Source organism: Cervus elaphus, chromosome 23 (assembly GCF_910594005.1).
Source record: "Cervus elaphus chromosome 23, mCerEla1.1, whole genome shotgun sequence".
Lineage (NCBI taxonomy): Eukaryota > Metazoa > Chordata > Mammalia > Artiodactyla > Cervidae > Cervus > Cervus elaphus.
In genome coordinates, this window is record NC_057837.1 from 47,295,647 (window position 1) to 47,439,825 (window position 144,179).

The 144,179-nt window shown below is 42.4% G+C and overlaps 3 protein-coding genes and 2 non-coding genes across 8 annotated transcripts; 3 read left to right on the plus strand and 2 right to left on the minus strand.

Annotated features, from left to right (window-relative positions):
* The first annotated feature begins 20,752 nt into the window (after positions 1 to 20,752).
* LOC122682382 lies at positions 20,753 to 20,859 on the plus strand. The gene has a single exon (XR_006337384.1). It is a non-coding gene; the product is annotated as a U6 spliceosomal RNA (small nuclear RNA).
* Positions 20,860 to 39,916: 19,057 nt separating this feature from the next.
* Positions 39,917 to 47,694, minus strand: TMEM230 (transmembrane protein 230). Of its 3 annotated transcripts, XM_043884904.1 has the most exons (5): positions 47,274 to 47,694; positions 45,558 to 45,671; positions 45,126 to 45,204; positions 44,130 to 44,252; positions 39,917 to 40,987 (listed from the first exon to the last, which is right to left on the minus strand). In XM_043884904.1, the coding sequence occupies exons 2-5, from the start codon at positions 45,578 to 45,580 to the stop codon at positions 40,847 to 40,849; spliced, it is 366 nt and encodes a 121-aa protein (XP_043740839.1). In that variant the 5' UTR covers positions 45,581 to 45,671; positions 47,274 to 47,694; the 3' UTR covers positions 39,917 to 40,846. The 3 variants fall into 3 exon arrangements, with proteins under 3 accessions (XP_043740839.1, XP_043740841.1, XP_043740840.1); XM_043884906.1 differs by lacking the exon at positions 45,126 to 45,204 and having other exon boundaries at positions 47,452 to 47,689; XM_043884905.1 differs by lacking the exon at positions 45,126 to 45,204 and having other exon boundaries at positions 47,274 to 47,684.
* Positions 47,695 to 49,015: 1,321 nt separating this feature from the next.
* PCNA (proliferating cell nuclear antigen) lies at positions 49,016 to 54,017 on the minus strand. The gene is made up of 6 exons (XM_043884903.1): positions 53,600 to 54,017; positions 52,364 to 52,461; positions 52,158 to 52,225; positions 51,268 to 51,462; positions 49,507 to 49,630; positions 49,016 to 49,416 (listed from the first exon to the last, which is right to left on the minus strand). The coding sequence occupies exons 1-6, from the start codon at positions 53,818 to 53,820 to the stop codon at positions 49,337 to 49,339; spliced, it is 786 nt and encodes a 261-aa protein (XP_043740838.1). The 5' UTR covers positions 53,821 to 54,017; the 3' UTR covers positions 49,016 to 49,336.
* A 5,832-nt stretch (positions 54,018 to 59,849) lies between these two features.
* Positions 59,850 to 119,676, plus strand: CDS2 (CDP-diacylglycerol synthase 2). Of its 2 annotated transcripts, XM_043884901.1 has the most exons (13): positions 59,850 to 60,152; positions 102,005 to 102,141; positions 103,460 to 103,556; positions 104,313 to 104,410; positions 106,426 to 106,565; positions 108,362 to 108,420; positions 109,055 to 109,137; positions 113,041 to 113,128; positions 113,625 to 113,693; positions 114,583 to 114,735; positions 116,239 to 116,358; positions 116,792 to 116,895; positions 117,137 to 119,676. In XM_043884901.1, exons 1-13 carry the CDS (start codon positions 60,096 to 60,098, stop codon positions 117,267 to 117,269), a joined length of 1,338 nt encoding a protein of 445 aa, XP_043740836.1. In that variant the 5' UTR covers positions 59,850 to 60,095; the 3' UTR covers positions 117,270 to 119,676. The 2 variants fall into 2 exon arrangements, with proteins under 2 accessions (XP_043740836.1, XP_043740837.1); XM_043884902.1 differs by lacking the exon at positions 102,005 to 102,141.
* Positions 107,941 to 108,046, plus strand: LOC122682316. Its single transcript, XR_006337332.1, has one exon. It is a non-coding gene; the product is annotated as a small nucleolar RNA U6-53/MBII-28 (small nucleolar RNA).
* Positions 119,677 to 144,179: the final 24,503 nt, after the last annotated feature.

A 144,179-nucleotide genomic window follows, 5' to 3' on the forward strand; every position in this document is an offset into this window, starting at 1 on the left:
TTCCATGGACTCTATAGTCCATGAGCAAAGAGTTGGACATGACTGAGCAACTTTCACTCACTCATTTATCCATATTCAGCTCTTTCTTAAGTTCTTTTTTTAAAAAAGAAATTTATCTGCTAAACTAACAGCAAGCAAATGCATTACTTAAAATTATTTTTATTATTTAGAACTTTAATATTACTTAACACTATTTTAATAATTTCTGTATGTGCTGAAAATAGCACTTTGAGTTATTTTTTCAAGTAGGGCATTTGGTTCATCTCAAGGTGAATATTTCATGCCTGGCAGAATTCTAAAGATGGATTCCCTCCACCCCAGATTCTCATCCCTTGGATAGCCAACAAACACTAACCTAGGTACTGCTGGAAGTTGATGTTGCAATTATTAATTAAAGTTCCCAATCCAGAGGAGCTTTAAAATACAGAGGTTATCTGGGTAGTCCTGATCAACTTATGCGAGCCTTTTAAAAAGCAGCAGAAGGCAGAAGTAAAAAATGATTCACAGAATAAGAATGACTTGACATGTCATTCCTGGTTTGAAGACTGCCGGGATCACATGAAAAGGAATGTGATTGGCATTAAGGAGCTGAGAGAGAAGTCTGAAGTCATCAGCCAGTGAAGAAAGAGCCCTCAGTTCTCTAAACTGCAAGGAACTGAATTCTGCCCACATCAGAAGGAGTTTGGAAGAAAAACAGTAGAAACTCCAGAGAAGAATGTAGCCCTACTCCCACCTCGATTTCAACCTTGTGAGACCCTGAGCAGAAAAACAAGCCAAACCTGCCCAGATACCTGAACTATAGAGAAGTATAAGCTAATAAAGAGGTGTATTTCAAACTGATAAGTTTATTGTAATTTTTACACAGAAACAGGCAACTAATACAATGCTTCACTGTCTTAGTTCTCCCATATGGTTAGTAATAACTTTTTCTTTTAGATTTATTTTTTACTTTATTTGGTTGTTTTGGCTGTGGTGGGTCTTCGTTGCCTAATGTGGGCTTTTCTCTAGTTGCCACGAGTAGAGCTACTCTCCGTTGTGGCGCCCCGGCTTCCCTTGTTGCGGAGCACAGGCTCTAGAGCATTAGCTTAGTAGTTGTGGTGCACAGGCTTAGTTGTTCCATGGCATGTGGGCTCTTTCCAGACCAGGGATCAAACCAGTGTCCCTGTCATTGTCAGGCAGATTCTTAACCACTGGACCACCAGGAAAAGCTGGTTAATAATAACTTCTGATGCTTCATATAACAAATCCTTCCTCAGAGGATAAGAATCATTTACAATAAGATGAATCCATTTTATTATGGACCTATTTGTGTATTATCATTAATAAAAGAATGTGCTGCAGGTTCTGAAAGTAATGTGTCTCCAGGTGTCTCCCAATAGTTCTTCTCCCCTTTTTCCAGAACAACAAATTTTAGTTCGGCACATGGCTGCCAAGAATAAAGTCAGCTCTTCCTGGCTTCTCTTGAAGCTAGATGTGGCCATAGGTCTCAGTGCTGGATTGCACTCATAAAAAAAAGGAGCATGCTCTCCCCTTGTTTTTCCCCCTTTCTCTACTACAGTGATGGAATGCAGAGGGCTGGGGAGCTATATTGAATCATGTGGTCAAAAGCAACACAGAGCAGGAAAGGTAGAACAAGAAGAAAGAAGATGCAAGAGCTTCTGGCAACATGATAGAGCTGAGATGCTATACCACCTTGGACCTTTTTGTGAGAGAAAAAAACTATTTCTATCTGTTTGTGCTCAGTTGCTCAGTCGTGTCCAACTTTTTGCAGCCCCATGAAATGTAGCCTGCCAGGCTTCTTTGTCCATGGAATTTTCCAGTCAAGAATAGTGGCGTGGAATGCCATTTCATACTCCAGGAGATCTTCGCGACCCAGGGATCGAAACTGCGTCTCTTGCATCTTCTGCATTGACAGGCGGATTCCTTAACACTAGTGCACTTGAAAAGCCCACTTCTATCTTCTTCAGGTGGTATTATTTTTTTATCTCTGTCACTTGCAGCCAAGCCTATATTCTCACAAGTGCAGTTACCATTTATTCCTCTGTCTAACCAGAACAGTGTCCCTATCACTTAGGAAATGCTTTCCTACTTTCTAACACTGTAGTTCTTGGGGAGTCTGCAGAGTCCCATTTTCCTATCCATCATAATGGTTGCAGGAATAGACACAGGATCCACTCTGGCCAAACAGAATGCTTTCTGGGATTTTTCTACCTGAAACTGGCAGGGAAGAGGCTTTTCCTTACCAGTTATGAGGCTATCAGAGCATGAACTGAAGTTTCCTAAGGATTTAGTTCTGAAACAGGAGGAAAGGGAACAGGGCACAAACTTGAAAAGAATGCCATAGCCATAGGTCATGACATAAATGGTTAGAAACAACTAGGTCGGAGATGGAAGACAAGACTTCCACTAGACTTTGAGCCTCAGCATACACTAATTGTAACACATCGGTATGCTAAATGACACACCCATAGGCACCATGACAGTTCCAAGGCCAGCCATAAAAGGTCAACAAGTGGGTCATAACCCAGTTCTTGGAACTCCCCACCCCTTCCCCTAAATAGCTGAAATACTCCTCCCACTTATTAGCCTATGAAATTACCCACCCCTATAAAAACTGACAACCCTGTACTCTAGTGCCACTCTCACCTTCTGAGGTGGCCCACACTCTGTTTGTGGACTGTGTTCCTCTCTAAATAAATCCACTTCTTACCCAACACTTTGTCTCTCACTGAATTCTTTCTGCAATGAGACATCAAGAACCTGAGTTTCATGGAGTTCTGAGACCAGGTGTGTGATCTAAATTAAAAGACCATGGGCTCAAGTCCCAATCCAAGTTGCACAGTTTCAGTTCCAGCCTTCTTATGGAGACTGATGGCCCAAGTAACTGGAGCCAACCAGCATAGTAACTTAGGTCTTATTCCCTGGAAACAGACTTTGAAAAGAGTTATGTGCAACAGATTACTGAGGAAGGGCTTCTTAGGGGAAATGAGATGGAAGAAGACAGGGTAGCGAACCTGATTTAGGGCAGCATTTCAGGTGCAGTCCAGCCTCACCTGAGTTCTTGGGTTATCTTGCCCTCAGACAAGAGAACTGGACTTTTCCTTCTCCTATACTATCACTCATTGATTAAGGGCTGTCCCAGGAAATGTAGGTGACAATATTGATAAAGAACCTGCCTGCCAATGCAAGAGACGTAAGAGACATGGGTTTGATCCCTAAGTCAGGAAGATCCCCTGGAGGAGGGCATGGCCACCCCCTCCAGTATTCTTGTCTGGAGAATCTCATAGACAGAGGAGCCTGGTTGGCTATAGTCCATGGGGTCACGAAGAGACACACATGACTGAGCGACTTCACTTCCACTTTTCACTTTCATGCATTGGAGAAGGAAATGGCAGCCCACTCCAGTGTTCTTGCCTGGAGAATCCCAGGGATAGCCGAGCCTGATGGGCTGCCATCTATGGGGTCACACAGAGTCGGACACGACTGAAGTGACTTAGCAGCAGCAGTAGCAGCAGCATTTGGCTTAGCTGGGTCTTTGTTGCTGAATGTGGGCTTTCTCTAGCTGCACAGAGTGGAGGCTACTCTTCATTGTGGTGTATGGGCTTCTCATTGTGGGGGTTTCTCTTCTTGCTTTGAAAATCCCATGGACAGAGGAGCCTGGCAGGCTACAGTCCACAGGGTCGCAAAGAGTCGGACACAACTGAGTGACTAATACTTTCACTTTTCACTTTTTTCTTCTCTTACTGTGGATCCCAGGCTCTAGAGCACAGGCTCAGAAGTTGTGGCACACAGGCTTAGTTGCTTCAAGGTATGTGGAATCCTGTGCAAGCTTCCTGATGGGAGGGACTGGCCTGAGGAAAACTGGGTCTTGTTCTGGTGGGCAAGGCCATGCTCAGTAAGTCTTTAATCCAATTTTCTGCTGATGGGTGGGGCTGTGTTCCCTCCTTGTAGTTTGACTTGAGGCAATGGTAGGGGCAATGGTGACCTCCTTCAAAGGGACTTACGCCAGTATGCTGGGCCTCCCAGGATTGTTGTAGTCAGTGCCCCGACCCTGTGGTAGGCCAAGTTGACCCACACCTCCAGACTCCCAAGCACACACAGCCAAGTCTGGCTCAGTCTTTTGTGGGGTTACTGCTACTTTCTTCTGGGTCCTGGTGTGCACAAGGTTTTGCTTGTACCCTCCAAGAGTCTCTGTTTCCCCAGTCTTGCAGAAGTTCTATAACTAAATCCTGCTGACCTTCAAAGTTGGACTTTCAGATGTAAGAGCTGGAAAATAAAAAATGGCTGAGCATTGAAGAACTGATGTTTTTGAACTCTGGTGCTGGAAAAGACACTTCAGAGTCCCTTGGACAGCAAGGAGGTCAAACCAGTCAATCCGAAAGGAAATCAACCCTGAATATTCATTGGAAGGGCTGATGCTGAAAACAAAGCTCCAATACTTTGGCCATCTGATGCAAAGAGGTGACTCACTGGAAAAGACCCTGATGCTGGGAAAGATTGAAGGCGGGAGAAGGGGATGACAGAGGATGAGATGGTTGGATGATATTACTGACTCAATGTACATGAATTTGAGCAAACTCTGGGAGATGGTAAAGGACAGGGAAGCCTGGCATGCTGCAGTCCATGGGGCTGCAAAGAATCACATACAACTGAGTGACTGAACAACAATGAATGTGGAATCTTCGCAGACCTGGGATCAAAACCATGTCCCTTGCATTGGCATTAACAAATAGACCACTAGGGAAGCCCCCCACCCACTCTTGACTGTCCCTCTTGACACCTGCATTTCACTCTTCTCTGTTCCACAACTACATTCTTCTAGGCCCATGGTGGCTGTTCCCAGTGCCATCCTTGCAGCTTACTCCTTTGTGTGGCACTTTTGGTAACAACTCCTCTCAAGGTAGAATGCTTGACCTCTGCCCTGATGTTGGGCCCCTGCACCTGCTCATCTGGCACCAGCTTTCACAGCAGAAAGTGAAAATGGTCACATCTGTTCTGCAGTGGTTTCTGTTGAAAGCCCACCTTTGACCAGCTCTGTGCACCTATCTCCAGTCAGTTTCATTGTGAATGGCTACCACTAGCAACCTTCAGAAGAGTGCCCTTGGGTATAGGTGCCTCCGTGATTACTTGGAGGGCTGGAAGTACCTGGGAATTTCCCCCCCTTCTCCATGGCCAGTAGCCAAACATTGGTGTGGGAGTACAATAGCCCAGTTCCTTTGCCTGGGTGAGTAATTTACTCTCAGCTCTGGAATGATCAGGCCAGGGCTGGCATTCTTGCTGGGCTTCCTCTCTTTCCCTGTCCTGCTTCCCCCACCTCACCACCTTACAGGTTTCTCCTAGGAACACTTCCTTCATAAACTCTAAATGAAAATTCAGGTACAACCTGATCCACAACCCCAAAGTTCATCAAGGTGCTCATTTTGTAACTGGAACTCACTGAATCCTAAGTAATTGACTGATATAATTGTATAAAGTACATAGCAATGATGACATTCTGATGTTGCTCCAGCAGCCATTCCCCCTTATCACCTGCACTCAATTTTCTTAATTAAAATCATCACTCTCACATTCTCAACCAGTCAATGCATGGAAGGTAGACTCCTACCCAAGCTCCCACATGGATCCTAATTGGTTTAAGACTATCAATAGACTCCATTCCTCTGCCCACAGAGATTAGTTCCATCTTGGGCAGGAAACCAGACTGATCTAATAGGAAGTCATCTTACCATTAGACTGAGGAATCGTCTGTTTGGATTGCCAGGAAGGAAGAGCCTCCTCACAAGGCCCAGGAAGAAAGGGTTGGCTGGTGCTGCTCCCACCACCCTGGGAAGGGAAATAACACCCAGAGACAGAAATGAAATGCAAAGAGAAGCTAGTCCTGGTCCCATCATTTGAGCCCCAGATAGAAGACTATTATTTACAGGAGCCTCTAAATTCTTTTTTACTAGTTTATTAGTTGATTTGAATTGGATAGTTTTTCTTTTATTTGCACACTTAAGAGTACTAAATGATTCCTTGACTCTTTCTGGAAGTAGTCCGATTTTGAGATTACTTTAAGGAGTTCTTTATACATTCTGAATGCTTCATTATAAGGGTGAATTAAAAGGAAACTTTTCCCCTGAGGAGGAGGAATTCATGTTCAGTGGGTATACAGTTTCAATTTTTCAAGATAAAAAGATTCTAGAGAATCTTTGTTGTATAACAATGCGAATATACTTAACATTACTGAACTGTACACTGAAATAGTTATTATGGTAAACTTAATTTTGTGTGTTTTTACCAAATAAAACAACATGGAATGTAAGTATATACATATATCTAAGTGCATCAAGCCATACCATAGCCACTCAAATGAGTGCATCTTATGGTAAATTACAACCTAGTAAAATTATTTTTTAAAAAAAGACTCTTTTTCCCTGTAGCAGCAGTCCCTAACCTTTTTGGCACCAGGAGCCAATTTCATGGAAGATGATTTTTTTCCATGGACTGGGGATAAGGGCAGGGGTGGGGGTTGGTTTCAGGATGATTCTTATAAGGAGCACACAATCTGTATCTCTGGAATGTGCAGTTCACAGTAGGGTGTGTGCTTTTAAGAGAATCTAATGCTGCTGCGGATCTGACAGGAGGCAGAGCTCAGGCGGTGATAGGAAGCAGCTGTAAATACAAATGAAGCTTTGCTGGCTTGCCCCTGCTCACCTCCTTCTATGCAGGCCTGGCGGGTGGGGACCCTCTGCTCTACATTGTCCCAACCTCATGACATCCTGTGTCATGAGCAATTTCACAATTACTGTCAGGATTTCCAGCAATGGCCCGAGGACCCAATTCTGTTATTGGACAGAGAATGCTGTGGTGCAATTGTTACCCTATTCAGAGGGGATAACAGGATACTGTGACTTGAAGCAAAATCATTAACTATTCTTGAGCAGGTGGACCAATAATGTGTGGATGCCTGTTACATATTCTTATTTATATTCTTTAAATTCATTTATTCACTCTTTCAGTAAATATTTACTGAGTAATCACTGTATGATAGGCACTGTCCTAGGTGTTAAGGATACAAAAATGACCAAAACAGACAAAAATATGTGCCCTCATGGATTACATTCTAGTAGGGGAGATACACATAAATAAGATAAATGTGTAAGTGTATTCCATGATGGATAGTGCAAAGTATTACAGGAGAAAAATAAATAAGGAGTATGGAGGACAGAGGTTAGCCTAAATGAGAAGGCAACACTGGAGTAGAGACTTCATGAATGAAACATAAACATCAACCTCACTGCCCTGTGGAAGTATAATCTGAGGCAGCACAGTGAGGAAATTGTGCCAGGAGAAAAGGGAAGATGCAGCCACATCAGTTGTACACAGCCAGGGCCAGCTTCACAGGTGTGTAGTCTATGAAATCTTATAGGGACCCACTCTTAGAAGCACCCAATGCATAGTTTATGCTCTGTGGTCACCATCTTGAAATTATATAAATTTTAAAACAAGGGACCCTGCATTTTCATTTTGTACTTTATTATGTAGCTGGCCCTGCATATAGCACTTTATTTTGGGGGTTCAGCAATGCCTTTGAAGCTGAAACTCCAATAATTTGGCCACCTGATGCAAAGAACTGACTCATTAGAAAAGACCCTGATGCTGGAAAGATGGAAGGCAAGAGGAGAAGGGGACGACAGAGGATGAGATGGCTGGATGGCATCACCAGCTCAATGCGCATGAGTTTGAGTAAACTCTGGGAGTTGGTGGTGGACAGGAAGGCCTGGTGTGCTGCAGTCCATGGGGTCGCAAAGAGTCAGACACGACTGAGTGACTGAACTGAACTGAATGCCTTCTCCCTAACGCTGCCCTCAAAACCACAAGTACTCCAAAACATTAATACTCTGAATATTAATGATTTGCACTCTCTAAAATATCGGTGTGAATTGTTTTTCTTCTAACTGATCTTGGGTGGCCTGCAATGGCTTGGAGCAGGGCTTGGATTTCCAACCAGTGATTAAGGCTTGGTTGCAGTGGTAAAATCACCAGATCGGAGCCACTAGACCAGTAGTCAGTGACAAGGGCCCTTGCTCTTTGGCTTTGTAGAAAAGAATTGCCACAAAGTCGGAAAGTAGTGAAGCAAGTAAAGTACCTACTAGGAGGGAAAAGAGTACAGTACATGTGGATAGACACACAGGCAGAGGGAGTGTGCTTGAGTTGCACCCACATGGCATTTAAAATCACTTATACGAGGCATTTCTTCTGGGTTTCCTTTGGCAAATCATTAAGAATTACCTGGTTCACTTTCCATATTTGGTATATCTCAGGATCCTTCCTTTTGTGTGCACACATCTCTTAACCAAGATGGATCCTACCGAAAAGTCAGGTGGGTAGAATATCCCTTGACATGACTCCCCTTTGAACTCCTAGGAGCCTTTTCTGTGTATGTGTGGTCAGGGAGATCTCCTGACTTTGGGAATGAGAAATGTGTGGTCTGTGCAGGATCTAGCCTCCTCCCTTAATTGTCCTGCTAATCTTGTCTTGGAATTTCTGTCAATAGACAATGAATCTCCAATTGCTTTACCCTGGAGGGGGGGCTCACTTGCCTCCTGCCTCATGACAAGTTTGAAGTGTGAGACAGAAATTATATCAGTCAAGGTAGGCTGGGTTATGATGCATAGTAGAAACTCTATAAATTCCAGTGGCTTTAAACAAAGATTTATTTCTCTCTCACACTACACATTTATTATGAGTCACTTACTTAGGGGCTCTTCTGTGCATCATCCTTACTCAGGACTCACTAGAGGAAGTGGAAACAAGCGAAACTGTGCAGGCTCTTATAGCTTATCAGAAGTGACACAAATCACACAAACTCACATTGGCCAATACAAGTCACATGAGGACACCCAGCCCGAAGGAACAAGGAAGTACAAAGAGGAGTCCAGGAATGGGCACATTTGTTCTAATACCATTTTTTAAACAACTCATCCTTCCTCTCATGATTTTAATTGTGCATTTTTTTTGGATATTTAGGCCTCTTTTTGAATAATCTTTCTGTTCCACTTACTTCTCTCTTCATGTGTGTGCAGAATTATTCTGTTTTAATTTCTATAGCTTTACAATATCATACAATATCAAAAAGGATAATAAGTACTCCAAGTTTCTCTTTTGAAATCTTTTTCTGGTTAGTATCATCCCTTTAATTTTTAGACAGATCTGAGAATCACTTTGTCAAGTCCTCCTTACCCCTTCTACATGATTTTGATTAGAATGGAATTATATTTGTAGACAAATTTATAACTCTTTACAATATAAACTTACTAATTTGGACATGAGCTTGGGCAAACTCTGAGAGATGGTAAAGGACAGGGAGGCCTGGTGTGCTGCAGTCCATGGGGTTACAAAGAGTTGGACACAACTTGGTGACTAAACTAATCTCTCAAGTATCTCAGTAAGCTTTTATTATTTTCTTCAAATATATTTAGTAATTTCCTATTAATTTGATTTCTAGTTATTTTGTTTCATAGTTGGTGTGAGTGGAACCCTTATTATGGTTTCTAATCATTAATCTAGTATAGTAGAAGGGTTCTTGATTTTGCTACTGTTTGTAATAATCCATCCTACTGACCTATTTTAAAAAATCATTTTTTTTCTGTAGGTTGCAATTTATTTACAAATTATGATTAGTCTCTTGTTCTCTTCCTTTTTTAAAAGCCATATTATACTTCTCATTTCTGCATCAAGAGTGAAACTTGGAGCGTTAACCAATGCAGTTTTATTTCCACTGTTTTCTGTGACCTAATCGCTACTTCCACCATTTCTCTCCAGCAGTTAATGTGTTCTGCACTTATGGGCCTAGGGAATGGATGACACAGCAGAATATGTAGGAAAAGGAAGTCAAATTCTTGGAGTTTTCAATTTGAAATGTCTACCAGATTTAGAAGAGCAGACGTGAAAGTGATGAAGCCTTTGTACTGAGCTAATTAAGATGGCCTCTGGACCACAGCTGGTCCATGAGTTGTCACTGGTCCATGGTGGGTTAAGTACAGATATTGTGAGCAAGCATTTATAACACTTTATGGCAATTTGTTGTTGCCACAACATCACAAATGCATGATTGACAAACTCATCTCATTGAACAGTGTTATAAACCAGAATTATGATTCATGACATTGAAAGTAAAACTAAAGGTTCTTCACTACAGATTATTTGATGTTAGATTAATGAGCTTTAGTGTTTCTTTAGATTAAATAAAAGGCTCTGGATTCAGAGAAAGGAGGAGAGTTAGAGGGAAGCAAGTGGGCTCAAAACTTCAATGTGTCCCTGCATCCATCCTGTTCCCTCCCCCAGAAGCCCAAGCATAAATGGAGGGTGGGGGATGGAAGGGGAGAACTGCCAGCAGAACAAGAGATATCCTTGATAGACTGGGAAGTTGGAATCAGAAGAGACGCATGCCCTTTCTCTGAGTAGAGTCAGGGAAGCAGCACAACCATATCATTTCTTTGAGAAATGAAAAGACTAGGGGCAGAGCTGGAGAGCTGGACCAGAGATAGCCGACATAATTCCCACACACCCCTGCATGGGGATGGGAGAAGCAGAATAATTTGATATGTGTCCGGAAGTAGCCCAAAGGCAGTGAAGAACCTTGGACGCTCCCACTGTGTAGGCACAAGGACCACCTCATATTCTCTGGTGCCCAAATTGGGTGCAAAGGGAGCTAAGAGACAGAGAACTTAAGAAAATGTGCAACTGAGACAAGTGACAATGCCACAGCTACATGTGTGAATCAACATCTTGAGGTTTAGACAAGACAAAGTACATCATGGCAAATGCTACTGTGGACACACAAGAGCCAGATGCTTCCCCTTTCTGGGACTGGATACTTCCCCCTCCAACTGAGACGACAAATCTGGCAGGAAGGGGAACTCTCATAATGACCAAAAGTAAATTTCATTCACTTGGTACAACAGTAACTCATGATTGAAACTCAATGGAATTATTAAAAAAGCAAGAAAAAAAATTGCTTGTAAACTTGAGTCTATGAGCTGAGATTCATGCCTGCTTTTGCTTTAACCAGAATAATAGGTGTTAGTAAGCAACTTTACCTTGTTTCTGATTTTAGTCAGAATGCATCCAGTATTTTACTCTGTTACATTTGCTGTTGATTTTTCATGTTCTATGTGATGTTAAAGTCTGTCTACTTGAAGTTGGTTAGAGAGTTTTAATTTCTTTTGTTAATAAATCAGGAATAGATGTTGAATTTTTACATTTTTATTTATTTTTTAATTGGCTGCACGGAGTCTTTGTTGCCACACTGGCTTTCTCTTGTTGCAGCAAGCAGGGGCTACTCTCTAGTTGCAGGCTTCTTATTGTGGTGGCTTCCCTTGTTGCAGAGCAGGGGCTCTAGGGTGCGTGGACTAAGTGTTTGTGGGGCATGGGTTTAGTTGCCTTGCGGCATGTGGAATCTTCCTGGATCAGGGATTGAACCCATGTCCCCTGCACTGGCAGGTGGATTCTTAACCATTGGACCACCAGGGAAATCCTAGATGCTGAATTTTATCTAATGCCTTTTATTTTTCTGGTGCTTTTTTGGCATTTATCTAGAGGGTCATACCATTTTTCTCCTTTAACCTATTAAGATAATGAAGTACACCATAGATTTTTCTTAATATACCTTTGACTTTGCTGATTTGCTTTAATCCAGAGCTGGATTTGATCTTATAATTTATTTATAATTTTAAAATCAATATTCATAAATGAGATTGATGTATACTTTTTAAAAACATTCCTTTGGACAAGCTTTGATATTGGAGTTATACTAGGCTTATAAAATGATTACACTAGGTTTAGAAGTGACGCTTCTAAATTTTTCTCATGCTGTTGAGTTTAGAACGTGAATATTGTGTTTCTTGAATGGATAAAGATGTGGTGTATATATATACAATGGAATACTACTCAGGCAACAGGGATGGACCTAGAGATTATCACACTAAGAAGTAAATCAGACATACAAATACCATATGATATCATTTATATGTGAAGTGTAAAATATGGCACAGATGAACTTATCTATGAAACAGAAACAGAGCTCCCAGGTGGCGCCAATGCAGAAGATGTAAGAGATGAGGATTCGATACTCAGTTGGGAAGATCCCTGGAGAACAAAATAGTACTCTACTCCAGGATTCTTGCCTGGAAAATTCCATGGTGGGCTACAGTCAATGGGGCCACAAAGAGTAGGACACAACTGAGCAGCTGAACAAGGAAACAGAAAGAGATTCAGACATAGAGAACAGACTTGTGGTTGCCACGTGTTGGGAGGTGGAGGAGGGATGAAGTGGGAGTTTGGGGTTAGGGGTTTCCCTGGTGGCTCAGTGGTAAAAAAATCTACCTACCAATGTAAGAGATATGGGTGTGGTCCCTGGTCCTGGAAGATCCCATGTGCTGTAGAGCAACTAAGCCCCTGCACCACTAAGGAGCTGTGATCTAAAGCCCGGGAACTACCCACAAACTGCAGCTACTGAAGCCCACTCACCCTGGAGCCCATGCTCCGCAACAAGAGAAGCCATGGTAATGAGAAGCCTGCACACCACGATTGGAGAGTAGCCCCCACTTGCCACAACGAGAGAAAGCCTGCATGCTACGACTACTGAGCACATATGCAGCAACTACTAAAGCCTGTGCACCTAGAGCCCAAGCTCTGAAGCAAGAGAAGTCACCAAAATAAGAAGCCCTAGCATTGCAACAAAGAGTAGCCCCCACTCACTGAAACTAGAGAAAGCCCATGTGCAGCAAAGAAGACCCACTGCAACCAAAAATAAATAAATAATTTTATAAAAGAATATGAAAAAGAATGTATATACTTGTATAGATGAATCACTTCGCTGTACAGCAGAAATTAACACATTGTAAATCAACTATATTTCAATAAAATAACTTTAAAAAAAAGAATGAAGAGGAATTCCCTTTAAAAGATTTAAAGTCCAATGGTTAGGACTCTCTGAATCCACTACAGGGGGCACAGTTTCAACCCTTGGTCAGGGAACTAAGATACTGCATGCTTCATGGCTCAGTCAAATAAAAGAGAATGAATGAGAGACCACTTTCATGACAAAAATTATAACTAAAAGAGAAAAAAGGTAATATGCTTGGGGAAATTTTTTTTAATTACCTTTCTTGAAGATTTTGTCAAATTTTTCCACAGTATTGTCCACCTGGGTCTGAAAATTTGGATGACTAAGACCTTTGAGGGCCATTTTCCAATCCTCTAGAGTTAGTAGAGCGATTAAGGTTTTCTATTTCTTCCTGAATCAATTTTAATAATTTATATTTTAAATAATATTAATACAATTCATTTACCTTTATAAATTCTCACATAAAGTTGCACCTAATATTCACTTCTCTCAGTTTCTACCTCTGAATCTTGAGTTTCACCTGAAAGTAGTATTCTGTAACTCCAGAACATCTTCTCTAATCTCACCACAATTATGAATCTTCCTCTTATACAAGTTTTCCCTGTTATTGGAAACATCTCTCCTCCACCTCTCATGATCCATTTTCTTTTGTGTCCCTGAATCTTTTCATGAGCCAAGCGCCTCTTCTCATCTTTCATCCAAAGGAGTCTGTTTTTGTCCAGTATAAGAAGGGTTTGATGATCTTGATCAAAATTGAGGTTTCCAGTTTTAATGTGGCTGAGATGGTAAAGAATCTGCCTGCAGTGCTGGAGACCTGAGTTTAATCCCGGGTTCAGGAAGATCCCCCGGAGAAGGGAGTTGCTACACTCTCCAGTATTCTTGCTTGGAGAATTTCATGGACAGAGGAGCCTGGCAGGCTACAGTCCATGGGATTGCAAAGAGCTGGACATGATTGAGTGACTAACACTTTCACTTTTTCTTTAGGTTTGTTTATCAGATTTAGAGGATTTAGATTTAGTGAAGAGAAGGTCTGGACCCCCAGCTGGGATAGAGAACAATAAGCTAGACGCTTTCCCATCACAGAGCGCTCTCCAAGATCTCACCTGCCTGCATCCTCTCCCAAGGCCTTTCGTATTACAACCTATCAGCCATAAAGAAGTCAGGAAGTTTTCAGACCATGTCTGCTTTGTTGCCTCTTACCGCATTGCCCCCTTCATGGGCCACAGCCTTGTCATGGTAAAGTGGTTTGTGTAACTCAATGAAACTCTGAGTCATGATGTGCTGGGCCACCCAAGACAGATGGGTCTTATTGGAGAGTTCTGATAAAATGTCGTCCACAGGAGGAGGGAATGGTAAACCACTCAGCATCTTCATCAAAGAATATCAATCTGATTTCGGTATTGACCATCTGGTGGTGTCCACGTGTAGAGTCATCTCTTGTGTTGTTGGTAAAGGGTATTTGCTGTGACCAGTGTGTTCTGTTGACAAAACTCTGTTGGCCTTTGCCCTGCTTCATTTTGTACTACCAAACTTGCCTGTTACTCCGGGTATCTCTTGACTTCCTACTTTTGCATTCCAATCCCCTATGATGAAAAGGACATCTTTTTCCATGCTAGTTCTAAAAGGTCTTTTAGCTTTTCATAGACCTGTTCAACTTCAGCCTCTTCGGCATCAGTGGTTGGGGCATAGACTTGGATTACTTTGATGTTGAATGGCTTGCCTTGGAAACGAACCGAGATCTTCCTGTCATTTTTAAGATTGCACCAAGTACTGCATTTCAGAATCTTTTGTTGACTATGAAGGCTACTCCATTTCTTCTAAGGGATTCTTGCCCAGTAGTAGATATAGTGGTCATCTGAGTTAAATTCGCCCATTTCTGTCCATTTCAGTTCACTCTTTCCTATGCCGATGTTCACTCTTGCCTTCTCCTGCCTGACCACATCAAATTAATTTTGATTCATAGACCTAATATTTCAGGTTCCTATGAAATATTGTTCCTTATAGCATCAGACTTCACTTTTACCACCAGACACACCCACAGCTGAGCATCATTTCTGCTTTGGCACAGCTGTTTCATTCTTTCTGGAGCTCTTAGTAATTGCCCTCCATTCTTTCCCAGTAGCATATTAGACACCTACTGACCTGGGGGCTCATCTTCTCCTGTCATATCTTTTTGCCTTTTCATACTGTTCATGGAGTTCTCACGGCAAGAATACTTGAGTGGTTTACCATTCCCTCCTCCTGTGGACCACATTTTATCAGAACTCTCCAATAAGACCCATCTGTCTTGGGTGGCCCAGCACATCATGACTCAGAGTTTCATTGAGTTACACAAACCACTTTACCATGACAAGGCTGTGGCCCATGAAGGGGGCAATGCGGTAAGAGGCAACAAAGCAGACATGGTCTGAAAACTTCCTGACTTCTTTATGGCTGATAGGTTGTAATACGAAAGGCCTTGGGAGAGGATGCAGGCAGGTGAGATCTTGGAGAGCGCTCTGTGATGGGAAAGCGTCTAGCTTATTGTTCTCAATCCCAGCTGGGGGTCCAGACCTTCTCTTCACTAAATCTAAATCCTCTAAATCTGATAAACAAACCTAAAGAAAAAGTGAAAGTGTTAGTCACTCAATCATGTCCAGCTCTTTGCAATCCCATGGACTGTAGCCTGCCAGGCTCCTCTGTCCATGAAATTCTCCAAGCAAGAATATTGGAGAGTGTAGCTAGAGATGGAGAAGCTCTATAGAATCAGAAAAGAAAAAAAAAAAAAAAAAAAAGACCTGGAGTTGACTGCCCCTAAAATCATCAGCTCCTTATTGCAAAATTCAAGCTTAAATGGAAGAAAATAGGGAAAACCACTAGGCCATTCAGGTATGATCTAAATCAAATCCCTTATGATTATACAGTGAAGGTGATGAATAGATTCAAGGAATTGGATCTGGTACAGTGCCTGCAGAACCATGGACAGAAGTTCATAACATTGCACAAGAGTCAGTGATGAAAACCATCCAAAGAAAGTGAAATTCACGAAGGTAAAGTGGTTATCTGAGGTGGCTTTACAAATAGCTGAGGAAAGAAGAGAAACAAAAAGCAAGGGAGAAAGGGAAAGATACACCCAACTGAATGCAGAGTTCCAGAGAATAACAAGGAGCGATAAGAAGGCCTTCTTAAATGAACAATGCAAAGAAGTAGAGGATAACAATAGAATGAGAAAGACTAGAGATCTCTTCAAGAAAACTGGAGATATCAAGAGAACATTTCATGCAAGATGGGCATGATAAAGGACAGAAACAGTAAGGACCTAACAGAAGCAGAAGAGATTAAAAAGAGGTGGCAAGAATACAAAGAACTATACAAAAAAGTCTTAATGTCACAGATCACCACGATGGTGCAGTTACTCACCTAGAACCTGACATTCTGGAGTCTGAAATCAAGTGGGCTTAGAAAGAATTACTACAAACAAGGCTAGTGGTGGTGATGAAATTCTATCAGAGCTATTTAAAACCCTAAAAGATGGTGCTATTAAAGTGTTGCACTCAATATGGCAGCATTTTTTGGAAAACTCAGCAGTGGCCACAGGACTGGAAAAGGTCAGTGTTCATTCCAGTCCAAAGAAGGGCCGTGCCAAAGAACGTGCAAACTACCACACAGTTGCACTTATTTCACATACTAGTAAGGTTATGCTCAACATTGTTCAAGCTAGGCTTCTGTAGTATGTGAACCGAGAGCTTCTAGGAGTACAAACTGAGATTAGAAAAGGCAGAGGAGCCAGAGATCAAATTGCCAACATCCACTAGATCATAGAAAAAGCAAGAGAATTCCATAAAAATATCGACTACTGCTTCATTGACTATGCTAAAGGCTTTGACTGTGTGGCTCACAACAAACTGTGGAAAATTCTTAAAGAGATGGAAATACCAGAGCATCTTACCTGCCTCTTGAGAAACCTGTATGCAGGTCAAGAAGAAACCATTAGAACCTTACATGGAACAATAGACTGGTTCAAAATTGGGAAAGGAGTATGACAAGGCTGTATATTGTCTCCCAGTTTATTTAAATTATATGCCGAGTACATCATGAGAAATGTTGGGCTGGATGAATCACAAGCTGGAATCAAAATTGCCAGGAGAAATATCAGCAATCTTAGATATGCAGATGATACCACTCTAATGGCAGAATATAAAGAGGAACTAAAGTGCCTCTTGATGAAGGTGAAAGAGGAGAGTGAAAAAGCTGGCTTAAAACTCAACATTCAAAAAAAAAAAAAAAAAAAAAACAAAAACAAAAAAAACTCAACATTCAAAAAACTAAGATCATGGCCTTCAATCCCATCACTTCATGGCAAATAGACTGCGAAAAAGTGGTCAGTGAAAGATTTTATTTTCTTGGGCTCCAAAATCACTGTAGACAGTGACTGCAGCCATTAAATTAAAAGATGCTTGCTCTGCAGAAGGAAAGCTATGACAAACCTAGACAGCATATTAAAAAAGCAGAGACATCACTTTGCCAACAAAGGTTCATATAGTCAAAGCTATGATTTTTCCAGTAGTCCTGTATGGTTGTGACAGTTGGACCATAAAGAAGACTGAGTGCTGAAGAATTGATGCCATCAAATTGTGGTGCTGGAAAAGACTCGATAATCTCTTGGATTGCAGGATCAAGCCAGTCAATCCTAAAGGAAATAAATCCTGAATATACACTGCAAGGACTAATGCTGAAGCTGAAGCAGCAATATTTTGGCCTCTCATTGGAAAAGATTCTGATGCTGGGAAAGATTGAAGGCAAAAGGAGAACAGAGCAGCATAGGATGAGATGGTTAGATAGCATCACTGATTCAGTGGACATGAATCAGAGCATACTCTGGGAGATAGTGAAGGACAAGGAAGCCTGGTGTGCTGCAATCCGTGGGATCGCAAAGAGTTGGACACAACTTAGGAAGTGAACAACAACCACATTGTCTGTGCTGCTCCGTCTCTCTGGAATGCCCTTGTTGTACTTCTTGGCCTGGGAGGTACTTCCTCGAGTTTTCACTTTTATGATAACAATTTAAGCCATCCATTTATATTTTGTGCACTCTTCTGTATATGTATTATATTTCATAATGAAAGGAGTTTTAAAAGTATCTGTAAATATTCTTATATTTGCATTTTTTCTGGAAGAATACAAGGGCATACTGCTTATAACGTCTTTAATCTTTTAATACTATTCTATATTTAAATATATTAAATTATTATTTTTCAAAGCCTGAAAATTGGCCAGGCGGTAGAAAAACCCTGGGCTAAACCCAGATGACCAGACACTACTAGGGTCTTGACTGTGTCCAGAGAGATTTTAACATGAGGCAGCTTCCTTCAACATTTTGCTCAAATTGCATATTCTCAGTAAGATCTTCCCTGGCCTTTCTGTTTAATAATGCAGCCTACACACAATTCCATTGCATTCATCCCTAGCATCAGCATTCCTGGTCTTGTTTCTGCTCAATTCTTTTTCTATAGAAATTGTCACTTTCCAACTCACTGTTTACTTTTTTCTGCATTCTAGGCAGAAGGAACAGCTAAAATCAAGGCTCTTATGTGGGAGCAGACCCAGTGAAGTCAAGGAGCACTGAGGAGGCTGGTGTGCCCGAAGCAGAGTGAACAAGAGGTAGAGTAGCTGATGACAGGGAGGTCAGGAAGGGACCGTGCCAGGCCCACTCCTATTGTAGGGATTCAGGCTTTTCCTGTGTGTCAGATGCAGAGCTGACTTTATTCAGATGCAGATTTTAAGAGAAATGACATGATGTGACATATTTTATAAGGATCACTCTGACTACTGTGCTGATGAGTGAGGATTTTATGTTGATAGGAGCTCACACTGAGATAAGAAAAGATGTTAAAGCCACAAAACAAAAGCTGCTTGCTATAAAAAAAAGAACACCCAGGAACTTTCCTGGTGCTCCAGTGGTATGACTCTGTGCTTCCAATGCAGGGGGCACATGTTTGAGCTCTGGTGGGGGAACTAAGAGCCCATATCTTAGTTGTGTCTTTTCTTTTTTTGACTGGGTGGCCAAAAAATAAATAAATAAATAAAACCCACAAAAAGTAGAAGAACTGGAAGATGAAGCTGAGGAAATCTTCCATAATGGAGATCAAAAAGATAAAATATGGAAAAAAGGCAAAAGTATGGAAAATTGGAGAGAAAAAATAAAGACCAATATTTAAGGAAACAATTCCAGAAACAGGAAACATCTGAGTGAATGAAATTATAGGATGAATTGATTTCAGAAAATCCCTTTACACTGAAAAACAGGGGTTTCCCAACAAAAGGACCCAGAACACCCGGTATCATGCATAATGAGTGCTGGATAAAAATGCACTAACAAGACACATCATAGTAAGACTTCAGAATGCTGAACACAATCCTACAAGTATCTAGAAAGAAAAATAATAGCAAAATAAAAAACCTAGAATCATAATGGCACCAGACATCTCCACACACATCACATGGGATGTCTGAAGGCACTGCAGTGTTCCTCACCTCTGAGGTAACATGACCAGGAGGAGAACAGGGCAGCAGACTCTGGACAGAAGTCCTCAAGATGAAATGGACAAAATACTAGGAGATAAATACAAATGGCAGCAATTTGAATTAGTGATAGATACACGGAAAACTCTACAAATTATACAGAATTCCACAAGATGGTGGAGTAGAAGGATATGCACTCATCTTCTCCTGTGAGAACTCCAAAATTACAACTTGCTGCTGAACAACTGTCGCCAGGAGAATGTTGGATCCCACCAAAAAAAGATACCCCATGTCCAAGGGCAAAGGAGAAGCCCCAGCAAGATGGTAGGAAGGGCAAAAATACATTTAGAATCAAACCCCATACCCACCAGAGATGCTCAGAGGGCTCAAACAAAACCTTGTGTGCACCAGGAGACCCCACAGAGACTGAACCAGACATGACTTTGAGTGTTTGAGTGTCTCCTGCAGAGGTACAGGCCAGCAGTGGCCTGCCAGGGGCAGGGACTCGGTGCAGCAGACCTGGGTATGGCATAAGCACTCTTGGAGGAGGTCGCCATTAACCCCAACAGAGAGCCTCCAGAACTTACACAGGACTAGGGAAACAGACACTTGGAGGGCATAAACAAAACTTTGTGCACACCAGGTACCAGGAGATGGGAGCAGTGATGCCACAAGAGACTGATCCAGACTTACCCGTTGAGTGTCCAGGAGTCTCCAACAGAGGCGTGGGTCAGTGGTGACCTGCGGCAGGGTCAGGGCCACTGAGTGCAGTGGAGCATGCACAGGACCTTTTGAAGGAGGTCACCATAATCTTTATCACCTCCACCTTAGTTTGGCCTCAGGCCAAAGAACAGGGAGGGAACACAGCCCCACCTGTCAATAGAAAATTGGATTATAGATTTACTGGGCAAACATGCTCCACTGGAGAAGGGAATGGCAAACCACTTCAGTATTCTTGCATTGAGAACCCCATGAACAGTATGAAAAGGCAAAAAGATAGGACACTGAAAGATGAGCCCCCCCCCCACTCCCCAGGTCAGTAGGTGCCCAATATGCTACTGGAGAACAGTGGAAAAACAAATCCAGAAAGGATGAAGAGACAGAGCTAAAGCAAAAACAACACCCAGTTGTGGATGTGACTGGTGATGGAAGCAAAGTCTGATGCTGTAAAGAACACTATTGCATAGGAACCTGGAATGTTAGGTCCATGAATCAAGGCAAATTGGAAGTGGTCAAACAGGAGATGGCAAGAGTGAACATTGACATTTTGGGAATTGTGAACTAAAATGAATTGGAATGGGTGAATTTAACCCAGATGACCATTATATCTACTACTGTGGGCAAGAATCCCTTAGAAGAGTGCTCGCTTTGGCAGCACATATACTAAAATTGGAACGATACAGAGAAGATTAGCATGGTCCCTGCGCAAGGATGACACGCAAATTCGTGAAGCATTCCATAGTTTTTTTTTTTTCATTCCATAGTTTTGAATGGAAAAAAAAAAAAAAAAGAATCCCTTAGAAGAAATGGAGTAGCCCTCATAGTCAACAAAAGAGTCTGAAATGCAGTACTTGGTTGCAATCTCAAAAACAGAATGATCTCTGTACGTTTCCAAGGCAAATCATTCAAAATGACAGTAATCCAAGTCAATGCTCCAACCAGTAATGCTGAAGAAGCTGAAGTTGAATGGTTCTATGAAGACCTACAAGACCTTCTAGAAGTAATACCCAAGAAAGATGCCCTTTTATTTATAGGGGACTGGAATGCAAAAGTAGGAAGTCAAGAGATACTTGGAGTAACAGGCAAATTTGGCCTTGGAGTACAAAATGAAGCAGGGCAACGGCTAACAGTTTTGCCAAGAGAAAGCACTGGTCATAGAAAACACCCTTTTCCAACAACACAAGAGAAGACTCTACACATGGACATCACCAGATGGTCAATACCAATATCAGATTGATTATATACTTTGCAGCCAAAGATGGAGAAGCTCTATACAGTCAGAAAAAAAAAAAAAAAGACTTGGAGCTGACTGTGGCTCAGATCATGAATTCCCCACTGCAAAATTCAAACTTAAATTGAAGAAAGTAGGGAAAAACCCCTAGACCATTCAGGTATGACCTAAATCAAATCCCTTATGATTACACAGTGGAAGTGACAGATTCAAGGGATTAGATCTGATAGACTGCCTGATGAACTATGGATGGAGGTTTGTGACACTGCACAGCAGGCAGTGATCAAGACCATCCCCAAGAGAAGAAATGCAAAAAGGCAAAATAGTTATCTGAGGAGGCTTTACAAATAGCTGAGAAAAGAAGAGAAGCAAAAAACAGAGGAGAAAAGGAAAGATATACCCATTTGAATGTAGAGTTCCAAAGAATAGCAAGGAAAGATAAAAAAGCCTTCCTCAGTGATCAGTGCAAGGAAATAGAGGAAAACAACGGAATGGGAAAGACTAGAGATCTCTTCAAGAAAATTAGAGACACCAAGGGAATATTTCATGCAAAGATGGGCTCAATAAAGGACAGAAATGGTATGGACCTAACAGAAGCAGAAGATACTCAGAAGAGGTGGCAAGAATACACAGAAGAACTATACAAAAAAGATCTTCATTACCCAGATAACCATGATGGTGTGATCACCCACCTAGAGCGAGACATCCTGGAATGCGAAGTCAAGTGGGTCTTGGGAAGCATCACTTTGAACAAAGCTAATGAAGGTGATGGAATTCCAGTTGAGCTATTTCAAATCCTAAAAGATGACGTTCTGAAGGTGTGGCACTCAATATGCTAGCAAATTTGGAAAACTCAGCAATGGCCACAGGACTGGAAAAGGTTAGATTTCATTTCAATCCCAAAGAAAGGCAGTGCCTAAGAATGTTCAAGCTACTGCGCAATTACACTCATCTCACATGCTAGAAAAGTAATGCTCAAAATTCTCCAAGCCAGGCTTCAACAGTACATGAATGGTGAACTTCCAGATGTTCAAGCTGGATTTAGAAAAGGCAGAGGAGCCAGAGATCAAATTGCCAACACCCACTGGATCATTGAAAAAGCAAGAGTTCCAGAAAAACATCTACTTCTATTTTACTGACTATGCCAAAACATTTGACTGTGTGGATCACCACAAACTGTGGAAAATTCTTAAAGAGATGGGACTACCAGACCACCTTAACCTGCCTCCTGAGAAATCTGAATGTAGGTCAAGAAGCAACAGTTAGATTGGGAACAAAATGGCAGAGGAGTAGGTGGAATGGATCACATCTCTCTCCACGGATACACCAAGAATACACCTTCAGACACAGAAGTGCACACAGAACACCAGCTGAGAGCAGACAGGAGGACCTGAGCAGCGGAAAAGAATATATAGAACCACGTGCAACCAGGTAGGATGAAGGAACTAGGGGGAAAAACAGCAGTGTTAGTAGGACTGGACCTGCCCTTGGCAGGTGGGGGAACTGAAGCAGGGGTCCAACCCCCACAGTGGGGAAACTGTCTGACTTAGAGGAGAAACATCTAAGGCTGAGAGTGAAACAGTTGATCTGTGTCAGCCTAAATGGAATGAGAATCAGACAGTCCTTGCCACAGCCATACATATGCTGGGCAGGAACGTGGATCTCCTGGAAGGGGCAGCAGCCGGGGGCTGGAGTTTAGGGATTGTGGAGCAATCCCAGTGTGAGGGCTGCTGTTGACTGTGGAGAGATGGATGGAGAGGATATGAGGGAGGAGATCGTGGTGGGAAATGCCTGTGGAGGAAAGCCAGGCAGCCATGGAAGTAAGGCAGTACTGCTGAGTCATGCGTAGGGGGTGGAGCCATCACCATAGCCTTTCTCTCTCCACATGCCAGCATCAGCAGCTGAACAATAGAGAGGTTGGCCCATCAAACGCATGATGCACTGAACTACAGAGTAGGACCCCACCCAGAGTGTCCCTTTAAGTGCCTGAACAGGCAGAGCTACCGAGAAAGACTGGCCAAAGAGGCTTTCTGATCCCCAGCTACAACAGGCTCAAAAAAAGACTCTGATAAGGCCATAACTCCTGCCGCGGAGGCAGTCTGTGTCCCTGAACACTTGGCGCCGCCAGGGTCCCCACAAGCAGTTGCACCACCTTCACGCTCAACTCTCACTGCGGCAGAGCTGCCACAGGCAAAAAAATAAAAAAAAAAATAAAAAATTCTTGTGTTTATGCTCACAAGGTCACTTCGCTTCAGTTCAGTCTGACTCTTTTGCGGCCATGGAGACTGTGGCCTGCCAGGCTTCTCTGTCAGAGAAGGGGTTCTCCAGGCAAGAATACTGGAGCATATTGGCCAATACTGGTTGTCCTTCTAGAGCACTATATTTCCTTCTACCCTCGCCACCAACCCCACTGAGTACCTGGTGCTTCCAGAACCCCTGAGACCCAAGCAGCTGCACCACCTCCACACCTGGCCCTCACAGGGGCAAACCCAAGCCCTCCAGGGCAGCTTCAGGAGCTAAACCCCAGGAGAGTCCACATATAGAGGTGGAAATAAAACAGTTGAAACCCAGGGCAGTGTGACTAAGGAAGAAGACTCAAAACCTTCCCACCAGCTGTACAAGCTGCAGATTAAATCCACACAATCAACTAAGTGGACCCTGTGTCTATGAAATATATAAAAGTCCATCGAGAGCTCCCACAAAAGAAAACGCACTAGCTCTGATAGCTGTGGACATTGGAGGCAAGAACACACAGGAGTAGGACCAGATTAGAATCTGAGCAGCCTTCACAGCAGGTCCAGAGATCACTACAGTGTTGGAGGGCATCCTAGGGAGGTGAGGTGGACGGTGATTCCCAGCGCAGGAAAGGACTCTGACAGCAGTGACTCAAGAAAAGCATTTATTCTTATTTTTTGACTTGTTCTGCAAATTCTTTTTTTTTTTCCTTTTTCTTTCTTCCTTCATTTCCCCCTCTGTTTTAGCTGTTGATTTTATTGGCACTAAGATATCCAATTAAGCTTTTGAATTTTTTTTTCTTTTTCCTCAGTCACTTTTTTTTAATTGTTGTCATAAACCTCTGCCTCTACATTGGGCTTTTGCAGTTCTTGGAGTTTTCCTCTTTTTTCTCTTTTCTCTTTTTTTAATTTTAATGTTTTAAACCTATTATTATTTTTTCTACATTTTTTCCTTTGTTTGCTTTTCCTACTCTTCCTACCCTGCAGTTAATCTTTAACATATATAAATCTTTATCTACCTCTATTTAACTTCGCATATCTATTCCTTCTTTCTTTTCTTTCTCTACTTTCCTTTCAACATATTTGTCAGTTTTATTTTCATTGCTTTATTAGCACCTTGCTTTAATTTTGTTTTCCACTTTGTGCTTTAATTCGTTTTGTTCCAGTAGATATAATTTTTGGTTTCCTTTGTTTGCCGGGTGAATCTATTGTGCTTAATTTTTGTTGAACTGTTTTGATTTTGCTTGTGGGTATATATGTATATGTATATAGCCAGTCACGCTTTCTATTGTTGTTATAGACCTCTGCCTCTACATTGGACTTTCGCAGTTCTGTGGACTTTCCCTTTTATCCCCCCTTCTTTCTTTCTTCTCTATTTTTTTCTTTCTGTTTTTATAATTTTAATTTTTTAAAACCTATTATATTTTTTCTACAATTGTTCCTTTGTTTGCCTCTCCCACTGTTCTTTTCCCCTTGCAGTTAATCTTTAATGTATATAAATCTTCTTCATTTACCTCTACTTAACTTTGCATGTCTATTCTTTCTTGTCTTTCTTTCCTTTCCTCTCAACATATTTGTTACTTTTGTTTTCATTGCTTTATTCCCCATTTGGCACCTTGCTTTAGTTTTGTTTATCAGTTTGTACTTAAGTAAGTTTTGTTCTTAACTGGTAAATATAATTTTTTATTTCCTTTGTTCACCAGATCAGTCAACTGTACTTTATTTTTGTTGGACTGTTTTCACTTTGCTCAAGGGTGTATATGCATATGTGTATATCCCATTATTTTAATTATTATTTGCCTGATTTTGTAACTGCCATTTGTCTGGGATTCATCTTTGGTTTCTCGTTTTTGGATATTTGTTTTACTCTCCCTTAATGCCATAACAAACCACTTGTGGAATCTTCGCTCCTGACCAGAGATCAAACCCTGAGCCTTTGGAGTGGGAGCACTGACTCCAAGACCCTAGACTACCAGAGAATTAACCCTAGGGAGTATCAAATAGTGAGAACTCACACAAAGGAAACCACTTGAATACAAGATCCGGCATTACCCAACCACCACTAGCACCCTGTGAGGGTGCCTCATCTAAACAACAAACAAAGCAAAAATACAAACCCAGTCATCAGCAGACAGGATTACCACCTCACTCAGCCTTGCCAATCAGAGGAAAAACAAATAAACAAACAAAAACTCAGCACAAGTCTCACCCTATATGAAGCTCACACAGACCACTGGACCAACCTCAGGAGGGCTGATACAAGGAGGAAGAAAGAATTCAACCTTCTTCAAGGAAAGAATTCAACTTTCTTTGAAGCCTGGGAAAAGGAGACCTCAAACACAATAACTTTACAAAAAAAAAAAAAAAAAAAATGAAAAGGCAGAGAAATACTGCACAAATGAAGGAACAAACTAGAAACACAGAAGTCCAAATAAATGAAGAGGAAATAGGAAAATTACCTGAGAAAGAATTCATAATAATGATAGTAAAGATGATCAAAACCCTGAAAACAAAATGGAGAAAATGCCAGAATCAATTAACTAAGACTTAGAGGAATTAAAGAATAAACATACAGAGACAAACAACACGATTACTGAAATTAAAAATACCCTAGAAGGAATTAGTAGCAGAATATCTGAAACAGAAGAACGAATCAGTGAGCTGGAAGGTAAAATGGTGGAAATAAGTTGTGAAGAGCAGAATAAAGTAAGAAAAATGAAAAGAGCTGAGGACGGTCTCAGAGACCTCTGGGACCATATCAAATGTACCAACATTTGAATTATAGGGGTCCCAGAAGAAGAAGAGAAAAAGAAAGGGTATGAGAAAATTTTTGAAGAGATTATAGTTGAAAATTACCCCAACATGGAAAAGGAAATAGCCAATCAAGTCCAAGAGGCACAGAGTCCCATACAGAGTAAACCCAAGGAGAAACACACCAAGACACAAACTAATTAAACTAACAAAGACTAGACACTAGGAAAGAATATTAAAATCAGCAAGGGAGAAGCAACAAGTAACATACAAGGGAAATGCCATGCTCTTAACAGCTGACCCTTCAGCAGAAAGTCTGCAGGCTAGAAGGGAATGGCAGGATATATTTAAAGTACTGAACGCAGCGACTTAGACCGCTCGGCCATCCTGACGGCGATATTTAAAGTACTGAAAGGGGAAAATCTACAGCTAAGATTACTGTATGCAGCAAGGATCTCATTCAAAATTGATGGAGAAATAAAAAGCGTTTCAGACAAGCAAAAGTTAAGAGAATGCAGTACCACCAAACCACCTTTACAACAAATGTTAAATGGACTTCTATAGTCAAGAAATACAACAGAAGAAAAAAGATCTAAAAAATCAACCCCAAACAATTAGAAAGGGCAATAGGAACATATAGATCAATAATTACTTTAAATGTAAATAGATTAAATGCTCGAGCCAAAAGACACAGATTGGCTCAGTTCAGTTCAGTCGCTCAGTCGTGTCCGACTCTTTGCGACCCCATGAATCGCAGCACACCAGGCCTCCCTGTCCATCACAAACTCCCGGAGTTTACTCAAACACATGTCCATCGAGTCAGTGATGCCATCCAACCACCTCATCCTCTGTCGACCCCTTCTCCTCCTGCCCCCAATTCCTCCCAGCATCAGGGTCTTTTCCAATGAGTCAATACTTCCCATGGCCAAGGTATTAGAGTTTCAGCTTCAGCATCAGTCCTTCCAGTGAACACCCAGGACTGATCTCCTTTAGGATGGACTGGTTGGATCTCCTTGCAGTCCAAGGGACTCTCAAGAGTCTTCTCCAACACCACAGTTCAAAAGCATCAATTTTTTGGCACTCAGCTTTCTTCACAGTCCAACTCTCACCTCCATACATGACCACTGGAAAAACCATAGCCTTGACTAGACGGACCTTTGTTGGCAAAGTAATGTCTCTGCTATTTAATGTGCTATCTAGGTTGGTCATCACTTTCCTTCCAAGGAGTAAGAGTCTTTTAATTTCATGGCTGCAATCACCATCTGCAGTGATTTTGGAGCCCCCCAAAATAAAGTCTGACACTGTTTCCACTGTTTCCCCATCTATTTGCCATGAAGTGATGGGCCCAGACGCCATGATCTTAGTTTTCTGAATGTTGAGCTTTAAGCCAACTTTTTCACTCTCCTCTTTCACTTTCATCAAGAGGCCTTTTAGTTCTTCTTTGCTTTCTGCCATAAGTGTCATCTGCATATCTGAGGTTATTGATATTTCTCCCAGCAATCTTGATTCCAGCTTGTGCTTCTTCCAGCCCAGAGTTTCTCATGATATACTCTGCATATAAATTAAATAAACAGGGTGACAATATACAGCCTTAACGTATTCCTTTTCCTATTTGGAACCAGTCTGTTGTTCCATGTCCAGTTCTAACTGTTGCTTCCTGACCTGCAGACAGATTTCTCAAGAAGCAGGTCAGGTGGTCTGGTATTCCCATCTCTTTCAGAATTTTCCACAGTTTATTGTGATCCACACAAAGGCTTTCGCATAGTCACAGATTGGCTGAATGGATACAAAAACAAGACCCATATATATGCTGTCTACAAGAAACCCACTTCAGACCTCAAGATATAGACTGAAAGTGAGAGGATGCAAAAATATATTCCATGCAAATGGGAAGCAAAAAAAAAAGCTGGAGTAGCAATCCTCGTATCAGACAAAATAGACCTTAAAATAAAGAAGATTACAAGAGACAAGGAAGACACTACATAATGATCAAAGGATCAATCCAAGAGGAAGACATAACAATTATAAATATCTATGCACCCAACAAAGGAGCACCTCAATACATAAGACAAACACTAACAGACATAAAAGGAGAAACTCACAGTAACTCAATAATAGTAGGATACTCTAACACTCCACTCACACCGATGGACAGATCAAAACAGAAAATAAGGAAACACAAGTCTTAAATGATACATTGGATGAGATGGATCTCATTGAAATCTTCAGGACATTCCATCCAAATGCAGAAGAATATACCTTCTTCTCAGGTGCACAGGGAATATTCTCCAGGACAGACCAAATCTTGGGTCACAAATCAAACCTCAGTAAATTTAAGAAAATTGAAATCATATCAAGCATCTTCTCCAGCCACAATGCTATGAGACTTGATATCAATTACAAGAAAAAAAAAAAACTGTAAGAAACACAAACACATGGAGATTAAACAACACATTTCTAAATAACCAACAGGTTACTGAAGAAACCAAAAGGGAAATCAAACAATTTCTAAAAACAAATGACAATGAAAACATGACAACTCAAAACCTATGGGATACAGCAAAAGCAGTTCTAAGAGGGAAGTTTATAGCAATACAATCCTACCTCAAGAAACAAGAAAAACATCAAATAGACAACCTAACTTTACACCTAAAGCAACTGGAAGAAGAAGAAAAAAACCCCAAAATTAGTAGAAGGAAAGAAATCATAAAGATCTGAGCAGAAATAAATGAAAAAGAAATGAAAGAAACAATAGTAAAGATTAATAAAACTAAAAGCTGGTTCTTTGAGAAGATAAACAAAATTGACAAACCCTTAGCCAGACTCATCAAGAAAAAAAGAGAGAAGAATCAAATCAACAAAAGTAGAAATGTAAATGGAGAGGTTACAACAGACAATGCAGAAATACAAAGGGTTATAAAAGGTTATTATGAACACTATATGGCAATAAAATAGATAACCTGGAATAAATGGACAGATTCTTAGAAAAGTTCAATCTTCCAAGTCTGACCAGGAAGAAATAGAAATTATGAACAACCCAATTACAAGCACTGAAATTGAAGCTATGATCAAAATCTCCCAAAAAACAAAAGCCCAGGGCCAGATGGCTTCACAGGAGAATTCTATCAAACATTTAGAGAAGAGCTAATGCCTATCCTTCTAAAACTCTTTCAAACAATTGCAGAAGAAGGAACACTTACAAACTCATTCTATGAGGCCATCATCACCCTGATACAAAAACCAGACAAAGAAAACACAAAAGAAGAAAACTACAGGTCAATATCACTGATGAACATAGATGCAAAAATCCTCAACAAAATTTTAGCAAACAGAATTTAGCAACATATCAAAAAGTTTATACACCATGATCAAGTTGGGTTTATTCGAGGGATGGAAGGATTCTTCAATACGCAGAAATCAGTCAATGTGATACACTATATTAACAAATTGAAAGATTAAAACCATATGATCATCTCAATAGATGCAAAAAAGCCTTTGACAAAATTCAGCACCTATTTATGATTAAAACTTTTCAAAAAATGGGCATAGAAAGTACCTACCTCAACATAGTAAAGGCCATATATGATAAGCCTACAGCAAATATTATTCTCAATGGTGAAAAACTGAAAGCATTCTCCCTAAGATCAGGAACAAGACAAGGGTGTTCACTTTCACCACTATTATTCAACATAGTTCTGGAAGTCCTAGAGACAGCAATCAGAGAAGAAAAAGAAATAAAAGGAAAGGAAGAAGTAAAGCTCTCACTGTTTGCAGATGACATGATACTGTACATAGAAAACCCTAAAGATAGTTATCAGAAAATTACTAGAGCTAATCAGTGAATTTAGCAAAGCTGCAGGATACAACATCAGTACACAGAAATCACTTGCATTTCTATATACTAACAAAAAATCAGAAAGAGCAATTAAGGAATCAATCCTATTCACCACTGCAACAAAAAGAATTAAATATCTAGGAAAAAACTTACCTAAGGAGACAAAAGAACTGTATACAGAAAATTATAAGACACTAATGAAAGAAATCAAGGATGATATAAACAGACCAAATGATATTCCATGTTCCTGGGTAGGAAGAATCAATATTGTGAAAATGACTATACTACCAAAAGCAATCTACAGATTTAATGCAATCTCTATCAAATTACCAATGGCATTTTTCACAGAACTAGAACAAAAAATTTCACAATTCATATGGAAACAAAAAAGACCCTGAATAGCCAAAGCAGTTTTGAGAAAGAAGAATGGAACTGGAGGAATCAAGCTTCCTGACTTCAGATTATACTACAAACCTACAGTCATCAAGACAGCATGGTACTGGCACAAAAACAGAAATACAGACAGATGAAACAAGATAGAAAGCCCAGAAATAAACCCATGTACCTATGGGTACATTATTTTTGACAAAGGAGGCAAGAATATACAACAGGGCAAAGACAGCCTCTTCAATAAATGGTGCTGGGAAACTGGACATCTACATGTAAAAGAATGAAATTAGAGCACTTCCTAACACCATACACAAAGATGGATTGTGTAAGGATTAATCCACAAAATGGATTAAAGATCTAAATGTAAGACCAGAAACTATAAAACTCTTAGAGGAAAACATAGGCAGAACACTCGATGATATAAATCAAAGCAAGATCCTCTATGACCCACCTCCTAGAGCAGTGGAAATAAAAACAAAAATAAACAAGTGGGACCTGATTAAACTTAAAACCTTTTGCACACCAAAGGACAGTATAAGCAAGGTGAAAAGACAACCCTCAGAATGAGAGAAAATAATAGCAAATGAAACAACTGACAAAGGATTAATTTCCAAAATATAAAGGCAGCTCATACAACTCAATACCAGAAAAACAAACAACCCAATCAAAAAGTGGGGAAAAGACCTAAACAGACATTTCTCCAAAGAAGACATACAGAAGGCTAACAAACACATGAAAAGATGCTCAACATCGCTCATTAATAGAGCAATGCAAATCAAAACTACAATGAGATATCACCTCATACCAGTCAGAATGGCCCTAATCAAAAAGTCTACAGAAAAAAAAAAAAAAAAAAGTCTACAGACAATAAATGCTGGAAAGGGTATGGAGAAAAAGGAACACTCTTGCACCTTTGGTGGGAATGTAAATTGATACAGCCACTATGGAAGACGGTATGGAGATTCCTTAATAAACTAGGAATAAAACCACCAGATGACCCAGCAATCCCACTCCTAGACATATATCCTGAGGAAACCAAAATTGAAAGAGACACATGTATCCCATTGTCATTGCAGCACTATTTACAATATCTAGGACATGGAAGCAACCTAGATGTCCATCGACGGATGAATGGATAAAGAAGTGTGGTATATATACACAGTGGAATATTACTCAGCCATTAAAAGGAACGCATTTGAGTCAGTTTTGATGAGGTGGATGAACTTAGAACCTATTATACAGAGTGAAGTGAGTCAGAAAGAGAAAGATAAATACCATATTCTAACACATATATATGGACTCTAGAAAAATGGTACTGAAGAATTTATTTAGAGGGCAGCATGGAGAAACAGACATAGAGAACAGACTTATGGACATGGGGAGGGGGAGGAGAGGGTGAAATATATGAAAGAGTAACATGGAAATTTATATTACCATATGTAAAATAGATAGCCAATGGGAATTTGCTATATGGCTCAAGAAACTCAAACAGGGGCTCTGTATCAACCTAGAGGGATGGGATGGGGAGGGAGATGGGAGGGACTTTCAAAAGGGAGGGGATATATGTATACCAGTGGCTGATTCATGCTGAGGTTAAAATAAATTAATTTTAAAAAGAGAAGCAACAGTTAGAACTGGACATGGAACAGACTGGTTCTAAATCGGGAGAGGAGTATGTCAAAGCTGTATATTGTCACCCTGCTTAGTTAACATCTATGCAGAGTAAATCATGAGAAAAGCTGGGCTGGATGAAGCAGAAGCTGGAATCAAGATTGCTGGGACAAATATCAATAACCTCAGATATGCAGATGACACCACTGTTATGGCAGAAAGCGAAGAAGAACTAAAGCGCCTCTTGATGAAAGTGAAAGAGGAGAGTGAAAAAGTTGGCTTAAAGCTCAACTTCAGAAGACTAAGATTATGGCATCTGGTCCCATCACTTCACGGCAAATAGATGGGGAAACAGTGGAAACAGTGTCAGACTTTATTTTTTTGGGCTCCAAAATCACTACAGATGGTGACTGCAGCCATGAAATTAAAAGATGCTTGCTCCTTGGAAGAAAAGTTATGACTAACCTAGAGTACATATTAAAAAGCAGAGACATTACTCTGTCAACAAAGGTCCATCTAGTCAGAGATATGGTTTTTCCAGTAGTCATATATATATGTGAGAATTGGACTATAAAGAAAGCTGAGCACCAAAGAATTGTTGTTTTTGAGCTGTGGTGTTGGAGAAGACAACTCCAATCAGTCAATCCTAAAGGAAATCAGTCCTGAATATTCATTGGAAGAATTTATTCTCAAGCTGAAACTCTGATACTTTGGCCACCTGATACAAAGAGCTGACTCACTGGAAAAGACCCTGATGCTGGGCAAGATTGAAGGCAGGAGGAGAAGGGGACGACACAGGATGAGATGGTTGGATGACATCACCATGGATATCATGATGGACATGAGTTTGAGTAAGCTCCGGGAGTTGGTGATGGACAGGGAGGCCTGGAGTACTGCAGTCCATGGGTTTGCAAAGAGTTGGATTTGCAAAGAGTTTGCAATCATGACTGAGTGACTGAACTGAACCTAACTGATATGGAAAATTATGCAAACAAACAAAACAAGATGGTTAATTCCATGAAAAGCTCAAAATTGTTTCCTTTTAAAGCCGAAGTCATAAATATCTGTCCTGGCTTATCTGTAAAATAGGGCGTATATATTCTTGGTAATGTCAACATTTAATATTGATCTGATCACAGTGACACAATTTTATGGAGAAAATGGAGGGCCTGGAAGTATGTATCCACTGGAGAAAAGCAATTGACTCGGCCTAATACTGAAACACTGTTAAATGGTAATATAAATATTTCATGTGGTGATATTGAAGTCAATATAAAAAGTTAAAGCTAGAAGAACTGAAGGTGAGTGTTTCGGGGGGAGCAAGGGAAAAGGGCTCCTCTTCCCTTGCAGAAGACTACTGATTTTCATGACCAGCCTGACGGGACCACACGACTTTGTCAGATATATACACTGATAATTTTGAGAAAAAGAAAACAAAATTTAAAAAGAAAATTGTCATAGCTCCTCATTCCTTAGCTGGTCACAACCTAGTTCTGTGTCACTCTGGCAACCTTAATCCCCAGCTTTCCCAATGCTCAGCCTGGGTACCCAGACCACAGTACCCATCATCAGTTTGGGACCAGCCCAAATTTCCCTCCCACCCGCCCTTGAGCCTTGTCTCAGCCAGACGTTCTTCAGAGACTGTTGAGCCTCCTTTCTTCTCCGATCTACTTAGAAGAGCAAACATTTTCTAAATTACTCATTAGTAGTACTTATTGCATTTAGCTAGTTCAGGTATGGATCTCTTTCTCCCTCAGTAAGCTGAAAACTTCTGGAGGAAGTGGACATTCTTAGTTTGTCTAGGCAAATGTTAATAGTTCAATTCAGTTCAGTTCAGTCACTCAGTTGTGTCCGACTCTTTGCGACCCCACAAATCACAGCACGCCAGGCCTCCCTGTGTATCACCAACTCTCAGAGTTTACTCAAACCCATGTCCATCGAGTCGGTGATGCCATCCAACCATCTCATCCTTTGTCGTCCCCTTCTCCTCCTGCCCCCAATCCATCCCAGCATCAGTGTCTTTTCCAATGAGTCAGCTCTTTGCATCAGGTGGCCAAAGTACTGGAGTTTCAGCTTCAGCATCAGTCCTTCCAATGAACACCCAGGACTAATCTCCTTTAGGATGGACTAGTTGGATCTCCTTGCAGTCCAAGGGACTCTCAAGAGTCTTCTCCAACACCATAGTTCAAAAGCATCGATTTTTCGGTGCTCAGCTTTCTTCACAGTCCAACTCTCACATCCATACATGACTACTGGAAAAACCATAACCTTGACCAGACGGCCCTTTGTTGGCAAAGTAATGTCTCTGCTTTTTAATATGCTATCTAGGTTGTTAATAGTAGATGTCCCCAAATATTTCATGGATAAACTTAAAATTAGAATTCATGGTGAATTAATAGGCAAATTTAAATCAAAGTCTGGAGATAAAATGAAGGTTAACCCTAACCAATAAGACTCATGGAAGACCTAATTGTATCAAGGTGGACTTGGGAGTTCCCTGGAGGTCCAGTGGTTAAGACTCAGTGCTTTCACTTCCGTGGCCCAGGTTCAATCTCTGGTTGGGGAACTAAGATCCTGTAAGTCACATGGTGCAGCCAAGAAAAAAAAAAAAATGACAGATTTGTTTTCAAAGCTTGTGGTCTAGTTTTCTGGCTAACGTTAGAGTTGTTTTAGTAATGACATATTTTGCCTCCAAAGTACTCTTAAGTTTCAAGTTTTGGTGACCTGAGACTTACTTAGTAAATGTGGTTTCACTCTGCCAACACTGTATGTGACTTTCACAGACATTGTGCCTGCCTTGTTTTTCTAGATTGCAAAATCTGTATCTCTGTATTTTGAGGAGTTAACTTCCTTTATTACCAATTAATGAGATGAAACGAGGAGAAGACTCCCTGGCTCCTTTTTGGAGGCAGGATGCAAACACCCAGGAGAGCAACACAATGGAATACCACCTTGAGTCAGTATTCAGAATGAGCTTGACTTAGTGCCAGCATCATTCCATGGCTCTTTTGGTCTCACTGTGGTTTCACTCTCCATTAGATAGGGAAAATACTTGTCGTTTTCTGACATCCCCAACAAGCAAAAACTTAGAGTTCTCAGCTAAAATGTTCAGATCATGGTCCAGGGGCAGGAGCAGGGAACTATGTCCAGAGAGATCTAACTAACCACCAGCTCCACAAGGTCATCCCTTCCACCCATGATGAGTTATTGTCTCAGCTTAGCCAGGCCATAAACCCTCCTAGGCTGTGATGGTGAGTTTGCTGCTGCCATCTTTTCAGTTGTTTGGGGATGGTGGTCCTGTGGGTGGTGATCTCAGAGCAAACTCAGTGGACATCAATCTAAGAGAAAACCCTCTTGAAGGATTAGCATCTTGGCCAAGAACTTTCATCTCCCAGACTGGAGCATTTTCTAGTTGGCTCTTTCCAAGTTAGTGACAGCAATGAAAAGACTGGAGGCATCAGAGACCCAGGGAGACAGGGAGGAAAGCCAGCAACTCAGTGTTCAGGGTAAATTTCTTATTTTGTTTATTTATTCTTTTTTTCCCCCAGGGTAAATTTCTTAACCACCAGGTCAGCCTCCCCCAGACATCAAGACAAAACATCCTGTCTCTAATTAGGTCATAAAGTATATGTTGTCCCGTCTCCTGGCCTTCAGAGCACCAAAGTGTGCTTCCACTCCTGCCATGGACCTTCCCCATCTGTGGGAATTTTTCTGTTTCGATTTCTCACTGCTCACAAAAATGAATCTTCACAAAGCTGTCCTGCATTTTTTCTGTACCACTTCTGTGAAGCTTTCCCAAGACCCTGGGGGTTACTGTTTGGCTAGAGAATAATGGTGGATGGAGGAGGGGCTACCCTCCTGGGTACCCTCTATCCCTAACTATTGGCACTACCAGAGGAGGTCCAGTCCTAAAGGGAGGGAATGGACTGGGGCACGGGACACCCCAGATCAGTTGTCCTCAGGCACTGACAAGGCAATGACTCCCCGGAGGTCTTGTTGGAATGCAGGTTCTGATTTAGAAGTCTGGGGCAGGCCCAAGATTCTTCATACTCAACAAGCTCTAGGACACTGCTGATGCTGCTGGTCCACAGAGCCCACTTGGAATAAATAACAAGGGGGCAAGACTGAGAAGTGAAAGTGCAGGAAGAAACGAGGTCCAACAGGGACCATGGGAGGAAGAGGCCACAGGCTCTAGGGAGAGGTGGTTCGATGGTGCTCTCCAGCCGCATCACCTCAGCTGCACAGCCTTCCTTGCGGGGCCTCTGGCGGTCCGTGTGTTGGTTACAGTGGGATGCCATGGTCCTTCCCTTCCCCTTGTGTTCAACGAGAGCAGGACCAGAGCAGCTATATGTTGGAGAAGGGTGGGGGCAGGAGACCTCCTCACCCCCTCCCACAGGCAGCTGTCAGGGAAGGAGGCAGGACTGCCATGCTGGCTTTGCCCCCTGGCTCTGGGTTCACTCCACCACGGAACGGCAGTTTTCCCAGGCTGGCCTCAGGGATAACAGATAGGCTCTCTCCTCTCTGCTTCATTCCCAGCACTACTCCCTGAAGCCAAAGGAGTGAACGTCTTCACTCTCAAACAGCAGCTTCCACTTAGTGGGTGCCAGGCTGTGTGAAACACCCTTCTACATTGTTTTATTTAACCCTCACAATTACCCTGGGCTTCCCTGGTGGTTTGGCGACAAAGAACCCACCTGTCAATGCAGGAGACACGGGTTTGATCCCTGGGTTGGGAAGATCCCATGGAGTAGGAAATGGCAACCCACTCCAGTATTGTCTGGGAAATCCCATGGACAGAAGAGCCTGGCAGGCTACAGTACACGGGGTCGCAAAAGAGGTGGACAGGACTTAGCAACTAAACGGCAACACAATTACCCTATGGGGTAGGAACTGGTTTATCCCTACATTATAAGGAAACCCAGGGTCCAGAAGAAACTTGTGCAATACCTTGCGGCAAATAAGACACAGTCTATACCCATCCCACGCTGGCATTCAACCATAATTGAACTACACACCATGAGGCTAGGAGCCTGTGGGACTGAATCCAGGAAAGAAGCCTTAGGATAGGAATTTAGATGACAGAGAAACCAAATAAGCTGAACTGACTCGGTTCATGACCCTCTGAAGGTCAGCAGTCAAAGCCGCTCTTGTCCCTTACCTGCCTCCCTCACTGGACCAGTAATGGAGGCTCCTCTGTGCACAACCTGGAGGCGGCGACTTGGAGGTGGTTGTGAACTGGGCTCACTGGCCTGAGCAGAGGGTGTCAGGCAGACTTGACTCACCAGGTGGTATCAAATCTTGTCTACAGAGCAGCCGGCTTCCCCGGCAGCTGAAGAGGGTCATTTAGGAAATTGAATGAAACAATACCAGCCCATCTGTTTGTACCTCAAAACACTGCACCCTGGTGCAGAAATGCACTGGTTCTTCATTCAATAAACCTAAATGCCCACAAGCACTGTATTAGACTTTGTGAAACTGTAAGATACACTTTTTGCCCTTAATGAAGAAAACTAACAGGTCTGATACAAAAGGAACCAAGCAATGGTGGGGACTGCAGTGAATTGGACAATTCTGCTCAAAGCTGCTTCACTTACTATTTTGCTCCAATTGGTTGTCTCTGAGCAATAAAAATCTATTGTTTTTTTTTTTTTTTTCAAGAAAAGCCCCAAATTAGGTTCAGCTGAACTTTTCCATTTTTAAAACAATTCTGGCCAACCTCTGCTTCTCACTGACTAAGCCTTATCTTTTCCTATAATACTCAGCACCTAAAAATTCTTGGCAGAAAGGAAGCAACCAACATGCTTCTGGCACACAGACCAGGTAAAGCTTATCCAGAGAGAATGGGCCTGAAACTGCCATCATATATATTAACAGAACAGCTGACACAACTGGGGAAGATTTTTAGCCTTGGAAATGACTAATGAGAGGCATAATTGCTGTTGCAAATAAGAAAATCCTTATAAATCTAGGGCACACTTTGCTTAAACATGAGTCCCAAATATTAACTTTTTATCTAAGAACCTTTCTCAATTCAGGGTTTTCCTAAATATTAAAATATAGTAGAAACATGTAATGAAATTGCCTGGCACAACATTTGGCAAAGCGTTCAAGAAACACTGACCATTATTATGGAGGTTTATACGTTTTCTAGAAAGCACAATATACCACTACTGTCATTGCATAGTTACATAAAGTCTGATTTTGGCTTAATGAAAAATACTTCTGTTAACAATTTCAACTACATTATGAGATTATGAACCTGACTGTTCAAATACAATAGCAAAGGCCACTCCTCAGGGGATTGAAGATATGACTACCATTCCAGGAATCTGATTTTTGTGGTCTCTGTTCTTAGGACCCTATGACTACATGCACAACTTGGGAAACTATACATATGATGGGCATTAAAAAGAAATGTGGCTAATCTCTGGGATATAGAAAGATACACAAAACTGAGTATGCAGGGAAAAAAGTTATAGAACTATAGAATGTGAGTCAGTTTTTTTTTTGAAAAACAGATACAGATAGTGCTTAGAACATTTCTAGAAAGGGATACAAGAAACTTACCTAGACAACCTTGGGAACTGGCTGTTTACTCCCCCCACCATTCCATTTTAATTTTTTCCCCCTTATTAGTAGTTATCATTACCCTTAAAAAATGGCCAAATAATTTAGTCTGGCCAAAGCCTTCTGGTTCTTAGCTTTGCAAACACTGCCAAGGATACTAAGCTTTATATATTTCCTCACCTTTTCACTGTCACAGCCCAGGAACTTTAGACTACTATACTTCCCAACCTATTCTCCCATTACCAAATGCACCTAACCTTGGTGGCTGCCTCAGGTCACCCTCTCCCTGTCCCTCATTTCCTGAGTCTTAGACTATTTTTCCCCATTTGTGCCCACTGTGAGGGTGTAACAGCTTTTAGATACCACCCCAATACTGACTCCCAAATTTGTAACTATAGTTTTGACTTCCTTCCCAAACTCCAAACTACATATTGCAATTGCCTACTCAGTATTTCCACTTGGATGTCAAGTAGACATCTAAATTTAATACATCCGAAGCTGAACTCATCCTCCCCAATACCACTACTCTACCTATAGCCCTTCAAATCTCAGCCAATGGCACTTCCAGCCTTATAATCATCCAAATCCATTCATTCAGTTCAGTCGCTCAGTCGTGTCCCACTCTTTGCGACTCCATGGACTGCAGCATGCCAGGCTTCCCTGTCCATCACCAACTCCTGGAGCCTACTCAAACTCATGTCTATCACATTAGTGATGCCATCCAACCAACTCATCCTCTGTCAACCCCTTCTCCTCCCACCTTCAATCTTTCCCAGCATCAGGGTCTTTTCCAATGAGTTGGTTCTTCGCATCAGGTGGCCAAAATACTGGAGTTTCAGCTTCAGCATCAGTCCTTCCAATGAACATTCAGGCTGATTTCCTGTAAGATTGACTGGTTGGATCTCCTTGCAGTCCAAGGGATTCTCAAGAGTCTTCTCCAACACCACAGTTCAAAAACATCAATTCTTCAGTGCTCAGCTTTCTTTACAGTTCAACTCTCACATCCATACATGACTACTGGAAAAACCATAGCTCTGACTTCAGAATAAAACAATGACTAGAAAGCAAAGTAACCACAATGCTAGTTAACCGAAACTGAAGGTTGCCCTGGGGATTGGGATCAAAGACATATAATCATTAAACTGTTTTCTAAAATAGGTTAAAATTAATTTTTAAGTCTAGGATTTAGATTTTGACATTTTAATTTCTTTTGAATACAAGTCATTTTTTGCAAGCTAGGAGGCAGATCAAGCTAAGGCAGTTCAGTCCTCTGAGATCCAGGCCAATTCTTAATATCTTCAGCAGAATGACATTAATACAAAGTGCTAACAGGGTTATAAACTCTAAATAATAACCATTCGTCTACATTTTTTCCTTAGGAAACAACCAAAAGGTATGATATAAGAACATCTTGATCTACACAGGACAGAATGATCCAAATCATATGCTGGCCAACCTATCAGTGAGCCAGATCAGAGCTGGCCAAGGATTGGTGTACAGAGAAAAGTGTTTACATTTTGAAGATTTGCTTTGAGGTTTAAAAAATTTCTGGTTGTTGTTAATAAGAAACCAAGTGAAAAATATAGATGCACCACAATGATATTTGATTGTACCAAGGTCTTCCACTAGAACACAAAGTTAAACAGTATGGGGAGAAGACACTTAAGATATTTTCAAAATAAATTTCTTAGTAATAAGAAATCTGACATATCACATTTTTCCATTTGCTATAAGAACATTCTGACCATGAGGACTATTTAAAAGAATCCTCAACTCTAAAAAGGGTGGTGGCAGAACACTTTCCACTACAGAACAACCTCCCACTTTCCCATACAATTAATACTGCTCTTCTCCCATGATGCATATTCATACAGAAAAACTTTTGTCAGGAGCTTTTTGCCAGGGCCAGAAAATGAAAAATAAGAGAATGCCCGAATGACAGTTACTTGTGAGCTTAGTTAACATCTTTCAGGATGGACCCATAAAATTTGGCCAGTTTTGTTAACATCTGCAAACTGCAGAACTCCTTAGCCCGTAGTCATAGTTTCTGCTCAATGTCTTAAAGCTGGGCTCAGTTCCATCTGTGACTCTTTTCTTCAGGACTGGGGTGGGTGCTAGTCATCAAAGTCTGGAATGTCATCGTAGGAGTATCCCCGGTAGCCTTTGGATGCATAGTAGGCGATGCGCAGGTGGTAAAATCCTGGCAGGAACACCAGGATGCCAATGATCAGGACAGGAACAGCCCGGTCTGCCCCCTGGTGGCAGAAGGAAGCAAACATTACTACATGCAAATTATTAAAATTTAAAATAAAGTCATGGGTCCAATTCATAAATCAGTTATCATATACTTTTCAGAGCTTTGGGAAGTACACTACCAAGAGAAAAGGTTTACATCTCTTTGTCTCTTTAACAATTGCAGAAAAATTGCAAAGTACTAAAATTATAAAGAAATTATTCATGTTCATTCACAGATATTTTGGCTAACTTTTACTCCTTTAAAGTTTTTAGTTGTGAATATACCAAACTCTGTGCCTTGTTTTTTGTCCCTTATTATGACACAATCTGGGTTTCCCTCATAGCTCAGTTGGTAAAGAATCTGCCTGCAATGCAGGAGACCCAGGTTTGATTCCTGGGTTGGGAAGATCCCCTGGAGAAGAAAATGGCAACCCACTCCAGTATTCTTGCCTGGAGAATCCCATGGATTCTGGCAGGCTACTGTCCATTGGGTCACAATAGTCGGACACAACTGAACGACTAAACCACCACAACACAATCTATGAAGATCTGCTTTTAACAGAGCTATACATGCAATGTATTGATATACTGACAGGCTGCTTCATTCAAAACTGAAATAGGATTATTTACCTCACATGGTTATAGTGGAAATTAAATGAGGTGATTGATACATGTAAAGCAAGTAGCCTCAGCTGGCACACAATGACAATAAAAGCAAGCTTAAAACCAAAGGAAGAGAACTTGAAGGGGATTATTTGAACATTAAAAATGATGGTCTACAACTTTCACAACTGACATACTTGGTGCTATTTCTATTATCTTATTTTACATTTTCTACTTTTCTGTTTATTTTTTTCTGGATTTCGACTGTACATCCCTAAGGAGATATATCCTAAGGATTAAAAGAGTTGCTAAGAAAACTTACAGTGCATTCAGCCTTCTTTTACTTAGCATTAAACTGCTATTACTTTTAAACTGCTGCTGCTGCTGCTAAGTTGCATCCAACTCTGTGCGACCCCACAGATGGCAGCCCACCAGGCTCCTCTGTCCCTGGGATTCTCCAGGCAAGAATACTGGAGTGGGTTGCCATTTCCTTCTCCAATTACTTTTAAACTATTTAATGTCAAATAAGGCATGAAGAAATTATTTCAATATCATTGGGATACACATACATACCTACAAGCAAAGAAATTAAGTTCAAACTGTAATCTTACACTTGCATGGGAAATATCTAATACTACAGCTATTATGACATATTGGATTGGCCAAAAAGTTCATTTAGGTTTTTTGTAAGATGTTTTGGAAAAACCCAAAAGAACTTTTTGGTCAGGTCAATGTCTATACAATATGTTCTTGTTTTCTAAAGGGTACTTATTTCCTAATTCTGTCTCTGAAAAAGCCTGGAAAAAAGGAAAACCAATAGTAACGGCATCATTAATGCCCAGTTTGTGAGCTCTAAATCTACTTCCCATAAAGAAACCAGAGCTCCTTAGTGAAATGGCTGTTTAAAAGTTGTGGGACAGGGAATATACAGATGGGCCTGGGATAATGTACTGAGCCAGAAGGCAAGAAAACTATTAAAGGCTTTGAGAACCCATGTGTAATAGCAAACACACAGCATCCCTATGAAATATTCTTTCTAAAACAAAACTAAAGTAGATCTAAATCTAAGCAAGTTCCTAAATTTATCAGTGCGCAAGAAAAAGGGGACTAGAAAAACAAGGTAAATTGTATTAAGACAATACCCCTAGATTTAGGTAAAAACTGTTAGAGATGCATACTGACGATGCACACTTAAAATAATTTACCAGCAAATGTAAATCTGGTATTTGCTTTAGTATACATAGGAAAAAAAGTTGGGGGTATAGATGAAACAAAAGGTCACTAACTGTTGATGTTCAGCTGTGGATATGTACTGTGGGTTCATTATGTTATTTCATCTGCTTCTGTTTTATTTGAAATGTCTGCAATAAGAAGTGAAAAAACCCCAAACCAAACCAATCTAATAACTGATTTTCTTAGTTAATACCTTTATCTTTACTTATAAAGTAGTCTTTTATAAATCACACAAGGTGTGATCTCACCTCCATTCTCAACTTTTACATCATTAATAAAGTTAACTGAAGGCAGTCCTGAAGTTCAATGTTCAAATTTAGACAGCACTAAGTAAGCCTCTGGTAGCCACATAATACTTTTAAAATAGCTAAAGACAAATTGCTACACAGCTAAAGCAAATTTATATACATCTCAAAAGCCATATGCAGCCATTTTATTGTGACAGTCTACTATTCCTAATTCCAAGATGCCCAGAGTTTTAGCTCTTTGCTGTGTTCCCTATACAAAGCAATATGACCATCATCCCCTGGTCTGGTGTGTGTTGAAGATCAGATGTGAACTATGGTCAATATTAGTTTACATGCTGTGTATAAGCATCTGTCTTGGGCTTCCCTGGTGGTTCAGATGGTAGAGAATCTGCCTACAATGAAGGAAACCCCGGTTCAATCTCTGGGTTGGGAAAATCCCCTGGAGAAATCCCCAGACAGAACAGCCTGGAGGGCTACAGTCCATGAGGTCACAAAGAGTTGGACACGACTGAGCGACTAACACTACCACTACTATACAATCCAAGAGAGAGAATCACCAAAATCTACTTTAGGTTTCTAAGGTATCATACTGAAGCTCAATAGGAACTTCAAATCCAATTTAAGAAAGATCTGGTCCATGAGCCAAAAGTCTTGGCTTGGTCAGTGGCCCCAGACCTATACAAGCCTCACTGCTTTTGCCCAAACACTAACTACAGTTGTATGTCTGTGGCATTGCAAAGTTACAATAATAGCATCCCACTCCAGTTATAAACTTTACCACTCAGGAATCCTCAGTACTAGACTCAGCTGTACCGTTCCAAACTATGATGGTAGGAAAACTGCCCACATCTCAAAGGGAAAATTTGCCCACCTGCCATACCCACCTCATAGGAACTGTGGGAGAAGTTTGTTGAGGCTCAAAGGAAGAAACATCTTGTTATCTGAGAACAAAATCTTAAAAACAAAACAAAAACAACCTTTTCTTCTTTCTGGTGAAATATGCTGTACTACATACAAGACAACAGAGTGGCTCACATTTTAAACATCTTATGGAAATCCCACAAGCCCCTCAGCTTACCCCTTTGCTGATATAGCCTGCCAGCAGGAGGGAGCCTATGATAATGAGAAAGGCGCCAATCAAAAACAGCACTGTAGCAAGCGCAATGGCCTTATATGGGATCTTAGGAGGGCTTTTCTTAAACTGGAAGAGAAACAAACAAAAAAAGACAAGGAAGAGCGTTATGAATATACCAGGACTGATACTTTAAGGCAGGGAGGATATGAAGAATCAATCTAAGTGTGTCTTGAATAAGCCCTACCACCCAGTGCAGCTCTGGGAAAGAAAGGAAAAGGACTGCAGGAGATGAAGTTCCAGTTACTGCTCTAACAATAACTTGAGTAAGGAAATCCCAGCAGAATGTTATTTTTTCTAGTTCTAGTCTCATTCCACAGACCACTCATTGTACTGCTAAAAAAATCATTTTCTTACAAAAACAGGACACTTCATGTTACACATGTTTTTAATAAACATGCCTTTGCACATGGAAGGCTGTACTAATCTACAGGGATTAAGAGTGAACATTAAGCTCTGGAAAAGTAAGAAAGAAAAAAATGATTTCTGGCATTCAAAGTTAAGTTGGCATCTGGTCAAAGGTTTTAAAAACAATTTTTTCTGAAGCATTAGTTGCTGCCCCACAGAGCAAGTAACCTGCCTTATTAACAAGTTCAACTCAAGGTTAACATTCAAAGACAAATTTCTAAGGTTTGGCTCCTGTTTGTGTATGACCAAACTGACTGGAAGCTTTTCCAACCTGTTTTATAAAAAAAAATCTCTCTCCTTCAAGTGTGGGTCCCAAAAGTACAAAGAATAATTGACTTCTTTATACTGTTACTTATTTAAAAGGATGGGTTCCTGCTACTTCTTTGATCCTAGTTCCACCTAAAATAGTCTAGTCTAAAGGGAAGTGGGCAAAAGGAGATGCTACACCCTTAAGTACTTTATAAACAATGATCAGGAAGGACACACATTTAAAAAATATTCTCTGTTTTACTTACTGTTTGCCACAAAGAATACCTTTAATAAATTGGATCTCATGACATCAGGAAAGAAGGAAGATTCCCACAATCTGCTGGCTTTAGCAGTGAGTTTCTCCCTTAAAAGATGAACTGGTTTTGACTGAAGTGTAAACAAACTGGTAACATAGTCTTTAAAAAATTCTACTTAACAAAAAATAATCTGATTATTTCCAGATAAACTAAATAAAATTTGCAACTATTGGACTCTGGCATCACAACTAAAATTTCTCAGAAATGGACAATATTTATATTGGTTTGAAACTAATCTGCCAAGGTCCCTTTTTCTGCAGGCTATGGCTGAAAGAGTCAGCAGTTTCTTTCCTGCCTCTCCCTCTAATCCCTAGGAACAATCAGCAAAACCTGGAAGGTCTCCCTGCTAACTCAGCATCAACAGAGCCAGCTAACGTCATTAGGTTCTTTCTGCATTTACCTGAAGGTCAATATAGCCATCATCTGTACTAGAGAGTCTTGAGTATTTCACTTTGCTACTGGGAATTCCAGTAGCCAGGTTGGTACGAGACGGCATCATAACACGCTGACACAGCTACAGTATGAAAACAAAGAAAAGTATTATTGTTTGCAGGCTACAACAATGTGTTTGTTATATACACTGGAGTTCCGGGCTGCCATGTTATACTAGCAATTGGCGACTGAAGCTCCATTGCTCTTAGAGCCTGATATTCCTTTGACATGAAAACATTCTCATTATGCCTCTCCTCTAGTTTCTCCTGGTAGAATAAGAATCAAGACATTTGCCAAGAACCAGACTTCATATTTATTTTTCCATTAATGTTTCTCTGTTTCCTAGTTTTTTCAAAGTCATAAGAGAGTAGGTGAAACAGTGGTCACTTAGATCCATCTGACTTTTCAACCATTCTGCTACAGTACTGCCTGTCCCCCTGTCCCGACTTCCAGAAAAAGCAAGAGAAGCATATACTCAAGTGATTCTCTTATTTCACTAGGGCAGAGGAGGGTGGGAAATGAAATACATTCACATCAGCATTTTGCCTATTTCCCTCTGATGGATATCATCCGTTTAACACTAAAGTTCTGTAAAAGTTCTTGTACATTTGGATAAGCTACTGGCTACCAGTATTATACCAGTGTCCTCTGATTTGCCTGTCTCTCTGCTCCACCCCAGAGGGCTTCCCAGTTGGCTCAGTGGTAGAGTCCAATGGAGGAGACCCAGGTTCAGTCCCTGGGTTGGTAAGATTCCCTTGGAAGAGGGCACGCAACCCACTCCAGTATTCTTGCCTGGAGACTCTCATGAACAGAGGAGCCTGGCAGGCTACAGTTCATGGGTTCGCAAAGAGTCCAACAGGACTGAAATGACTGAGCATGAATGCACTGCTTCACCCCAAGCACTGCAAGTAGCAATTTCACTTTCCAGGTTACTTCTTCAGCTACATCAAAAACAAAACAAAAAAACTCTGGTTTTTGTTCAAACTAGTCAAAGTTGACTCCCATAATGAAATCGTGGCTATTACCTCACCAGCTTAAAAGACAGTAGGTAAGATTAAATTGAAAAACATTTGTAATTCGTGTACTTTTCCTCCATAAAATCACAAAGTTATGCGAATGAAACAAGTAAACAAGTAAACCTATTTTGATCATGAAGTTACTTGATTTCTAGAAGTGAAACATATCTAAGCGCTTTATATATACTTAATTCTGAATATTAATAAGCTGTTTTAAGTGGCCTGCAGTCAACCTAATTAGCATTATAAAGGAACTGGTGCTAAACGCTCCTGTTCCGTTTTAGTAATTTTGTAATGATGCAGAAATCAAGTACTGAAAAAATAATGAGTGTGCTTTCTTATAAGCTTTTCAAGAATGGTTAGATCAAATTATGTCAAAAATTATGTTTTTAAGTGTTGTGATCCTGATTACACGATAATCTAAATTTAATTCTATAAAACTTTAAGTCCAAACTACCAATAAGTGGGGAGTTTTGAGAGCATTTAATCACCTGTGATTTGTATCAGTCTTTAAAAAAGTTTACATACTGTCATTAACTATTCATACACTGCATCAAAATATAAAAATGGGCATGGCGTGAGGAACACCAGACGACTGCTTATTGGTAGCTGAGTAAGAATTCTAAAACAGGGAAAAGGAAAAACGTAAAGCAATGTTTTCTGAGTACCTGCCCAACAGGCTTTTTTACCAGCCTCACCGGAATCCCAAAATTTCTTCAGCACTTGAATGTTGCAAGAATTTTTAAAGCATCAGAAAAGCACTTAGCACACAGCTTCGCACTACGGGCCTCTCCACACTACCTCCCCGTCCGCTTACAGACCCAGCCAGGAGAAATAAGAACCGACGTGAATTTAGATGGAAAAAATCTGGTTTCAGGAAAGCGGCCAGCCGTGCCCCGGGAGGGTGAATGCTCCACACCGAGGACTCCAGCCTTGACCGGCGGAGAACGCAGTCTGGGCCGCGCCGCAAGCCTGAGGCGAGCGCTTCCGCTTCCGCTCCCGCCCAGCGAGCACACACGCCTAATCCGAGGCCCGAGCGCCGACAGCTCGCTCACGGTTGGCAGCTGGAGGCCTCCCCCAACTGCCACCGCTCCTCGACCGGCTGGACGCCGGAAATGGCGTGTGTTTAGGAGGCTACGGGCCGGATGTGGCGTCAATGGGGCGACGCCTTCTCATTCTACTTGCTCCGGTTTCAAGCCCGCCTTCTTTCCAGCGGCCCGCAGAAGGCGTCGGGTCTTAGGGCTCCGCAAGCGGAGCGCGCCCCGTGCGGTTTTCTAAGGCTCTGCGGTCCGGGCTGGCTGTCCGCCACTTCCGCCGGGGCCGGTGGGTTCCTAGGCAGCGGCGCCGCCTGGGTCACAGTCAGGCCCAGGGCTGCCCGGCCACGTGTTTCTTTCCGGCCGCCCGGGCAGTGTAGAGAGCTCAGTGGCGCTGCGAAACGCGGAAGCCGAGCTGATGAAGCTCCAGAAAGCTGGAGCTGTCAGGTCTCCGTATGCCCAGGGAAGGCCGCCTTACCCGGGCTCTGCGCAGCAGTCTCTGCCGCCGTCTACCTCACCCACTGCTCTCCAGTAGCACCCTGCATTCTCGTGCTTGTTTCCTGCACATCTTCAGGCCATGCTCCATTAAGAGGCCTGCCCACAAGGGACATTTTGCAATACATAAAGCTTAAAATGTCAAGCTTTATTAAAGTATAATTTACATATAATAAAGTACAATTGGGTTAGTTTTTTTGACAAATGCAGTGGAGACATCACCACAGTGTAGATAAAATATTTTTTTCACTCCAAAAACTTCCACCAGGCCCTCTGCTGTCAGTCTCCTTCCCCAACACGCCCGGAAGATAATTTATCTACTGGATACAGTGAGTTCTACCACCGGATAACTAGAATGTAATATGTGACTTTGTAGCACAATTACTGCTGGGCCTTTTTCCCTTTCTTGGTTGACTCCCGACACCCATGGAAACTATTTTCATCCTTCAGGGGAATAAGTCCCCCTTGCCCCTCCCAAAAGTCTACTTACACTAGAAAAACTATTTTTGCACAAACATACTTCTTGGGACCTATCACAGATCTGCTAACACTTCCAAGACTCCCTAGGCTAAAAAAACACTTCCCTACCACAATGCTATAAGTGGCCTTATAAAGGCCACTGAACTTTACAAACATTAAGCTTCTGTAAAGTGTTAGTTTCTGCTAATACTAAGTATTATATGTGTTCTACTCTCTTTTCATTTCTTGAGCTCAAGTCAGAATACCAAAGTTAGTTTGGCAAATTAATCACCCCAAAATACTCGCTGTATTCGGAATACTTTAGACTGAAAAAATAGAGCTGTTACATGAAAGAGTTGCTTGAACTGTAACTTGTTTAGGATACCTGCAATCATTGTAGTCCAAATGAAGGCAATGTCCTGTGATGCTTAAATTCAAATGACTTTTATTTAAATTGAAAATGATACTTAAAACACATTTAGGATCAAAACTCTTGTTTATAAAAACTATAAGGATTATTCCTAGGTAACGCAGAAGTATTACTCGGTTAACAAGACCAGATTTGACTTTGGACTTTTCTTTAAACAAGTTGTAGATGATGGAGAAAAAAAAATTATTTACAGAAAACAGTATCTACAATATGTATTCAGAGGTACAAAGACAAAAAAGACTTAAGTGTGTGCTGGCATCTTAGAAGCAGTTCTCAAAGAGCTTAGTTTTATTTCTTTGAATTTTAAGAATGTCTAAGATCCTTCTTCATCCTCGATCTTGGGAGCCAAATAGTACTTTAAATGTCCCATATCAGCAATTTTATACTCTACAACTGAAAGAAAACAGGAGAACATAGTTAATTATTGAGAAGTACCACATACACCACCTACAAAACCAAGATTCAACAAGTTTATTATCTTACCAAGGGGTACATCTGCAGACATACTGAGTGTTACTGTAGGAGAGAGTGGAGTGGCTTTTGTAAAGAAGTTCAGGTACCTCAGTGCAAAAGTTAGCTGAACTGGTTCATTCATCTCTATGGTAACCTTAGGGAGAAAACACAAGATTCATTATACTGAACGACATTAAGAAAACTGCAATCCATTCATTTATAGTATACATTAACAAATAATCAGCTAATAAATAAAGGAACAAAATATATTAATATATTACAATTCTGCAAACCCTAATGACTTAATGATTATAGACAAAATTTACTATGGCTGATAAATCACAAAGATATCCAAATATCTCATGTCTCCTATAGAGGGACACACCACTATCTATAAAATATTCTCCTTCTCCCACCTCCAAACACAACACCTTGAAAATCATCAAGCCCCTAGAGCTGTATCTATCAGAAAAAGGATCTGAAAAACATATTAACTGACATAAGGAACTCAGTGAGCAAAATCCAGACTTTGGGAAATTTGACAACAAATGACTTAGTTTCTTCAACAAATGAAATTATAATGGAGAAAGGGAAACAAACTGGATTAACAATGGATTAAAAGAAACCTGAAGAGCACATCCCAGTGAACTGTAATGTATGGACCGTATTAAAAATCTTGATTCAAATAAACTGAAATAACAAGGGAAGCAGGAACACTGAAAAATTCCTTAACATTAATTTTCTTAGATGTCATAAAATGTTTATACTATAGTAACAGTAAGATATTCATGTGTGAACTTTTAAAATTTCTGGCTGTGCCTCACAGCTTGCAAGATCTTAGTTCCCAGACCAGGGATTGAACACATACCCTCATCAGTGAAAACATGGAGTCCTAACTACTGAACTATTGAGAGAAAAAGAAAAATCAAGATTGGCAAGGAAATGAGATGTAATTTAGAATAAAAGAATTAGCTCCTGGAATTTTGTTACTAATACATATTTATTACATATATATATTTAAACTCTTTATTTAAAAGTTAATATATAAGGATTACTTAAGAGCTAGATTTTCCTTTTATTGAGTTGCTCAATTATTTGGTAAAAACATAGTAAATACCCGCAGAAAGTCAAAGGTAGCCTTCCAATCATATTAAGAGTATGTGTGGGACTGATACACAAACACATTGTTCTGTAGTTTATAAAGGCTGCACTGAATTTGCATTCCCTTCTCACAAATTTAAGTAAGATGGCATTTATAGATCAGTTGCAGATTTCAAAAGTGTCTTTTAATTCTCACAAATCAGTTACTTGAAAATGCAAATTGTAAAAAAAAAAAAAGAAAATGAAAATTGTTTTTCTTTAGAGCTTTCTTTAATCTTAGCAATTACCTTGCTATGGACTGAATGTTTGTGTCCACCCCACATCAAATTCACATTAAAACCAAATTTCCAGTACGATGGTATTGGAGGGGACTTTGGGAGATGCTTAGGTTAGGAAGGTAGAGCCCTCATGAATGGGATTAGTGCCATTTAGAGACCCCAGAGAACTTCCCTACCCCTTTCACCAGGTAAGGAGGCTGCTGATTTCTTAAACCAAGAAGCAGGCCCTAGTCAGACACCAAATCTGCCAGCTTCAGAACTGTGAATAATAAACTTTTGTTGTTTATAAGCCACTCAGTCTATGGTATTTTGTTATAGTAGCCTTAGCAGACCAGGACATAATCTAGTTTAATTCTTCAAAGTATTTTATTTACTTAAAAACTACTTACAAAAAAAAAAAAAAACTACTTACAGCTTCCTCCTCTTTATCAACATTACTTGTCTGTGACAACTTAATATTTCCATTTCCAAGTTCTCCACTTGCAGAAAATTTCACTCCATCTTTTGCACAGGAAATTACAACAGCATCTCCAATATGACTGAGATCTCGGCATATACGTGCAAATTCACCAGAAGGCATCTTTACTACACAGCTATACTCCTGTTCCTATAAAACAAAGAAATGTAAAGGTCATGGAAATGAAAGATTTGGCACCCTCACTTCCTGAAGATTCAACATCTAACCAAGAACTCAGAATTCAAGATTTTCTGATTACTCTGAAATATCACTCATTGTGCAATTTCTTAACATTCTACTAAAAAAAATGCAGATATAAAAAAGTATAAGAATAATCACACTAAGAAACCAATTAGAACTTAAAACTTTTAAAAGTAAATGCACTATCCAGGGAACAAGAGCCTCCACCTATCACTCTATAGGAGGTCTAAATCAAGAAGACATTAGGATATGGCATACAAATGCTAACAGCGCAAATAGGTTTGCTTTCCAAAACAAGAGCATGTTAGGCATTGTAAACATCTGAACACATCTTTTGATGTTGATAAATCTCCTCTCAATAAAAATCAAGCACTCTAGGAATAATAATTTTTTTTAAAAGATGCAGGGGTTAATGCAAATATGTCCTTGGCAGCAATGAATTCAAAGCAATGAGCCACTGTACAATACCATAATTTAATAAAATGACAAATATGTCAGTCTAAATACCCTATTCTGGAATATTCATGAGCAGATATATAGAAAAGTTCTGTTAGAAAGTAGGCTTTAAGTTATTATATAGATATATGTTATATAACTATCATGACTGTGTACAGCATGCTCAATCAGAAACTTCTGATACTCACTGGAATTCCAAGTTGTTCAACATCTAAATCCATTAACTTCATTTCATAGTCTGAAACCTTTTCCTGATCTACCAAAAGAAAGCAAATTTGAAGAAAAACATGTAAGTTTAAAACTAAGAGGTATATTTTACAATCATCAGACTTGGGAAATACTGACACTGCATTTTAGTTTCCTCTACCGTAACTCAGTAGAAGGGTAAACTTACTTGGAGCTTCAAATACTAGTGCCAAGGTGTCTGCATTATCTTCAGCCCGTAAGGTAATGATGTCTTCATTGCCAGCACATTTTAGTATTTTGGACATGCTAGAACAGAGAAGACAAAGGGTTTTAAATCAACACCAGCTTCTCAAGATCGTTAGTTTTCTAATGGAATTAAAATCAGGAGTTACCATTTTTAACCATTTAGCTGCTGTAGTTTAGACCTCAAGTGGTGTTCGACCCTTTTGCAACCTCCTGGATTGTAGCCTATCAAGGTCCTCTGTCCATGAGATTTCCCAGGCAAGAATACTGGAGTGGGTTGCCATTTCTTTCTCCAGGGGATCTTCTCTACCCAGGGAACGAACCCTCATCTCCTGCATTGGCAAAGGGATGCTTTACCAGTAAGCCACCAGGGAAACCCTTAACCAGTACGCCATCTGTCAGACTGGGGAGTTAGGAAAACGTACTGCACGGGGGATATGCAAGCCGGTCCAGGCATTTTGGAATGCAATCTGGCAGTATTTATATCCCAAAGGCCCACAACATACCAAGAGCAATTTCACTTCTGGATATAAATAAAAGAACAATATTTTATGAATTTCAAATCCCTTATGGTGGGTGAAGTAAATTATCGGGCCAACTATCTTTAAAAATGACCTAATACACCTATTAAAGTACACTGCATGTACTATGGCTATTTATCATATGCTTTAAGCTGTCAACATGGTATTTATCATAAGCTTTAAGATTTAAATATGTGTATTTCAAAAGTTGAACGCCACTGCCCTGGAGAAAGTTATCAAGTCCAGGATCTTACGGTGCTCACCGCAACTTTGCAGTAAAAAAAGAAATACTCTGGTCCCTAGATAGGGTGACAGAACTAGGATACACTATAAAGTCAACCAGGACCAAGGTTTCTCGTCCAAGCCGCCTGCACTTAATGACCAAAGCGTTCTGCAACAGTCTTTTCCTGGCACCGCAAAGTCCATCATTTTCCCGCCACCACCCGCTTTGTGACTTTGGCGCGGAAAACAGCCGGTTCGCTGTTCGCGCTGCAGCCAGCGCGGGCTTTGCAAACCGCGCGCTCTGCTGGGTCCCGCCACCACCCTCACTCCGCAGCAGGCCAATGAGAAGACGCAGATGGCCCACGCCAGCCAATGAGGGCCCGGCTCGTAGGAGCTCCCGCCAAGAGCCAGACGTAGGAGTGGACCAAGGCCCGGATGCCCGAGGCTTTGGAGCTCACCTGGTGAGGTTCACGCCCATGGCCAAGTTGCGGTCGCAGCGGTAAGTGTCGAAGCCCTCGGAGCGAAGGGTTAGCTGCACCAAGGAGACATGAGACGAGTCCATGCTCTGCAGGTTCACGCCACTTGAGCTGATGTCCCAGCAGGCCTCGTTGATGAGATCCTTAAGCGCTTCCAGCACCTTCTTCAAGATGGAGCCCTGGACCAGGCGCGCCTCGAACATGATGGCGGAGTCGCAATGACACGGCTACAGGTAGAAGGAGTGAGGAAGGTGTAGCCGGCTTAGGCTTCACAGGATGAGAGCGAGAGGCGGAACACGACTACGAGCGCCTAAGACGAAGGAAGCCACTAACAACTCGCCGCGCCTGCAGCCGTTTAATACTGCCGCGTCTGCTAGCGCGCGCTACGCCCCCGCGCCCCTTGTTGATACGTCATCACGCTGCCCTCCCGCTGCCTGGGCGGAGAGACTGTAGAGCCAGTCCTGTCCCTGCACTGCACGAAACCCGCCCCACCCCGAACATCCATTGGAGGATGCGGGTATGGGGGCGGGGCAGGGGCGGAGCGTTTCGGAGGCCCCGCAGATAGGCGTGCGCTGGAGTCCTGGCCTTTTTGTCTTGTTACGGCACCCGTTAGAGGAGTCCCTGTGAGTGTGAAAATCAGTCCTAGACTTGGCGGGAATGGTCGATGAGCGGCGACTCTGGTGCCTCCTCAGCCTCCCGCTTGAGGGGTAGAAAATTTACAGCCCTGAGTGAAACGTAAATCCAGCCTGTGTGCTCAGTCTTATCAGTTTGTCCGACTCTTTAGGAAGAAAAGCCACCTTGTAGCCTGAAGAGTGTAGGTGCTTTAAGGGAGGTACAGTTAATGATTAAAAAAACCGACAGTTAGCTCCTCACCACCAGCTCTTAAACCTCTTCCGCCACCTACAAACAAATTGATATCATTTATTGTATGTAACTTTCTAAGTTTTTTTTCCTCTACAAGTTTATATATTTAAAAAAACAAAAATGAGTTCATGCCATAAAGAATAGAGCAAAGTGCTTACTAAAGTATGTTTAATTTTATGCTAGGTTCATGTTTTGTTTATCAGCACCTCTTAAAAAGATGGCATCATATCCTACAAATGTAACCTAACCTAACTGCCAATCTCTTGTAATTCGGGCAACTCCTTGAAGTAGTATTGCTGGATAGAGGAGCATACGCATTAAATTTTTGATAAATGTTCACTAAGTTGACTTCTAAAAGATTGTAAATTACATTCCAGCCAAGACTATGAGCATGCTCCTTGCCCCTAATTTTTCTGACTTTAGTTATTAGCAATCTAATTTTTAAATCTGGGCTCATTTGTGTGGAAATTTCAATTTGCATATTAAAAGACTGGCGCAAATTGGATATCTTTCATACAATTCTTGACCATTACATGTTTATATTTTTTCTATTAAACTTTTTTTATTGATTAAAAGCATTTCATATATTAATCATCTCCCTATTATAAATATTCCCTTTGTTTTTTCCTTTGTTTACAGCATTTCTTTTTAGTTGCTTCTTATGTTTTACCTTGGTCTGTAGAATTCTTTACTCTTTCTACCATGTATGGTGTGGATTTGGTTTTATTTATCCTGTTCATGGAATTTTTGTATTCCTCAGCCAAAAGATTCACGCATTTCATCAAGTCTAGAATATTGTCAACCATTATGGTTTCAAAAATTGCCTTTCCCTACTCAATGCTCTCCCTCTAGTATTTCTATTAGATGTGTCTTTAATTGAATTTAAGATACCTTCAATTGTAAGCTGTAGCACAAGAAAATAAAATATGAGACTATCCTGATTTATCATTTAGATTTTCTGTTTTGTTATTATCATAGAACTTTGACTTTTCCAAACATTTGTATCATATATCACTCTTGTGCATGTGATGCACACATATATAAAAGCTCTCATAATATATCTTAACATTCAGTTTCTCAGTCAGTTGCTGATAACTGCTGTTTTTCCATATATCACTGTTGTCAAGGCTGTGAATGATGCAGCATTCTTAAGAGTGATACTGGGCTTCGCTGGTGGCTCAGTGATGCAGTCACCTACTGGTGTAGGACCTCTGGGTTCGAGCCTAATCCTGGAAGATCCCACATGCCTTGGAACAATGATCTATGCACTACAACTATTGAGCCTGTGCTCTAGAGCCAGGGAGCCGCAACTACTGAAGCCTGACTGCCCTATATCCCATGCTCCAAAACAAGAGAAGCTATCACAGTGAGAAGCCAGCTGCACTGAGACTGAAGCCAAGAGTAGCCCCTACTAGCCGCACTGAGAGAAAGTAACAAAGTGCACAAAGTAACAAAGATCCAGCATGGCCACAAATAAATAAATAAAATGATGTTAAAAAGAGTGCTACTTGGTTGTTTCTGGAATTTATTCCAAGACTCAGTCATGCATTTGTACATTTTGATGCTAGCACTAACTTCCTTTATGTATGATCAACTATCCTTTTGCATATATCTTTATATCAAAACACAACAGTTTCATCTTTTGTGGGTATTTTTCTTTCTAGGTCATTTTGGTGTCTGAGTTCCTTTGCAAAGTGTGGAATGCATTTATTCTTCCAGGGAGAAATATTTGCTTCACTAATAACATGTATACTCTGTTACTGTTCCTGTGCTTTCTGCTTACATAATCGCATTTTGGTTTAATGCCAAATCAAAGTGTTATTAATTTGAAGGTATTTTAAATGGCAATTAAACTCCACTCATGATTTAAGAATGGCTATGAACTGTGGTCAGAGAAGGCAATGGCAACCCACTCCAGTACTCTTGCCGGGAAAATCCCATGGATGGAGGAGCCTGGTAGGCTGCAGTCCATGGGGTCGTGAAGAGTCGGACACGACTGAGCAACTTCACTTTCACTTTTCACTTTCATGCATTGGAGAGGGAAATGGCAACCCACTCCAGTGTTCTTGCCTGGAGAATCCCAGGGATGGCGGAGCCTGGTGGGCTGCCGTCTATGCGGTCACACAGAGTCAGACACGACTGAAGTGACTTAGCAGCAGCAGCAGCAGCATGAACTGTGGTCGGATATGGCCTTTCTGAGTAGTTAGCATTTTACCAGAGAAACTAGCTGTTTGGAGAGTGGGAGAAAGAGTATTGTTGGCTAAAAAAATAACATGTTTAAAAGGTCAGCATGCTTAGAAGGTGTTCAGATAGTAGTTTGTTTTAAAATTCAAAGCTTTTTGGACTTCCCTAGTGGCACAGTGGATAAGAATTCACTGCCAATGCAGGGGATTCGGGTTTGATCTGTGGTTCAGGAAGGAAGATTCCACATGCCATGAGCAACTACGCCCATGTGCCACAACTACTGAGCCCATACTCTAGAGCCCACGAGCTGCAGCTACTGAGCCTGAGCACCTAAAGCCTGTGCTGGGCAATAAGGGAAGCCACCACATTGAGAAGCCTGTACACTGCAAGAGAGGCCACCACAATGAAAAGCCTATACCCTGCAATGGACAGTAGCCCCTGCTCACTCCAACTAGAGAAAGCCCAAGAAAAGCAATGAAGACCCAGTGCAGCCAAAAATAAGTAAATAAATTTGAAAAACTTCAAAGCCTTTTAATAAATATTTCCCCCCAGTTTTATTGAGATATAATTGACATATAGGCTTCCCTAGTGGTAAAGAATCAGCCTGCCAATGCAGGAGATACGGGTTTGATCCCTGGTCTGGGAAGATTCCCTGGAGAAGGAAATGGCACCCACTCCAGTATTCTCGCCAGGAAAAATCCCATCAAAAAATCTCTGTGTAAAAGCCTACAGAGGATCCTGCTGGACTGTGGTTCATGGGGTTGCAAAGGTTTGGACGAGACTTAGGGACTGAACAACAACAATTGACATGATAGAACTCAAAGATTGATATGTCTGGAGCACACTGAACAGAGGAGAGAGAAGTTGCAAAGAGAGGCAGGGCTGAGATCTTACAGCACTTTGCAAGCCTTCTATAAGTGAAAAAGTTATCAAAGAGAGCTTTGACATGAGACTTCTATTTTAAGAGGATTACTTTAACATCTAGTAAAGGTGCTATTCCAAACAGTGAGAAAAATGAATTAAATTATGATAAAAAAATGCATTAAACTTTTAGGAAAGAATAAAGCTATAGACTCTTCCTAATTGTTTATTGAAATAAATTTGACGATTAATTAAAATTCAAATACGTGTAAACTCAAGAAATGGAAAAATATATTGGTAAATATTTAACAAAGCTTGCTGTGGACTTCTAAGCATAAAAGGAAAAAATACTCCATAAAACATAAGGAATGACTACATAAGTTTCAAAACTTCCATATGTCTAAAAACTTGTGTTGGTTAATATATTTGAAGTTTCCACAATAGAGAAACCCAATTCAATGTATCTGAACAAAAATCAAAGGTCTCTGGCTTTCAGTGTCTAAGGTCCAGTCTTCGTAAATGTATGAAAAATGGTTTGCATTCTGAAACTGTGTGCACTGGTTCTCCAGTTAGGCTGGGTTTCAAAGCAAACGGCTGAGCTTCCAGGAGGACTGATGTATTGCTTACTTGGATGTGACCTCTCACATGTTTCCCAAAGGTGAGAATCTAGTTACTAACACTTCCACTTGTCTTAAAGGATGAACTTGTGGCTCTCTGTTGACATCCTTTTACATCCTATAGCTAATAAACCTTGTATAATTTGTCCAAGAAGTGTCTAGTCTTCAGTTGAAGAGGTGATCACTAACAGTCAAAATAGTGGTCACACAGCCCCCAACAGATTAAAAGAGTTTAAAAATTACAATCAGTGTGTTATTTACTTTTATAAATAAGATTAAGACAAAATAAAACACAAAAGCAAGTATTTCTCTAAATACATAATGGCCTGAATGGAGTGGTCTGTTTCTCTCAAAAAAAAAACCAAGTATTTGTGCAATGTTGTTAATAGGGAGCAAAGCATACCCTGAATTCAGTGTTCCTCCACACCTATTTTGGGCTTCCCTGGTGGCTCATCAGTAAAGAATCCGCCTGCAATGCAGGAGGGAGACGTGGGTTCTATCCCTGGGTCAGGAAGATCCCCTGGAAGAGGGCATGGCAACCCACTCCAGTATTCTTACTTGGAGAATCCGGTGGACAGAGGAGCCTGGCGGGCTACAGTCCACTGGGTCGCAAAGAGTTGGATACCACTGAGGCGACCTAGCACGGATGTCATGTCTACTTTACTGTAGACTGTAAGCAGTGTTACAGGCATTTGGGGATCTAGTTTCACAGAAATCAAGAAAATAAAACATCCTTTTCAGAATTCTCACTATTTTCCCCAAACCTCACAGTTCAGGTCAAAATTGCTAACACAAAATTGCATCTCCTATGTGTGCAAATTTCTCTCGTTAAATTACAAGATGCTAAGGGAAGGGGCCCCATTTTATACTTGTTTTACATCACTTACAAGGCAGCGAACAGGAACTGCTGAAGGCAATGCTGAGTAACACAGATATTAACAATGAATTTAAGAAGGCCGGGAGTATGTTAGAGCAGGCATTGGTGGCAAACAGATTTATGTTCTAATTCTTAGTGGGCACTTTTTAGCCTTGAGACCTTGGCTAAATCATTTTCTTTTAGGAGAAACTTCATTCATTAGGGACTTGGGATGTGTCAGGTACAGAGGGGATACAGCTGCGAACAAAGTAGGCAGCATTCCTCCCCACCTAAAAGGTCTTCCAGTAGTTCAGAAGGCAGAAAAGAAATCTGAATAATCGTGGAAAACCCTACGTGTAAAATGAAAGTCATATCCACTTCCAAGTGTTGTGCAGTTTAAATGAGAGAAATTAGATTACATAGTTCAGTGACCAGCACATAAAGCAGACGATACAGACTGAAGTTTGACTTTCACTTCCTTATCAGTAATCTCCTTTACACAGGTGGGCCCCCCAGGCCTTTCCGCTCAGGGCCTACTAAGCGAATACTTATCCGTGTGAGGGAAAGTACTGACTAGGTAGGCTGGAGACTGGGGAAGTAGTCTATTATCTCCAGCAAATTGTTAAACCTCTAAGACCCTGGGCGCCAGTGCTCGAGTTCCCATTGGCTAGTCTCCTTCCGAAACGCACGCCGTTTCCCGACCCCCTCACGCTACTAGCTAATAATACACGCCTCCCCTTTAGGTTTCACTTGCCCCGCCTCCGCCCCGCCTCCCTAACGGGTTCGCGCCATTGGTGGATCTCCCGGGCCGTGATGGCGGTGGTGCGCCTGCGCCCTCCCTCCTGGCCTTTACCAGAAAAGGAGCTAGCAGGCAGAGGCTGGAGAAGGCTGGTCAAGCTCCGCCCGGGTGAAAGGGCGGCGGCTGCGCCGGGCGGGGCTGAGTTCCAGGGTTGGCGGCTAGGCTGCGGTGGGGCTAGCGAGGCGCTGCGTAGTTGCGCCCTGCTTTGGCGACTCGGGGCTGGCCAAGCAGAGTCCGCGCGCCGGCCCCGGCGTCTGCGCTACGCGGCAGCGGCGACTAAGCGCTGGTGTCTCCAGCATGACGGAGCTGAGGCAGAGGGTGGCCCGCGAGCCGGAAGCTCCGCCCGAGGACAAGGTAGCGGCGGCACCGGGTGGGCGCGGCTGCGGAAGCGGCGTTCTCCAGAAGTCCATGGGGGGCGCGCACAGAGGGGTCGTCTCGCCATTGGACTCTGGCGCGGTCGCCGGCAGCATCGGGCCTGACTAGGGCAGAGGGTCCTTGGGTGCGGGGTCCCGCCGAGCTCGCGGCAGGGTTCAGCAGGTCGAGGTCCCGAGGACACGGCTCTGGGGTCCGGTTGGGGTTGGTGTCTCCGCGGCGCAGGAAGGAAAGCGCGGGAGGTTGCCCACGTCCGCCAGCCTCGCAGGGCTGATTGGGGCGGGGGGCGAGGGGCTGTCCTACTTCAGTCCACCTCCCCAGTCGTTCCCGGGTGTGAAGACGTCGAGACCCAGCAAAGATTCCTCAGAGCGTGACTTAGCCTTTCCGATCTCCCGTTATTTGTTGAGGGGTGAAGGTGTATCAAGACAAGGCCATGAGATTTGCCTGTTAGGAGATTTAAACCCCTTCTCGAAAGTTAAATCTGTTGGCTTTAAGCAGAGAAGTCATGCAATCATTAGGTGTTGAAAGGTATAGTCCCCAAAGATGGACTTGTTTCCTGCTTCAGATGTGGGCTTTGTTGGGGTAGAGAGGAGGGTAGAACAGAGGCCATCTTGAGGGGGTGAGGGATGAGGTGAGTAGACTTATTTGGTTGAAGTGAAAGGTCTGTGTAGGAAAGTTGAGGAAGGTGATGAGTGGCCTTGTTACTGTGGACGCTAAATGACAGCGCAAACTTCGTGGTAGTATTTCAAGCCTGGAGTTAGTCGTGGTCAGGAGCAGTGTTATTTGGTGGATTGATGACAGTGATGTGTAAACTGGACTGAGGGAGCCTGGACCAGAATGAAAGAGTGTCTGACTCGCGGGTTGCCAACTGGTGACCTGCAGTTGTTTTCTTTGGTCCCTGTGTTGCTTTAAGAAACCAGAATGTTTCTCCCAGCCATTTGAATTTATTACCTATTTTGGATCATTGGAAGATCTGCCATCATATTCCCAGCTGATTAATGTTTGGCTGGAACTGAGGAGCAGCTGCTCTCACCAATCCCTGTTGCCCCTACACCAGGCCCTCAATACCCATTTATGTAGCTTTCCATTTTAGAAAACTGGAGGAAAGGAACGTTAGGGAGATATCAGGAAGGAAGGAAGCCAAGATTTGGTGTCAACAGCAGTTACACTAGAAGGGTGAAAGATAATGAAATTTGATTTCTAGAATATGTTTTGGAGAAAAATTTGGTTGCAAGTTGAGGAGTCGCTTACAGAGACAAGGTACTTTGAAGTTTCTAATCTTCACATTAAATACCCTAGTTTGGCCTGGAAGAGCTCTGTTGCCACCATGCATTTGCCTGTTGGGAAGTTACCAGATGTTTTGAGGCTGTATAGCCCTGTATAGGGTGAGAGATCAGTCTTGATGTTAATGGGACTTTGTGGTTTTAGGTGCGAAAAGAGCAGTCAAAAAAGAAAGCATGATGCCTAGTGGTCTGTATGTTAAAAAGCTACTTGTAAGAATTAGACTTAATGGTAAAAACAAGCAAACCCCCATACCCCAAAACCATAAGGTTATGAGGTAAAACAAAATTTCTACCCTTCCCATCCAACTGCTTGGATCCATTTCCAAGACAAAAGTACCAGCTGATTATTAAGTACTTTCCCATCCCCTGTTTTAGGTAGGGAGGGTATGAAGAACTAGTCAGCTAAAGGTACTTACATTTTTTTACAACTTGGCTTAAACTGCTCCTATGATGAGAGAATGCCTGGGGCTTTGAGGTTCACTGAACGCTTGTTGCTCCACAAACACTTAGTCCATTAGCTCAGAACAAGGCAGTTGCTCCGTTGCCAATATTTCTGGATTACCATGCATGGGGTTTTTAATAATAAAGATTCCTTTAAAAAACTGTGAAATGCTTTATTTGTCTTTGATGAATGTATGCTGTGCTTAATCACTTAGTCATATCTGACTCTTTGCAACCCCATGGACTGTAGCCTGCCAGACTCTACTATCCATGGGGATTCTGCAGGCAAGAATACTGGAGTGGGTTGCCATGCCCTCCTCCAAGGGATCTTCCCAACCAAGGGATCAAACCGGGGTCTCCCGCCTTGCAGGTGGATTCACCGCCATCTGAGCTATCACATGAATGTATATAAAGTATTAAAATTAGGTTTATTTTATTTCATGGTTCATAAAACTTACTCCCATGATTCTGACTTTGCTGATATTCTTGGGTTAAAATTTAAGAAAATAAATAGTAAAACAAGGGTATCTTTTAAGGGAAATAAATGGCTAAATTCCAGCTTTCTTATTTTGTAGTAGAATTCAGAAAACAGTGTCAGGTCAATTCATCAAAAGAACTGAAACAAATTAGAAAGATTTAGGAAAAGGTGCTACAGTTGCCTAACTGGTGTGACAAAATTTAAATAGTCATTTCAAAATAATCTGGGGAATGTGTTTATTATTATAAAAGTCAGAATGTATTATATTTAGCATCCTAGAATGGAATTGTCAAACCAGTTGCTAATAAAGGAAATTTTTCCTCTGGGAACCGTGCTCAAAATTTTAAAGTCCCAAAGCACAGTATTGTTGCCAAAGCAAGAAACTTGGAGTTTAAGGTTTGGAAATGATCTTCCTCCCATAGTTGCATGTTTTTCCATTGGAGCTTAGGAAAGGAGAGAATGGAACTTGGGCCAAAACATTGGCATCTTAAAATTTATGATTGGGTTGGCATTTCAGGAGACTTTGTTTTGGAGGTTAGAAGGAAGGATGTGGAGTTGTCTACTGTCCTTAGGTGCTAGAGTGCTGTTTAAACTAGAGTTTTACTCATTCAAGGCTTTCTTTCTACATCAATGAAACCAGCATAACGATGAAATAAAGGCATCATTTAGAAAGAGGAGTTTAGATTTTAACTGAAGATGGTGGTTTTAAGAGCAGGGGCATAACAGTCAGCTAGAGCTATCATCACCCTGGACAGTACACTTACTAGCGCTGTGTGTGTGTGTGTGTGTGTGTGTGTGATGTCACTCAGTCCATGGTGTGTGTGTGTGTGTGTGTGTGATGTCACTCAGTCCATGGTGTGTGTGTGTGTGTGTGTATGTGTGTGTGTGTGTGTGTGTGTGATGTCACTCAGTCCATGGTGTGTGTGTGTGTGTGTGTGTGATGTCACTCAGTCCATGGTGTGTGTGTGTGTGTGTGGCATAACAGTCAGCTAGAGCTATCATCACCCTGGACAGTACACTTACTAGCGCTGTGTGTGTGTATGTGTGTGTGTGTGTGTGTGTGATGTCACTCAGTCCATGGTGTGTGTGTGTGTGTGTGATGTCACTCAGTCCATGTTGCTCGGTCATGTCCAACTCTTTGCCACCCACTTACTAGCTGTGTGTGTGTGTGTGTGATGTCACTCAGTCCATGTTGCTCGGTCATGTCCAACTCTTTGCCACCCCATGGACTGTAGCCTGCAAGGCTCCTCTGTCCGTGGAATTTTCCAGGCAAGAATACTGGAGTGGGTTGCCATTTTCCTACTCCATACCAGCTGTGTAACTTTGAGCAAGTCACTTGCATAAAAGCCTCAGCTTGTCCATCTCTATAAGAGGGGTGATAAAAAGTAGCATGTGCTTCAGAGGATATTCATGTGGATTAAATGAGTATGCATGTTACATATGTAGAGCAGAAGTTGTCACATTGTACTGTGTTAAGCAATTGTTTCTGGTTGAAATGTAGTTTTACAGGAAAAAACTAACATTCACCTTCTATTCTTGGAAGATGATTCAATCTTCAAGTTATAAGTGTTCAGAGTAGTCTTTTCCTATTTATCACCTTTTAAAGAAAATTTTACAGACAGAGCTTGGCCTTCTATGACCCACCTTTTCAGTTCATTTTCTTACTGAATTTTTCATTGCTCAGAATCACAGTCAAACTTCAGCTGTAGAAGGAATATTGCTTCATGCAATTGTCTTTCCCTAATAGCTTTTTCAGACCTCCCTCGTGGCTCAGCTGGTAAAGAATGTGCCTGCAATTTGGGAGACCTGGGTTCGATCCCTGGGTTGGGAATATCTCCTGGAGAAGGGAAAGGCTACCCACTCCAGTATTCTGGCCTGGAGAATTTCATGGACTGTATAATCCATGGGGTCGCAAAGAGCTGGACATGACTGAAAGACTTTCACTTTCATAGCATAGTTTAGAATAGTGGTAAATAATTAAACATAGTTTTCTGCTAGACTTCAAAAGTGAACTACTGAAATAATAAAATCTTATTTTCGGATCTCTGACTACTTCAGATGCAGGAGAAATGCTTTATTCTTTCAGTCTATTTTTTTTTTTTTTTACATTGAGAAATAATTTAGGTTTTGAATAATCAGTAAACCTTAACTATGGCTCCCAGACTTAAATAGAAAGAGAAGATGAAAGATTAGTTTTTCATATAACCCAGTATTTTAAGTTGCTGATCAAACAGTATAATTTTATTTTAAAAACTCAGTTATGTTCCAACTTACGGCTACTTAAAATTAGTTTTTTCCAAAAAACATTTTGTTTAAAATGTTTTGTGTACATTTATGTGATATTTCATTAGCCTTTAACATTTTAAAAAATATTAAATTGCTCTTATCAGATGTTAGAACTAGAAGGGATTTTAGGGTTAGTTATTTTATAGCAGAGTAGCCCAGAGAGCTTGTTACTTGCTCAGTGTCTCACAGCTGGTTAGATGCAATAATAGTGTGAAGGTTTTCTGATTCCTTTTTACTCATTATGTTGCATAATGTTGCCTTTTAGGATACAGACTTAATTTATAGACTTTAAAAGTTTCTGCATTGATTGACTTTGATTAAAAAAAAGCCCCAGTATCTCCTGTTGTTTCACGAAAATAGCAAAATCTTTCAAAATGCCAAATATATATATATGTATATAAACATATGTATGTGTTCCTGAGTGAACGTTGAAACTCTGAGAAAACTTTTTTTTTTTTTGGTAGAAAAAGTTGATTAGGTCCTGTTTTCCTGGTTATTAGAAAAGTGGTGATTTATATATTTTAAGTTCACCCCTGGGAGCACCCACTCCAGTATCCTTGAAAGGAACTCCTAGCAGGTTGTCAGCTCCTCACTCTGAGCTTCATGGGAACCTACTCAGAATAAATGCTTTCTGGTTGGTGGCTCTTAGTATTAGAACTATTTGTCCTAGCAACAATGTCATTCAGTATTTACACATTTTCTTTTAGAATGTTCACTGAACCCAAGGTCTGCTATTATACAGTCTCACTAGCTCTGAGAGAGGGCTGGTGTCTGTGCTCCTGGGGAAAACATCCAGGATTTTATATCACTTTTGGCTCCAAATAATCCATTCTTTCTCCACTGATTTCAAGAAGTTATAATTTTGAATGTATCTGGGAAGCTTTTGAAATGACTCTCCTAATTTCACAGTGCACATAATCACCCTTTAAGCTGTTTGAAAAAAATAGCGCGTCATTATTTCTGATTTGTGCACTCTGCTATCTTTTCTAAGGTCCACACAGATGGAGTGTGTTGAACTTGTTAGTGTGGCGGAGGGCTTGTCAAGCATCTCTCCTGCGTGCTGTCTGTGCTTTGCCTTCCTGCCTGGTGCTGGAGGCTGTGGGGGTAACAAAACACAGCTTTCCACTTAACAGACTGTGTCTGGTTTGGAAAAGAGACTCTTGACTGTTAATTTTGCCAGCCTCTCCTTGGAAGAATGCTGATTTGTTCCTAGGGTTGGGTTGAGTTCCTGCCTTCCAAGCCTTGCTGCGCAGTAGTGGCCTGGTTGGGGCGGTGGTGCGGCGCCAGCCAGGGCAGACCTGGCCCCCTTTAGACAGTTCACCCTTCCACTGCCTAGTCTTTGTTCTTCTGCTCAAGTTTGCCCCAGCAGTGGGGATGGCATAGGGCCCATTCAGTTAAGTGACCTTTTATTTATTTATTTAGAGTGACCTTTTAAGGAAGGTTAAACTTTGTTATTTTGACTAGACAGTGTGTGCATGTCTCAGAATTTGAAAGGTGATGGTGTACACTGGGAGTGCCTCCCTCCTACCTCCCTGATTCTCTTCCCCAGCAGCAGCCTACCCCTGCCAGGAAGTAGTGCTTATGAGCCCCTGCTGCTGGCCTGGAAGGACCCGAACTGTCCTTTGAATTTGTTGCTCTTTGGCAGCAGCTCTTTTGTATTAGAGTAACCCCAGGACCAGCCTGGGACTTCTCTGTGAAGACCTTGCTGCATTTTTGAAAGAGCCCTTGAGATTTGAGATTTACTGGCGGCATTCTCTGCTCTTGGGTCTCTGACATTGAGAGGATATGTGTCACTGACCTGAATCCCTCAGTGGGTGACTCTCAAAGCCTTGTACCCACAGTCTGTGTCCTGCTAGTCCTGTGATTATAGTGATCTGCATGAAATTCCTAGGTATATGTATACCTCAGTCAGCACAAACTTACTTTGTCTCAAATCTGATTTTTTCCTTTTAGACATAGAACTTCCTTCTCCTGTCTGCTCTGCTCCAGCTGGGAGTCCATTAGTCCCCATGTCTCTGCTCCCTCATCTAGTCCAGGCCAGATGTTCACATCAGATGATACCTGGGTTCCTTATCTATTGCTTTTGCATATTCAAGGTAGTTCAGGACTTGATACCTGAACTAGTCGTAAATCTTTCTAATTGAGTTTCCTTCCTTCAGGATTTACTGTCAGCCCCTTCTAGTCCTCCTGACCTTTCTTTGCACAGCTCTGAAACTACTCTGTGAGTTACAGAAGGGAAGAAAAAAATTCTGACCCTCTTTTCAGATCTCTTAAATTTGGTCCTTTATGACCCTGTCTCTTAACCAACCTCCTTCCTGCTTGGGGCCTCTCTGACATGGATCTTGCCTCTTGATATTTCTAACCCTAGGAAATAAGCTTGTTTTCTGTCACCCCTCTTTCCACCTCTACCTGGTGAAGTCCTGTTTTCTCAAAATCCATTTAAGATCTTCCCTCATCTCAGTATGCTCCTTGCTAGTCTCTGGAACTGCATTCAGATGGGTTTGTCTTTCCTTTTCTCCTTTGCCTTTTGCTTCTCTTCTTTCTCAAACTAGGCTTCAACAGTATGTGAACCAAGAACTTTTGGATGTACTAGATGGATTTAGAAGAGGCATAGGAAACATTGAATTGCCAGCATGGGTTGGATCATAGAAAACGCTAAAGAATTCCAGAAAAACCTCTACTTCTGTCTCATTGACTGTGCTAAAGCCTTTGACTATGTAGATCACAACAAACTGTGGAAAATTCTTGAAGAGATGGGAATATCAGACCACCTTACCTGCATCCTGTGAAACCTGTATGCAGGTCCAGAAGCAACAGTTAGAACTGAACATGGAACAACTGACGTTCAAAATTGGGAAAGGAGTACGTCAAGGCTGTATATTATCACCCTGCTTATTTAACTTCTATGCAGAGTACATCATGCGAAATGTCGGGCTGGATGAACCACGAGTTGGAATCAAGATGGCTGGGAGAAATATCAATAACCTCATATGTACAGATAACACCACCCTTATGGCAGAAAGCGAAGGGAAATTAAAGAGCCTCTTGATGAAAGTGAAAAAGCTGGCTTAAAACTCAACTTCCAAAAAACTAAGATCATGGCATCTGATCCCATCACTTCATGACAAGTGGATGGGGAAACAATGGAAACAGTGACAGATTTTATTTCCTTGGGCTCCAAAATCACTATGGATTGTGACTGCAGCCATGAAATTAAAAGACACTCCGTGGAAGAAAATTGGTGACAAACCTAGACAGCATATTAAAAAGCAGGGACATTAGTTTGCCGACATGGAGAAGGAAATAGCAACCCATTCCCGTATTCTTGCCTGGAGAGTCCCATGGACAGAGGAGCCTGGAGGGCTACAGTCCATGGGGTCGCAAAGAGTCAGACATGACTGAAGTGACTTAACATGCATGCATGCATACTTTGCCAACAAACGTTCAAATAGTCAAAGCTATAGTTTTTCCCATAGTCATGTATGGATGTGAGAGCTGGACAGTAAAAAAGGCTGAGTTCTGAAGAATTGATGCCTTCAAATTGTGGTGTTGGAGAAGACTCCTTAGAGTCCCTTGGACAGCAAACCAAACCAGTCAATCCTAAAGGATATCAAACAAGTCAATACTAAAGGAAATCAACCTTGAGTGTTTATTGGAAGGACTGATGCTGAAGATGAAGCTCTAACACTTTGGCCAACTGTTGCAAAGTGCTAACTCATTGGAAGAGACCCTGCTGCTGGGAAAGATTGAAGGCAGGAGGCGAAGGGGATGACAGAGAATGAAATGGTTGGATGGCATCACTGACTCAATGGACATGAGTTTGAGCAAACTCCAGGAGATGGTGAAGGACAGGGAAGCCTGGCATGCTGCAGTCCATGGGGTCACAGAATTGAACATGACTAAGTGACTGAACAACATCTCAATACTTCATCAGGCATGTATGTATTATAGAAATCACAGGAATGTATGCAAATGAGGATGAAATCCACCTATAATCTCATCGTGCAGGAAAGCAACCATTGTTCAAATGCCTTTTCCTCCTGTGCATATTGCTACACGTGACTGTAATGCTGCCACTCATGGTCTGGTCGCTTGTCCTTTTTTTTTTTTTTCTTTTAATACAAATGTAGTTGAGTTGGGAAGATCCCCTGAAGGAGGTTGTGGCAACCCACTCCAGTATTCTTGCCTGGAGAATTCTATGGACAGAGGAACTTGGCAGTCTCTTGCAGTCCATAGGGTCGCTCAGAGTTGGACACAACTGAAGCGACTTAGCATGCATGTAGTTCATTTATAATGTGTCCGTTTTAGGTGTACAGGAGTGATTCAGTTTTATATATATATATATATATATATATATATATATATACATATATAATATGCTTTTTAAGATTCTTTTCCATTATAGGTTATTACAAGATATGTCATAGAGTTCCCTGTGCTGTATCAGTCCAGTTCAGCTGCTCAGTCGTGTCCCACTCTTTGCGACCCTGTGAACTGCAGCACGCCAGGCCTCCCTGTCCATCACCAACTCCCGGAGTTTACCCAAACTCATGTCCATTGAGTCAGTGTTGCCATCCGACCATCTCATCCTCTGTCATCCCCATCTCCTCCTGCCCTCAATCTTTCCCGGCATCAGGGTCTTTTCAAATGAGTCAGTTTTTCGCATCAGGTGGCCAAAGTGTTGGAGTTTCAGTTTCAACATCAGTCCTTCCAATGAATATTCAGGACTGATTTCCTTTAGGATGGACTGGTTGGATCTCCTTGCAGTCCAAGGGACTCTCAAGAGTCTTCTCCAACACCACAGTTCAAAAGCATCAATTCTTCTGTGCTCTGCTTTCTTTATAGTCCAACTCTCACATCCATACATGACTACTGGGAAAACCGTAGCCTTGACTAGACAGACCTATGTTGACAAAGTAATGTCTCTGTTTTTTAATTTGCTGTCTAGGAATTGATGGGATCGGATGCCATGATCTTAGTTTTCTGAATGTTTAGCTTTAAGCCAACTTTTTCACTCTCCTCTTTCACTTTCATCAAAAGGTTCTTTAGTTCTTCTTTGCTTTCTGCCATAACACTGGTGTCATCTGCACATCTGAGCTTATTGATACTTCTCCCAGCAGTCTTGATTCCAGCTTGTGCTTCATCCAGCCTGGCATTTTGCATTATGTACTCTGCATAGAAGTTAAATAAGCAGGGTGACAATATACAGCCTTGATGTACTCCTTTCCCGATTTGGAACCAGTCTGTTGTTCCATGTCTAGTTCTAACTGTTGCTTCTTGAAACCCGCATACAGGTTTCTCAAGCAGCAGGTCAGGTGGTCTGGTATTCCCATCTCTTTAAGAATTTTCCACAGTTTGTGGTGATCCACACAGTCAAAGGCTTGAGATTGTCAACAAAGCAGAAAGACATATTTTTCTGGAACTCTCGCTTTTTTTTATGATCCATTGGATGTTGGCAATTTGATCTCTAGCTCCTCTGTGTTTTCTAAATCCAGCTTGAACATCTGGGAGTTCATGGTTCATGTACTGTTGAAGCCTGGTTTGGAGGATTTTGAGCATTACTTTGCTAGAGTGTGAGATGCGTGCAATTGTGTGGTAGTTTGAGCATTCTTTGGCATTGCTCTTCTTTGGGATTGGGATGAAAACTGACCTTTTCCAGTCCTGTGGCCACTGCTGAGTTTTCCATATTTGCTGGTATATTGAGTGCAGCACTTTCTTTTAGGATTTTAGGATTTCTTTTAGGATTAGCACATCTTTTAGGATTTGAAATAGCTCAACTGGAATTCCATCACTTCCACTAGCTCTGTTCATAGAGATGCTTCCTAAGGCCCACTTGCCTTCACATTCCAGGATGTCTGGCTCTAGGTGAGTGTGAGTGATCACACCATCCTGCTTATCTGGGTTGTGAAGATCTTTTTTGTATAGTTCTTCTGTGTATTCTTGCCATCTCTTCTTAATACCTTCTGCTTCTGTTAGGTCCATACCATTTCTGTCCTTTATTGAGCCCATCTTTGCATGAAATGTTCCCTTGGTGTCTAATTTTCTTGAAGAGATTTCTAGTCTTTCCCATTCTATTGTTCTCCTCTATTTCTTTGCATTGATCACTGAGGAAGGCTTTCTTATCTCTCCTTGCTATTCTTTGGAACTCTGCATTCAGATGGGTATATCTTTCCTTTTCTCCTTTGCCTTTAGCTTCTCTTCTTTTCTCAGCTATTTGTAAGGCCTCCTCAGACAACCCTTTTGCCTTTTTGCATTTCTTTTTCTTGGGGATGGTCATGATCACTGCTTCCTGCAGTGTCACGAACCTCCATCCATAGTTCTTCAGGCACTCTATCAAATCTAATCCCTTGAATCTATTTATCACTTCCATTGTATAATCATAAGGGATTTGATATCTGTTATAACAGTGTATATCTGTTAATCCTCAGTTCCTAATTTATCCCTCTTCCCTCCTCCTCCCCTTTGGTAACCATAAGTTTATTTTCTATATCTGTGAGTCTGTTCTGTTTTAAATAGAATAGTTTTTGCTTTAAATAGCCTGTTTCTGCTATAAATAAATTCGTTTATATCATTTTTTTTGGATATAAAAAAATGAGCCACTGATTGGTTTATTTATTTGGCTGCGTCAGGTCTTAGTTGCGGCACTCAGGATCTCTGTGTCATGTGGGATCTTTCACTGTGGTGCAAGGACTCTCTGGTTGTGGCACATGGGCCTAGTTGCTCCAAGGCATGTGAGATCTTAGCTCCCTGACAAGGGATTGAACCCCTGCATTGCATGACAGAGTTTCAACAACTGCACTATTTTTAGACTTTTTGATGATGGCCATTCTGACTGGTGTGAGGTAATACCTTATTGTAGTTTGATTTCCTTTTCTTTAATAATTAGCAGTGTTAAGCATTTTTTTTCATGTGCCTGTTGGTCATCTGTTTGTGTTCTTTGGAAAAATGTCTATTTAGGTCTTCTGTTCATTTTTTGACTGAGCTGTTTGTGTTTTGATATCGAGCTGATATTTTTGATATTGCCATTTTTTGAGATTGAGTATTTTGGAAATTAAGCCCTTGTCAGTTGTATTGTTTGCAAATATTTTCTCTCATTCTGTAGGTTGTCTTTTTGTTTATGGTTTTCTTTGTTGTGCAAAAACTTTTAAGTTTGATTTGTTTATTTTTGCTTTTATTTCTTTTACCTTGGGAGACTGATTTAAGAAAGTATTTCTGTGATTTGTGTCAGAGAATTTTTGCCTATGTTCTCCATCAAATTACCCATGACATTTTTCACAGAAGTAGGCCCAAATAATCATAAAATTTGTGTGGAAACATAAAAGACCTGGAATTGCTGAAGCAATCCTGGAGAAAAAGAACAAAGTTGGAGGCATAACCATCCCAGACTTTAGACTACAAAGCCACTGTAATGCAACAGCACGAATTAGCACAAAAACAGACACATAAATCAGTGGAACAGAATCAAGAGCTCAGAAATAAACCCACACACCTGTAGTCAGTTAACCTTCAAGGAAAGAGGCAAGGATTTACAATGGAGAAAAGACAGTCTCTTCAGCAAGTGGTATAAAATTAGAACACTCTCTCACACCATAGGGCTTCCCTCATAGCTCAGTCAGTAGAGAGTCTGCCTGCAATGCAAGAGACCTGGGTTTAATTGCTGCATGGGGAAGATCCCCTGGAGAAGGAAATGGCAATCTACTCCAGTATTCTTGCGTGGAGAATCCCATGGACGGAGGAGCCTGGCAGTCTATGGTCTATGGGATCGCAAGAGTCGGACACAATTGAGCGACAAAACAAACACACACACACATACTCACACCATAAACAAAAATAAACTCAAAATGGCTTAAAGACTGAAATATAAGACATGACACCTAAAATGATACTCCTAGATGGTAACCTTATGCTGTCAGGAGCATTTTCCCACATTGTTAAGGTTTATAAAAGTTTTTTGTAGGTAGTATTTCAAACTTTTAAAAAAAATTATGACATAGATGAAAATAAAATATATTCATTTTAAAAGCACGAAAAAGAAATCACCTTAATCCTGCTACTTAGAGATAACCGTTTTTAATATTTCTTTTTATACACATTGCACATTCCTGCATTATGTGTACTATCGTAACTTAACAGTGTACAATTATAACTTACAACGTAACTTACAATGTATTATTGTAACTTATAAGAATATGCTCTAGGAACTTTCCTGGTGGTCCAGTGGTTAAGAATCCTCCTGCCATGCAGGGGACACAGATTCCATCCCTTGTCCAGGAAAATCTTATATGATTCCATCTGTGGTCCTGGAAGATCTTATATGTGGCGGGGCAACTAAGCCTGTACAACACAACTGCTGAGCCCACGCTCTAGAGTCCGTGAGTTGCAACGAGAGAAGCCATCGCAATGAGAAGCTGTGTACTGCAAGAAGAGTAGCTCCTGTGTGCATTAAAAATAAATATAAGTAAATAAGTGAAGAATATGCCCTAAACATTGTTCGGGTCTAAACTTTTTAACCCATTATCATTTTTAGTGGCTGTGTGTGATTTTATTGAGGCCATGGTGTTGTTCTGAGGCATTATCATGCCTTTCTTACATGCACTGTACCTTAGAGTAACCAAATAGTTGACTGGAAGTTTCTCTGTATAGAATAATTGAGAAAGGAGTGATAGAATATTAATATTTTTACAACCATTGGGTTAACTAGAACGAAGCAATGACCATCAGGGCTACTACCATCACACAACCAGATATTGTGTATTTCTTGATAAAAGTATATTGTACAGTACTACTGATGGAGAAATCTTCTCAAAAAAAAATCATACCTGAGACTATTCAAGACTCTAGGCTAACTTCTAGTTTACAGGAAATCCAAGGAATAGTGAGAAACAGCGCTGGACAAGTGCCCTGGTTGCTTTAGAAAATAAGTGGCAAGGAGACCCACCTCCCCCACTTAAAAAAAAAATCAAGAGGAAAGCAATGGAGATAGACATATGGAGGATTAAACCTATGAATTAAAAGACTTAAGACATATTAATGATTTCTGGACCTTATTTGGATCCTGATTCAATCAAACTGCTATTAAGAAAAAAATGAAATTATTGGGTAAGTTTGAATATTGGTTATTTAAAGGATTTGTTAATTTTTCAGATGTGATATAATGTTAGTAATGTCTAAACGTCCCTGTGAAAAACCACTCACTATGAAGGAAACAGTTGACAAATTGAGCTACATTAAAATTAAGAAATTCTGATAATTGAGCTGTTAAGAGAATAGAAAGGAAGCCCACAATGAGAAGATACTTATAAAAAACACTTCTGATATAGGACTTATTAAGAATCTATAAGTAATTCCTACAAAACAAATATAAAAAAGATAACTCAGTAGGAAAATGGGTACTTCAGATGGTCAGCGAGGGTTGAAGCAGTCATTGTTGTAGGTGTCGATGAGTTGGGTGATGAAAAGGGTGAGACACTCTTTTTGCTCTCAAGTGTCTCAGTTTGGAGGATACATTAGGTCATCCTAATGATGGGGTTCACATCAAGTGAATTATCAGGTTCAGGAATCAAGTATCTTGTTTTTGTGCTGCTGTAAATCTTGCTGAACTGCTTTCATCTTCCTGTGGACTATGTTGGACCATGCTTTACGATGGAAAAACTGCAGAATGAAATTGTGTTATATTCTTGGTAGTTAGATTAAATTTTTCTTTGTGTGGTGCTATATGATATGTGTCAGGCCATTTTTTAAAAGAAGCTTCTTGGGAATTCCCTAGAATTGCCATGGTTAGGACTCCACATTCTCACTGCTGAGGGCCTGGGTTCAATCCCTGCTTGGGGAACTAAGATCCTGCAAACTCTGTGGCATGGTCACAAAAAATAAAAGGAAACTTCTCATTATAATATCTTCACAAGGCATGTGTTGACAATATGACTCTCAAAAGTATCTTTGGAGACCACACATCTTTAGAAATTTAATATACTATTTAAAAATTCTGATGTTCTCCCAGTACTATTTGAAATGTAACTCAAAAATTCCTCCCCTTGGATTTCCCTGGTGATCCTGTGGTTAAGAACCCACCTACTAGTGCAGGGGACACAGGGTCGATCCCTGGTGCTGGAAGATGCCACATGCCATGGGGCAGCTAAGCTGTGCAGTGCAGCTACTGAGTCCTCACACCCTGGAGCCTGTGCTCCACAAGAAGAGAAGCCCCCACAGGGAGAAGCCCATGCACTGCAACTGGAGAGTAGCCCCTGCTTGCTGCAACTAGAGAAAAGTCCATGCCCAACAACGCAGAGTCAGCGCATCTCCCTCCTCCCCACACCTCCCCCGCCCCGCAAAAAAAATGTTCTCCAATTCATTGTCCTGTTAAAATTGCTGAATGGATCTTTGGGACATAAGATATTTGGGGACATTTTTTCCTTCTATAAACATTGGAAACATTATGTTGAGGATCATGTGCATTCTATGAAGTGTGTATTACTCCTCATATGTCTTTAGAAGAAAGCATTAGCTGGGGAGGGATGGCAGTGTGTGTTGCTTGATCTGGGCGTCTCTTCTGGCTTGCAGAACTCATCGCCTCCTCCCAAGGCAGACAACACAAAGCTCCGTCTAGTCACCAGTCATGTGTGACTGATAGTCCGCATCACACTTTGATGTCCAGTGGTGGTCTCACTGGGTCTGACAACTTACATATGAAAGAGTTACTATCTGTCATCTCTTGCCCCTTCAAGTACAGTTGTGAAAAAGGGACAGGATGAAGGTGGGCAGGACAGACCCCATTCTGACATGGAAAGAATGGGGTAGACACATAGCAGTGTCTTGGTTCATCTCTGTTGTGAGTTGGAATTGGCCTGACTTCTATGTGGTTAGATGGAGTCTTTTGCCTGAAAGGCTTCATTTTAGGTTGAGTGGTTAGGGAGCACAGCCTCCTAAATCTCATCTGCTATCTCATATATCAGATCTCAGTCCAGAGCTCTTCCGGGGTTTCAGAGGGCAGAGGGCTCCTACTTTTCCTGGAACCTTTCTTCTATATATATTCTTGGTTGTGTATGTGTTTTTTTTTTTTTTCTTTCCCTGTTTTATTCCATCCATCTTAGCTCTTCAGTCTACTTTGTCATCCAGAAATTTGTTGAAATCTCATCCACTGATGATTTCTGTCCCCTCGTTTTTCTGTCTGAGGTCATGGTTTTATTACTTATTGTACCCATTGGCATTTCAGAGGGATACTGAGGTTAAAGGGAATGGGCCCTGTCTGCACTTTTCAGTAGTTTTGAGTTTTGAGAGACCAAGCTCATCTTACAACATGAGAAGCAGGTAGTTGCAACACTGTTCTTGTTCCTGTTTGATGTGTGTAGTGAAAATAAAAATGGTTCCTCTTGACTGGTGAAAACTGAATTTTGGGCTTCTGCTTTTGACACGCAAGAAGGACAGAGAGCTAATGACTGACCCTGGGGAGTTTGGTCGGAGTTTTCTGATGGAGGAGAGGAGACAGGGTAGAGGCCAATGAAGGAGAATGTGATGTGCTGCCAGCATCTGAGAGAACAAGTTTTTGAGAAGAAAGAAAAGGTCAGTGTCAGGTGCCTTGGAGATGTCAAGTAGAATAAGAAGTGAAACATGGTTTATCTTCTGCCCCTATATTTTCCCGGGATGACCCCCAAATCAACTTATGGAAGATGCTATCTCAGAAGGTAATGGGACCTAAGTTTTTTTGAACAGTAACTCTTTATACACACATTTGCCATTTTATGGATTTTGCTAAGCTCTTTTGGGGATATTTTTTTAGCCCTTATATAGCTTTTCAAAACAACTAGCAATGTATATTTATAACCTATTTCTTTAAACATAGCAAAATCTCAGGCTTCTTTGCCAAAAAGTAGCCCTTGCCCTGTTTAACTCCAAGTGACTGAAAACCAAAAATGATAGAGGATTAAACACAATGGAAATGTATTTCCCTTACATAAAGGAAGGTTAGAGGTCAGTGGACCAGCTGCTTCATAATGTCAAGGATTCAGTTTCCTACTCTTGCTCTTCAGCCATCCTGAGTATGTGACTTCTGCCTCTAGTAAAGGATGGCTGCTGCAGTTCCAACCATTGCATCCATATTTCAGAAGGAAGAAGGGCAGAAGAGGGCTGCTGCTTTCCTGTAAGGCCATTTCCTTGAAAATGCTCACTGTTTCTTTGTTTCCTTGAAAAACTCATTGTTTCTTTGAAAATGGTCACTGTTTCTAAAACTTACTGTTTCTGCTTACAGCTTATTGGCCAGACTTTGTCACATGTCTTCCTTTGGTTGTAAGAGAAGCTGGGAAATGGCCATGCACTTGGCTAAGCATTGGGGTTCTATTACAATGGGGAAAAAATGAGAATAGATGTTGGGGCAACTAGTGATCTCTAAGCACTTCCAGAGGCCTGAAAATGCCTGTTAAAAATGGGCAGGAGATCTGCTAAGCAAAGAAAAAGAAAAGGTGGGGGAAGATGAGGGCAGAGCATAGAAGAGATTTCTGATGGCTGAGGGTCTTCTCCAGTGGTGGCAGGCAGCTGATTTCATGGACAGTGAGGCAGCAAAGAAAGGGGGACTGTTTTGCAGGTTTGGGGATGGGAAGGAAGGGGCTGAAAGAAGGCAGCTGAGAGCTGCCTGCTCCTCAGTGGGAGAGCTATTGAGACACAGGCCTTTGAGCATCTCTTGGATGGTGCAGTAGATAAATGTTTGGCAAACAAAAGGAATAACATGTAGAAAAGTTCCTGCATCCTTGAATCTCCCAAGATGGATGTCTAGTACCGCTTTGTTAAAAATAGAGGAAAATCCAGGCCCTCAGTTCCTGTCCATCATCATCTAATTTATATCTTTTGATCTCTCCATAGGATGGAGCAGTAATTGTTGTTTTAAATGATGTGCTTAAATTCTCACAAATTGGTGTGGTGGAAATAACCAGAAATGGTGCGGCTTTAATAAGATGACTTTGGATAGAGGTTATTGCCCATGTACCCCCTTCCCACTATTGCAGCAGAAATGTGTATTTCCTAGATGTTGGAATAGTAACTTGCTAGACAGGGCTACTGGCAGGGCTGCCATTGAAACCCAGCTGTCCTGTTGCCTGAAGAGCCTAACAACGATGTGCAATGTGGCAGTTATCTTTGAGGAAACAAATCAGTTTTTAATAAGTACAGTCTTCAAAATAATATTAGAATGTGTTCAAAGTGAGAAGTCCTTGGTGGAAAAATAACTAAAGGATGAGATTAAGAAATAGTCTTATATTGCATGTGAAGACTGGCTGGCTCAAGTTCTCATTGCCTCTGGCCTTTTTTTTTTTTTTTTGCCATGGGCTTAACACTTTCTCTTTTCCCTTCAGTTGCAGGTTTATAGTGTCTCATCCTGCTTTGAGGTGAAGGTGTTTTTAGAAGCTCCTTCCTTCATTGCCGATCTTTGGCTACTTTGAATAGAATCTCCCACCATGGTCCTGTCTGTGCTGTTTGGGCCCAGGTCTGTGCCTTCCTGTAGTTTTGGGAGAGCAAATCCCACATGAGTTTTATCTTCTCATGAGGTTGTCAGTCAAACAACCTGTTCAGTTTCTCTTGAACAGTTGCTATTACTAACTCTTGTTTGTTCCGCAGATTTCTTTGTCCAGAGACTTTTCAGTTTGCACATAGTGGTCTAGGGAAAAGGAGCCCCCGGGGGGATAGCAGTTTTGAGAACTTCTGACAAAAGAACCATTTCTTCCTCAGGTATAGGCTCTTCTAGGAACTTTTCATCAGACAAGTGACACCTGATATTTTTGTAGGGTCCTGCTTGAGCCCTAGGAGCTTTGGTTAGACATCTTGTTTCCTAGATCTCAGGGAAGAATTATCCTGATTATTTAGTTTGGTGTTCTAACATAGCTGTTACATTTCTTATTGGTCTTAGGATATCCAAAACACTAGAATGAACCACCACTTGAAATTGAAAAAACAGATTTTAATTGTCCCAGCAATCAAACAGGGCATAGAAAGCCAGGATGGTTTGAGATTTTTCAGGGAAATTGGCCTAGCATTTCCAGTGTTTGTTGTCCACTAATATCTCTTGACTTTGACGAGTTGGGCACAAGTAATGTGGTTGTGGAAGCTGATCTTAGGACTGATTCTTCTGATTGCTTCAAAGATTCTCTTATTGCCTCATGTGTTCATCTGTGTGTGATTCCGGGGATCATTCAACATTCTGAGGTGTTTAGCACCGTCTGGTCAGGGGCAGAGGAAAGACCTTGTTACAGGGTTACATTTGCTCTTCAGGAGCAGGAATGAGTCAGGGGTCCCAAAGTACAACGGGGAGGCCTTGAGTGCCCTGCCATAGAGCCTAGGGAAAGGCAGTAAAGGTGTCAGCACAGAGGAGTGAGAGGCTCAGATATATTCATTTTGTACTTTTAATTTTTATTTATTTTGTTTTTTTGGCTGTGGTGACTCTTTGTTGCTATACATGGGCTTTTCTCTAGTTGTGGTGAGCAGGGGCTACTCTGTTGCGATGTGTGTGGGCTCCTCTTTGCGGTGGCTTCTCTTGTTGCCCAGCATGGGCTCTAAGGCATGTCGGCTTCAGTAGCTGCAGCGATGGGCTCAGAAGTTGCGGTGCACAGGCTTAGTTGCTCCACAGCACGTGGGATCTTCATGGACCAGGGACTGAGCCAGTGTCTCTTGCATTGCAAGGCAGATTTTTAACCACTGGCCCACTAGGGAAGCCCTATAATTTTTAAATTATGGAAGCAATACTTGTGGCAAATGTGGAGGTGACAGGAAACTATAACTGTGTGTAAACTACCCAGAATATAACTGCTGTTAACATTCTCATCTTGTCCTGTTAATCTTTTCCCCGTGGTTTTAAAATGGCTGTTTGGCATTCTTTCCTATCTTTGTTAAACAGGTAACGGCAGAATCTTCTATTGTTGGACATATAGCTTATTTCTTTCTATAATTAATGCTATGATGAACATCCTCATAAATTGGATCTCTCTGGATATTCACTTAGGATAGTGTCTTAATATGGAATGACTAGATCAGAGATGTGAACCTTTAAAAGGCTGTTTGTACATATTTCCAAATTGCCTTTCAGAAAGGTGGTACTGATATACATTTCCAGGAGTACTGAATGAGTGTACTGTTTTTTGCCAACCTTGGTCTATAGTGAATATTCTTTTTATCTATTCGTTCAGTCTGATGTGAGAAAAATGTTTTTTTGTGGCCATTTTATTTATGTCATTTATAAATACAGGTTATTTGTATTTAACAAATTGTCTTTCTCTTTGGCTGATTTTTCCATTGGTATATTCACATTTTTCTTACTGATTATAAGGTTTTTTTTGTTTGTTTTTTTTAAGTAATGAAGTTGAAAGATCTAAACTGTGGTATTGTTCTTAAAGGATTTTTGGAAATGATTATCCATTTTTCACAGACATGCCACTAGGATAGTCTAGAGGAGATTTGGGGCAGTGGGGTGTTCAGTAGGGCTGTGATATTATTACATGGCCTGTCATGCCATGACCAGCTGGTGACTTGTATATTAGAGGTGTGCTTACTGGATTATCAGAAGCTTTGGCTCCTATTTTATAGGGATGAGCAAAAAGGCCTAAAATTCAAGTTATAGCCTGAACTGTGCAGGGCTAAATGTTAGTTTCTCTGTCTTTGCCTTAGCCTTCTGTCCCCTGGGCCTCTTGGTTTCCCCAGTCATTTTTCTTCCATCGTGTGTCCAGAGAATCCCTAACACAGGAGGACCTATGAGGATCTCAGGGTTTGCCAGCGGGCCCAGGGGAAGGCAGTGGGGGAGCCTGGGCCTCACTCTGCACCAGTCTGTGAGAGAGGAGCTGGTGACAGTGGCCGTTGAGTTCCTTGGGGCCTGCAGACTGGAAGCAGGGACACCTCAGCCAGCACAGGCCCTGCAGACTGCAAGCAGACTGGAGGCTACACTGGTATGAGGCCTGTGAGGCATGGAGCCCTCGTCCCCTGAGGCCCAGCTCTGCCCCAGTCTCCTCTGTGGAACGCTTTTGACTACTACACCCTATTTCTTCATTCTCCTCCCTTCTCCAGTCTTCTGTGGAAATTGTCCAAATCCTGGTTAGGTCCTATCTCCTCAGCAGATGAAATCTTTGGAGTTGGGCTCCTTGTCTTGGATTTCTGCAGTTCCTATGAGCTCGGTCAAGGCAGGTTGATCCACCATGGGTGTTCCTGGTGAGTCTGAAGGCACAGCTTTCCTTTATGTCTTGGTCGTAAACTCCCAGTTGCTATTGGACTTGGCTGTTCGTGGACCTTAAGTGATTGGGAGGTGGAGTGGTGCTGAGTCAGCTGTGAAGTTTAGCAACTGGCTGAGCAGTCTGAACCAGGCCTCTGGTTTCAGGAGGAATTTGTTGAGCTTAGTGATTAGGGTTGTGGAACAAAAAGAAAACATTGGCAGATGAGTGTTTATTTTTAGTATTGAAGTACCATGCTGCATTAACATACGATATGCTTAGTATCAATCCCAATGTTTGTTGAAAAGTGTTTGGAATTTTTAAAGTTAAAAAATAGTAAAACTAAACGGTTCACATGCACAAAATTTGGACTTGCCACAGAATATAAAGTACAATTTAAATGCATAAAAAGGCTAAACTAAAAATTATTGTTGGGGAGGAGGAAATTTTCCCCTCGACTCCTCTTAAATTCTGATGGCTGCACTAATAATAAAATTGATGGAGGACAGATTAACAGGAGAAAAAGAAGCATTTTAACTCAAGCGCATGGAGTCCCCATAGGAATGGGACCTAAAAAGTAGCCACAGCAGGTAGCTTTATGCTTTTCAGACTATTTATGAAGAATTGACAGGATGAAGAAACTTAGGTTTTGGATGCCCAGTTAGTGAAGAATCTAAATGGAGCTTGGCCTTGGCGTAGTAAATTAAAGAAGTGATAAGGTTAGTTTATGTAGGCTTCTTGGATAAATTCCCTGTCTCTTGGATATAAGGGTGTTCTCTTAAAGCTCCGGATGCAGGGAGTACATCTTTCACATGAGAGATTTATTTCTTACTTTCAGGGAGACAGAAAAAAGGGTTGGAGTGTCCCTTTTCCATTGGCCGTTTCTTAAATAACTAATTCAAAATAATTAGTATATTGTTGTGGCATATTTTAGGGTGGCCTGCCTGAGTCTCAGTAATGGCATGCAGGTGTGACAAATGGCTTAGACTGAACACAGCTTCATTCTCACTATGCAGCAGAACTCTGTGGTGATTTTCCTCCCTGCCTAAGGAAGCCTGTGGATGGATTTCTTCCCTTCCCATGTCTTTCTCAGGCTCTGAAATACCTACCTGTAAGGCCTGAATACTGAGCTGTCTTATCATTGGCCAAGCCTTTCTGGTTAAGAGATTGTTGCTCCCAGCCAGGACCTCTCAGAATAAATGCTCTGGAATAGCTGGAACTGATGTCCAAGTCTATGCCCAGAAGTTCTTGATTGGGCACCGAGCCTGAGGGCTCTCTCAGGCTGTAAAAGTTTACTGGCTCTGTCCATTCTTAGCTCAGGCCCAGTTCTAAGAGCCTTGGATAGAGGCTCCACCCATGATTGAGTTCTCCGGAAGAGATGCAGCTTGGAAATGATCTCAAGGCAAGAACTGATTGGTAGGGAGGATGAACTCTAGGATTCAAGTTCAGTTCAGTTCAGTCGCTCAGTCGTGTCTGACTCTTTGCGACCCCATGGACTGCAGGGGTCCAGGCCTCACTGTCCATTACCAACTCCCAGAGTTTATTCAAACTCATGTCCATTGAGTCGGTGATGCCATCTAATCATCTCATCCTCTGTCATCCCCTTCTCCTCCAGCCTTCAATACTTCCCAGCATCAGGGTCTTTTCAAACGAGTCAGTACTTCGCATCAGATGGCCAAAGTATTGGAGTTTTCAGCTTCAACATCAGTCCTTCCAATGAATACTCAGGACTGATTTCCTTTAGGATGGACTGAGTCTTCTCCAACATCATAGTTCAAAAGCATCAATTCTACTGCGCTTAGCTTTCTTTATAGTCCAATTCTCACATCCATACATGACTACTGGAAAAACAATAGCCTTGACTAGATGGACCTTTGTTGGCAAAGTAATGTCTCTACTTTTTAATATGATTTCTAGGGTGGTCATAACTTTTATTCCAAGGAGTAAGCATCTTTTAATTTCATGGCTGCAATCACCATCTGCAGTGATTTTGTAGTCCCCCAAAATAAAGTCTGTCACTGTTCCCATTGTTTCCCCATCTATGTGCCATGAAGTGATGGGACCAGATGCTATGATCTTAGTTTTCTGAATGTTGAGCTTTGAGCCAACTTTTTCGCTCTCCCCTTTCACTTTCATCAAGAGGCTCTTTAGTTCTTCACTTTCTGCCATAAGGGTGGTGTCATCTGCGTATCTGAGGTTATTGATTCTCCTGACAATCCTGATTCCAACTTGTGCTTCCTCCAGCCCAGTGTTTCTCATGATGTACTCTGCATGTAAGTTAAATAGGCAGAGTGACAATTTACAGCCTTGACGTATTCTTTTTCCTATTTGGAACCAGTCTGTTGTTTCATGTCCAGTTCTAACTGTTGCTTCCTGACCTGCACACAGGATTCTTAAGAGGCGGGTCAGGTGGTCTGGTATTCCCATCTCTTTAAGAATTTTCCACAGTTTGTGGTGATCCATACAGTTTAACCTTGGCTTTGGCATAGTCAATAAAGCAGAAATAGATGTTTTTCTGGAACTCTCTTGCTTTTTCTATGACCCAATGGATTTTGGCAATTTTATCTCTGGTCCTGTGCCTTTTCTAAAAGCAGCTTGAACATCTGGAAGTTCACGGTTCACGTACTGTTGAAGCCTGGCTTGGAGAATTTTGAGCATTACTTTACTAGCGTGTGAGATGAATGCAATTGTGTGGTAGTTTGAGCATTCTTTGGCATTGCCTTTCTTTGGGATTGGAATGAAAACTGACCTTTTCCAGTTCCGTGGCCACTGCTGAGTTTTCCAAATTTGCTGACTTATTGAGTGCAGCAGTTTCATAGCATCATCTTTTAGGATTTGAAATAGCTCAACTGGAATTTCATCACCTGTATTAGCTTTGTAGTAATGCTTCCTAAGGCCCACTTGACTTCACATTCCATCATGTCTGGCTCCCGGTGAGTGATCATGCCATCTTGATTATCTGGGTTATAAAAATCTTTTTTGTATAGTTCTTCTGTGTATTCTTGCCACCTCTTCTTTTAATACCTTCTGTTTCTGTTAGGTCCATACCATTTCTGTCCTTTATTGAACCCATCTTTGCATGAAATGTTTCCTTGGTATCTCTACTTTTCTTGAAGAGATCTCTAGTCTTTCCCATTCTGTTGTTTTCCTCTATTTGCACTAATCACTGAGAAAGCCTTTCTTATCTCTCCTTGCTATTCTTTGGAATGCTGCATTCAAATGGGTATATCTTTCCTTTTCTCCTTTGCTTTTTGCTTCTCTTCTTTTCTCAGCTATTTGTAAGGCCTCCTCAGACAGCCATTTTGCTTTTTTGCATTTATTTTTCTTGGGGATGGTCTTGATCCCTGTCTCCTCTACAATGTCATGAATCTCTGTCCATAGTTCATCAGGCACTCTGTCTGTCAGATCTAGTCCCTTGAATCTATTTCTTACTTCCACTGTATAATCATAAGGGATTTGATTTAGGTCGTAGCTGAGTGGTCTAGTGGTTTTCCCTACTTCCTTCAATTTAAGTCAGAATTTGGCAATAAGGAGTTCATGATCTGAGCCACAGTCTGCTCCCAGTCTTGTTTTTGCTGACCGTATAGAGCTTTTCCATCTTTGGCTGCAAAGAATATAATCAGTCTCATTTCACTGTTGACCATCTGGTGATGTCCACGTGTAGAGTCATCTCTTGTGTTGTTGGAAGAGGGTGTTTGCTATGACCAATGTGTTCTCTTGGCAAAACTCTATTAGCCTTTGCCCTGCTTCATTCTGTACTCCAAGGCCAAATTTGCCTGTTAATCCAGGTGTTTCTTGAATTCCTACTTTTGCATCCCAGTCCCCTATAATGAAAAGACATCTTTTCTGGGCGTTAGTTCTAGAAGGTCTTGTAGGTCTTCATTAGAACCGTTCAACTTCAGCTTCTTCAGCATTACTGATCAGGGCATAGACTTGGATTACCGTGATATTGAATGGTTTGCCTTGGAAACGAACAGAGATCATTCTGTTGTTTTTGAGATTGCATCCAAGTACTGCAGTTTGGACTCTTTTGTTGACTATGAGGGCTACTCCATTTCTTCTAATGGATTCCTGCCCACAGTAGTAGATATGATGGTCATCTGAGTTAAATTCATCCATTCCAGTCCATTTTAGTTCGCTGATTCCTAGAATGTCGACATTCACTCTTGCCATCTCCTGTTTGACCACTTCCAATTTGCCTTGATTTATGGACTTGACATTCCAGGTTCCTATGCAATATTGCTCTTTACAGTATTGGACTTTACTTCTGTCACCAGTCACATCCACACCTGGGTGTTGTTTTTGCTTTGGCTCCCTCTCTTCATTCTTTCTGGAGTTATTTCTCCATTGATCTCCAGTAGCATATTGGGTACCTACCAACCTGGGGAGTTCATCTTTCAGTGTCCTATCTTTTTGCCTTTTCATAATGTTCATGGGGTTCTCAAGGCAAGAATACTGAAGTGGTTTGCCATTCCCTTCTCTAGTGGACCACATTAACCTGAGCATAAAAGCACAGGGTCTGTATTATTGGGGAAGATAGCCTCTCTTCATTCATTAGCTCCTGAGGTCTGCACAGGTGGAAAAGCAGTGGAGATTCAAGGTGTTAAAAACAAGACAACAGGCCCCAAATGGAGTCACTTATTCTAAGTTCCACATCACCAAACCAAGACTTAGTTACTCTTCCAGAAACTGAATCTTAGAGCACTCACTCAGGAGTCACCTAATCAGCACTACTTAGGGTAATCTGCCTGATGGACTCCTGCCATTCCCTGAAGGAAAGTAACATTTCAATCACCAATCTACTTGTTTCTTTTTTTTTTTTGCCATACCGTGTGTAGCATGCAGGGTCTTCGTTCTGGAACAGGGATTGAACCCATGCCCCCTACAGTAGAAGCGCAGAGTCCTAAGCACTGGACTACCAGGGCATTCTCCCAGTCTACTTTTTTGCTAGTATAATTTCCTTGTTCCTACTCCTTTCTGTGTATCAAAGTCTTTCATTTTGTGCAACTCCTGGAACTCATTTCTTTCTGCTAGGTTAGATGTTGCCTGATCATGATTGAAACCCCCAAAAATCTTTAAAGTATACTTTAGTTGAGTTTTTTTTTTTTAATAAGGGAAATGTAGAATAATTATCAGGTTAAGCATCTGTGTTGTGAAGTGCATAATCATTTTTGGGTAGATGTGCTTTTAAATGGCTTTAAAAGAAGGCTATTTTTTTAATTGATCAAACAGGTATATTTTTTTATCTAGAAATTTCACTGTGGACTAGCAGATCTTTCCTTAATACCAGGTAACAGAAATGTTAGTTTATTCTGTTCATCAACCTCAGTCCTCAGTTGAGTTGGAGTTGGGTAGAGGTGATAGCCAGACTGTTCAGTGTGGAGATTGAGTGGCCAACACTATTGCCTATGTTGTTACAGTGGTGAGTAATTTCTTTTTTGGTTGATGCATCTGTCTGTCTGTGCTTAGAGCAGAAACTAGCTTGGAGAGTTCAACTTCTGGAAGCCCAAGCTGCAGGAGGCAGGTATTTTCTTTTTGCAAGAATACGTGGAGGGGAAAACAGTAAGCAGCTGTTTAAAATTGTCTTCTCGGTTTTTCCACACGCCTCTGTTCTCTTGTTTGATAGCTCATCCTTATGACATTCTCAAGAATTTCACATTCCTTCCACATAGAATCTGCAAATCTATGTAAATACACTGAGATGGGGATATTTTGTGCAAAGTGGTTGACTGTTGCAGGGTGATGTTTATGCCTGCCATTTTAACCTACAGACTCAGAAGTGGATAATTTCTTAGTCATTCCTTAAACTGTCTTCTTTCTTCCCTTCCTCCCTTTGTACAGAGACATTTATGGAGGACCTTCTGCCAGGCAGTATTGTAGACCAAGGGGATATAGCAGTAAATAAACAAAGTCCCTTCCACATGGAGTTCATGTTCTAGTGGAGGAGACAGACAAATGTGTAATAATTTCAGGTGGTAATGATTTTACAAAGAAGAATAAAGCAGGTGTTTCTTAATATGAAGTAGCATTTCAGAGTTTGAGCATTCAAAGGGACCTTCCAGTATGCAGTCTAGTTGGCTTAAAGGATAGATGTGTTCTGATTCTGCCTGGAATATTTCCTGTCATTCAAGGGAAATGAGTGGAAATGTACACAGACCTATACATTCTTTGGGGCAGCATTGAAACATTTTGAGTCTAAAAGGTTTCACTTTGCCAACTTATTCTTTATTCCTTGGCAACACATTAGTTGCTGTCCAGAATACAGCTCATTATCACTTGAGTTTTATCAGTGTCCCTCCCCAAATAGTTTTAATCTTTGGGAAGGGCTGAAAATGTAGTCCTTTTTGTCATTAGTTACAATTGTGTAACTATAGTTCTAGAGTTATCTTTCCTACCCAAATGGTGGTAGCCATTATTCTCGATTTTGTAGATAAAGGTTATTGAATTTGATTAAAATTTAGTAATTTTAAAAACACTCATTGAGCTTTTACCAGATTCTAGGCAAGGAGCACTCAAGGTAAAGAAAGATGAATAGGGCAGTCCTTGCTTTTGATGAGCTTGAAATCTAAATTAGATTATGGAAAGTGCCTCTTAACATAACTACAAAGTGCAGTGAAGAGTAGGAGGAGGGATGCATAATGTGCTGTGGGAACTTTATTGGAAAAGAAAACTGGTGAGAAGCGTGGGGTGTTAGTTTCCTGGAACTGTTCTAACAAATTGCCATAAACCCAGAGGCTTAAAACAATGGGAAATTTTTCTCTCACAATTTTTGGAGACTGGAAGGCTGAAGTCAAGGTATTGGCAGGACCATACCATTCAGAGGACCATTCCTTTCAGAGGCTCTAGGGGAGAATCCATTCTAGGCCCCTTTCCAGCTTCTGGGTGACTCTTGGCATCTCTTGGCTTGTGGCCACATTTCTCTCTCTAGCCTGTCTTCATGTTGTCTTCTCTTTTGTTTCTGCATCATATCTCCCTCTGTTTCTCTCTTGTTTTTAAAAAAATATTTATTTTATTTATTTGGCTGTGCTGGATCTTATCTGCGGCATGTGGGATCTAAGGAGCTGAACCCAGGCCCCCTGCATTGGGAACTTGAGTCTTAGCCACTGGACCACCAGGGAAGTCCCTGCCGCTCTCTTATAGGTAATGTGATTACACTTAGGGCCCAACTGGATAATCAGGATAAACACCCCCTTTCAAGATCCTTAACACATTTTTGCCATGTCAGGTAATATTTACTCTTTTGCCATGTAATATTCACAGATTTCTAGGAAGTCAATTTATTTTGGAGAGGCGTGTTTGTTTGTTTTTTTTTTTTTCCTGTTTACTGTAGATGGAAATCAGAGACGACATTCCTTAAGGAGTCTTAGTGCTCTTAAGATGGGACTTGATGAACGAGCAGGAAGGAAAAATGGCTGGGAACAAAGTGGGAGAAGAGAGCAAGGGGGGAGGTCATCAGGGTCAATGAGCAGCTATGCTTAGTTGGAGCATGAGGTTTGTGCAGGGTGTAGAGGACAAATATTGGAGGACCTGAAGTGGGAGGCTATTTGTCATTAATACACTGGGTGAACAGAGAAGGCAACGGCACCCCACTCCAGTACTCTTGCCTGGAAAAGCCCATGGACGGAGGAGCCTGGTAGGCTGCAGTCCATGGGGTCGCTAAGAGTCGGACACGACTGAGCGACTTCACTTTCACTTTTCACTTTCATGCATTGGAGAAGGAAATGGCAACCCACTCCAGTGTTCTTGCCTTGGAGAATCCCAGGGACGGGGGAGCCTGGTGGGCTGCTGTCTATGGGGTCACACAGAGTTGGGCTCAACTGAAGTGACTTAGCAGCAGCAGCAGCAGACTAGGTGAAAATGAGTGGAAGAGGGGTGTCATCAGAGCTGTGCTTTATGAAGATTAATCTGGGGAATATGTTTGAAAAGGGAGAGATTAGTGGAGAAATCAGTTGGGAGGCCAGTATAGTAGAGAAGTGTTGACATGCAGACACTACCAAGTATACCGGGGGTGAGAATGGAATAAGGAGAGACCCTGGAATGTTAGTATCATATAGTTTGAGTACTGATGAGGGGGATTTGGAGATGGTGATGAGGTCAGTGTTCCCTGTGGAGCACATCTCAGGTAGCTTGGGTTCTTGTTGGAAAACAGAAGAGCTAGTGTGGGTGGTAAAGGGGTTGATTCATTTTGGACATACTGAGTTTTGAAATGCTAGTTAGACATGGAGGTATCTTGTTGGCAGGTTGAAATGTAGAGCTGTAGCTAGGGAGAGAGGGTATAACTAGTGTGATGGAAGGGAGGTCCACAGAAGAAAGACTAGTGGTTAAACTCTTGTGTTAACTGCTAATTTTATATTTGTCTACTTAGCTCATCTTTCTAGCGCTTTGATTTTTTTGTTTTTAATAGTTACTTTTAGTTTATTTTTGTTTGCACTGAGTCTTCATTGCAGTTCATGGGCACTTCGGTGCTACATGCAGTTTTTTTTGTAGTTGGGCAAGCAGGAGCTACTCTCTAGTTGTGGTGCCCGGGCTTCTCGTTGCAGTGGTGTCTCTTGTTGCAAAGCACAGGCTCTAGAGCACTCGGCCTCAGTAGTTGTGGCGCATGGGCTTTAGTTGCCCCACAGCACGTGGGATCTTTCCGGACCAGGGATCAACTGATACCTGTGTCCCCTGCATTGGCAAGTGGATTCTTAACCACTGGACTACCAGGGAAGTCCCACATTGATATTTTTAAGTGTTTATCTGTCTCTCTGAGCTTTGTGTCACTTGCATGTTTTATCAGTCTACCATCAGTGGTTTTATTTAAGTCATTAATGACAGAGGTGACTAGGAAGCAAAACAGAAATTGGGTGTTCAGGATGATTACAGCTATTATCCTCCCCACAATACATGTATTTATAGAAAAAGACTAGTGTGAAATATATCACTGCATTTTGGTAATCTGGGCATTCTAAAGGTGTGTATCCCAGTTATCTTTAAGGAATATATATTACTTCAGGAAAAATGTTTTATTAAGGGTTGAAGTGGTACATATCCCTAGTGCCTACAAAGTTGATATTGATAATAAATATCAGGCATTGGTAAGTGCTATAAAGAAAAGAAAGCATTCTGGGTCTTCTTGGCGGTCCAGTGGTTAAAACTCTGTGCTTCCATTGCAGGGGGTACAGGTTTGACCCCTGGTCCAGAAGCTAGGATCCTGCATGCCATATGACCAAAATAAAAATAAAAATAAATTTTTTTTTTTTAAAGAAAGCATTCTAAGGAGATAGAGAATGATGGAGATGGAGATGGAGGTGGGCCATTTTTTTAAGTAGGGTGGTCAGGAAAGCCCTCTTTGAGGACATTAAATGAAAATTGAGTAAGGGATGATTGAGCAATGAGAACATTACAGAGTTAATGTGAAGGCTCTGAATCAGGAATTAGTTCAGTGTACAGAGGGACAGCAGAAAGGCTGTGAGTTTGTCCTCCCTGGAAATCACTGGTATAGGAAAGAAATATGAGAGGTACGCTGGGAAGTTATGCTAAGGTAGTGAGAGGTCATTAAAGGATTTTAAATGGGGGAATTGAATGCACTGATACATATTTTAGGAAGATCACTGGTTATTTGTGAGGAGAATGGATGGTGAAAGGAGCAATTAGGAGACCATTGCAGGCGAGAAATGATGGGGGCTGGGATGAGCCTGTGTGCGTGCATGTGTGTGTGCTCAGTTGTGTCCAACTCTTTGTGACCCTATGGATTGTAGTCCGCCAGGCTCCTCTGTCCGTGGGATTTCCCAGGCAAGAATACTGGAGTTGGTTACCATTTCATCCTCCAGGGGATCTTCCCAAGCCAGGAATCGAACCCACGTCTCCTGCTTTGGCAGGCAGCTTCTTTACCACTGCACCACCTGGGAAGCCTGGTATGAGCCTAGTGACTGTGAAGATAGAAAGGATAGATTTGAGATATATTTTTGGTAATAGAACCAACAAAACTTGAATTGTTTTTCAACTATGGATCATTTGCAGTTTGATTTACTGCAAATCAAAGTAAATTTACTGCAAATTCATTTTGTATGAATGAATGAATTCATGCAATTCATTGGCTTTAAAACCATCCTCTGTCCTCACGCTGCTGCGCCTTTCAGGTGTTGGCATCATCCGAAGACTCCCATGAAGATGCAGGCCAGTGCCTTAGCAGCTGGGGCTCTGCCTCTCCACCTGTTCCCTTTTTCCTCAGGCTGTTGGGGGAAGGAGAGCTCAAGTGTCTTGTCCCACAATCATATAATTGGATTCTAGAGTTCTAATTTGCCATCTTGGGCCAAGTACTTACTCCAGAAGAGTTATGCGGCCCCCCACCCACCCCGCCACATTGAGTTATACTGGGGTTAAAATGCCTGTTCATGAACTTGTCATTGTGGGAAAGGGCATGGGAGTAGATTTTAGAGGGGAGTCAGCTGCATGCCCAGTACTTGGGGAAAGATGAGAGAGGAATTAAGCAAATTAAGCATGACTCCTGGGTTTCCTGGGTGGTGCTCGTGGTAAAGAACCTGCCTGCCAATGCAGGAGACGTAAGAGATGCAAGTTCGATCCCTGGGTCAGGGAGATCCCCTGGAGGAGGGATGACAATCCACTCCAGTATTCTTGCCTGGAGAATCCCATGGGCAGAGGAGCCTGGCGGGCTATGGTCCATAGGGTTGGACAAAGAGTTGGACAGGACTGAAGCGGCTGAGTGCACACAGCACCCAGGTTTCTGATTTATGCTGGATACAGATTGTGGTGCCATCAACTGGCTAGCTAGGCACTTGAGGATCAAGAGTTTTGTGGGCAATGTCAGTAGTTCTGTTTAGATATGTTTGAGATGTCTGCGAGAACTTTCTGGTGGAGATGTCAGTAAGCAGTTAGAAATATAGTGTTTAGGTCTGGAACTGGAGGAGAGGTTGGGGTTGGTGATATAATCATCAGAGTCATTGGCATGGAATTGGTAATTAAAGCCAAGGTGCTGGATGGTAATACTTAAGGGAGTGAGTGTAGTGGGTCCAGAATTGAGCCTAAAGCCAGTCCAACATTTAGAGGACAGGTAGAGGGAAGATAGCACAGGAACTAAAAGCAGCTAGTCAGGTAGAATGAGAACCTGGAAAGTATATATCATGCAAGCCAAGAGAACAGTGTTTCAGGAAAGACGTGTTCAACTAGATCTGATATTGCCACGAGGTACCATAAGATGAAGACTGGAACATGCATTTGGTTTTGTGTCTTCGAGGCTGTTTTGTTTACTTCGTGTTAAGAAATTTTAAGTTCATTTTTGTGCTCAGAGCCTGGGACATCAGACTGAGGCCCCAGTGGTTTTTCTCTGCTGAGGTTCGGGGTATCTGAAAGTCACATGCATTTCAGCTGACCAGGCACTCTTTTTTTTTTTTTTAAACCTTTGTATTAAAGGAACTTTTCAAACACAAAAGAGAATAGGTTAGTCAGTTTGTTTGTACCCATTGTATAGAAAGTGAAAGTTGCTCAGTTGTGTCCAACTCTTTGCAACCCCATGGACTTCTCCAGGCCAGAGTACTGGAGTGGGTAGCCTTTCCCTTCTCCAGGGGATCTTCCCAACCCAGGGATTGAACCCAGGTCTCCCACATTATAGACGGATTCTTTACTCAGCTGAGCCACAAGGGGCGTGAAAAACACATTTTTCCTTTTTTTAAAAAAATACTTATTTGACTGTTGGGTCTTACTTGTGTCACGTAGAACCTTTGATTGTGGTGCACAGACTCCCTAGTTGTGGCGCACCGGCTTAGCTGCCCCAAGACATGTGGGATCTTAGTTCCCTGACCAGGGATGGAATCCGTGATCCCTGCATTGCAAGAGCAGATTCTTAACCACTTACTTTGTCTAGTAATCTTTGTAGTAGGAGCTGTTGGAGATGTGTGACACTGAGGCAAGTACTGGATATTGATTTATGATTTAGGGGCTCATCGGATGAATCTAGTAGCTCGTCCTGGTTCCATTTTCTTCCTAAGGTCTAGGGAGTACATTTGAGCCCAGTTTTGAGATTGCAAATATATTTCTCATCTTATTAACTCTTTTTATTTCTTACTTAACTCTTATTATTTTTTATTAACTTATTTCCCATCTTATTAACTCTTGGTAATATTTGATAAACTTTCTTCTTTGCATGAGCCTTGTTCTAATAATGAAGAAACTTAAAATTACTTTCTCCCCCAGTAAGGATGGACTCATTTTTTTTCTTAAATACTAATAGAGATGCCTGACAATCTGATGATAAGAGGACCTATTGGATTCCAGCAGGGCTTCTGATTTTTGGTGTTTGACTCTGGAGGACAGTAGAAAACAAGTGGTATCATTAGAACAGAACTGTGGGCAGAGCCTCCCAAGAAACAGGTGATTTTTTGAGCTCTGGGAGTCGCTGTCCTGAATTAAATAATGTCTTCTGATGATGACTGGTACTAGATTAGACTTGTATGCTTGTTCTTTTAGTAAACAGATGTGTTTACTCCAGAGGGAGGCTTTAACGGGGAAGGTGAAGAAAGGATAATACCTGTTTGTTCTGTGTCATCCAAACTCTTGGTTTAATGTATGGGAGTAGCAGTTTTGAGGAGTTTGGGACCTAAACCAACAGTGTCCGTCTGGATTAGAAAGCCTTGTATTCAGGTAGGCTGCTGCTTACTTTTCTGACCTCTTTCTCAGACATACCTGTGTTTTTTTTTTTTAATCCCCTGTATCACTTATTATTTATTTGGCCACAAATGACAGAAAACCCAGAGTAAGAGTAGTTTTCCAAGATAGAATTGCCCTTATTTCTCATGTAATAAGCAGTCCAGGATCCATACAACTTTGTTCTTGCTACATAGTTGTCCTCTGTAGGTAGTTTTTCCTGATGGTCTCCTCTTCTTATCTGGTTGCTTAGACATTGGTAATAGATGGTTTTCACCTCATAGGCCAAGATGGTTGCTGGAGCTCCAACTAGCCTTTCTACAATTCAGTCGACATGGAGGAAAAAAGGTGTAATTGCTCACAGCACTTCTGCTAATATCTCATTGACCAGATTTGGAAAATGTACTCTTGGTTCTAAGCCCAGCTAAAAATCAGGGCTTCTGTTCTGAGAAAGAAGGGGAGCTCAACAGTGGGGCAATGGACTGCAACCCTATAATGCCTCATATGGTGCTTTTAAGAGTGTGGAAGATGTTGAAATGCTACATGTTGCCCAGCTCTGCAAATCTAGTAAACCCAGGATCCTCTCTGAATGATTGACTGTGGCTACTTAGGCATATGTGATGAGACTTAATGTCTTCTCTGCACGCACCGTGCCAGATGTTGGGAGGAAGTCGGCATATCCCCCTTTCCCCCACCGAGATTGTGTCTGCAGGAGGGGACCATATAGTGTGGAGTGCATTCTTGAGGGAGGGCGGGGGCCACTGGGACACAGGGCAGCTGGGAAAGGTTTGGAGATCTGTTAGCTGAGATCTGAAGTAAATTATAATTGGCCAGAGGAGAGATGAGTTTCTAAAGAGGGCAATCTGCATAGACTGTTCTAGGAAGGAACAGAATGAGCAAAAAGCCTAAAGTAAGAAAGTACAGTTTGTTCTAGGAACTGACTGTAGGTCAGAATGGCGGAGAGACAGGAGGCTGGAAGGGTAGACAGGACTCTGATCCCAAAGGGGCTTGTAGATCATTTTAAAAGTCGAGATCTAGCCTTTAGATGGCAAGAGGAGGAAGAATCACCTCTGTTTAGTCTAGGGAGCTCCAGGAGGAGTACTGGACAAGGAGTGATACGGTCAGGTTTTCTTTCCAGAAAGACCTTCCTGGTGCAATGTAAAGAGTAGAGTGGAGGTAGGAACAGACTCAGGGCTGGAGATAAGGTGGCCAGTTGGGCGTTGCAGTTACCTGGAGGGAACAGTGTTGGCTTAGGAGTTCCAGAGGCAGTGGGAACGGGTTCAGTTCAGTTCAGTTGCTCAGTGGTGTCCAACTCTTTGCGACCCCATGGACTGCAGCACGCCAGGTCTCCCTGTCCATCACCAACTCCCAGAGCTTACTCAAATTCATGTCCACTGAATCAGTGATGCCATCCAACCATCTCATCCTCTGTCATCCCCTTCTCCTCCTGCCTTCAGTCTTCCCAGCAGGGTCTTTTCAAGTGAATCAGTTCTTTGCATCAGGTGGCCAGAGTTTTGGAGTTTCAGCTTCAGCATCAGTCCTTGCAGTGAGTATTCAGGACTGATTTCCTTTAGGATGGACTGGTTGGATCTCCTTGCAGTCCAAGGGACTCTCAGGAGTCTGTTTCAGAGGTAGTGATCAGAGACCAGGTGATAGGAGCCGAGGGAGGAAGCACGAAGGCTGATTGACCACCTTTTCACTTGAGTATTCAGGGGAAAGGGAATGAATTTGTTTTTTTTTTTTAGTACCTAGAGAATTTTAGGTATCTGTGGGACATCCAAGGGGGGGACATCAAGTATGATTGGATATGTGGGTCTGAAGCTCAAGAAGAGGCTGTTGGAGGCATCAGAATGAATGAGATTACTCAGGAGAGTGTGTAGTAGAACAGAAGGAGCACCCAGCACGGAACCTCTCAGAGCCCCTCAATTTAAAGGGCAAGCTGAAGAAGAGGAAGCTGCCAAGGAGAAACTGGCTAAAGAAGGCCTGGCTAGATAGGCAGGTGGGAAACCAGGAGGATGTGCTGCTTGGAAACCAAGAGAGGAGTATTTCTCGCTAATAACATCAAAAGTTGCTGCAAGGCCGTGCTGGCAGCAGAGAACTGGGAATGCCCAGGGATGAAGGTGGCTTGGTGTGGCCTGAGGAATGAAGGTCAGTCAAGGGTGAAGGTCAGTCAAGGGAAAGGGATGGGGTGTTCAAAACTCTTCCCAAAAGTTCACCTGTGAAGTGGAGAAAAAAGTGCTTTCTTTGGATGAGCCTGCTTAAGTGGTGTAATATGAGGGCCTGGGGTGAGGGGGAGGCTGGAGGACAGAGGGGAGGGAGGGGAGATCAATGGAGCAAGATGCTGAGGAGGGGGCAGGATGGGGGTTGGCTGCATGTGAGCTGTTCCCACTATGGCTCTTCTGGAAACAGTTGTCTTCCCACAGGAACCCTCTCTAGGCCTAAGACTGGCAGTGGTAGATTCTCTGCAAAGAACCCTGTGGCTCCTTGGAAATAGTATTGTCTGGAGGTAAAATGGTTCAGAGGCAGAGCTGGGTTTTAAAACCCGAACCTTTGGCATGGGCATCTTTCCACGTCCTCTCTCTGGAGCTCTTTGGTGTGGAGAGCAGTTACCCATGGAGGTACTTTAAGGAAGCAGTCCATCTGGAGTAATTGAATGCATATTCTGTGGACCACATTATTGATATGAGGCTTTTGAAGGCAGGGTGTGGACATTTGGGGAATGATTCTAAACTTTCAGAGCCAGGCTCCTCCCCTTTGATCCTTTGTTCAGACAACTGACTTTGTCAGATGAGGTGAGCATTAGAAAAAGCTAGAAATATTTTCTTTGCTGTTTCAATCACCATGCACATGCACACGTACACTTTTTTCTCCCTCCAATAGGAACTCAGATGAAAGCTTACTTGGCTTTTTTCAGTGACAGGGACACAGAGGTCTCCTACACTCGTTAGGGATAAACCTGTCTCTGGTAATTTCTTTCATGGAGGTGTGTGTGTAAGTGGGGGAGTTGATTGCCCTGGTATCTGGCCACACGGCTTGGTTAAGAGGATGGCAGGTGGGACTTCCCTGGTGGTCCAGTAGTTAAGAATCTGCCTTCCAGTGCAAGGGACGCAGGTTTGACCGCTGGTTGCGGAACTGAGATTCCACATGCTGTGGAGCAACTAAGCTGGTGTGCTGCAACCAGAGAAGCCCTGTGCTGTACAGTGGAGACCCAGCACATCCAAAAAAGCAAAAAAGATGGCTGGCATGATACTTAATAGAAAGATTAGGCTTCAGCCTGCTGATTTTCCTCCAACACAAGATTTATAATTTCCATCTAAAGCAGTGGGAAAAATAGTTTATGTAAGGTGTGAAGACACTCAGTAAATGAAACTTACAAATTTTAATACAGCTTAGTATGCCCTAAACTGCTAGGGTTCTCTCCTGGGTTTCCTACCTAGATTATAGCAGAGAAAATGAGTCCTACATATGCTATACTGGGCCAAGCCAGGTCACTTCTCAGGGCAGAAAGCCTGGCCTTGAGCACAGGGACCTCCCTCCTCCCCTTATTACTGCTCCCTGGCCCTCCCTCACTGGCATCTCTTGCTTCTGTTGAAGGAAGGCTTCTGTGCTATCTGAGCCCTGGCTCATTGGTGTCTGGGCAGGTGTGGGAGGTAGAAGGGACCTGGAAGGCTGGTAGGGGAAGCTTTTTATGCACGAGTTCCTCTAAAAATGTTAGCAGGTCTTATCTGAACCCTTGGTACGCAAGACTCTCCATGTGTCTATCATATCACCTAAGTGTTTCTCCCTTAGAGTCTTAAGTGAACCAGAAGGAAGGAGGCCTCAGAGGTAACTTTTTTTTTCTTCTCCTTTTAAAGCAATGCTCTTATTTCCTGTTTACACCAGCACCACAGCCCACTTGGGAAATAGCTGCAGGACTGTGGGAGGATGGGCGGTGATTGAGATAGAATCTGAGAGATCGGGTCTGCTCTATTCAACCTCTGATCTGGCTCCTTGGTTGAAAAGAAAGGGAGGAGGAGGGGATGCCTGGGAGCTGAGCTGAGCTTGCAGCAGCAAGGCAGCCTTTCCCCACTACCGTGTGCTGGTCCCAGAGCTCCTGAGCTGGATCCTTAGACCCTCAGCTAGCAGAGAGAGGGGATGAGAGTGGGCACTGGTCTGGCTTTGTTACAAGGGTTGCTGCCGAGGCAGGGGCCTATCAGACCTGGCACACGAACAGATCTGAGCTGATTTTGTCATATGCTCAGTGCAGTCCAGACACTGTGGTCCATGGTAGGTTAAGAAGAATTAATTAGCTTATTAGTCCAGTAAATCTTTGGGTTCGTACTGTGTCCCAGGCTCTGCTTAGTGTGGTGGGAATCAAGAATTCCAGGGTCACTGACCCACCACTATGTCTGACATGTATGTGATGTTTTTACCACGTTCCCCAGCTGGCACAGCCTCAGTTATATACATGTTTTGATAGGTTCCTCATAAAGCAGGCACAGGAAAGAAAAGATGAACGAGGTAAATAGAAGTAAGTTCTAATGTTTCCTTCCACAGCTCAGTGAACTGTGCTGTACACATCCCATGTCAGGGAGTGTTGGTAGGTCTGCTGCCTGTGTTTCAGACTTCCACCTTTATGGGAACTTTGAGAAGTGGATCATTTCTGAGTTGGGGCCACCTGTTGGAATGGAAGACAGGAAAGAGGAAGCAAGGCAGGCAGATGCTGAGTTCACAGAATTGATTAGCACACGGGCCGCAGCAAGACTTGATAAGCACTGTTCTTTCTCACTCCACCGTCCTTGGCAAGGATGCCCAGGTTGCCTGGGATGGGTGTTTAAGGTTCTTGGGCTCCTGTGCTGTGTGCCGTGGTCAGCGTACTGGAGAATGGGGATAGGATGGAATTCAGCAGGTCCCTGTTGCTCTTCAGTCCCTTTATAGTTTTAATAGACTTTCACTGTTGTTGCATTTGATCATTCCAGCAACCAAGTGAGGTAGGGGGCACTTTCCTCAGGGGGAAGACCAGGGATGGGAGGCCTGTGCTGAGTGTAATGAACACCAGGGCTGGGAATTGACTGGCTGCCTCTGCCTCCTGCAGAAGGTCTTTCTTGGCATCTGCCTGTCTTTCCATCCCCTGGAGGAGCAAACCAGTGAAACGCTTGACATCTCTGATTCTTGGTCCTCACATGTGCCACTTTCTCCTGGGCAAAGCCTTGGGCTCCAGGTTTTTGACTCCTCCTGGGTTCACAACAGAAGCTGCTGCCAGCATTCACCTCCTCACTGAGGCATAAGCAGCCCAAGTGGAAGGCCCTGCCCCCACACAGGGAGTAGCCAGAAGAGCGCAGGGTTTCCAGGTTCTCTGAGGCTTCTGTTCCTTCGTCTGCTCTCTTGGCAGCCACACCTGGAGTCCTGAGAGCTGGCTGACTTACCTCACCCTGATCCATGACTTCCCAGGTTGTGCCCTTTCCTCCTGCACAGGGGTTTGCCCTTCTGCCTTTTTCGACTCTGTTTCAGCTTATGGGAGAGAGGTTATCTGTGTAGGTGTTTGTCTCCTTCTCCAAGGACACCTCCAGTGAAGGGCTCTGAGGATCTTATTCAGTGGCCTGGGCTGAGGCCCAGGACCCTGGCATTACTTACTTGCTTTTAAAAGTGAAGTCGCTCAGTCGTGTCTGACTCTTTGCGACCCCGTGGACTGTAGCCTACCAGGCTCCTCTTTCCATGGGATTTTCCAGGCAAGGGTGCTGGAGTGGGTTGCCATTTCCTTCTCCAGGGGATCTTCCCAACTAAGGGATTGAACCTGGGTCTCCCACGTTGCAGACAGACGCTTTACCATCTGAGCCACCAGGGAAGCCCTTACTTGCTTAAAGGCAAGTGACAACTGGAAAGTTAATCTCCTTCAGGCTTATTTCTTTAGTTTACTTCATTTCTTAGTTGTTCATCCCAGGCCTTCTGTCTTGACAATAACAACAGTCACTGTGTCTTTGTGACATTTCTCTATGTCCTTTTACTGCTTTCTGCTTCAGGATAACTCTCTTCACTGCACCTCTTCCTAGTAAGGAAGGAGAGGAGTCAGATACAGCGTTCTTTGGGCTGACATTTGTAAAAGGGTCTGCAAGGTCCAGAGACTTAGTCCCAAGCCAGAGCTCCCTGCCCCTCCCCTGCAGGGGCTCTGCCAGGGCTCCTTCCTGCCCTTCCTAGCTTGGGGAACGCGCAGCCTTTGTGAGTTTCCTTGACAACAAGATGGATAAGTTAAAAATAGCTGGTGCTAGAGCTTCTGTGTATGTGTGTGTGTGTGCGCGCGTGCACACATGGGCACGCATTCGCAAGCATTTGTGCCTACATACATACCCTTTCGCCTGCTGTTGTTAACTCAGTCTCTGTGGCTTCTACATACTCGTGGAGAACATCTGTGGGAGGCCTTGGTGGGGCCCTGTTACTTGCTGTTTGCAATTCTTTGGTTTAGAGGTCAGATCTAGATAATCCCATAGCATCATTACCTCATATCCCTGATGGTCGCTGATGGGAAAAGGATGATAATGTTAGCCTGCAGCATGGAAATCTGTTCTGAATGCCTCCGTCTTCACTAAGTGTGACTGGAGAGAGAGAATCTCAGTTACACTTCGGGGCATTGCTGCATTTCAGAACCTTGTGGGGCAGTGGAATAGGACACAGCTCTGGGTGTGTGTCTGGTTATGTCTTTCCGGAGAACCCTTACACAGATGAGGAGGGTCCTTTCTGGTCTCCTTTTATTAGGTAAGGAAGTGGAATACAGCACTTGGGTGACTTGTCCACTGGCTCAGCCTGGTGGAGGAAGGAGCATTGACCTCATCAGCAGCAGCTGTGGCTCTTTCCCTCAGGTGCTACTGATGCGGACACCTCCATAATGTCTTTTTTTTGTTTTGTTTTTTTAAATTGAAGTATAATTGATTTACAGTGTTATGTTAATTTCTACTGTACAGCAGAGTGACTCCCTAAGTTCTTTACCAAAGCCCCCCATTTCTGTATCAGCAATCCTGTAGTAGTTAAGCCTTCTGTTTTGTGGTATTATCTCAGTTGTAAGGTAATTTAGAAACAGCTATTTCTATGAGAGCAGGGCTGCTTTACCATAGCTGGAAAAAATTCCTCTCTTTCTCCACCATCTTCCATGTATTTGTCAGCATCTGTGTGCCAGGCATGAGGATATCTTGTCTTTAGGGGCCTTTTGGTCAGTTGGGGCAGCAGACAATTACAAAATCTCCCACCAACTCCCCATTGTGGCCAGTGCTGAGCGAGAGGGAAGAGGTCTGATTGTGGGTGAGAGGAGGACTGAGGTGGGTTGTTAGGGTTTAGAGGAAACTGGGAGGACATGTTAGTGATACAAAGTACTTAAATTTGGGACATATTAAAAAAACTCCTACACATAAAAAAAAGCAAGGAAACCCAGTAGAAAACTGACCAGTGACTTGACAGGCACTTCACAAAAGAAGATGTCAAAATGGCCAAGAAATGTGTGAAATGGTGCTCAATTTCATATATTTATTAGTCACTAAAGAAATTCACATTGTTCAATTTGAAAAAAAAGATACAACGTTTTGTTTTTTCTTGTATGTAATGAAATCTTGGATGATTTGGTGAAACATCCTGCTGCCATTACCAGTTTACTTTGTTCTGAATCACTTAACTGAAGAATAAAATGGATTCTGAGATGCTTAAATATTTTAAAAGGAAATGTAGTGGAATGAACACATTACCGTCAGAGACCTGTTATAGGAGATTTGGGGCCAACTATTGAATTTCTCAGAGCTCCTGTTTCTTCATTTATAAATAGTGATCTTTCTATCTGCCTTTCCTTCCTTCCATAACTGCTCAAATGTTCACAGGTACGGGAAATACTCTCAAAATTCTGAAGGGCTACTCAAATACTATGTAGTATCATGACTTTGATTTCAAGTGATTTGATTTCTCCTGCACCTCTTCTCACGGCATCTATTCTAAATTCCCCTAAGAAATAAAAGCTTGGTACTTTGGATGGAGGACCTGTTGCTGGCATGCTCTGGTCCATTCATACAGGCTGGGGAGCAGGGTGAGTTCCTCCAGGCATTTCCTTATATGACTGTGACCTGGTGGCAACTCTGTGAGTGACATTGAAGTGTCTGCTGACACCCAGGCCTGGTGGCAGGGGGAGGGCAGTGGCACACACCAGTCCTGGTGAAGTGTTGACTAGAGTTAGTGGTCCCATAGGGCTTCCATACCTGACTGGGGCTGGCCTCCTCACGTGGTGGTCTTGTGAAGCCTGGAAGTAACACCATGGGTTTTCGGGAGCTCTGTTGCAGGGGACAGTAGCCTGCACACCCAGCTTCCCCCGAGAGAGCCTGTCCAGAGCTACTAGTTGTCCTGTGGCTCCAAGAGTCCCCAGCTTATTGTGGTTTGTGGCAGAGCAGGAGCTATTCCCTGTGTGACTTAGGTGTTGGTGGAGAGGCTTTTTCAAAGGTAGATGGGTCCTTTTGGATGTTTACACCCAGTATCCTACTCAGCGCTTTTGATCTTTCCCTCTTCTGTTTCTCTGCTGTGCAGGAGTCAGAGTCAGAAGTGAAGGTAGATGGAGAGACTGCATCGGACAGTGAAAGCAGAGTGGAAGCTGTCTCCCTACCACCCTCTGCAGATGATACCCCAGAGGTTCTCAACAGGGCGCTTTCCAGCTTGTCTTCAAGGTAGCTTGGCTTACTCATGCAAGTGCTTGCTGAGGGCTCTGGGTCTCCAAGTGTCATGGAAGACCTGAAGCCCTTAGAGAGCCCACAGTCTTGTAGCAGGAGCCCACATCTGTAAAAGTGTGAGGCCCAGACCTGCCACTTTCATTGGTTATAGTCTCCCCTGCCTCTGCTTAAGGCTCCATTGAGTGTCATTGAGTACTTAGCAGTGACTACAAGCACAACCTGAGTGGATCTGGCCCTTGAAGGGTACCCTAGGCTAGCTGGGAGGTACTGTCCAAAGAGCAGGAATACATGGACATAGGAGTAGTCACTGATAGAGCACATGAAGATAAATGGTCCTTGGGGTCTGTGACTAATGGGCAGGCTGCTTTCCACTGTGGAGCCTAAATCTCTAGTTCAGAATTCAGTTTTCCTTCTCCCTACACGTCTGTTTTGGACAGTCCTTTGATTCTCCTATAGGAATTAAGAAACATCTCAACTTCGGTGAATTCAGAGTTAAAATTTTGGTCCCTTGAGATTCTGGTCCTTCTGATTCCAGCCAAGTGGGCAAACTCTAAGACCCCAAAACATTATATAAAAGTGTGCCTGGGCATGCCTCCCACACATTTGTCCTTTTGAAAGGCTGTATTGTGCAGTGATTAGGATTACGGGTTCTGGAGCCAGATTGGCTCCCAGGATTCAATTCCCAGCTTAAGCACTTCACAGGGTATCATCTGTACATCCACTTCCTCATCTGTAAAAGCTAGTAGTATTGAGGGTTGAATCAGTTAATACACATGAAAGTCCTTGTAGAAGTGCCAGGTGCATATGTGCCAGGTGTGATAGCTGTTATTACCACTGTGTTTGATACTTCTATTACCATAGTGATGCAGGAGCAGAGAAATGTAGGATTCTGCTGCAGCAAAAATGTTAATAGTTTTTTCTCAGAGACACCCATAGAAGCCATCTAAATAGAAACATAAGGGGGGTGCAGGCAGACATTACATTTACTTGGGATTTTTGCCTGATTCCTTCATTAAAAAACAAGTTGGGTGTATTTTTATTGCAAGCCTTGAGCACTTGCTGAGTTTAGTGTAGATAAGGTGATGGCTCTGATGAGGTGAGGTGACCTGCTTCTTCCAGCATATAGCTACTGCCTCTGTCAAGATGAAAGACATACTCCTGGAAAGCATTGACCTCAGAGCCCTCTTATCCCAGAAAGATAAGAGTGAAAAAAAAGATAAGAGTGAAAGAGCCCTCTTATCACCCACCTTGAGTTTGTGCTTCAGTTCTTTCGGGCTCCTAACATGTTTTCTCCTTCCCTTCCTCTCTAACTTAGATGGAAGAACTGGTGGGTGAGAGGCATCCTGACCTTGGCGATGATTGCATTTTTCTTCATTATCATTTACTTGGGACCAATGGTTTTAATGATGATTGTAAGTGCCATTTACTTGCTATTTTAGTTTTACCTTCAGTTTTCCCTGCACGTCTAGTCATTTTAAGTGCCAGGTGTTGGGTTGATTCTGGGAATCACTTGGGGTCCTGGCTGCTCAGACCACATCCGCCCTAGAATAGCTATGATTTCTCACCTTCCAGCAGCCAACTGGAGGGTCATTGGCACAGGCCAGTTGTAGGTGATTAAAGATCACTTTAAAATTTGATTTTATTACTTCAGCTCTTTGGTCAAACTGGGAACCTGGCTATGATTTGGTGTGACTCTTGATTTTGTTTCTTGTTTTCCTGGGGCCTCCCTCATAAGTTTGGGACTTTTGATACAAAATTCCAGTCCACAGTACTTTGTTCTGAGTCTTCCCATTGTCATAGACAGCATCAAATGACTATACAACTGACGACTGAGCAGAGCAGTTTGGGACTTTTCAAGTATGTATTTTTATTCAGAGTCAAAAATGGAAGAGATTGAGTCCTGGGGGATTCTACAATAAAAAGTTAATCAGAGTTTCAGAAGCATGTATTTATTGTGAGAAATTGGATCTGCTCTGTGTGACATAAAGGGCCTCCCAACCCTGTTGAGTGATGTGAGAGAAAGGAGGGGAGCAGAAATCACTGGAGGACTGACATTGTTCTTAAATATAATGGTTTTTCTTGAAGGCCTTTGACCTGTTGGTTTCTGTTTCCACAGATGATAAGAACTGAGGAGATAGCAAGTGTTTTAATTCTTTTGTGTCCTGCAGGTGATGTGTGTTCAGATTAAGTGTTTCCATGAGATTATCACTATTGGCTACAATGTGTACCACTCCTATGACCTGCCCTGGTTCAGAACCCTCAGCTGGTAAGCTCTCTAGCCCCACAGAGACCTTTAACTGGTTTGGACAAAGGTTTTGTGGTAGGTAGTTACAGTTGTGGTTGGAGGGAGGGGTTGATGGCCACGGACCTTCATAGCACCTTTGAGACCAAAGTATTGCCTAGGCCAGACTGAGTGGCTGACTTGGAAGGAGTGGTTCTTCCTTAGAAGAATCCAGACCAGCTGCATCTGTGACCATATTTGCATCAATATTTGGATTCCTTAGACTGCACAATGGCCCCTGTTTTCTAAATCAGTACATTTTTTGTGCTCTGGTATCCCAGCATCCCACAATAGTCATCTGGGAGTTGTCAACGCTGGTGTTGCTGTTTCTAGAATTTGGCTTGCTCATCCTTAAAACAGATAGTAGTGACCTAGTCAGTGCTTTTCAACCTGTGGTTTTGGAGTCCTAGTTCCTTGGAGGTTCCTTGGGTGCCAGTGGGCAGGCGTGAGACTGAATGCAAGGGATCTGGGCTCCTCAGAGGAGCTCAGCTTTCTCCTCCTAAGAAAGGGCTTGGATGTCCTTAGGTTTTTTTTTTTTTTTTTTGGCTGTGTTATGTGGCATGTAGGATCTTAGTTCCCTGCCTAGGGATTGAACCTGGGCCTGGCCAGTGAGAGCAAGTCCTAACCATTGGGCTGCCAAAGAATTCTGGGCTTGTCTATCTTGAAGCCAAAGCAAAACCTGTAGTGCAGATGATGTCCAAGACACCTTCCTGATCTGAAACCTTTGCTGTATTGACCACACTCTTCCGAGGTGGTGACGTGTGAACAGAGCATTGTGTAGTCCTGAGAAGACTTAGGGCAGATACAGACTCCTCTCACTCTGCTGTGCTGGGTCTTGGGCATTGATTTCATAACTTACCAGGCCAGAGAGTAGTGTTTTGGGCCCCAGCAACTTGGTTATGGCCAAGGGAGCTGACATGCTCATATTTGGGCTGGACACATCCTTCTCAGAGATGCTTCCTTGTCACCCAGCAGCATAAGCTGCCTTGCAGTCACCACAGGGCCTGTGCCTGCCCCCCTGGGTTAAGATGTAGGTTTCTCTTGTGGGTCTCCTATAGCTGGAAAGCAATCTTAGGAATTTTATTAACACATTCAGGATGTTTGACCCCTGACTGTGGTCACTGTTCAAAGGGAAGTGTTTTTCATGTAAACAAAGCTTGTTTGGGAGTTCTTGAACTTCCACAATTTAAAAAAAAAAATGGAAGAGATAAGAGAAGCTCTCCCCTTTCTTTGATGTCTGGATATTTATTGAGTGTTTAGAGTTGGGTTGCTCATTCTCATACTCAGAAACACTAGTGAGGCTGCACATGTATATGGACCATGGCTTCTCCCTCCTTGGAGCTCCCTCTAGTTGAGGAGAGGGGTTGTAAACAAGTGATGAGTTAATGCTAGTGAAAGATTTGTGTGTCAGAGCCAGGCATCAGAGAGGAAGACAGTCTGAGATGAAGCATAATTAATTGCTTAGTGAAAAGAGCAAATATTTCGCACTATAGAAATAAAGGCAGGGGAGGCAGATACCACATTCCATCATGCAGGGTTTTATGAAGACAATGGTATTTGAGCAATGAGTGATAAAGTGGGTAAATGAAGAGGATGTTCCAGGCAGGGAGAAGAAAGGAACCAAGCAGACAGACAGAAAGCCAGAGAAATTTCATTTTGATAAGCATGCAGAGTTCCTATCAGGAAGAGTGGAATGAGGTACTTTTCTGGGGGTTGTCTTACAGATTGAGTGTTGTTAGACCTGGCAGTGCTATAGAAGGGGCATAAACTGGGTCCCAAGTTTGTGATAAATGGAGAGTGAATGAAAGCCACAAATTTCTAGATAAATACCTCACCTACAGGGTCACTAGAGGACAGGGATCTGTGGTCTGCTTGTCCTGCTGTGGGCTGCCTGGGGGGTTCCTAGGGGTTGGGTGGACTGCTGCTCTGGTCCTAACAGCCTTGCTGTAAGGGAGGGGCCACGTGTGCTCCCTTCGGCAGTGATCTGTCTTCTTTAACAGGTACTTTCTGCTGTGTGTAAATTATTTCTTCTATGGTGAAACAGTGACAGATTACTTCTTCACTCTGGTCCAGAGAGAGGAGCCTCTGCGGATTCTCAGTAAATACCACCGGTTCATTTCCTTCACTCTCTATCTAACAGGTATGTGTTAAGCGGCTTGCCAGTTGTTGCATATGTCTTGTTTTTGCATATCTGCTGAGTTGGAGTTGGGACGTTTCTTGGTTCATATAAAGTTTTGATGACTTAACTCTGACCACACAGGGAAGCAGAACTAAGGACTCTGCCTTCCATGAGCTGTAGGAGCTCTTTACTAAAAGAAATGAGGCTGAGGGGCTTGTGTGGTTGCGGGAGCTGTAGTCTGTGCCACCTGTCCATGTGTTTCAGCCTCTGTTGAAGGACCCCATAGCATTGTTGTGTCCTGACTCTCTTGTTGGCAGAGATTCTGCAGGGTGGCCAGAACAAAACCATCCAGAAACTTGTATTTAAAAAAAGACTTTTCATTGACATATACATACTATTGTATATAAAACAGATAACTAATAAGAACTTACTGTCTAGCATAGGGAACTCTGTAATGACCTATAAGGGAAAAGGATCTAAAAGGTGGATGTATGTATATGTATAACTGATTCACTTTGCTGGACACCTGAAACTGACACAGCATTGTAAATCAAGTATATTCCAATAAAAATTAATTTTAAAAAAGGGACACTATAGTGCATTAGAAATTTTATTGATTTGGATTTAAAAAGACCTGTGACTTCAGAAGAGCCAGGAACTTACTTTGAGTCTCAGTTAGCTCTCCTGTAACCTAGAGCTAAAATGGCAGAGTTACTATGAGGATTTGATAAGCTATATTGAAATTTGACAAACGGTAAACTGCTCCGTCAATCTAAACTCAGTTGAGACAATACAGGAATTAAAATAATGCTAATGTTCTTCATGGTTACCCTGAAAACCAGTTTGAGGCATATGGGAAATTTGTTCTGACTCTGACCTAAATTTCAATTTGACCTATTTTTTCATCATAGTGATACTTGGCTCTCTGAATGATACCTGGCTACTGAATATTAAGTCTACTGCTGAGAGGTCTGATGTGTTGAGGATAGTCAGAAAGCATGCCTCAGAGCCTGGAAGCAGCCCCACAAAGGGAGGCCAGAGGTCTAGAACAGTGATATGCTCTCTTCTGGGCAGGGCTTTTGAGGGACCCAGCACACTTGTGGGTAAAATCCATTCTCTTGCTAGAGGTTTTAGTCATGTGGGTCAGTAGGAAAGCAATGCAAGATGACCTTAGCCTTATACCATGTGGATCCCCATTCTGCCAGACCTGTTCTTTAGGATAGAGATTGGTTTCTTAAGGTCCAGATAATAATATTACAGGTTTCGGTGGCTATGGAGTCTCTCCTGCAGCTCCTTAGTTCTGCTATTGTAGCACAAAAGAAACCCTGGATAACATGTAAACAAATAGTTATGGCTGTGTTCTCATATGAGTTTGTTTATAAAAACAGGCAGCTAACCTCGATGATGAGTTGCCATGCTAATAACTGAGCTACCAGCTAGGGCAGTGTTGCCGTGCTTTGGGTGCCAGTGAGTTTAACAACAACAACAAAACACTGGCAGCCGGCCTGACCATTATCAGCCCCTGTTCTAGAATCAAAACATTTCTGTCTGGTGAACAGTATCCTAAGTTGAGTGTAATCTGTAAAATTTTAAAATATTGTCTTCCTTTGATTGTCTTGAAGTAGTCATTTTTCCCTTCTGACTGCCTATCTGAATAACTGATTTTATTCCCTAGGACAATGGATTTGTGCCCTGGCTAGCTGTTGCCAGGAAATTAGCAAAGGACCATATGACACAGCTAAAGGAAATGACTAGGACAAAGATAAATGCAGAATGTGATTCATTTTGCCCTTTCTCTTCCTTCCTTCTCAAACTAGGATTCTGCATGTTTGTGCTGAGTCTGGTCAAGAAGCATTATCGATTGCAGTTCTACATGGTAAGGGTAGTGTCAAAATGTGTCAGTGTCAAAACTCTTGATAAAAGTGAAATTCTGCGGAAACCCCACAGGCCTATCATCCTTTCGGTGATAAATCAGAACTTTGGAATGTAGTCTGTTCTTGTGCATCTGAAACCTGGAGGGTGAAAGAGGCATCCCTTGTGAAGTTTGGTGGCTTCTTATCCACCTAGACCTAATCACTGTTATATACCGTAAGCAGTCTCTCCCATCTGGATCTGAGTGTGGCCTCTAGGTAAGGCTCTAGGTGACACTTTAGACATAGACCATAGATAGCCTACCTGCTGTATTGCTCCCTCAACTTGAAAACACCCCCTCTCTGAGTGTCCTAATCTCTCAGTAAATGCTAAGAAAACAAGAAGTACCCAGGCTTTTGGAGCATAAAAGGACTAACTAGTGGGCCACGTGCACCCTCCTTTTGTTGGGACCTGTAGCTGGGAAACATAGTTCTTCTCGAGGCCTGTTCTGTAGCTTTTCATTTCCAATAAGACAGATACAGAAGCAGATATCTTTCCTACCTGTTTCTCAACAATTTTCTGTTTGGTATTAGCTATTATTTGAAGTTTCTTTCAAGGTAAACTGATAGGTAACATTTGTCCTTTCTCTTCTTTTGCAGTTTGGCTGGACCCATGTAACATTACTGATTGTTGTAACACAGTCACATCTTGTTATCCACAACCTATTTGAAGGAATGATCTGGTGAGTGACGTTAGTGAGGGGCATTTTTCCTTTTATTTTGTGGGTGTTCTTATGTATAGGAGGACTGAGAAACCCCATTTGCTAAGTTGGCAGTTCTCACCTGAGCATATCAGCAGCACCTGCAGGCGTAGTTACAACACAGATTGCTGGGCCCCACTTTTGATTTTCTGCCTCAGTAGCTATGGGGTGAAGCCTGAGAACTCCATTTCTAGTACATTCTCAGGTGATGCTGATGCTGCTGGTCAGGACCTACACTTTGAGAACCTCTGTTCTAAACCAACAGCTATAGGGATATTTAAAGAGTCCAGGACAGTGCAACTGTATGGCAACAAATATGGAAATCAAGAAGGAAAAAATCATTTCCTGGCAAGAGGACACCGAGTAAAAGTCACAAAGAAGAAAACTTGAACAGATCAATAATTATAAAAGAGCTTTGAAAATTCCGTGAGAATCCACACCTGGAAAAAATGAGCAGTGATAGCAACTGAGTATTTATTTATTTACTTTTGACTGTACACAGGCTTTCTCTAGTTTTGGCGAGTCTTATGACCTGCCTCTTGAGAAACTTGTATGCAGGTCAGGAAGCAACAGGTAGAACTGGACATGGAACAACAGACTGGTTCTAAATAGGAAAAGGAGTATGTCAAGGCTATATATTGTCACCCTGCTTATTTAACTTATATGCAGAGTACATCATGAGAAATGCTGGGCTGGAAGAAGGACAAGCTGGAATCAAGATTGCCGGGAGACATATCAATAACCTCAGATATGCAGATGACACCACCCTTATGGCAGAAAGTTAAGAGGAACTAAAAAGCCTCTTGATGAAAGTGAAAGAGGAGAGTGAAAAAGTTGGCTTAAAGCTTAACATTCAGAAAACTAGGATCATGGCATCTGGTCCCATCACCTCATGGGAAATAGATGGGAAGACAGTGGAAACAGTGTCAGACTTTATTTTTTTGGGCTGCAAAATCACTGCAGATGGTGGACTGCAGCCATGAAATTAAAAGATGCTTGCTCCTTGGAAGGAAAGTTATGACCACCCTAGATAGCATATTAAAAAGTAGAGACATTACTTTGCCAACAAAGGTCTGTCTAGTCAAGGTTCTGGTTTTTCCAGTGGTCATGTATGGATGTGAGAGTTGGACTACAAAGAAAGCTGAGTGCAGATGAATTGATGCTTTTGAACTGTGGTGCTGGAGAAGACTCTTGAGAGTCCCTTGGACTGCAAGGAGATCCAACCAGTCCATCCTAAAGGAGATCAGTCCTGGGTGTTCATTGGAAGGACTGATGCTGAAGCTGAAATTCCAATACTTTGGCCACCTGATGCGAAGAGCTGACTCATTTGAAAAGACCCTGATGCTTGGATGGATTGGGGGCAGGAGGAGAAGGGGACGACAGAGGATGAGATGGTTGGATGGCATCACCAACTCGATGGGCATGAGTTTGAGTAAACTCCGGGAGTTGGTGATGGACAGGGAGGCCTGGCATGCTGCGATTCATGGGGTCGCACACGACTGAGTCGTGTGCACGACTGAGTCGGACATGACTGAGTGACTGAACTGAACTGAACTGAACTGATCTAACCCTTAGTATTAAAGCTGATAAAAACACAGGGAGAAACAAGAATGATAAACTGATTTTTTTTTCATGATTATAGTCTTACCATTCTAAATAAACTATAGCAAATAGAATCTGGCAATGTGTCAAAAGAATAATATACTTAGTAGATTTTATTCCACAAATGCAATGATTTCAGCAAGAAATCTATCACCATTGATAGAAATCAGTAGGTTGACTGAAGAAGCTATGCTTTTAATGAAAATGTGAAGACATATTGTAGTGTGTAGAGCTTCTTGATGAGGGTGAATGAGGAGGGTGAAAAAGCGGGCTTAAAACTCAGTATTCAAAAAACTAAGATCATGGCATCCGGTCTCATCATTTCATGGCAAATAGATGGAGAAAAAATGGGAACAATGACAGACTTTAGTTTTTTGGGCTCCAAAATCACTGTAGACCGTGACTGCAGCCATGAAATTAAAAGACACTTATTTCTTGGAAGAAAAGCTATGACAAACCTAGACAGCATATTAAAAAGCAGAGACATCACTTTGCCAACAAAGGTCTGTCTGATCAAAGCTATAGTTTTTCCAGTAGTCATGTATGGATGTGAGAGTTGGACCATAAAGGCTGAGCACTGAAGAATTGATAACTTTTGAACTGTGGTGCTGGAGAAGACTCTTTTGAGAGTCCCTTGGACAGCAAAGAGATCAAACCAGATTTTCTAAAGGAAATTAACTCTGAGTATTCATTGGAAGGATGATGCTGAAGCTGAAGCTTGATGCTGAAGCTACTTGATGCGAAGAGCCAACTCCTTAAAAAAGACCCTGAGTCTGGGAAAGATTGAGAACAGGAGGAGAAGAAGGTGACAGAGAATGAAATGGTTGGATGGCATCACCGACTCAATGGACAGGAGTTTGAGCAAACTCCAGGAGATAGTGAAGAACAGGGAAGCCTAGCATGTTGCAGTCGCAAAGAGTTGGTCATGACTTAGCCACTGAACTACAACAACAGAGATACTAAAGTACTGTGATTAAGATCCTGGACCATGCCTTTGTTTCCTAATGAAGATGCTGTCATACCTACTGCCTGAGGAATAAATTAGTGAAAATATATAAAGAGCTTAGAATATGTAAAGACTAGCTCATCTAAATGTTAATATTGAGTTTTAAGCCGGTTTTTTCACTCTCCTCCTTCACCCTCATCAAGAGGTTCTTTAGAGCCTTAGGGCATTATCATGTTTAAAACAATGATAATGGCATACTGTGAGGGCATTATTATGTTTAAAACAGTGGGAAGGCATATTCTTCCTCTCTTTCAGAGTGTTTGTTAAATAATTCCAAAGAGAGGCTCATGCTAAGTTCTTATCTTTAGGGCTAGACATAGATTTTGTTCTAGAGTGAATCATATTAAAATCTCTTAATTATTGGTTTTTAGATGGAACCTTCAAGACTTGATTACAGTTGTAGAGCAGAGAATATGTGGAAGCCTCAACAAAGTAAATAATATGGGTGATTGGGTGGATACAGGTGCTTTAAATCTCTCCCTTAACAAACAGGGAGTCAGAAAAATAAAGCCTGTAGTTGAGGGGCTAGGATTTATGTATATTATGTTCAACTATAGAGGAAATTTTAAAAATTTTAAGAAGTGACTGTCAGAGAATAGAGAGTGAGGAGAAGAGAGAGATGGTACAAGTGTGGAAATTGTCCCCCCTCTTTTTTTGTGGTAGAGATGGTCAGACCACTAGCAGAAGGAGGCAGAGGAGAAATCTGGCTATGTGCACTTATGTATCAAATCTTGGTCTTGCTGTCTGTGTAGTCCTGGGGGAAAATTGGGCTCATTAGAGCTAGTAATAAACAGTAAAAAAAAACAAAACAAAACAAATCAATTATGAAATAGATAATAAATGTAACAGAATAATGGAGGTAACTACTAGAAGAAGAAGAGTCAGAAATGATTAAAAGTAGTTATTTTGGAGAATGGAGATAGGAATAGGGGAAACAAGGACAATTTTTAATTTTTTCTTTTCTGTATACTTAAAAATTTTATATTACTTTGTAGTGAAAAAGAACATGGCATTTTATATAGAATACCACCTCCATTTATTCAGTAGTCATTCAGTAAACATTCGCATGCTGCTGTGTGCAAGGTGAAAGTGAAGTGAAGTCGCTCAGTCTGCTGCCAGGTACTCGGTAGCATTTTTGTTCTTTTAAACTTATTCCTTAATGGGTAATAAGTACTGTTTGGTTATTTTGGTACGGAAATTTATGAATAGCATTGTTTTGTGGACTTTGGAGGTATCATCTTGGTAGAGTTGATTCTTACTTTGGTTTAATTTCCTAGGTTCATTGTCCCCATTTCTTGTGTGATCTGTAATGACATCATGGCCTATATGTTTGGCTTCTTCTTTGGTCGGACCCCACTCATCAAGGTAAACGGGTCACCCTAACATGGACCATTACCGTGAGGCCGGGGTAGTGCTTTCAAGTAGATCAGCTTGGGAGACAGAAGAGATCTGCATGGTGTGTACATCTTCATGTCGTCCTGGAGAAAGGCTAGTAATAAATTAGATTCAAGAGAAAAGCCAAAGGAAGACTGAACAGTTACTCATGTGTTAAAAAATAAAGAGCTGATAGAGAAAATATTTTATAGACCGTGTAGGTACACTTTTAGGGCCTTGATCTGAATTTGAATGTTGTCATTTAATTAGTTTACTGTTTTATAATTAAATTATTTGACCAATTGAAATAGAAAGGAAACTGAGGGCTGTCAGGCTATACAAGGAAACCAAGAATGGGGTATTTTAGAAAGTGAAGTGGTTAATTGAATGAGGTTTTTTTAATAGTAGAAAGACTTTAAATAATCATTATTCCCAAAGCCAGAGTTATCAAAATGCATTTTGTTAAGAACTTGCTCTCTGTCCACAGCTGTCCCCGAAGAAGACTTGGGAAGGCTTCATTGGAGGCTTCTTTGCTACTGTGGTCTTTGGCCTTCTGGTAGGTAGCTGGGTGAGGGTTGGGTAGAGGCCTCCCACCCACCTTCAGAGCCCATCCCGGGTTAATGAGCTTGTCTCCCAAGGCCAAGGACTCCGTTCTGCTGAATGGTAACCTTGCCCTGTAGCAGGGTGTGAACATGGCATGGGCAGCATCAGCTGTCCTCTATCTGCCGGTCTTCAAGCAGGGTCTTGGCGGTAGAGGAGCAGAGGCCATGTACAACTTGCACTCCTCTCATGCTGAGGTCTGGTGACACTCAGGAGATGGCGTTCGTGTCCAGGCTTTTGTTACTTGGCCTGAGATTAAGGGGTGAGGTGGGACATGCCATCCTAACCCAGATTTTCTCCTGCGTGTGCCTTGCCTGGAGGGGAGTGACTTACCACCCCTTTCTAGAGCACCATTCCCTGCCTCTGACCTTCAAGCCAGTCTCTCCCCTTTTCAGAGCTGTCTAGCTATCCTTTAAGACTCACTCCCCTCTTTAGTGGTCTTCTGCTTCTTTCCTCCTGGTTGTCGCCCTCTCACTATACCGCTCCCCTCACCACTTGTCATTTCGAATTAAGAGATCCTGAGAAAAATGAACCATAGGTCCTCCAAATAGGACAAAACTTCTTATAGTTCTTGCCCAGATACCTCTAGGTCTTTCCTGGATTTATTCAGGACCTGGATGTTGGAGCAAGTACATGTGAGGCCTCAGTAGACCATAAGTCTCTTTTTCATTTTTTTCCAGAATTCAGGTAAAATAACACATATGGTGACACATGAACCTCTGATTTATTGCATATTTTGCAGTTAGGGTGCTAGGTACTATGAGGAGCATGGCCTAACCAGGTGCCTACTGCCCAGGCAAGATGGCTGGAACTTGTCTCCTTTGTCTGTCTGTTCTCATCCTCAGCTGTCCTATGTGATGTCCGGGTACAGATGTTTCGTCTGCCCTGTGGAGTACAACAATGATACCAACAGCTTCACTGTGGACTGTGAGCCCTCGGGCCTGTTTCGGCTGCAGGAGTACAACATTCCTGGGGTGATCCAATCGATCATTGGATGGGTATGTGCCGCTCACATGGGGCGAATGACCCTCGGTTGGTTAGTGACTACAAAGAGAGCCCCCTCTCTACCACTGCCTTCCCCCCAAAACCTAGCTTCTTCCCTCCCCAAAGCTGTAAACCCCAGGATGGAAGAGAATTGCTTAAGTGAGTTCAGGGTGAGGACAGGAGGAGATGTTTCCTCCTACCTCAAATTATTAAGACCAGAGTTCTGATAATGTGCTTTTGGTTCCTGGGGCACCCTGAGATGCTTTGAGGGTATCTGTGAGATCACAGTTGTTTTCTTCATAACATAATGAAATCATTTGCTTTTTCATTTTGTCATCATTTGCCATGGTGGTGCAAAAGCAGTGGTGGGCAAGCCTGCTGACACCTTAGCATGAGTGAAGGCAGTGGCACCAAACTGGACTCTCATTGGATTCATTATGCCGCACACTCACAAGAAGACCTGCCCAGCTTATCTTAACAGTGTCTTTGATGAAATAGTAAAATTATTAATTTTATTAAATCTTGACCCTTGACTATACATCTCCTAATACTCTGGTGCCAAAATGGAAAGTATACATGAAATACTTCTGCTGGATGCTGCAGGACAGTGCTTACCTAAAGGAAGAGTTTGTGTGCGCCTGTTTGAGTTCTGAGCTGTACTGGTGGCTTTTTTATGGGGACATAAATTTTAATTGAAAAGAACTGAGAAACTATAGTTTTTCATATATGGGTTTTTGGCAGACATTTTTCTTAAAAAGAAATGAAGTGAGATTTGTCACTTCCAGAAAACAACTGACAGTAATTGTTACCAATGATAAAATTTGGTTTTCAAGTAAAAATTAGAATTTTGGAAAGTATATACCTGCCACGTAAGTTTGATAACTTTGTAATACTTGAAGGCTTTTCTCATGGGATCTGTGGTGATTTTAACATATGACATTTTGACATTGTATGGCAAAATGTGTCTACATATGGCAGATTTATGTAACTCATTGAGCCAGTATTTTTGAAATGGCCAATGCATGGTGTTACACAGTCATACATGGATAAAATGATCTATTCAAAGTGCGATATAGACCAATGGATTTTAATGTGAGAGTACAAAAAAATTATTGATAGGATTTCAGATTTCACATTGCACCAATTTTTTAGAAACCTATCACTTGTCAAGTTTAGGTGTAGTATCAGAAAAGAATCCCTGTAATTATCTGAAAAGACTGCTAAAATAATCTTCCTTTTTTCAACGATGTATCCTTATAGGACTGGATTTTCTTCATATACTTCAAACAAAACATATTGCTATAGTCTGAATGCATAATATATTAATGTTCTCTGTTAAGCAGTGTATTAGAGATTTAGCAGAAACAGAACTCCTAAATCAGTCTTTTTTCTAATTTTGGGGGGGAGATATAATTCATAAAGAGGTGGTTTTTTGTCTTTTTTTTTTTTTTTTAATGGTAACAAGTAATAAGCCTGGGCTTGCAGACGTCTGAACTGATTTCATTTATTCTTTTTAGAAAACAGTCCGGATGTACCCCTTCCAGATTCACAGCATTGCCCTCTCTACTTTTGCCTCGCTCATCGGCCCCTTCGGAGGGTTCTTCGCTAGTGGATTCAAACGAGCCTTTAAAATCAAAGTAGGAAAACGCTTTTTGTTCTCTCGTTGTCTCCCAGCCAGGCCCCTTCTCACCATCTTCTGCCTTCCTCCTCCTGTCTCACCTCATCAACTACCACCCCCTTCAAAATACCAGGCTGTGAACCCTGACTGTTAATGTGTGCTCTTCACCCATGCATGGAATTTAAGTAGGATAAAGGAAGATACATTGTTTCTAAGAAAATTCCGTGGTTGGGTTTCAGTTTTATGATAATCTTTTATGTTAATCTTTCTTCAAAAGAGATATTTATAATTTAATAAGATTGTATACTATAGCTTCAGCACCTGAATCAATACTTTTCACTTTCTGTTGCCCTCAGCCATTGAGTACAGTAGGTGGACACCGAGGTGTGACCATAGACAAGGCTTTGACTTGGATGAAGCCAGGCTTACCAATCCTTTCCTTCCTCTAACAGGACTTTGCCAATACCATTCCTGGCCATGGAGGCATCATGGATCGCTTTGACTGCCAGTATCTGATGGCCACCTTTGTCAATGTGTATATTGCTAGTTTTATCAGGTATAGTACCTTTCCTCTGAACCAAGTTGGGGGATTTTAGAAGTTCATCTACTTCTCAGTTTGAGTGAAAAAAATCCCAAATATGAATGCAGTTTTCAGTTGCTATTAGTTACGGATTCTCTGAGGTCCCCTACCCTCCATTAGTAGAGAATCCAGGAAGGGAACAACCACTAAAATAATCAGGCCCTTGAAGTTGCTTGCCCCCTGCTTTGCTCACTGTTGTTTCTTCATCCTCTTGCAGGGGCCCAAACCCAAGTAAGCTGGTTCAGCAGTTCCTGACCTTGAGGCCAGATCAGCAGCTCCACATCTTCAACACGCTCAAGTCTCACCTGACCGACAAGGGGATGCTGACGGCTGCCACGGAGGACAAGTAGGGGCCACGCAGGGCCAGGAGAGCAGAAACAGGGCTGAGTGAGGGGCAGGGCTCCCAGGCAAGCCTAGCTGGACAAAGACAAGCTTCAGCTCACTTTTTTTTTTAACCAGTATTTCTATTTGTGGATTAAAAAAAAAAATCTGTGTATACAGTCCATATGCTTATGATCCAGGTTGTGAGTAACCTATAGCCTTGAGTTGGAAAGAAGTCAATTTCTGTTTTTAAAACCAAAGCTTTTAACATCCTGGAAGACAGTGTTGCCCAGCTCTGGAGTGCCTGCTTGGGGCTTCTAGCTCCTAAGCTGGAGCTTCCATTTCTGGGCCTGATCAGAGCGGACACTCATCTGTGTTTGTCTAGTTTAGGCCCCCCACCACCAACTGTCTTCGTAGCTGACCCCCAGCAGGGAAGAGGTGCACAGCTTGGATGTCTTTACTACTGGAGTGCTTTTCCTGGACTTCTCAATGATCCCTGCCTTGGAGCTACAGGAGGGTTGCCTTCTGAGGGAAGAAGGATGAAGGCTTATTAATCAGATAAGCATTCTGTTCACGAAATCCTGTGGACTATGAGCTCTGCTTTTTGATATGGATTCACCTCACTTCATCACAGACTGAAGCAGTTTTCAGTTTTAATTTTTTTCAAAAAGCATGAAAAATTATAATAGTCTGGAAAAAAGCCACACTGTTCTATTTCAAGTGTATGCAGTAGGATGTACTGTAACTAGGTCTTTTCCCACAGGGTTTAGGCTCAAGTGGCTCCTACAGGGCAGTCGGCTAACTGGGTCTTTTCAGGGATGATGCTGTTCACATTTGTGCTATAGACTTGTTGCTGCTGAATCCTTTCTGGGGGCTTCCTCATGAGGCAGGGAGCAGAGGGCTTCTCGTTCACACACCCATGCCCTTGACCTGGCTGACCACCCATGTAGCTGCTGTGTTGTATATATTAATATATATATATATATATATATATATAACTCTTATGGCAAGTGTATATCTGTGTGTGTGCTTTAAAAATCACTTATTTCTTACAGTGATTTCAATTGTACCATGACTTCTTCACTGAAACCACAAAGTCCTGCTTACAACTCTGCATAACCCAATCCAGAGGTTTGAAGCTTCTGAAGGTTAAATGCGCACTTGTATAATGTGACCAGTTTAAATGTAGTTTGTATTTTACAGGGGGACCTTTTTCTTTTTAAATTGTGATTTATTTATTTTTTCCTTTTAATTAGAAGAGTGAGGTTGACTTTTGGAATATACATTCTTTGTCAGGATAATAAGCAAGGGGGTAGAGGAGAGACAGCTTGGTGCCCGAATGTGTGTCATTATTCTGTGCCATGGTGGTTCTCATTGCCAAACGGGGGTGTAACAGCTTGTTTCAGCACCTTGGGCTGGAGCTGCTTTTCTTTGTTTGTGTTTATCTCAACCTCACTGTATCTGTGGACGCTCGCAGCCCAGCCCAAATCACTGAAGTGTCCAGCACAGGCCAGACCCCTCTTGATGTCTCTGTTCACAATCACTGTGTGACCTTCTACATATAGCAGCTTCTTTCTTCTGAACTTTTATTTCCATTTCAGTAAATGGCTTTTCTTTTTTAAGTCTAAGGCCCCCTTAAAAACAGAATGTGTTTTCAGTGCTGGCCATGTGACACTGGGCAGAATACACCATTCTGTGGCTTCTCATTTTCTGAGCTGTCTTCTAATTCCCATATTTCATGATTCTGGCTGAGCAAGTATACGTATCAGAGGCTGCTTACAGGTATTGAGTCATGTCCTGGGCATGCAAAAATTAAGTGCTTACAGGCCTTTTCTAAATACTTTTCCTTAAAATGCTTGTCCTCAGCAGTAAATCTTAGAGTGGAGTACAGTAATGAATCTAGTTTTCTGAATGAAGAATGAACTTGGTTCCCCAAACCAAAGATAGAATAGCACTTCATTTGTCTCATAGTGCCCCACTGTGGGCAGATAGGTGGGTCCTTAGGGACAGGAAATCTCAGCTGGGACCTAGCAGCAGAGAGCCACCTTTGAATAGGGCCACCTTGGGGATCAGGGAGCCTGGCACGTACCTGTGGACATGGCTGCTGATGAGGGTCCCAGGAAATGGCAGCTGGAAGCTCAACAGAGCTGCCATCCAGAGAGCCCAAGGGTCAGCTAGGATTTTGTTTTCTTCTGATTTCCCACATGCTTTCTGGTGAAATAGGGGAATTTCGTGGGAAGTAGCCAGGAGACAGACACCACCTTGTGTCTTTATAGCACATTGGTTTTCTTTCTCCCATTTATTGAAAATCTTTCACCAAACAGACAAATTTCCAGAGACTGTTGTAACACACAGCTGTGCACATCTTAATGAGTGGCATAACTTGCTCTAGATCCATTTTTGTGTGTGTGTGAGAAATAAAAGTGACAAATTGTATGCCCTCTCTTGTCATGAATTCAGTTTCTTCCCGGTATGGTTTTATGTTTCCCACTTGATTTTGTGCAGCCCTTATTTAGAGATTTTTGTTTTGTTTTGTTTTCCAGTTTGAATTCAATGCATTCTCACAATAGCCTTCTGAGTTATCTCAGGTGAAAGGCATGAGCACTTTGCTGATGAGGAAGCTGAAGGCTTGGGGGGAATTTGAAATTGGGGGGAGCTTGAAATTAGTAGGTTTGAAATCTAATGTCTCTTTCAGATGGGGCAAAATGTAATTTTTAACCGTATACAGGTAGACTTTGAAACAATTTATAGTATTTTATTTTTTCCCCACTGGGCTTTTTATCCTGTAACTTATATTGTATAAGGAGATTCCAAAAATATATTTGAATAGAGACTAAACAGACCCTTTGATTTGAGTGAACTAGTTACTGAGTTAGCTGGAGACTGGATCCATAAGTTCAGATCCTCAGACTGTCAGCGAGACCCTACCAGGCTCAGGAGCATCCCTGACATTGCCGGGGGTCAGGGTGTGTGACTGACTCAGGGCAAAGAGCGTCATTGCTTAGAAAACTGGAAAGCAGTGGCTTTGCTCCATAAGAAACCTGCCCAAGGTTGGTTTCCAAGGAAGTAGATTTGCATTATTCTAATAGATGTGGCACACCTGAAACTTCTTCTTGGGTCACTGATATCTTAGGCACCATTGCCTTTTGTTTTGGGAGTTACTCAAGTTGTGCCTACCTTTCTTGTGCATTGTGATTATGTGCTGAGGAAAGGGGGGAGTGTGGAGGGGATAGTTTCCCTTAGGCCTAGGGTTCCTATTCTTCCACAGTCAAGGTAGGAAGAAAAGGCTACGAGGAGGATGTCTAGGTGACGTGTATACACATAACAAGACAGCAAACCATGGGCCAACCTACTGTGCTTCTCTGTAGCAGGGGCTCTGAAAGAGTGTCTGGAAAAAACCATCAGCTCTGAAGAGAGAGTCTGACTCTTGGGCACTATTCTGCCCTTGTCTTGGTCAAAACAAACTTCCTTTTCCCTTGATCACTCTCCATGCAGTTACCCAGCTTTTGCTTATGAAAGAGATTACCCACTCCCACCTCCTGGCTTGTTTCCCCTTGTTGGATGGGGGCCTTGTGGCACAACCTACACAGGGTGCTGGACTTGGACCAAGTGGGGATAATGAGCCTAATTTAAGGGCTCATCCAGGCCTGCCTCCTCTTGGTCCTGGACCCTGCTTACCCGTATTCCCTGCAGAAGACGGGCCCATTCTCAGCAAGGAGTGTAGTCCCAGCTGCTGATGGCCTATTTCTATTTGAAGGTGGTTCCATCTTTCTGTTCCTCCCAGCATTATCCCTTAACCCTTTCAGGTTGACCAGCAATGACCTTATTCACCTGCATTCTCAGGTGGGCTAGAGGCTGCTCTTCTTACCTGTGACTGCCTCTTGACAGAGTAAGGCTTTCACCTGTCCACATGTGTCACCATGTTTTCAAAGGCAAAGAGATTTCAGCTGTGAGGGTGGCTTGGGAGGTATACTTTGGGTGCTGAAGTGTTGGTGTTTTAGGACATGTAGATAATTTATGAGAATAGAATGCCAGAATAGGTGAAGTGAATTTCATGGCCAGTGGCTTTCACATCCATTGGCTCTTGAAAAGAAGCCTCTGCTTCCCCTCTTACCAAATGCCTATCTGTTGAGGCTCCTTTTTACTTGAGTCATTAAGTTACTGGCAGTGTGTTTATTAATAATTGCAATAATAGTGCTTAAAAGTGCGAGGCACAGTGCTAACGATACATTATCTCTTTTAATCCAGAAAACACCTTTGATCGGGTATTATCTCCATTTTATACACGAGGAAAATGAGGCATCATGACAGGCTAAGTGCAGTGGTTATGAAGATAGACTTTGGGCTCAAATAGCCCTGGGTTTGGGCAGGTTACTAGGTACAATTCCAGCTCACTTGGCTCTGATCATAGCACCTCCCTTTCTGGATTGTTGTGAGGATTTTGAGATAATGCATGTAAGCATTTAGCACAGTGCCTGGCACATAGTTTTTATTGAATCCTGCTGGTAACTTGAACCCAGAATTGTGTAATTCTGGAGACTGGTTCTCAGGCACTACACTGCCCCTACCCTGTACACAGCCTGAGTGTTCAAAGTCTAGACAGTGATCACATTCTCCTTCAGAGAGAAACAGTCTGACCTTAACACCTGCCAACAGCTTCTGAGTGCTTCCCACTTCATTTAGAAAGCCAGCCTGATGAAACGAGGATGTAGACAGGTTCCTGAATTCTCCCTTCCTAGTAGGAATGGTTTGCCTGAGGTCTTGCTCACCTCCTGCTGCCCCTGGTCTGATTTCCATGGGGAAGGAGGCCCTTTCCTCTCGCCCACTGGTGCCGCCCTCGCTGTGACTTGACTCGGTGTTCCCCTCTGCCCTGTGCACACAGCTCAGGAACCTGCAGCACTCCTCTGGGCAAGTAGACGTGGTGGGGGCCAAGAGGAGTGGGAGAAAGACCTTCTCTGTAGCAGATGACAGTAGAGAGGGAAGGCCTAAAAGTTTTCACTTATGTCCTTACATATAACAAGTCAGGGGCTTTGTGTTTCTTGCTTTCTTTAGAGTGATAATAGGGTTAGATGGCAGGTGGCCACTTGGGGATAGATGATGGCGGTTGTTTCTCTTGGATTCTAGGTTAGCAAAGGATCACAGGAGTGATTCATGAATGGAGACTAGGCACTACATTGAATGAAAACTATTTCTTTTAGTTTTCTGAATGCAGACAGAGGAGTGGGGGAGGATATGTGTGAAGTAGACCATTCTTCATTGAAGAAATGGCATTGACAGGAGGGATCCGTGAAGTTCTTGAGCGGATAGAATGATAATGACCTAGAACCACTGGCTTGACTGCCCTGTTTCCTGAGTGTTAGTGTGGAATGAAGACCAGGCCCAAGGCCCCATTGTGTTTAAGTGATAGTCTCTCCCTTTCAGTTAATTGATGAAGTAATGATTATGACAGGAAGCAGGAACATGGTTGTGGAGGGATGGTAAGCAGCTGCTGTGATGGACTTATCCTGGGCCTGCCCTCCCAGTCTTCTGGATGCGTGCTTGCAAGGCCTGGCACTGGCACTTCCTCACTCATTGTTAAATCTAATGGACCCAGCCAGCTTTTTATCTGTAGAGAAAAAAATGGCTCCAAACTGGGGGCAGTGACCCTCTGGACCTTGGGCTAAAGTTGCTTCTGCTGTGGTCTCCCAGGTATTGGGCAGGGCCGAGCTCTTTGAAACCTCCTGAGCACTTTCTTTATGTAGTGCTCAGAGGCTGTAGTTGGTTTAGCAGCTGCTGAAATCCTTTGCTGACATCACCGATAGTGCAGCCCCTGTCCTCGGCTGCTGGAGTACCCATTTCTTACCTCCATTAAGTTCATGTGCTGGTTTTGCTGGCTTTGTGCCAGGGAGTGCCAGAACAGGAAGGGGGTTGAGAAGGTACATACGTCTTCTTATAAGGATGTCCTTTGTGTGCTATTGCATTTAGATCCACAGACACAGCTCTGTGTGACTGCCTTGTGTCACAATGGCTGGGTATCTGGGATATGATTACAAAGGGAAAGAGCTGAGCAGGCATCAGGGCCAGTATAATCAAAGGACTTGGAGCCAAGAGAAAAAAAGGCAGGGGCAGGGTACAGTGGTTTGTTGTTGTCCAGCCAGAGCACTGTTGAGAAGCCCCAAGGGGTGGGGGCAAGAAAAGCACGGGTAGAGGAGACCAGCCTGGTGTGTCTTGCGGGTGTGGGGACCAGGAACTGTGCTCAGAAGGCCGTCCATGGGGACTCAGTGCTCATGGATTGTGGATTCTCTTCTGGAGTTGATGATGATACCAAGTTTTAATTTTTATTGATGTTGAAAACTTTCTAAAAACAGGAAGGGAAGACAAAAGTGTTAGAAGAGGCCCCTCTACTGAAGATTGTTGGGAAGCCTAGTGGTGTGGGGTGAGTCAGGCACTTTCTCAGTTCTGTTCACTCTGAAGGTCTGTTTAATCAGAAGGTTTCCCCAAACATAGAAATGATCTCCCTGGCCCCACTAGGAAGTGCCTTGTAGTCAAATGAAGCCCACTGCAGTGTCTCAGACAGTAAAGAATCCACCTGCAGTCCATGAGACCTGGATTCAATCCCTGAGTCAAGAAGATCCCCTGGAGAAGGGAATGGTTACCCACTCCAGTATTCTTGCCTGGAGAATTCTATGGACAGAGGAGCCTGTGGGCTACAGTCCGTGGGGTCGCATAAAGTTGGATCTGACTGAGCGACAAACACTTTCACTTTTTTTGGTCCTGGCTCTGCCTCTGGCATTTCACTAAATCTGTGTGTTTTTGCCACAGCTGACCTTTCTTTGTGCACTGTCTGATAGTATTGAACTCATTCTCTTTCAGTGCAGTGTCAGATCATGATAAACTGTACCTTGGAAAGTAATCGTATTTATATATCTGTATCTTCCCACTACACAAATAAACACCTGTTAAATTCTAGATCGTTTGTGGTATCTGTTGGGGGGAGTGCTGAGATATGGGGGTTGTTTGTATGGAACCAGTGTCACTTTCCAGGATGCTGCCAACCAATCCCTGCTTCTAGAGACATCCTCTGCCCTTGACCTTCACCACTTGCTCTCCAGCTTTCTGCCTTTCCTCCTCCTGCCTTGGCTGCTCCTCCTCAGTTGCTTTTCTGGGCATCTCTCCTCCCACCAGTCCTGCCCTGAGATGGTAGATTCTGCCAGAGACTCTCTCCCCAACCCCGCCCCCCACCCCCCACTGAATGCTCTCCTAGGTGTTCTTGCCCACTCTCAGGGCTCTAGTCATCACAGTCGTGCAATTCCCAAGTCTACATCCCTAACCTCATGGGCCTGTGAGATCTCTTCATGTGGACTTTGCATGGCCAAACCTAGGACCTGCCCCAGTCCAGTATTACTTGACCACCATCAGTTCTGTTCTAGGAGTGATCTCGTCAGTGACCAAGGCCTGCCCGTTCTGCCTTCTAAGTATTCTTCGGATTCATCCTGACTGCCAGCTGGTTCCCTGCTGCCTAGTTGCCTTTGCTCATTACATCCTTACACAATAGTGGGGTGAGATTTATCTGTTTGGTGCCTTTCTGTGACCTTAGCTGAGGCTTGCTGCTGAGTCTGCCCCCTCGCCATCTGAACCCATCAGGTCTCGCCTCTCACAGCCACACTCCTGCTGTCCCCTCTTTGTCCCAGTTGCTCTATCTTCTAGCCTTTGCACATGATGTTTCCCCCGCCTGATTCCTTGTCCCTCCCTCCCTGGCTCCCCTCGGCTGCCTGACTCCTGCTCATCTTACTGTCCCATCAGCAGCAGCACCTGACCTGGGAGGTCTATGCGCTCCCCACCCCAGGACTGCTTTCCTGGTGGGAGGGTAAGGGCTGTCCTGGGTCTGAAGTCCTGGGGCTAATGCCTTGGGCCAGTAGGACAGGGTTGCTTGCCTTTTGGACAGGGACCTCTGTTTCCTCACCTATATGTACCCTAAATGGTGGGATTTCTGCAATGAATTGATTCCCAGCACACAAGGTTTAAAAGATACAGTGTTTACTTTCCTAAATCCAACTAAAGCTGATTCCAAGCCCCCAGTTTCCATGATTGATGAGAACCCCAGCGTTAGCAGTCTTCCTTTACTATCTTGCTCTCGTGGGCTCTTGTGGTGCTGGAGCCAAGCAGGTCCCTGGTCTTCAGTCCATTGACTGAAGGTTCTCCTCGTCCAGGCCTGTGAGGTCCATCTACTCACTCCTGAGCCAGTGCTGTCAGCATCCACCTCCCAGGGCACCCTTGTAACTGTCTGCATCTGGTATCCTGCCACCTGAGGGCCCCCACAACCAGATCTTGATGCCCTCCATCATCAACAAACATTGGTGGGGTGCCTTCCCTGTGCTAGACCCTGGCTGGATCTTGGGGAAGCAGCAAAAAATAAAGCCGACACAATCACTGCTCTCATGGGGCTCATTTTAGAGAAGGTGGCGAGCATGTGAAAAAGGCGTGTAGATGGAGAAACTGTAGCTGGGAGAAGGGAACAGGAGATGCTGCTGAGAAGAGGCTGCAGTTGCAAACAGGGCCTTCAGGAAGGGCCTTGCTGTACCATGGTGGTGTTTGGGCAGGTGGACACACACCTGGGGAGGTGGGGGAGGGTGTCCCAGGCAGGTGCAGGACAAATGCAGACAGTTTCGCCCTCAGGAGCAGCAGTGGTGGATGAAACAGGGTGAGTAGGGAGGGGGTGGTGGCAAGGAATGAGGTCCCAAAGAGTGAGTGAGTATGCAGGGCCAAGGCCACTGGGGGCTTGTACTGTAAGCAACATGAAAAGCTGTTGGAGAGTTAAGAGCCAAGGAATGACTTGATCCGATGTTTGTTTTCAAAGGGTCACTTGACTGCTGTTCTCAGACTAGATTTCAGATGGGCAGGGAGCAGCAGCAATCCGGGCAAGAGAGGATGGTGGCTGAGCTCCGGTGATGCTGTGAGAAATTGTCAGATCCTCAGAATGTGCTGAAGGATTCTACGTGGCTGGAGAGAGTAGAGGGGGAGTCAAGGATGGCTGTGACATTGTTGACCTTGGTAACTTAAAGAATAGAATTACTGTTTTTCTGGGCTGAAGAAGGCTGTGGTGGGAAGACAGAACTGGGGTGTGAGGTGGACCAGAGGGAAGATCAAGATTTTGGTTTTGGATGCAGTAGGTCTGACGTGCCTGTGAAATATCCATTTGGGGATGTCCAGGCCAGGGGCGTGGTCACAGTGTGGATATTATTCTGTAAGAGCTGGGATACTGGATGAAATTGTTGAAGAGTTGAGGTCCACAGCTGAGCCCCCAACCCCCTGCCACCTTTTCTTGACTTGAGGATCCAGTTCTTTGCAGCTTGGGCCACTCCCTCCATCCCCTTAAAGAGATTTTCTTTTCTCAGGAACTCAGACAATCCAGCTCTTAAGCCAGGACATGGACCTGGGTGGAGCTTGTCTTCTGGTGGTTCCAATCCCATCTGACAGCAGACCTGCTACCTCCTGGGGAAGGAGGCTGCAGTTGTAGAGGAGGAAGTATATCATCTTTTTGATTTCTTGCGGGGGAAATTGGGGGTGGGAAAGCAAGAGTGACTTCCGTATTTGGTTATTCAGGGGATAGGCAGTTGGGCTGAAAGCCCCAGAGAATGGACCGATGCGTGGGCTTCTGTCTCTAGTTGCCCCTACCTACCAATGTCATGACTGTCATCCTGAAGAGGAACCAGGGAGGGAGCCCTGTGGATAATAAATTGCAATCTCCTATGAACGATAGGGCTTCCCTTGTGGCGCAGCTGGTAAAGAATCCACCTGCAGTGTGGGAGACCTGGGTTTGATCCCTGGGTTGTGAAGATCCCCTGGAGAAGGGAAAGGCTACCCACTCCACTGGCCTGGAGAATTCCATGGACTGTATAGTCCATGGGGTCACAAAGAGACACGACTGAGCGACTTTCACTTTCATGGACTATATCAGTTATAAGAGGAAGTTCTAGGAACCTAGGGTGCTATGGTGGGTGGCTTCCTGAAGGTACAATTATTTGTCTTTTTATTTGAAGTAATTTCATACATAGAAATGTTATAAGACAGTATAAAGAAATCCCTACATATTTCCCCCAAATTTGCCAAATGTTAACATTTTACTGTGTCTGCTTAATTAGTCTCCTTTCTCTCTCAATGCACACACATGCAGACACTTTTAAAAATCGAAAGTTGTAGACATCATGTGCCTTTACTGTTATGTAACCTTATTCAAGGGCTTTCTGGTGGCTCAAACAGTGAAAAATCCTCCTGCAATGCAGGAGACTGGGTTTGCTTCCTGGGTTGGGAAGATCCCTTGGAGAAGGGAATGGCTACTCACTCCAGTATTCTTGCCTAGAGAATCCCATGAACAAAGGAGTCTGGCAGATTACAGTCCATGGGGTCACAAAGAGTCAGACACAACTGAACCACTAAGAACACATACCTTATTCAAATGTTACCAATTATCCCAATAGTGTTCTTCGTATCAAAATAATACATACAGTTTTGGCTGATGCAATTTGAGGGGCTCTGTAGTGGCTTTGAGAACCAGAACTACCCTTCCTGCTTCCCCCCTCCCCACCCCCAACCTGTCCTTCATTAGATGGAACCTGCTCAGCACACTGTGTGCTGTAGTTAAAACTTGATACCCAGCCCAGCAGGGTACCCAGGCCAAGTGGAGGGCAGCAGTGGGTCACAAGAGGCTCAAGCCTTTGGAGTAAGACACATTTGGGTGGAATCCTGGCTCAGGTGTCACAGACTGTGACCTTGAACAAAGCACTCAGCCTGCCCCTCTCTATCAGTTCAGTTCAGTCGCTCAGTCATGTCTGACTCTTTGCAACCTCATGGACTGCAGCATGCCAGACTTTCCTGTCCATCACCAACTCCCGGAGCTTGCTCAAACTCATGTCCATTGAATCAGTGATGCTATCCAACCATCTCATTCTCTGTCATCCCCTTCACCTCCTGCCCTCAATCTTTCCCAGCATCAGGGGCTCTTCCAATGAGTCAGTTCTTCACATCAGGGGGCCAGAGTATTGGAGTTTCAGCTTCAGCATCAGTCCTTCCAATGAATATTCAGGACTGATTTCCTTTAGGATTCACTGGTTTGACCTTCTTGCAGTACAACAGGAGAGATTCTGCAACATCACAGTTCCAAAGGATCAATTCTTTGGTGCTCAGCTTTCTTTATAGTCCAACTCTCACATCCATACATGACTACTGGAAGAACCATAGCTTTGACTAGACGGACCTTTGTCGGTAAAGTAATGTCTCTGCTTTTTAATATGCTGTCTAGTTTTATATAATGAAGATAATTGAGGAAATATAGAAAGCACTTGACCAGCACCCAGCACATACTAATCACTCATCAGAAATTTTATTTGTAAATTGCTACCTTGGTAAGTGAATTTCTGGGGGATGCAGGGGAAGGAGCTGGCACAAACACTCCAGTGAAGGCAGGGCCGCAGGGAAAGGAAACCTGTTGGGGAGGAAGGGGAGGGAACTGAGTCTAATGACCTCAGCACACCAAGGCCAGTTGGAATGAAAATTAACTCTGTCTAAACATTTCATGGCATTGTCCAGGCTCTCCTGTTGCTGGAACCCCCCTCCACAGCCATTCTCACCAAATCTTAGGAAGGAGGAATGGTTTTTCTTGTTTGCTATCTTGGTTGGGAGAGCACCCAAGTTCAACTCGTGACTATCATTTACTTGTTTGATGTTGTGGCTTTGGGAAAATTATTTTCTGTGCTTTAGTTTCCTCATCTGCAACGTGGGGCTAATAATACTTAACACCCCATGGATTGTGAGGATAAAATGTGTTAGCACTTCTAGAGAGTTAAGATTAGCTTCTGGTACATAGTACATTTTCGTAAGTGTTGGTTATTATTTCAGTGTTCCCTCCCTCTTCCTGATCACTCCTGAGATGGTCCCATTGTGGGTGGGACATTACTCTACGCCTGGAGCTACCTGCCCTGAGCACTTCTGTTATACACAAGCAGCTGCTCAAACTGAACTCTCCAAGGCTACCAGTCTACCTCATAGAATTTTCACCCACCCAAAGGGTCACTACCTGTCCATTATCTATTGCCACAAACATACCAGAGAGCAAGGGAGTTATTGAAAAAGAACAGGTCTGGGAGTTCCCTGGTGGTCTAGTGGTTACTATTCTGGGCTTTCAGTACTGTGACCCAGGTTCAATCCCTGGTCCCCATAAGACCCCGCTGCATGGTCAAAATAATAAATCCCCCACAACAGGGTCATATCAAAATGCCTCAGAGCCAACAAAAAGATATTCCCAAAGATGGGACATTTTGAACATCAATGAGGATAACCACAGTTGATTGAAACACTAATTATGTTTTAAATATGTAAATTCATAACAATACTTTAAAAATGCAGTTGATCACACTGAATGATGCTAATAACCCCAATCTATTTCTAAGAATAGTAAACAAAGAGGAAAAACCAAGCATTTACCCTGCCTTTTAAAACTAAACCATACCACTGGTATCAGGGACCTGCAGCATAAAGATGAAACAACTAGCAACATAGGTAGCAATTTTTAAATTGGTAAATTAAAGACTTAAAATCTGGGAAATAGACTCACACATATATGGTCACTTTATTTATGACAAAGTTACAGTGGGAAAAGGGTGGTTTTTCAATAAATAGGCTACATCAATTGGATATCCATGTGAAAAAATTACCTCACATTACACTGTTCTAGTTGGGTTGTAGATCAGTTACAGATGGTTGTAAGTCTAAATGTGAAGGTAAAATAATAAAACTGTTGAGTAAAACATAGGAGACAGCCTCATGACTTGGAGAGGAAAAGATTTCTTGAACAGAATATGAAAGGGCTAACTATAAAAGAAAAAAAAGAAAAGAAAAGAAAAGAAAGACTAAAAGACTACTGTGTTAGGTACCTAGAGGGAGGCAATGACAGCAAGACCTAGTTCTAGTCCTACTAAAGTTTATGATTAAGCCCGTCCATAGTTTTTTCTTTCTTCCTTTCTTTCTCCATTCCTTCCCTCTCTCTCTACTTTCTTTCTCCCTTTTTCCTTCCTTTCTCCCTCCCTCTCCCCTTTCTCTTCCTTTCTGTTTCTCCTCCCTCCCTCCTTTCTTTCCTCCTTCCTCCTTTCCTTCTTGCCTTCTTTCCTTCTTTTCTTCCTCTCTCTCTCTCTCTCTCTGTGTCAAGCTCTTCCTGTGTGATGGGCTACCGCCCTCATTTGCCCTGCTAAGTGTTCCCAGAAAACCTGTCTCCTCACTGAGCGATATTTTTCCTTTGTCTTGCCTACGTCACCTGGATTTGGAGAGGTGGTGTGGTGGTTGAGGGATGGGGTTGGAGAGGAAAACAGGTCTCCTCTGCATCACTGACGGCTGATTTCTGTTGTCAAAGTGTTAAGGTTGTGAAATTGGCAATTGGTGATGATTAAGATTCTGATAAGACACTGTGAGGGCAGGTGTGGTAGCTTTCAGAATATAACCAGAGGCATTTAGGGAAATAGAAAATTTGCTGTACAGAGCCTCCATCTGATCATTCACTGGACTCAGAGATATTTCCTTTTCTTTACCCCCCTCCTCTCCCTTCCCTTTTTTTATCCTGTGGGCTCTGGACCTCTAGTACTTAAAGGAGTCAGAGAAAATTCAGTTGCTTGGAATTATCCTTCTATTTATCCACCAAAAAAAATGTGAAAGCAAGTAAATAATTCTCTGCCTTTGTTATTATAAGAGATAGACATTTAAAATGGACCATTACAACACTGGGGGGAGGATTATTAGTAGTTAATCATCAGTGACATTTATGAAAGTTTTCCATGGACCAAACATTGTACCTGGCACTTTCTTTGTACTATTTCATTTAATCCTCATGGTATCCCTGTGAGCTAAATAATATTTTACTTATTTAATAGTTTGTGAGGTTGAGACTCATAAAGCTATAGTAACTTGGTCAAGGGTATTATCAAGGATCCCAGGACAATCCTCTTTACAAGTCCTGGCCCCTCAATCAGATGCTGCTTGGCAACAACTCTTACTTTGTTATCAAACTATCTCCCCAATTATTTGAAAGCTGAGGGAATCACAGATAGATGTGACATTTTTGTTTGTTGATGTGACAGGAGAGATTGCATTTCATGGGCTTCCCTGATGACTCAGTGGTAGAGAATCCACCTGCAATGCAGGAGACCCAGGTTTGATCCCTGGGTCAGGAAGATCCCCTGGAGGAGGGCATGAGAAACCCATGAACAGAGGAGCCTGGCAGGTTACAGTCCATAGCATCAAACACGACGGAAGCGACTAAGCAGCAGCAGTATTCCATTTCTCACCACCTATGAAATGACTGTAAAGACATGAAACTAACACATCCCCCTACCTGAGGCTTGCCATTCTAGCAGATATTTGCAGGAATTAAATGGTCTTTTTACTTTGTTTCCTCACCTCCCCCTATCTCTGATCTGTAAGGGAATCTGACATCCAGGCCCCAACAAGATGGTTATTTTGAGGCACTAGCCTGCCATCTTCTTGGTCAGCTGGCTCCCAAATAAAGTCCCTTCCGCATCCCAACACCTCATCTTGAATTCACTGACTTATCTTCTGGTGAGCAGAGTGAGCTTGGACAGGATGGCATCACCAATTCAATGGACATGAACTTAGGCAGACTTCGGGAAATGGTGAGGGACAGGGAAGCCTGGCATGCTGCAGTCCATGGGGTTGCAAAGAATTGGATATGACTTGCCAATTAGAACAACAACAACAAAGAGGAAAATTTATAATTGTAAATGCCTACATTTAAAAAGGATTCCACCTTAAGATGTTAGAAAAACAAGAGCAAACTAAAGCTAAAACAGATAGAAGGAAGGAAATAATAAAGATTAGAGAGGAAATGAGTGAAATAGAGAATAAAAGAACAATGGAGAAAATCAACAAACTCAAGTCAACAAAATTGACAAAACTTTGTCTTGACTGACCAAGAAAAAGAAGAGCCAGATTACTAAAATCAGGAATGAAGAGAAAATATCACTACCAACTTTATAGAAATAAAAAAGACTATAAAGAGAAAATTGTGAATAACTTTATGCTAGCAAATTAAGTAAATAAAATGGACAAATTCCTAGAAAGACAAAAAATACCAAAACTGACTCCTGAGGCAGACGTGGCCAGGTAAGAGGCTAATGCAGTAATTCAAGTGGGAGTGCTGATGGCAACTTGGACTTGGGTGGTAGGACTGGATTGTGGGAGGCATGGGACCCTTGGTATAGATTTTAAAGGTAGGACTACTGGGGTTTGCTGACAAGTTGGATGCAAGGTGGTGAGGGAAAGAGGAATAAGGAATGAGTCTTAGCTGTGAGACCCAATAACAGGTGGTTAGGGTGTTATCGTTGCTCTGTAAGATCTCACTATTTAGTTTAGAACAGAGGTTGTTACGGAGATGGAGAGAAATTTGAGGGAGTGGGACCATAACTGGGTGAAGGTGGTGGAGGATGTTTCAGAGTGCAGACATCTGAAATAGCTCTCACTTTCCCTTTCCCACTTTGGAAATCAGAACTCCTCTTATTCATCTGGGAGTTGCTTACACTAGCGACTTACACTAGCAAATTGCTTTGCAGCATTTGTTTCTGTTACCTTTGTTTTGACGGCATCTCTTTTTCTGGCATTAGGTGGGTGTCAGCATAATTAGTTTTGCCAAAATAACTACTTATTCTGCCCATCGAGTGGAATTGATGTGAATGTCATTTGTGGATGTAAAGTTCTTCTGTGAAAATTACTCCCTAAAAAAAAAAAAGAAAAATAAAATTACTTCCTATCTGTCTTGGAGTCTGAAGAACTAGACTTGAAGACTTAAAGGAAGAATCAGCTAAACTAATCCATTAAGCTGCTGCTTTAGGTTGGGTTTTCTCCATAAGCAGACCCTGAGACGAGTCTGTCCTGGAAGTGAGCTCAGGACAAACCTCTAGTGGCACAGTGAAGTAAGACAGAAAAGTGTGTATTAATGAGCAGGTTGCTGCTGGGGGCTACTAGTGTTTAATCCAGCTGCAGAAATTTAGGAGATTATGGAAAGCATATTGGTCAGAGTTGTCACTACTAACAGGTGAGGAAGTTCCTCCAACCTGCTTTGTCACTGGCTGAGGAGAGCTTCTGGGAGCACAAATCTTCCATCACATCCTACCGGCTGTGCCAGTGGGCTGTGAACATTCCTAAAGCCAGAGGTAGCTCTCAGGCAAGGAGTCACAATTGCTTACTCTGGGAAGCCATTGTATGCATAGGAATGGTGAAGGCCCGGGAGAGATGGGTGGTGAAATGACATCACCTGCTACAATAGCTTTTAGGGAATATATGGGTTGCTGGATCCAAGGCTTGGGAGGGCATGCAGATGAGTTTTCCAAGCATGACATGAAGGATGCCACTATCACTTGTGGTGATTTCATGGTTTGAGATCTTCACAACAACTTATAAACAGTAGCAAAATAATTTCCATGAGAATTCCATCTCCAAAATATTCCATTAATTCCTGATATTTCATCCAACTATTCTGTCCTTTTAAATGGTCAGTTTGTACCTAGCCCATGCAAGATCTGCAGAAGATATGGGCTGGGGGTGGCAGGTCTTTTCCAGGAGTTCATTGTATAAGTTATTAGGATAATGGACTGGCTTTAATTTATTGATACTGTTGCTGAACCAGCTTGTTTTTCATGATGCACAGCAAGGCAAATCCTTAGATCCTGAGATCTGCAGCAGACTAAGGCAGCCAAGCCTGGAGAAGTCTCAGTTTCACCTCTCTGATAGTGAGAGAGTTGGAGCATTTATGGGATAAACAGGGTGGTCTTAGGGTGGGAAAAGGTGGTTGAAGGTAGCGAAGAGGTGAGGTAATCTGTGCTCTACACAGGCTTATCTGGGCTACATCCTTCTTCATGGGATGCGTATTCAATAATTGAGGCACGTAGCATGATCTAAGGTTAGAGTTTTTGGCCCTCTGATTTCAAAAGGTCGTTCATTGGATGCCTGGGCAGGCCCAGTTTTAGGGTCAGTGGTCCCAACCAGTCTTAGCTGGCTTGAGCTGATTTGGAACTGACTCCAAGTTCTAGGGAAAAAACTTATGCCCTTTGTTACTAAAGTAATGTCACGCGAGTGTATGCTCCTCGGTTCTTTGTCTCGTCACAACAAAAATTTGGAGTGACGGACATTGAAGCCCCCTCGGCGGGTCACAGCTCTTGGAGGATGGACTGTGTTATAGCTCTTAAATAAATCAGTGTTACAGCTCAGTGTTACAGCTCTGTTTATTTAGATAATAGCAGGAAAATCCATCTTTGAAGCGTGAGGGCATGTCGATCCAAAGACGCGAAGAGAAGTGCGCCCCATCGCGTGGGAGAGAGAGGGCTTTGGCTCCTCTTTTTATATGTTTCTCTGTCCCTGGGCCTGTCTTATGTAAATTGGGCCTAGGCAGGAGCATTGTTTGTTTTACCTGAGGTTCTCACTCTGGTCCTCGGACCTTCCTTTGTTCTATTTTCACAGGCTTTCCCCTTCCAGGTCTTTTAGCTACCGCCATTTTGGACTCTTTTTCCCTATTCTAACTACCTAACAGTAATCTATACATCAAAGGTATTATCTTTATGGGTGATTGAGGAGTTTTGTGATATATTACCTAAACTATGTGAAGCTTGGTGTGTATGCAGTTATTTAGTTAAAGGAAAAAAAAAACCAAAACCAAAAACACCCCCTAACCCATCCGCCCCTAGAAAAACTAAAGTGAGCTTAATCAGTAAAGACAGGTTACAAGCAGAGGCTTTTGTTTTTTTAAAAACAAACTGTTCCCGTATCTGCTTTTCTGTGAGATAAACTCAAGGATTTCTGTTAGTCACCAGCTTTTGTTAATCCTGTGGGACACTGTTCCAATACCGGCTCATTTGGGCTCAGTTTGCTAGGTATGGAGCAGATTGCAAACTACTGTGAAATGAAAAATGTTGCCTGCCCTATCAGTGAACAAAGGGTATTGTAACTCTCAAGTCACTGTAGCCATCCCAGACAGTGAGCCCTGGAGGAAACTCAGGATGGAGACAAGGGCTGCCCACTGCCAAGCTCTCAGCCACTGCAGTCACCCCCAACTGTGCACCCCAAGGGAATTCAGGATGGAGAGAAGTAGTATCCTGGCCCCATATAGTCAAGATGCTTATCAAAGGGATGATTTCCATGAGCCCAGACTCTGGCATCTTCCCATACATAGAAAAGAGCTAAGTTCCTTAACTTGAGATGTCTGATTTTCTTTAACAGTGAAGTGAAGTGAAGTCATTCAGTCATGTCTGACTTTTTGCGACCCCATGGACTGTAGCCTATCAGGATCCTCAGTCCATGGGATTTTCCAGGCAAGAATACTGGAGGGGGTTGCCATTTCCTTCTCTTTAACAGTAATCTTTTCAAATTCCGACTGCCTGGCTTTTGTTGCAAAAACTCCTGTATATCCATTATAGGATATATAAAGGCTCCTCCTTTACCTCTTTGAAGCAGTCTTTCAGAGCTAAGAGGCTGTGACAGGCTTAAATCCTCAGTTCTGTCTGCTAAATAAAACATAATTCTCAACTTTTAGGTTGTATGTGTGTGTCTGTCTCCAGCCAACATCACAGGGACTGCAGGGTGATGGGGCCCAACAGGCAGAACAACTTAAAGCTCCTAGTCCTACATTCAGCCAGGAGATGTATCCAATCTGGGTGCATCTGGTTGCGAGGAGTCTACAGCCAGTCTGAAGGATGTATCTTTTTCTAATTTGCACCAAGTTTCCATATCAGTTAATGGAAGCACCAAATAGGAAAAATGAGTTTAGAAAGCAATCATTTATAACCATGGTATGTCTTTAGGGCAACTGTTGCATATATTGAATAATAAAGACATAGCATTAGTGTTCAGTGTGGACATGAAGATGAATCATAATTAGTTCTGGGAGCTGCCATATTTTTTCCCCTATCAGTCCAAATACCCCCTGACCCTTTTGAGAATATTTATCTGTTAACTTGGGAAGGGACTAAGTGGAAAGTCATGTCAGTTGCCTTAAAGAATACCTTCTACTTCAACACATAATATCAGGTACTAAATAACCAGTCACTCCATTCTGCAAATAAAAGCAAAAGGAAACACAGGAGGCTTCTAGAAAGTCTGTCCAGCTTCTGAAGGTGCGTGGAAGCATTAAGATCATGCTAACACCAAGCCCCGTGCAATTCAATATCCTGTGACATGAATGATTTGGTGGCCTGAAATAATGCAATAGGAAAGTTACAATCTGAACTCCAACTTTGGGCACTTTAAGGGAATGGACCCTTACATGGATAAAACAGTGAAAATGCATTAGGGTCTTTACAGTGAGAAAAGGAACTAGTAGGAAAGAATTGACACTACTCCTCGACTCTCCAAGCCCACACTTCACATGTAGCCACACGTTCTGGGAAACAAATTCACTCAGAAGGACAATGCAGATAGTGGAGTGCAGTTTATTACACCAGTGGGCCCAAGGCAGAGTTTCCTCTTAGCCAAGGACCCCAACTGACTTTTGTGAAAACCTTATATACCTTAAGTGTATTGCTCAAGCCCACATCCCCAAATTCCTTAAACCTAACCTGGAAAGTGTTAAAGGGAGATACAATCAGGTTACAGCCATGATTCATAATCAGAAGGGTCAGCTGGTTATACTTTGTAGTCTACACCAGTGGTTGCCATAAAGATACAAAGGTGATTGACTACATTGGGGATTACTACAGTCTTGGTGATGGGAAATCTTGGTATGGAATCTGGTGTTTATCAGTCCAGGAGGCCAGTTCGGCTGCAGGTATGTTATGCCCATTGCTACCAGGCACATAGTCAACAGTCACTGAAAGTGCAAGATGGAGTTTCCTTCTTTTTCAAGATGGAGTCAGCTCGGCCTGTTCCCTTCCTCCTTCACACACAGGCAGTGTCCATGGCTGGCTCTCTTTTTGCCAATTATGGTTTTACGGTATGAATAAGAATACCTAGCTTCCCTGGTGGCTCAGACAGTAAAGAACCTGCCTGCAATGTGGGAGACATAGGTTGGATCCCTGGGTTGTGAAGATCCCCTGGAGAAGGGAACGGCTACCCACTCCAGTATTCTGGCCTGGAGAATCCATGGGCAGAGGAGCCTGGCAGGCTACAGTCCATGGGGTCGCAAAGAGTCAGACACGACTGAGACACTTTCACACATCTAAAATATCACTTCTGACACAAATGCACACTTTACTTACACTTTCTCTTAAAAATGATGCATTTTTCATCTGATCTCTTCTTATCTCTTGGTATTACTTTGGAACATGCTCCTCTCATCTCATATCTAGATTAGCCACCCTCCTAACTGGTATCTCTTCTCTGTCCCTATCTTCACTCTATTATTGAGGTAGCTGCCAGTGACCCAGTTCCTTCAGATCCTGTCTCTCTTCTTCTCAGAGCTCTACAGGGACTCTCCATTCACTCCGTAAATGCCAGAGTCCTTATAATGCTTCTGTGACCTGGCTCCATTTCCTTTTCACATTCCCTTCATTCACCATGTGCCCACCAAGCTGGCCCCCAGAATAGCATGCTACTCTGGGCACATCCCACCTCAAGGTCTGCATCTGCTGTTCCCTCTGCTTGGATTCCCCTTACCCCATATATCCACATGACTCACTCTCTCACCTACTTTTGGTCTTCATTCAAATGTCTGCTTACAGTGTTTCATCAAGCTGCCTATCCAACAGTATGCGCTCCTGATTAAATTCTTCCTTAATTCTTGTCACTATCTAACACACTACAAATTTTACTTAATTCTTTGTTTATTGCCCATCTCTCCCTGTGGAAGCTAAGATGGCTGAGAGCAAGGATTTTGCCTGCTTTGCTCACTGTTGTGTCCTCATCACTTAGAGCAGTGCCTGGGCCATAATAAGAGCCCTGAAAATATAGATTAAATATGAAGAATGGGAACCCAGTGGGGCTCATTCTATGAATTTGTCAGCAACCATCCCAAATGGTCACTGAAATCACTTCCCTCATGGATTTCCTGGTGCATGAAAGTTTAACTATTTTGGTTTTCCCTCGCAATCTCTTGCTGTACGTATAATTATCTGGCTATATGGACAAAAGATGTCATGAAAGCCTCTGGGTTGTGGTTTCCTGTAAAATAGTGGTTTTTGAACTGGATGATCTGGGGCTCTTAAATCCTAATCTTCTAAATCTTAATTTTTTTTTCTCTTTCCATTTTTGTTTTCATGTGACCAGTCTTCAATGAGACTGTATTATCAGGGTAAGTAATAACTGAATTCCTTTGGTGAGTCCCAGGCTCAGCTGCTTATAGCAGACACCATCAGTGACCAGCCCAACTTGGCACTCACCATCCCAAGACATGCTGACTGCATTCTACTGCAAGTTGTTGTGCCTTTATGCCCAAAGATCCTCTTTTATTTAAAAAAAATTGAATTATAATTGACATATTAGTTTTAGGAGTACAACATAGAATAACTATTTGTATATATTGCAGAATTATCACAGTGGTAAGTCTAGTTTATTTGCTTGCACTCAGATTCTTGTTTCAGAATCAGCTTCTGAAGGACCCACCTAAGATGCTGCTCTCTGATTTCTGGTCAGTCATTCATTATGCCTGTGACCTCCTGGGAACTGAGTATCTTATGAATTTCCTGCACAGGTCCCTCTTTCTCTGGGATTAATTGCAGTACTGACCCCACCCTCTCACAATCTCCATTCTTTTTTTCCCTCAGACCCCAGTATGCAACTCTTAAAATTATTATGTAGAGTGATTTAGCGTTCCTTATCTTCACCTCTCTCACTTAAGTTGTGCCCTCAGGGATCTTTACCCTCTCTACCAACCTCACCTATCAAGACACCTGGTTAAACAAACTAGATCTCACCCTGCACAGTTTGCTTAGTTTTCTGAATTTGAGTTGTTGTTCAAACTGCAAGCAGTTTAAAAATGTATTTTCCTCATTAAATCTGACACAATGAGCAAAAGTGAGCTCCAGGTGTACTAAGAAGTCTTAAAGTCATAGCTAGAAAGTGCTATTCATTCTTCAGAGCATCTGGGGTAAGACACACTGTATATTTTGGCAATATGAATGATGCCAAGCAGAGATACAGGCAAATTGTACAAGAAACTGATGTTCCTTCTTCCTGGAATTTTTCTAAAAGAGAAAGAATGAGGACTCTCACTCTTATTGTTTTAAAAATTGTCATATAGCCTCTAATTGCCAATCAGCCTCAAGCATAAGCTTGCATTTATAATTTTCCTTGAATATCTAGCATACGAATATTAGTCTCCATGTTCTAATTAATCCCACAGCACAGACAGACTGTGGAAATGCTGAATTGTGTGCTTAGAGACAAAGGCACAATCCCATGCAACCTCATGTTCTATGGACTCGTGAGAGATAATCTTCCACAGTCCCTCTATGCTCCCTTAGCATTTCTAATTAGCTCAAAGACCTTGGGCCCCTGTGAGGGCTCCAGGGAAAAGAAGGTTTGAGGAGGAAGGCACAAGCCACAGAGGTTTTTGCCTTCCTCTCAGTCCTCATCTTCTTTCAGCCACCCCAGACCAACTCTTTGCCTCAAAGATAAGGGAGAGAAATCTCCAAACTCAGCTAACTGCAAGTCTATGCACCTAAACATCCAACCCTAGGATCAAGCTACATGATCAAGGTGTGACAATATGATTGATGAAGAGTATTGACTTACAGAGTAAATATTCACAATAGATTGCAGACTGCAAAGCAGAATGTTCAGGTGGTCCTGATTTTGTTAGATTTTAAAGGCAGATATAAATTATAAATGCACTTATAAATTATTCCACACACATGACACATGCTTGCAATATACAATTTATACTGTGTGATGTATTTATGGGCTTCCCTTATAGCTCAGTTGGGAAACAATCTGCCTGCAATGCAGGAGACCCGGGTTCAATTCCTGGGTCAGGAAGATCCCCTGGAGAAGGAAATGGCAACCCATTCCAGTATTCTTGGGTTCCCTGGTAGCTCAGACAGTAAAGTGTCTGCCTACAACGTGGGAGACCCAGGTTTGATCCCTGAGTCGGGAAGATCTCCTGGAAAAGGAAATGGCAACCCACTCCAGTATTCTTGCCTGGAAAATCCCATGGACTGAGGATCCTGGTAGGCTACAGTCCATGGGGTTGCGAAGAGTCAGACACGACTGACTTCACTTCAATGTATTTATAAATCATACATTTATTTAAATATATACATATATTTTTTAAAAACTCACTTTATTTATTTTATTTTTTTACTATACCATGTGGGATGTAGAATCTTAGTTCCCTGACCAGAGATGGAACCTGTGCCCTGTGCAGTGGAAGAGGGGAGTCTTGACCACTGAATGGCAAAAAAAATCCCTATTTTGGGGGAAATATGCTATTTGTGTGTTTTTACAGTATTTTACATATACTTTTTGTAAGTAGAAAAATATATCAAGAAAAACAATATTGTCTTTCCTCCTATTCCCATGAATATTGACACTAATGTTCTTGTCGTTCAGTTGCCAATCATGTCTGACTCTTCAGGACTCCATAGACTACAGTATGCCAGGTCTCCCTGTTCCTCCCCATCTCCTGGAGTTTGCCCAAGTTCATGTCCATTGCATCAGTGATGCCATCCAACCATCTTCATCCTCTGTCACCCTCTTCTCCTTTTGCCTTCAATCTTTTCCAGCATCAGGGTCTTTTCAAATGAGTCAGCTGTTCACATCAGGTGGCCAAAGTATTGGAGTTTCAGCTTCAGCATCAGTCCTTCTAACGAGTATTCAGGACTGATTTCCTTTAATATTAACTGGCTTGATCTTGCTGTCCAAGGGACTCTCAAAAGTCTTCTCCAGCACCACAGTTTGAAAGTATCAATTTTTCGGCCCTCTGCCGCCTTTATGGTCCAGCTCTCACAATCATATGTGACTACTGAAAAGACCATAGCCAGTGACTTTGGACCCCAAGAAAACAAAGTCTCTCACTGTTTCCATTGTTTCCACATCTATCATTTGCCATAAAGTGATGGGACTATGACTAAGATGCCATGATCATAACTATGACTAAGTTATGAATAACTATGACTAACTATGACATCAAGACTATGATCTAAGACCCAGGCTATGACTAAGATACCATGATTTTAGTTTTTTGAATGTTGAGTTTTAAGCCAGCTTTTTCACTCTCCTCTTTCATCAAGAGGGTCTTTAGTTTCTCTTCACCTTCTGCCATTAGGGTGGTGTAATCTGCATATATGAGGTTATTGATACTTCTCTCAGGAAACTTGATTCCATCTTGTGCTTCATCCAGCCCAGCATTTTGCATGATGTACTCTGCATAGAAATTAAATAAGTAGGGTGACAATATACAGCCTTGATGTACTCTTTTACCAGTTTGGGACCATTCTGTTGTTCCATGTCCACTTTGTTAGACCTGCATATAGGTTTTTCAGGATGGAGGTAAGGTGGTCTGACATTCCCATCTCTTTAAGAATTTTCCACAGTTTGTTGTGATCCCCACAATCAAAAGCTTTAGCATAGTCAATGAAGCAGAAGTAGATTTTTTTTTCTGGAATTCTCTTGCTTTTTCTATGATCCAGTGGATGTTGACAGTTTGATCTCTGTTTCCTCTGCCTTTTCTAAATCCAGTTTGTACCTCTGGAAGTTCTCGGTTCACATACTACTGAAGCCTAGCTTGGTGCATTGAGCATTACCTTGTTAAGCTAATAGATAGCCTAATACCCTGAAATCACAATCTAAAATGGAGTCTAAATGAATATTGCCCTGCAAGATGGCAGAGTAGAAGAATGTGACCTTACCCCTTCTTACAAAAATGTCAAAATAACAACTAACTGTTGGATAACTATTGGCAAAAAAAAAGTTGGACCTACCGAAAAAGGTACCCTACATCCAAAGACAAAGAAGCCACAATGAGATGGTAGGAGGGGTGCAATCATAATAAAATCCATACCTACTAGGTGGGTGACCCACAAACTGGAAAATAATTATACCACAGAAGTTCTCCCACAGGAGTCAAAGTCCTGAGCCCCACATCAGGTTCCCAGCTTGGGGGTCTGGCAATGGGAGAAGCCCCCAGAGAATCTGGCTTTGAAGGCCAGCATGGTTTGATAGCAGGAATTCCACAGGCTAGGGGAAGTAGAAACTCCACTCTTGGGAGGCACACACAAGGTCCTGTGCACACCAGGATCCAGTGGGAAAAGTATTGACCTTCTAGGAGACTGAGCCAGATCTACCTGCCAGCGTTGGAAGGTCTCCTGTGGAGGCAGGGGTGACTGTGTCACACTGTGGTGACAGATTCACCAGCAGTGGAAGCTCTTGTGAGTACTCGTTTTTGTGGGCTCCACCCTGAGAGGCTGCCACTCCTCCCAAGAACTATCCCCACTCAGCAGCCTGTAGACTCCAACGCTGGGATGCCTCAGGTCAAACAACACCAACAGAGTGGGAGCACAGGCCCACCCATCAGCAGACAGGGTGCCTGAAGTCTTCAAGCAAGGCCCTGATCACCAAAGGGCCAAAGCCCAGCTCCACCCACCAGGAAACAGGATTCAGACTTTCCCACCAGGAAACCTGCAAATCTCTTAGATAGCCTCATCCACCAGAGAGGGCAGATAGTAGAAGCAAGAAAAGCTACAATCCTGTGGCCTGTGAAATGGAAACCACAATTGCAGAAAGTCAGACAAAATGAGGTGGCAGATGAAGGAACAAGATAAAACCCCAGAACAAGTAAATGCAGTAGAGATAGTCAATCTACCAGAAAAAGAATTCAGAGAAATGATGGTGAAGATGACTCAATATCTCAGAAAAAGAGAAGAATGGAGGCAGAGATTGAGAACATGCAAGAAATGTTTAACAAAGATCTAGAAAAAAACAAAAAAAAGAAGAGATGAATTACACAATAACTGAAATGAAAAACACATGAGAAGAAATCAATAGCAGAGTAACTGAGAGAGAAGAACGCATAAGCGAGCTGGAAGACAAGATGATGTTAATCATTGCCACGGAAAAGAATAAATAAAAAAACATGAAAAGAAGACAGTCTAAGAGACCTCTGGGACAACATTAAATACATGAAACTTTTGCATTATAGGGGTCCCAGAAAGAGAAGAGAAAGAGAATGGACCTGAGAAAATATTTGAAGACATAATAAATGAAAACTTCCCTAACATGGGAAAGGAAACAGTCACCCAAACCCAGGTAGTGCAGAGTCCCAGCAGGATAAACCCAAGGAAGAACATTCTGAGATCCATAGTAAACAAAATGATAAAAATTAAAGACAAAGAAAAAATATTAAAGGCTGCTGCTGCTGCTAAGTTGCTTCAGTCCTGTCTGACTCTGTGCAACCGCATAGACAGCAGCCCACCAGGCTCCACCGTCCCTGGGATTCTCCAGGCAAGAACACTGGTGTGGGTTGCCATTTCCTTCTCCAATGCATGAAAGTGATAAGTGAAAGTGAAGTCGCTCAGTCGTGCCGACTCTTAGCGACCCCATGGACTGCAGCCTACCAGGCTCCTCCTTCCATGGGATTTTCCAGGCAAGAGTACTGGAGTGGGTTGCCTTCTCTGATATTAAAGGCAACAAGGAAAAAAGCAACAAATAGCATACAAAGAAACTCCCCTAAGATTATCACCTGATTTTTCAGCAAAAATTCTGTGGGCCAGGAGGGAATGGCACAATGTATTTAAAATGATGGAATAAAAGAACCTACAACCAAGAATCTTCTACCCAGAAAAGCTCTCATTCAGATTCAACAGAGAAAATCAAAAGCTTTGCAAACAAGCAAAAGTTAAGATAACTCAGCAACACTAGACCAGCCTTGCAACAAATGCTAACAGAACTTCTTTAAGTGGAAAAGAAAAGACCACTACTAGAAACAAGAAAATTGCAAATGGAGAAGCTCACTGGTAAAGTCAAGCACAGCTTTCTCAGGT

Excerpts from the sequence above, each read along its gene's own strand:
- TMEM230 (XM_043884904.1), bottom strand. The coding sequence starts at position 45,580 with ATGATGGCTATATTGACCTTCAG. Across the intron at positions 45,205-45,557 it reads ATGGCTATATTGACCTTCAG|GGAGAAACTCACTGCTAAAG; the intron begins GTAAATGCAGAA and ends TCATCTTTTAAG. Across the intron at positions 40,988-44,129 it reads CAGGCTATATCAGCAAAGGG|GGGGCAGACCGGGCTGTTCC; the intron begins GTAAGCTGAGGG and ends TTCTGCCACCAG.
- PCNA (XM_043884903.1), bottom strand. The coding sequence starts at position 53,820 with ATGTTCGAGGCGCGCCTGGTCCAGGGCTCCATCTTGAAGAAGGTGCTG. Across the intron at positions 51,463-52,157 it reads TTGAACAACTTGGAATTCCA|GAACAGGAGTATAGCTGTGT; the intron begins GTGAGTATCAGA and ends TTTGTTTTATAG. Across the intron at positions 49,417-49,506 it reads GTCTGCAGATGTACCCCTTG|TTGTAGAGTATAAAATTGCT; the intron begins GTAAGATAATAA and ends GTTTTCTTTCAG.
- CDS2 (XM_043884901.1), top strand. The coding sequence starts at position 60,096 with ATGACGGAGCTGAGGCAGAGGGTGGCCCGCGAGCCGGAAGCTCCGCCC. Across the intron at positions 102,142-103,459 it reads CTTTCCAGCTTGTCTTCAAG|ATGGAAGAACTGGTGGGTGA; the intron begins GTAGCTTGGCTT and ends TCTCTAACTTAG. Across the intron at positions 116,896-117,136 it reads TATATTGCTAGTTTTATCAG|GGGCCCAAACCCAAGTAAGC; the intron begins GTATAGTACCTT and ends ATCCTCTTGCAG.